Here is a 134,764-nt window from a genome sequence, read left to right as displayed (position 1 = left end):
ATAAAAAAACCAAATAAAATTAAATGTTGAGGGATAAAATTAAAAAAAAAGATACATCAAGAAAAAGATAAGAATATAGCAATCAAAAGAATGAGAACAAAAAATAAATTAAAAAAATAAATGCAATAAAATTAAAATGGATGGAAGTGAAAAAAATAATAATCAAGAAAAGTATAAAGCACATAAATAGAGCAATTAAAAGTAGAGAGATCAAATCAGATAAAAAATCAAATTGAATAAAATATCAATGGATGAAATTAAAAAAAATCAAAACTCTAAAAAACATTAAAAGCCAAATAAATAATTCACCAAACCCATTTTATTTAAGATAATTTTTTTTATAAACATCTTAAAAAAAAAAAAAGTTAGGTCATCACAACTCATAATTTGCTTATGAAAAATCATTCATGGTGACAACAATAAAAATAATTAACTACAACAAAAGTTAATCGAAATTACAAAAAAGAGATAAAAAAATACACATCTACTATCATTAAAAGTTTTCAATCCTCTAACTGTTCATGTCTTTCTGATTATGCAGATATTTATTTATATCCACCGTTTCACCCTTTATTCACTTATGATTCATCTTTAAAATTTAAATATCAACAATTCTAGAAAAAAAAAAAGTTTTATATGACGTGGGACAACTGAAAATGTAACATGTGCTATTTGTTCTACTGTGAACCAATTTTTTTTTTTCATTTAATTGAATTGGGTAATTTACTTTCATGTAAATGTAGGGGTGAGAAAAAAAACTGAAAAACCGATTAAACTGAGAAAATTAAAAAAAAAATAACTGAAAAAACCGAACTGTGAAAAAAAAACCGATTAAAATTTTGAAAAAACCGATCGATTCGGTTTTACAAACCTGAAACTGAAAAAATTGAACCGAACCGAACCCAAACAGGAAAAAACCAAGCCAAACTGAAAAAACCAAGCCAAACCGATTTGAACCGGTTTTTGTCCTAAAAAACCGAACCCAAAACCGATCGGTTTGAACCGGTTTGGTTTTTTTTTTAAAAAAATCGGTTTGGTTGCCTTTTTTAAAAAAAATCAAACCAAACCAAAAATAATCACCCCTACCCCTGGATACATGAACTTGGAGTGTTCATTGTTTTGAAGTGGATATGGGCAAGAAATAAATGAGTCATGAAGATGCCGGACCAGATTTAAGCATGTGTTGTATATTCTATTTATCCAGATTAAGTATTTTCCGATGAATATCTATGATATTCATAAAAAAATTTAACCAATGTGATATATCCAATTCACCTAGGTAAAAAAAAACAAGTTAACCAAGCACATAAAAACTGTTTTTTAATTAATAATTATTTCAACAGCAATTTAAATCAAATACATATTTTAATATAATATACCACAACTAAAAATGATTTCATTAAATCAACTTTTTATAAGCTACAACGGCAAAAACCAACGAACGGTTGAATTAGCATGTGGGCCACTGTAAAATCATGGGCCCCAAAAAAATTACCTCGCATAGAAATAGTGGGTGACAGTGATTTATGATTGATATGCAAGAGAGAGCTACCAGGCAAAGCTAATGAGGTCGTTCAGATTAACTGGCGTTCATGTGGGACTTGGGCTTTCCTATCCTTGACAGACCAGAACTCTATAATGTATTACAGAAATAGCCAAGCAGTCTTCTACACTCAAAAATAAATTTTCACTTAGATCCATTTATTTATTGTAAATTTTTTTTTTTGGAAAATAAATTCTTGAAAATGAATTATTTTTTGATATTTGGTAGTATCATGAAAAATAAGTTGAAAAATAATTTTCAGTGTTTGACTATGAGCTGAAAAATAAATTGTTAATATTTTTTTCAAGTTTATTAAAATAATAAGGAATAAATCTTACAAATTAAAAAGTTGAATGAGAATAAAATTAAAAATATATATAATTTTATAAATTATCTCAAATAAAATAAATAACAATGAAAATAATAGAGATCAAATCTATCAGATAAAAAAGTTAAAAGATGATGAAATTAAAAAAAAATTATAATTTCATAAATTATTTTTTAAAAAATAATAATCAAAAGAATGAGGACCAAATCTGATATATAAAAAATTTCAATTAAAAATGATAAAAGAAAAGCAAATAACAAACATAAAAATGAGGACCAAAGTTGATATAAAAATTAAATTAAATCAGATCCTAAGGGATAAAATTGAAAAAAAAAGATTCAAAACAGAATATATAGCAATATAACAATCAAAAGTTTGAGTATCAAATTTGATATAATCAGTAAATAACATGACATTTCTAAATTTTTCACAACTTTTAGAAAGTATTTTCTGTTCGAAATAAAAGGAAAACACTTTCCTGAAAACCAAACCAAATTTTTCTTTAACTGGAACGTGTTTTTCATTGACCAACTTTTCTAATGACAAATAAACACAGAAAAATTTTAAAAATAATTTTTAAAAAACCACTTTTTATAAAACAAAAATAATCTTAAATAAGCCACAGCCTACAGCCCTCCTTAAAGAAGAGAAAGAGAGAAAAAAAAACCTAGCGTCAATTTATTTCGGTCGATGCTAATATAAGTTTGCAAGATAGGAGTGATGGAATATATTTTGGATTGAAATCTCTCAATCCTTTTAAATTTTCAAATCTAAAAATTTAAAACATATAGTAGTTGTATGTTAAAGAATTATTGGTCAAAGACAGTTTTGCTGTCATCGTCATCCAAGGCAATTACAGAGCCCTGAATTGACACAGTTTTGCTGTCTTTTATTTACTCTTCTCCTTACGCTTGTGTTCTACCTCAACTACTTCTCTGCCACAATCATTAAGGTGACAACTTCTAATTTCAGAATTATGGGTCCCTTTTCCCTTAGTATGCCAATTGTCATGGTTTTTGAAGGTTTATTTGATCACATTCCTGTAGCATGCGTTTGTCTGCTTATATTCAAGTTGCAACGATGACAACTATGGAGCAACAGGCTGTGCTGCCAAGAGACACCATTTTATATTTTCGTAAAGATTAGTACAAGATCTAAATATCCCAACAAGATCTTGTTCTTGTTTTCAATGGCCTGGTCTGGTCTACGGCGAAGAAAATTAATTTATTTGAAAACGTGATCTGAAATGGTAATAAAACCAAAAACTGGATGGAGGTTGTGGGCAAGCGCGCAGGGCTCAAATCTTTATGGTCTATCGAACCACCATATTTCTTGGGCTCAATATTTGTTAGCTTGTCTGATGAGAGAAAGATAGAAGGTACCTGCCCCTCTCCCTCTCTTATTTTGACAGAGTTAATTCATTAGAAGAAATACATTTCATATCTAGCTCAAGTTCAAAACGGGACCAGCTGAACGGAGACTTTGAAAAAAAGAGAAAACAACCTAGTCCTGAATTCAACGGCTTAAAGTCTAGGGATAATGAAACAGGATGAAGGGTTCAATCCCTTGGCATGGAGCAAGTTGAGACATGCGTTTCGATCATTTTTCTTGAGGTTGAAACTAAATGTTACATTGATAACTAGGGGATGTTGCAGCACCAGCAGGCCTAATAATTACAGGAAATGATAAACAAAGAAATTAGGAGACATTATGATGTTTCGAACTTCGTAGTATTACAGTGGATGCCTATTCCACTGTGCTTCGTGATTAACCAGTTTGAGTATTAGTTGTTTAAGTTTTGCTGCTTGATCTTATTGTCTTTGCACAAATTTTGATGGATTCAAAAATCATGTCTATGCCGAAACTTTTGAGACTACTCCCTGTAGATTAATCACAGCCTGTTAATTGAAGGCAACTTGGTCCCATACGGTATCACTGTACGAGCTTGTTCTATAATCTTGTCAAATGGGTGCAAGTAGAGATTAGGTCCTAGAATTATGCCCCATTATTTTGTTTGCTCTCGTTCTCAATGATTCCCGATTCCGTCTCCCTTCTAGTGAACCATGAGCTAAGTCTGCGATCTTATCTTTGGGTTTGGAAGGACACGCAATCAGGAATAATCTTTGCAGAAATTAAACTGGTTCCTACTATACATCCTTAGGATAATGACAGTTCCCGCCGCTGGAATAATTCATGCTACAGTAACCTTGGCAAAACCTAGATGGCAATGGCAATTAACACATCAAGCTGACAGGTTCAATCCCCACAACAATCCATTATCACGAGTGAGCTTATGTAAGTTAAAACTATAAGGACGTCGTGGGTGAAATAAGACGAGGGAGGGGGTGGATCTGCATCATCGCATCAATACAAGTCATTAATAGCACTTATTAATGCTCCTGCAACACATCAACTAACCACGTACTCTTTCACCTGCTAATATTTACTTCCCTCTGTCAACTCTATATAATCACCTGTCCTTCACTGGAGAATGCATCTTTCAGTCATCTCTTATCTTCCTTCTAGTCCTCTCCGAGCATAGATGGAGAAGCAGAAGAGCAATCAGGCTCCAATGTTGATGTGGGTTTTGGTCGCTGGCTTGCTTTCCCACAACTTGGCCTTCCCTGTCTTGGCCACAACCTTTGAAGATCAAAAGAACTACTACTCCCCACCAGACCCGCATTCAAGAAGTCCCCCTTCTGGTCTCCATCCATCTCTCTCTCTCTCTCTCTCTCTCTCTCTCTCAAGTACTGTAGTTTAGAGCGCGATTGCCTCTGTGTGAAATATATATATATATATATATATATATTTCACACAGAGGCAATCGCGCTCTAAACTACAGTACTTGCACATATATCTTGCATGCACGACCTACTTTTTTCTTACTAAGTTGCTAGATAATTTGTAAATTATGTGTTCGCGTGTATTCATGCTATTATATATAGCATTTTTTTAATACCATATATGCAAGTGATAGTGGGAAGAAAATGTTCATATCTGATCAAATCTCTAAGAGGATTCAGCTAAAGAAACCTCTGTAAATCTACTTTACTTCTTTCTTCCAATATCTAGACTGTTAACGGTTCAAATTCTAATTGGCAGGTTCACACACCCCTTCCCATGGAACTACACCTTCACATGGCTCAGGAGGTAGCTCTGGTGGCACACCATCTCACTCAACCCCGTCAACCCCTTCAGGTGGAAGCCACAATCCAACACCATCAACCCCTTCAGGTGGAGGCTACAATCCAACACCATCAACCCCTTCAGGTGGAGGCCACAACATTCCAACACCATCAACCCCTTCAGGTGGAAATTGTGGGACCCCACCAAGTGTTCCTACTCCATCAATACCATCAAACCCTCCTCGAGGTGGTACCTACCCCACCCCTCCGACCACTGGAGGCAGCCCCCCAACACCAGTCAGTGTAAGCCCACCAACCACCCCAAGTATCATTCCAGGCACCCCTTTCACCCCCACGCCTCCTTTCATTCCTGATCCTAATTCACCCTTCTCATGCAAGTAAGTTTCTATTATTCACCTCGAATCTAAACTATATGAAATAGATTAAATATATACATCTATCATCATGCAGTGTCCATATATTAACAACTAACAACTGACACGTATGTTTTGTTTTTCTTACAGTTACTGGAGAACTCACCCTGCGCTAATATGGGGTGTTTTGGGCTGGTGGGGAACAATGGGAAACGCATTTGGTGTTGGTAGCTTGCCAGGATTTGGAACGAGTATGACCGTGCAGCAAGCACTTTCAAACACACGTACTGATGGGTACGGAACACTCTACCGAGAAGGTACTGCTTCCTTGCTCAACTCCATGGTAAGCAACAGGTTCCCTTTCACAACCAGGCAAGTCAGGGAGAATTTCATTTCTGCACTCGCCTCCAACAAGGCTGCAGGAGCCCAGGGACATCTCTTCAAGCTGGCCAATGAGGGCAGACTCAAGCCTAGAGCCTGATGAGAGATGATCTTTTGTTTATGTTCACTGTTCAGTTGGTGGAAAGCATAATTAATTAGTATATCTTTTGTGGTGTGCGCTTTTTAATTGGGTTCTTATTTGACCTCGTGTCTTATGATCAACGTTGATGTCATATTATATTCAAGGATAGAAACTATGTTGACATTTGAATGCTTAAGTTGATGTTTTCTTAATTAGTTTTAAATAAGATTCATGGTTCAAATTCAATTCCATTTTTGTTCTTGTCAATTAAAATGTGCTACTGGGTTAGCAGTGCATAGACTTCTCAGAGATTTTTATAAATAATAAAAGCCCAAAAAGAGGGTCTGCGACTCAAAATACACAAGAAGTGTCTATACAGGAGATCAGTATAAGAAATATGCTGCATGATAGTTGGAACTTGCAGAAAAATACAAGGTACAGTTTGTCAAAATCCCAATATGGATTTTATATATCCCTAATAATAATAATATATATAAAAAAACATCTCCATAGCTTAGCTGTCACTTGTCGGTCTAAGAAATGGCAGCAAACGAGGCAAGCTAGGTTAGTACCAGAGAGTAAATGAGAATTGAATGGGCTTTATGTAAGGCAGCAAGCAGTGCAGAAAAACACTTACTGCATAGCACAGCTGTAGGAATTAACTCAACCCTACTTATTTATGAGAAATCTGAACATGCAGGGATAAGGCTGTCAAAGGAATCCAAGATGAACGTGGACCAAAGCCAAAATACATATAGGCCTGTGATTATCATTGTTAAATCATGATAAGGTGATATAAAATGTATCGAACAACATCTAGAGGAGATTTGTGCCTCGGCTTAAGATGACCAGAAGAGCATTTTATGAACACAAATATCAAGAAACAATGGACGATAGGTGAGAAGAAAAGACTTTAATTATAATTTTTTTTCTAACAAATAACCAATTTAATTTATTTCTTCCTTCCTTGTTTCTTGATGTATGAACAGTTGAACACTGAGCACTGACTCTTTGGTGTTACCGACAATAGAAGTACTTAAAATATGCAAAATCTTGGAATCTAGAACAGATTGTCAAATCTGTCTAGGTTTCACTCGTCCTTCCTCTTTGCAATCAACAAACAAATGATTCAACAGTTCTAAAGTCGGTTAAGTTCCCCCTCACTGTACAGAGTACAACAAAATTTGGTGCTTGAATAATTATGACTTAAAATGACAGCAATGGCTTTGTACATATATGTGATAAAGATTGATGATTTAGCAGATGTCGGATCATGATATGAGCTGCGACATATAATTTGTCTGTAATAACAATACCTACCTAGAATCATCAAAATTCCCATGCCAAATGCAATGAATATCACTTGAATTTCATTATCACCTGATTGATGTATGAATAAGAGAAGAAGAAAAGGTATTGCTGTGTTTTGGACTTTTGTTAGCTATACATTTACAAATGTAAAAGATTTTAACACAACAGAACAGCTATTGCCGTGTAAAGGTGGTCTCCTTTAAGCGCATTAATTCAGTTGCAGTTCTGTCAGAAGAGGAAAAAAAACTCTTGATGTGTTCAATTTAAAATAATACTACAAACAAATTGGCAGAGGGCCAGATGGCTTAAGTTAGAGTATCAATAAATGCATACCGACGGAACAAAATAAAGGAAGGAAAACATAAATTTTGAGAGGTATAATCTCAGGACAAGAGCAGAGCAGTCCAGCAGATGCTACTTTTCCTTGTGGTATCTAACAAAAATATTCCAACAGGCAAGTAATTGAGAAGGAAATTTAAAAAAAATGGGTTAAAATTATAGCTCAAGTGTTTAGAATGACAAGAATCACGGCTAGAAAATTATACAAACAAAAATATCAACCAAAAACTACCGGTCAGATAATTACTATGACATTTACCTATTCTTCAAGAATTAAGATTATTTTAAGCAAATTTAATAACCAATAATATAATTAAAATATATAAATAGATAAATAAAAAAATTTACAAAGTTATTTTTAACATGATTTAGCAAGTCTACATTCATATCTCAAATATCAAATTATACTTGAATAATGTATTTCTTCACTAGTCCGAGTTCATGTGTACAATAGTCAATTGATGAATCTACACCAAACTTTTTACACCACTTACATAAATTCCTTTTTTAAGATTTTCCCACTTGAAAATACGTTCTCTTTAAAATTTTATCCTCGGTGAATTTTATAAGTTGTATTGGATGACCTCTTTGTGAGGGTTCTTCTCGTTATGTAGCAATATTTTAGCTAATTACATGGCTGGATCTGGATCTGAGCAATTACATCAATTCTGTTTAACTAAATAGAAAACTAAAATATACAATTGATCACAAAATATTTACAGCTATAATACACAAATCATGCCATAAATAAATAGGTTAATTATGCCTTGATATAATCTTACTAACATCCCCCTCAAATTGATACAAGTCAATAAAAAAACATCAATTTGCCTATAAAAAATTGATGGTGCTAATGAGTCATGGCTTCCATAAAAATATCAGTAATCTGGATATTAATTAATGGATATATGAGGAAGAGAAATGACACTTATAAATTGGATTAACAATAATCTGAATAAAACTAATGTTATCAACATGGAGAGGAGTGGGATCCAATCAGCCCATCGAGGCCGAGATCTAGACTTTTTAGTTTTTCTTCTTCATGATTGGATAAGCTTAGAATGCTTCATAAATCTTGATATGTTATTACTTTGGTTTCCAAGCCATCGAGCTCTAAATCTCAAAATATAGTTTTAATTAGTATAAATAACTTGTTTTTAATAGGACTTAAAAGATGAACTTTAGATTGATGTGTGAAAGTTAATCCAATGATTGTTTTATTTAAAAACATGAACACAATATTACTTCCGTTAAAAAAAAAAAACGCTAGTAAGCTATCTCAAACTTTTTTTTTTTTTATTTTTATAATCAAACTTTTGATAAGGTATATTATAATTTTTATAAAAAAGATTAGAGTTTTATTGCAGTGTACTGTAGCCTCGGTCTCATTTGCAATGTTAAATTTACAATATCATTTTTTTTTTACTTTTCCTAGACCAAAAAATTACATTCGTAATTTTTTTGGTTTTATCATATTTAGTCTATTTAATTAGTTTTAGGTGTTTAGAATTTGATTTTAAATTTTATATTCTTCACATTTCATTCATGGTAGTTTTTTTAAAAATCTATAAGAGTGTCATAGAAAAAAAAAAAAAAGAAGAAGGGATTTGGGGCCACATTATGATCATAAAAGAACACTACAATATTTAACAGTTTTACCGATGAAATTTTTCCGTCGGCGTAAGACACATATTCTGTCTGTAATTAATTTATCAACGAAATCACCGATGAAAATGCTCCATCGGTGAATCTTTCATCGGTAATTTTTTATCCGTCGGTAAATCCGTTGGTAATAAAAAATATTATTACCGACGGATTTACTGACGGAACTGACGTGTAAAAAAAATATTACCCTCTTCATTCCGTCGGTATATCCCTCGGTAATAATATTTTTTTATTACCAACGGATTTACCAAGGGATATACCGACGGAAATTCCATTGGTAATTATTTAAAAACATTTTAAAAAAATTCATTTTATAAAATTATAAAATAATTAAATTAACATAAATCAAAACTCTATAATATATACTCAAAATGCTTTGAAAAAAGAATAAGAAAATCAACTCAAATAAATTTGAATTTGACGGAACAGTGTTCACAGTTTACCAATGAATTTACCGACGGATTTTACCGATGGAATAAATTCCGTTGGTAATTCCGTTGGTAAAAATGACACGACATCATTTTATTTATTTATTTTAATTTGTTTGCCCACTGTAATTCCCTAAATATTTACCGAGGGAATATTTTCATTGGTAAAATCCCTCGAAAATTTACCGACGGAAATATTCCCTCGATATTTCTATTTGTATTTATCGATTTTTTGGTAGTGGAATGATATTGTTATAATTGGGTTAGATTTGGAGAGGAAGTTTAATAGAGATGGTTTTGTTCTTTAACAATACAAAAAATAATAGATTAGCATCTTATTTTTTTATTTGATTTGATTTTGAATTTTTAGATGGTGTTCTCAAGTTGAAAATGAGATTATTGAAATTTATATAATTTTTTTGAATTTTTTTAAATAAAAAAATAAAAATAAAACATTGAAATAATTAAAATTTGTTTTTGTGGATGACTGATCACTTGTCTAAGTAGATAACATCCAACATTTTGTTTGTTCATTAAAAAAAAAAAAAAAACCATCACTGAAGCCGAACCTTCCATGCCTAGGAGTGTATGGGCTTTTTTCTTTGAGACCAGGCACGTGAGCCAATTCTTCCGGTCTCAGGCGACCCTGACTTTTTTAATGGCACCTCAACTACTTTTTTTTTGTTTTGTTTTTTCTTTTAAAATGTATTTTTAAATAAAGATAATAAATAATATTTAAAAATTATCTAATTATTCCATAGTTTTCAAATAAAATTAGAGATCTTAATAGTAATATTAATAATTATTTTATGAATAATTGTATATAAAATTAATATGCACAATAAATGTTCAATGAAAATAAAATATTTATTTTATTATATTTTACTGTTAATTTATTTATATAATTCTATCAAATCAATTACTCTTTATTTTTTTATACAATTGTTTAATGATTTTTTTTTTATTTCTTGACTGAAATTTTCTTTTCAAATCATGATATGTTTTTATTTTAAAAAATAATTTTGATAAAAAAAACATTTTTTCAAAATAAAAAAATTACATGGATAAGGAAATGGAAGTTTAATTAAAGAGATATATATTTTTTCTCTTTAATTCAAATTATTGGAAGTGTTTACAATATTTAATTTGATTGCTCCTAGCTTTTATTCAAAAATAATGTTGCTAATAAAAAATGACATATTTTTATTAAGTTTTTAAAAATGAATAAAAAAGATATTTTTAGCTAAAAAATACCCTTTTTTGTGAATATGCATTTTAATTGCTACACTTTAAATTAAAATAAATTTAAAAAAGCCTCACGAGGGAATCCACTGGCTAGTTATAACTTATATCTACATATATTTGATGGGTCACATCACACTTTTGTGGGAGTAAATGAGGCCGCCAAGTCTGTTGGGATATAAATGAGCTCGTATTAAAAATATATTAGAATAATATTTATTTTTATAAAAATATTTTTAATATCAAAATATTAAAATGATCTAAAAATATAAAAAAATTATTAATTTAAAATAAAAAAATATTAAAAATTTAATTCTTTTAAAATTATTTTTAAAACACAAAAACAAATATACTTTAAAGCATCCACCTAATTAGCATCCACCTAATTACATTGGACGAAGGAATTTCTTACACTAGTTTTTGTTGGACTCCAAGAAATAATATTGTTTGGTAAAAGGTCACTTTCTTTTCTTGCTGGTTTTGGCCTAATAATGAGATCGAAAGAGAGTATTCGGAGTGGGCAGATCGAGGAAAAACTACCAATCACTGTAAGGACAGTACAGAAGAAAAGTATTCACTGAAAACTTAATTTCCATTAATTTCCCCCTTTCATACGCCATCATAAAACAATTAGCTAGGACGTGTTTTTTTGTGATAAATTAATTTCCAATGTGATCTTAAGAGTTAGATACATACATATATAAAAAAAAAAATTACTATGTGCTATTATTTATTTGCTTATTTGTTTTTGTTCTTTAAAAATATTTTTTTAAAAAATTATTTTTTTTATTATTTCAAATTAATTTTTTGATATTTTTAGATTGTTTTGATGTTTTAATGTTAAAAATAATTTTTAAAATTAAAATTTTTTCATTGAGAATACTCCTTTGACTTCGTCAAATCTTCGATCGCACGAGGCGGCGGATTAATGTCATGATGCATTTAATCTTCGTAATATATAGCAAGTCTGCTATAACAGTAATCTATGAGATCAATACGTGCATGCGTGCATGACTTAGAATTGAATGAGTCAAAAAACATTAAGTGCTAACATTAGAGGAGCTAGCTGGCTACAGCCTACAATGAGTTGCAAAACGATAAAATATTGCCGGTTTGGTAAAACATTTTTTTGGAATTATTTCATAAACTAAAGTTTCACGTAAGTGCATATAAAGATGTTGCTCCTCCTGGTTTGTTCCTCAACATAATAATATATATTTTTTTAGATTAACATGGGTGTCTGGACGAGTTTGCGCGCACCTCGACTAATCCACGAGTCCTGAAATTAACGACCATGTAAGCAGGGGCGGAGCCTTGTAGAAGGTTAAGGAAGGCTGTAACCCAGGTTAAAAAAAAATTAATGACTTATTTTCCCTTTTAATTTTTACACAACAAACTTATATCTCCCCTTCCCTTTCTTTTACACAGCAAACCTAATGTCCCACTTTTCATTGCAATACAAACTAATTACTAGCCATTAGCCGCCACTTTACTTTCCCTAGCAACACTAATTAATTAGCCACCCACCTTTCCTTACAATACTAATTAATTAGTTATATTTTACAGCAAATTTAACTAAATATAAATAATTAATTAGTTCATATGTCTTCTAAATAACTTGAGGTTTTAGCTATTTTTCTTCTCAACAATATACAATTTTAGCTTGGATTTTGAAGAAGAATCTATACAGAGAGCCGCAAGAGTGTAAAATCATCAGGTAAGAATTTACAAGTCATGACTTTTCATTTTGAATTCAATGTTTCACATTCATTACAGTAGATTGTTAATGGAGTAAACAGTAGACTGTACCCTAGAAATGGATGCATTCTAACACACTAGTAGTCTAGTACTAATAATTTACTGGTTATTTCAAAGTTAAGTTCTCCAAATCTCCCAGTATTTTGCATCACTAGTTTATCCTTGTATATTCTGCATTTTATGAATATTCTATTGTGGCATTATTATCTTTTCATCTTGCACCTGACTTCCCTAATCCCTTTTACTTGAATAGGTTATACATTATAATGGAAAATCAAGGAAACAAGAGAGGAAAAACTATGTTTTCATTCTTTAAACCAAACGAACAAACATCAACCAGTAAAGGACATTCTCCTTCCAATGTTGATGTGTCAAATCGTAGTGAACAACCCCCTTTCAAATCTCAAAGAGTTGAAATTGATGTTAATACTCTTGAACGAGATCCTGGGTTACGAATTCCAGTGTAGAAACATCCTATTAATCAACAAGATGAAATTAGAAGAGCTTATATCAAAATGGGTCCATATCAACCTAAGTTAGCAGAGTATCAAATGACTGAATCAGGGAGACAATATCGTCGATTTCAATACACTTGGTTTGATCAATTTCCTTGGCTAGAGTACTCTCCATCAAAGGATGCAGTATTTTGTTTTCCATGCTTTATCTTTGAAAACAAAGTGCCTCGTCATCTCACATTCACCACCAAAGGCTTTAGAAGTTGGAAGAGGGTTAATGATGGGGTTAGATGTGCACTTTTGATGCATGTGAGAAGTCCGACTTCACCACATAATAATGCTGTGAAATCTGCTGAAGATTTAATGAAAGTAAGTAGACATATTGATAAAGTGTTGAATGCACAAACTGTTGAAGAAATTCAGAAAAATCAGTTGAGACTTATGACAACAATTGAAAGTGTTCGATAGCTTAGCTTACAAGCATGTGCATTTAGAGGTCATGATGAATCTTCAGCTTCTAATAATCGAGGTAATTTTTTTGGAGATGATAAGACTTATGGGGAGACTGAATGTTGATATTGATGATGTTGTCTTAGAAAAAGCTCTGAAAAATGCAAAGTATACCTCGCCGACTATTCAAAAAGAGATTTTGCATATTCTTGCGAATAAAATGAGGAAAAAGATTTGTGAACAAGTTAGAGATGCAAAGTTTTGTATTTTGGTTGACGAAGCCAAAGATGCATCAAATAAAGAACAAATGGCTATTGTTTTGAGATTTGTTGACATTCAGGGTTTTGTACGAGAGTGTTTTTTTAGTATTGTGCATGTTTCAGATACTACTTCTTCAACACTTAAAAAAGAAATTTGTGATGTGCTCGCTCGATATAACTTGCATATTTTCAATATGCGAGGTCAAGGGTATGATGGTGCTAGCAATATGCGTGGCGCATGGAATGGACTACAAGCTCTATTTCTCAGAGATTGTCCTTATGCATATTATGTACATTGCTTTGCTCATCGACTACAACTGGGATAAGTTGCAGCAGCTGAAAATGAGATTTCTATTTGGTTATTTTTCTCAAAATTGACAACCATTATCAACCTTATTTGTGCTTCTCCCAAACGTCATACCGAGTTACATTATGCTCAGGCTATAGAAATTACACATATGGTAGCTATTGGAGAACGTGAGACTGGTAGAGGGGCTAATCAAATTGGTAATTTACATCGAAGTGGAACTACTCACTGGAGCTCTCATTTTGATTCTATTTGCAGCTTAATAGATATGTATGGTGCAACTATTACTGTGCTTGAAAGTATGGTTCAAGAAGGATCTTCTAATTCTATACATGGAGAAGTTGGTGGTTGTTTGATTGTGATGAAATCTTTTGAATTTATATTCATCTTATATTTGATGCATAAAATAATGGGGATTACTGATTTACTTTGTCGAGCTTTGAAGCAAAAATCTCTTGACATCTTAAATGTAATGGATCTTGTATCAACTACTAAAGCATTGCTTCAAACTTTGAGAGATGCCGGATTTGATCTTCTCCTTGCAAATGTGCAATTTGTTTGCACAAAATATGAGATTGAGATACCACATATGAATGCTTCGTATAAAAAGGCTACAGGTCATTCATGTCAACAACAAGGTTCAGTGACAGTTTACCAGCATTATCATTATGATATATTTCACTCAACAATAGATTTTCAGTTGGAAGAATTAAATTCTAGGTTCAGTGATGGAACAGTGGAACTCCTTGTACTTAGATCTGCTTTAGAACCTAAAGACAACTTTAAATAATTTAAAGTTGATGCTATTTACAAGCTTGCTGAGAAATTTTATCCTGAAGATTTCAATGAACAAGAGATGTATTATTTGAGATCTCAGCTAAAGCATTATCAGATTGATGTGATTCATCATGAGAGCTTTCAGAATATGTCTACCATTTCTGAATTATGTCGAGGATTAGCTGAAACAAATAAGTCGCAGCACTATCATTTGATTGACAGGTTGATTCGTCTTGTTTTGACTTTGCCTGTTTCCACTGCCACTACAGAGAGGGCATTTTCAGCTATGAAACATGTTAAAACTGTGCTTCGCAATAAAATGGAAGAGGAGTTCTTAGCAGATTCTATGATGATTTACATTGAACGAGAGCTTGTTGAAGATATTAAATTTGAATTCGATCATAGATGAATTCTATTCTACAAAACATCGAAGGGTGCAACTTTGATAGTATAATTTATTTTTATTTTTATTTTGAATTTTATGTACTTTAAATTTTATTTTTTATATATTTTATGTTATGTATTTGAATTAAAACTTTATTGTTAACTTGACAAATTTATATATCCGAGTGAATGAATATTGATCTTAAAAAATAATTTATGTGTACTTATATCATAGCCCAGGATAGGAAAAATTCCTGGCTCCGTCTATGCATGTAAGCCTCCAGTAGCCCTATGTTTTGTGGGACTCAAACTAGTGATCCCTGGGGAGTAAACCCAGGGCCTGACTAGTTGATCAGTTACACCCCTAAGGGTTACGTAATAAAATTATCATTGGTATTTATGGGTAATATTTTTTGATGGAAATGTAATTGAAACCATATTTTTTTAAAATTTAATTTTTTTTATATTTTTATTATTTTAATATGTTGATGTTAAAAATAATTTTTAAAACCTAAAAGTCATCTTTTCTTTAGTAGATTTAGAAGAAAAATTAATAATAGCGAAATCCAGTCAATTTTATTTCGTGGAAGTAATCGTGCATCATTCTTCAAGAAATCGTGCTGTTCCTTGACCAACTTTGCCCAAAAGAGATTCTTTCGTGTTAATCCAGTGGAATCAGCAGATCTTTAAACTCCACATACAAAGTTGCATCGCTTTCAAGATTTTGAGTAGTATTACGATTGTTAGCTATATTCAAAACTTCTTCAACTAAGGAAAAGTAAACAAAATTTTTCGTCTTTTTCACTAGCCTTGCAGGGGTATCTAGGCCTTTTTCAGTTTTTTTTTTTCATAATATAAATGCTCTTTTATCCTTTTTGACTTCTATAAATTTTTAAACAACAAAAATATTTTTTACCCCCAAATATCAAAAAAATATTTAGCTATTGAACAAGAGTTTTTTGTTTTCCTTCTTCATGTAAAATTAAAACACGTATTTGACCTTAGAAAATACAAAAGATAAAGTTTGCATTCAAGGGTACTTTTGTACTTTCATACGAGTTTTTTGGGTAATTACTAGGAACATGGGGTATTTTGGTATTTTTTACGTTGAACTTTTAATTTTTTAATCAAGAAAAACAGCAAGTGGGTGACATCCATGTCATTTAGACAGCGGGTTTGACACCACCCGATAGCCAAACCTAACCTTATGCTGTCTCTTTGAATGCCCAACCGTGTCTTCGTCGATATTGTGTGGCATGTGACGACGTATGTTTGTCAAATTATTGCTGATGGTGGTATTATTTTTCTTTTTTTCTCTCTCCAGCCAAATAAAGTTCATAATTGTTTTTTTTGTTTTCGGTTTTTCAATTTCAGTTCTCATACTTTCGATTTCTTATTTTGTTGTCATTCCTTTTATAAAAGTTTCTATTTGTTTTCAATTTAGTCATTCAATTACAATTTCTTCTATGTTTTTTTTCTTATTTCGGTCCTTATTATTTTAATTTTTAATTTTTTTCCTTGGCCCTTTTGTTTATTTTTTTTGGATTTAAATCTCATCTTTCAATCAAAGTTTTTGTTGTTTTATTGTTTTATTTGTTTTTCCTTTTATTAAATTTATTTTCTCAATTCAATTTAACTGTCAAATTGAAAAAAAAAATTCCATCTAATTAATTATTTTATTTTATTTTCACCATCATTCTTTTAATTAACTTTTTTTTATATCCTTTTGTATAATTGATTTTTTTTTTCTCGTTTCATCTTTTGACATTTGATTTGTTGAGGATTTGGCTTTATATAATCTTATTGTTTTGCATTAGTTTTTTTTTTAATATTAGTTTTGTGATCATCTTCAATTTATTTTCTATAATTATATCTCGGTCTCATGACCTAGATTATGAGTTTTGCATGCTTTTTGTGACCAGTTGCATCTCCAACTAGGTAACTACCTAGAATCTGACTAGTACTATGGTGGCTAGAAAATCAGTGGGGAATGAGTTGTTTTAAAAATCTATTTTTCTAATAATTTTCACTCAAAAACACCTCAAAAAAAATAATACAAACTTATATAAATCACTCAACAACCTCAAAACACCCTAAAAATCATTAAAAAACAAATGAAAATCAACTTAATGAAAAAAAAATCAAAACCAAGTCCTTTTTTGTATTTGAAGTGAAAAACCATCCTAATTAAACTCCTATGAGAAGAGCAACACATTAATATAAAAATCTATTTTTTTGGTGGTTGAATTATCACCAACCGATATCTTTACTATTTTTTCGTTGAATTTCTATCTTGTCTCTTTAATTTAAGGACTAAAAAATAAACAAAATGATTTTTTTAGCTAAAATAAAAATTTTAAAAACTTTGAGATTGATTACGCATTTTCTCTATCTTTTACTTGGTCCTTTCACTTTAAACTTTAAGATTGACTACTGCTGTTACATCATGAAATAAGTAATACTTATATCAAATATTTTTTATTGTTTCATTAAATTATCTACAATTTCATCACGTACGAAATCCATCCGACAAGGACTACAGTTTTTCGAATAAAACACAATTAAAAATAAAAATAAAAATTGAATTTTTTTAACTGGATTGAACCCGGTTCAATGCATTTAGTTTTGGACCGAACCCGGTCTAGCCAGAATAGTGGCCGGAATAGTGGAGAGTGAATCCACTGTTTACGTGAACAATGGAGTTTCACTCTCTACTGTGTAACATGTTTTTGTTTCATTGACTTCCAGTAATGCCATTGCCTATTGGGCGCATGTTTTTGACGTGATAGCAAGAGATTTGTAGCTCAACCACATCTAAGACTACACGTTCCCCTCTTGTTTTGGTTTAGTCCAGCTGGTTTGCAGAAAGCAGGTGAGAGCTTTCTGGAAACATGCGGTTTGAAAACAATCAGTTTAAGTCCCACATGAACAGAAAAATGCTTTTTAGCTTTACCAAACAAGTTGCTCCTCAAACACTGACACAACCTACTATGTGTTTGGTATTGAGGTTGCTGTTGTGGTTGTGGTTTGAAAAAAATTGTTTTATAAAAAGTACTTTTAGTTGAAGTTAATTTGGAAAAATATATGTTTGGTTAAAACTGTGGTTGAAACTGAGGTTGAGTAAAAAGTAGTTTAATGTGTTTGGTTAAAAAAATGCTTTTCAAATTGGTGTTATATATATATATTGATTGTTTTTAATTTAAATATTATAGATTTAACTATTGTTATTCCATCATGAAATAAATAATACTTTATATAAAATATTTTATATTGTTCCATTAAACTATCTACAATTCCATCACATATGAAATACATCCGACAAAGACTACAGTTTCATTGGTTTCGTAAGCACGAAACAACATCAGGTAAAATATCATCAGAAATAAAATTGGGATTGTGATCAAATTCTACAAATATTACGTCATCAAACGATCTCCTTCTAATTTATATAGTGTTATTGGATAATGTGAAATACTAGTATTTCGAATAAAACACAATTAAAAATAAAAAATAATTTTTTTTACTGGGTCGGACCCGGTTCAATACATTTTTATAGTTTTGGACTGGGTCCGGTCTCCACTGTTCACGTGAACAGTGGAGACATTATCCACTGTTCAAGTGAACAGTGGAGAGTGAGAGTGAATTAAATTCACTCTCCATATGAGAAGACGCAGGCAGGAGAAGAACGCAGGAGAAGCAGATAAAACTTACTTCTCATGAGCTGAGGTTCGACCTCAGTTATTAGGTGGGACCCATGTGATGTGTTGTTTGGATTAACCAAACACTTTAATTCAGCTTTTGCTTCCTGCCGCAGTGCCAAACGGGCAAGAACATCTCATTTGTTGAAAACACGACATTTCACGCGAATCCAAAGAATCATTCATGGCGTCTTTGAAGTAATTGTTTGTTTTTGTGTTTTAAAAGTATTTTTTAAAAAAAATTAATTTTTTTATTTTTTTCTTTACTTTAAATTAATCGTTTTTTGGTGTTTTAAGATTATTTTGATGCGCTGATATTAAAAATAATTTTTTAAAATTAAAAAATATTATTTTAATATATTTTTAAATAAAAAATATTTTAAAAAACAATCAAAACTACATTTCCAAGCTGGCTAGAAAAATCAAATAGGAAACGCACAGTTTCATTGATTAATTAAACAATTAGTTAATACTAAAATGGCAAGACAAAGACTTATGACTGTGACTGGCAATGACAGCAGGCGTATCCAAGTTTGCCCTTCGCGTGACAAGATAAATTTACTAAAAAAGTATGTTAACCTGTAATCACTCTTTGGACGAAACTTGAAATTAACAAATCAAATGCAAACAAATTACTCAAAATATAGAGTATACCTAATTCGACCATTTAATTGCGCCGATTAATGTGTAATATTTAAATAAGTTGTTCTTACTCTTTGTATCTCAATTTATTCCTCTTTGTTTCAAATCATTGCAAACTATTCTTGAGTGGGAATATTGTGAAATAAAGAATAGGATGGATGAGTCATGATTAAGATTGAATTTCATGAAATGAATGAAGTTATCCAGAACTTGGTATGGTTGAAATACAAAAAAAACTCTGTTAAAATTTTAATAAAGTGAATATATATATATATAACCTCCCTTGATTCTTGATAAACCCGTTATTTACTAATTATTAAAATGATACTAGAACGAGATAACATAGAGATACCCTAGAAAACTAGGGGTGTTACATAAATATATTCTTAATTATTTTAATAATTTAATAAATTGATATATTTATAATATTTTAAATTATTTTTTTTGTAAAATAAAATTTAAATTATAGAAAAGAAAAAAAAATATTAGGCTCATGCACCTAGCCTTAATAAAAAAGTACAAGCATGCCTGATTTTTTTTTATTTTTTTTATTCTTGGAAGTGAACAACAATATCATTGTCTCTCTCTTTGTTTTTTTTATATTATTATTATTAAATAGGTGACAGGTTTCCAACTAAGTAGCTATCTAGAATCTGGCTAGTACTACGATGGCTGGAAAATTAGTGGGGAATGAGTTGATTTAAAAATCTATTTTTCTAATAATTTTTACCCAAAAACACCTTAAAAAAACAATACAAACTTATATAAATCACCCAACAACCTCAAAACACCCTAAAAATCACTAAAAAACAAATGAAAATCAACTTAATGAAAATAATCAAAACCAAGTCTTTTTTTGCCATGTTTGAAGTGAAAAACCATCCCAATTAAACTCCTCTTGAGAAGAGCAACACATTAATATAAAAATCCACTTTTTTGGTGGTTGAATTATGACCAACCAATATCTTTACTATTTTTTCAATGAATTTCTATGTTGTCTCTCTAATTTAAGAATTAAAAAATAAAAAAATAATTTTTTTAGTTAAAATAAAAATTTTAAAAACTTTGAGATTGACTATGCATTTTCTCTATCTGTTACTTGGTCCTTTCACTTTAAATTTTTTCTTTCTAATTCAATTAAAATTTTTATCCTATGGAATTAAATAGGCCACAAAAAATTTAAATGAAAAATGAAAAACATCCGATGACAATTTTTTTTTTTTAAATAGCTAGGATGAAAAAAACAGGGAGGTGCTTCAGTCCTAGTAGTTTTTGTTGATGTTAATTTGCATAATATCAATCTTAGTGGAGAAATTAATGCAAAAAGTAAGATTAGCGACATATCATGTTAGAGTCTTGGTTTCCAGAATTATTGGAATATCCCTTTTCATTGATTTCTCTTGTTTTAAGTTTAATTACTTGTGCATAGGCCCACCGACCTAGATTCAAGGCTACAACTAATACTACTTTTGTGGAGAACTTATTAAATTCTTTCAACTAATTAATTAATTAATTAACTAATTATTTAATTCTTCACTGATCTCTATAATTAAGTTTAGAAATCATTTGGAGTGGAAGCAAGTACTAAGTGGGATTGTAGAAGACTTGTTTTTAATTTGGAGAGTAAAAAAAATGTTATTCTGCAAGAAAACTTTAGTCTTCAAGATTTTATGGGTTCTACTTTTTTTCAGCGTCCATTGCTTGGCTGCAACTCATTATCATTTCAAGGTAAGCATGCACATATCCAACATGAAAAATTATTTTAAGTTCTATTGAAATAACTTTGATGCATTTATCTCATGGTTGGCTAATTTAATCTGCATAATATTAATCCTTGCGCCATGTTTTAATTCACTCGTCTTCATCCTTAGTTTTAACCCTTTTTTTTATACATATAAAAGTCGAGAATTTTATTAATATCTGTCATAGCCAGTAAGATGATGGCGATGCAGAGAAGAAGAAAAACAAAAAATAGTTTTAACCACTTATACTGGGAGCTAAATTTTCTGCATATAAAGGTTATGGAAGCTCCATATACAAGACTATGCAGCAAAAAGAAGATCTTGACTGTGAATGGACAATTTCCAGGACCAGCTTTACACGTTCATCATGGAGACACAATCTATGTTACGGTCCATAACAAGGGCAGATATAACATCACCATCCACTGGTATATATAAATTTCCTTCAGAAAGAAGGTGATCGGCATTTAAATGACCATTCATATAAAAACAGATTATTCTTTATGTTTTCTGTCATTTCCATTGCAGGCACGGCGTAAAACTGACTGGATATCCTTGGTCAGATGGTCCTGAATATATTACACAGTGTCCAATCCAACCTGGAGGGAAGTTCAAGCAAAAGATCATATTTTCCACAGAGGAAGGCACCCTATGGTGGCATGCTCATAGTGACTGGTCGCGAGCGACGGTCCACGGGCCTATCATTGTGTATCCAAAGATTAATGGAACTGGCTATCCTTTTTCCAAACCTCTTGTGGAGGTCCCTATCATTTTAGGTATGACAAGGTCTTGCCCGAAAAATTAACCAACAAACATATAACTAGCTTTTTGTTTACTCATTGATATTTAATTTGTGGTTTTTCATTTTGATATACCTTCAAAGCGAAAATATTAGTTTTGCAATTAATTATACATATATTAATTATTTTTGTTCTTGGCAATGTAGGAGAATGGTGGAAGAGAGATGTGATGGATGTTCTTCAGGAAGCGGTAATAACAGGAGGAGACCCCGCCGTCTCTGATGCTTTTACCATTAATGGCCAGCCTGGTGACCTGTACCCTTGTTCAAAGTCAGGTGCATGTCTCGTTTTTACAGTTAAATTTGTCTTTATATATGACCCTAGGAGAAGAAGATGATTAACAGTTTCTACCGCTGTAATTGCAGAAACAATAAAGCTAAATGTGCATCAAGGCAACAGTTACCTACTCCGGATAGTAAATGCTGCATTAAACACCATTCTATTCTTCTCAGTCGCGAAGCATAATCTTACAGTTGTCGGAATAGATGGCAGCTACGCCAAGCAATTGACAAGCGGCTACATAACTATAGCTAGTGGACAAACCATTGATGCTGTATTACATGCCAACCAAGATCCCAATCACTACTACATGGCTGCTAGGGCCTTCACTAGCAGCCCTTCTGTTGCTTTTGATAACACTACCGCCACTGCTATAGTTCAATACAGTGGAGACTACACCCTTTCTTCATTTCCTTCCTTACCCCAACTCCCTTATTATGATGACACAAACGCAGCCTATAGCTTTCTTAGTAGCCTTAGGAGCTTAGCTGACGAAGACCATCCTGTTCGTGTTCCTTCAAATATTACCACTCGTATAGTTTCCACTCTTTCTGTTAACGCCTTACCTTGCCACAGAAACCGTTCATGTGAGGGTCCAAATGGAACCATTCTTGCTGCAAGCATGAACAATATAACCTTTGTGAACCCTTCAATTGATATACTAGAAGCTTATTACAAGCATATCCATGGGGTGTATGGAGCTGATTTTCCTAGCTTTCCACCTTTGGTGTTTAATTTTACAGCTGATAATCTGCCATTGATACTAGAAGTATCGAAAACAGGGACAGAAGTGAAAATATTGCCTTTTAATTCCGCGGTGGAAATTATTTTCCAGGGAACCAATGTGGTTGCTGGTGATGATCATCCTATGCATCTCCATGGCTATAGCTTCTACATCGTTGGGTGGGGATATGGGAATTTTGACAAAGACAAGGACCCTCAAAACTACAATCTCATTGATCCTCCATTTCGAAACACAGTGACTGTGCCTAGAAATGGCTGGACCACCATCAGATTTGAGGCTACCAATCCTGGTAATTAATTCTTACTGCTGCTACATGCTTCATTTATTTATTTTTTTGTTTCACGATTTTCAATTTTATGCTACAGGAGTTTGGTTCATGCACTGTCATTTTGACCGTCATCTAGTTTGGGGCATGGAGACTGTTTTCATCGTTCAGGATGGGACTGAAGCACGTTTATCACCTCCCCCACCGGACATGCCTCCTTGCTAATTAAAAGCTCATGATCAGCTAAATTTATCCTAGAATATTTATATTAAATATACTATAGTTTTAATTTGGCTTGAATAAATTAACCTGATGCTGCATCATATCGCTTAGCTATTTAACGCCAAATAATATCTTATACAGTTCATCCTTATAGAATTCCTCTCTCTCTATATATTTTTTAATGCGGTTCAGATTCTTCATTTTGTTTGGGGTGGGAAGAAACTAAAATAAATTCTATGATCGAACTACCAAAATAAAATGACATAAAATGAATGAAAAAAAGGGACCAAAATGCTTGAAAAGCTCGACTTTAATGATTATTGAACATCTAATTCATTGAAAGAATTACAAATCTCTAAAATAATAGATAGAAATACCACAAATAAAACCATTGCTATACCCATCAAAGCAGTTAATATTAAGTGAAATGAATAAATTGATGCTTTCATAAACTAAATAATGGTTTACAATTATAGCTTCCATGGCTGTTTAATTAATAGAGCATTCCTGGATTAAAAACAAAAGGAAAATATAAGAAATCAAAGCAAAGAGAAGGCAACGATTCAAATCCTTATATCCCGAGTACTCATGTATGTCAAATTACAAAAAAAAAAAAAAAAATAGAGATAAAAAATCATAAATTAATGTTGTAAAAACTACTTGTTTCCTTGAAGTTGGATCTCCAAGTTTTTGAAACTCTCCAAATTCCACCGGAACACCTAAATATGTATCAATACCAACAAAAACATAATTGAAGAATGTTTGAGCATTATACCAACCACTTGGACCCGCTAAAAAAAACATCATTAAATTTCGAAGTTAAACAATCTAATTTAAAAATTTCACCCAATTATGCATGTCTAATATATTTCTTTCATAGTATTAGGATTATTATAATTGAATCCATTTAGTTCACCACCTAACTCTACAATTACACCTATTAGATCAACATTATACTTTGATTTTGTTCTTTGAAAAACAACGTTGTCTTTAACAATTCTATTGGGAATTACCGCAACCAAAAAAGTTTTTTTTAAAAGCAAGCATACAACATACAACATACTAAAAACTCACCCTCTTCTTTATCTTTAAATAGAAGATTCCAAACCACCATTAGTGATTCCATACCTAATATCCATCAAACATGTTATGAGCAATTCATATTTTATCATATTATTTTTTATACAATCATAAAAAGCTAATTTTTAGAAATTTTATACTAAGTTTAAGATAAATATTGATTTTCAGTCAATCTAGCAACAACTATTCGATATATTTCTTACTGAGAGTATCCTTGATCTCCCATTAATAATGAGTTGGACCAAATAACTCAATGGGGATAGTTATTGGATAATACCACATAGTTCTAACAACAAAAGTTGTAAAAAAGAAGAAGCGATATTACAAGAAAACACGATTTCCATATTTCACATATGTAATTCTTTGTGTAGATATTAAGGCGGACAAACGCTAAGATAGAATAGACCCACAAATATGCCTAATGTCCCTACTATAACACGATGAAAGGTTGTTCATCCCGAAATAAAAGCATCAAAACCTTTCACACCCCCACACTAAATTTACATATTGTACTTTTTTTTTTTATATAGTCCATAAGGATCAAAAACCCATGTTACAGGACCATGCATGCAATCCCATTACATGAAAAGCACTAAACCCGAAACAAGCCACTCTTAAAAGAAATAAATTATTTCTGAAGATCTTAGGCCAATTTAAAGAACTTAGGCCAATTTAAAGAAGGTTTTCTTGTACATTCTTCACAAAATATTTCTACATACCAGTACCAAAGAAGCATAATCTAAAAAACATAATATGAGCCCAAACCACATCTACAAGACTTCAAATATATACTTGGATTTGTTATAATTATTCTTGTGATACTCCAACTACCCATAGTTTTGAAACTCGGACCGGTCCGGTGGATCGACCCGGGATCCAGCTCTAAATTGGTTATTCCTAAACGAGCATAAAGAATATAAAAAAAACATGCCTTGTCTTCACATTGGATTGAGAACCGCTTATTCTTGTAGAGCCATCAACTCAGCCCAACTAAACTCAGCCCAACTAACAACCAAAGTTGTACGCATTATATGGAAACCAGCAAACAACAAACAACATGGATCGATCATTTGATACGACAGTATGAATGGGATTCCAAGACAAACCGATGGATTTTTGATACGATCATTTGATACGACAGTAGAAAAATTTTACTTGTCGTTTTTTTTTTTATGTTATGAACTTATTGAACATGCACAAATAAAATAAAAGCCAATGTAATATTATTTGGCTTTTATTGAAAGAGTAGCTGATTTTTCTAAAAGAGAGCAACAAGTTAATTTTTAGCCCATTTGTCCTCCATACCGATTTTGGGTTCGGTGAAAGAAATGCAAGCCGAGCAGAATAAAAACTTCCTAAGCCCACTAATACCAACCGATTTCATTGAATTAAAGCAATGAAGATTCAAGCCTCCTTGTGAAATTTAAACAAACACTTTCTTTTCTTATGAAAACACGTATTACAATTTATGTACCTCCGAAATATAGCTGAAAACAAGGTGATTGATTTCTTCTTTTTCTTTGATTTTGGTTTCTTTCTGTTCAGTTAGATATTACATTTAAAAGGGGAAAAAAAAAACTAGACTGCTTTTACTGTATATGCCAAATTCATTATCTTTTTGTTTAGTTGTAGCTTTTGCGTTTGCGGTGTAAAAAACACAGTTAGGTATTTAGTAATACATCAAATTGCATTTTATATTATGGGGCCCACTAATAAATTGAGTTTGAAACACAGTTTTTGTGAAGCAGTTTTTACATGTTTTTTTTAACTAAGTTTCGTAAAACTTTATTTGTTTTTGCGTTTCAAAAGCACTTTTTTTAAAATTTGAAAAATTTTATTTTTTTATTTACTTCAATTATTTTTTTGTATTTTCAGATCATTTTGATGCACTGATATCAAAAATAATTTTTTAAAAATAATAAAAAATTGATATATTTCCAAGTAAAAAACACTTTTGAAAAACAACCACAACCAAACATTTTATTTATGTTTTTTGCTGGATATAAACTTCAACCATAATTTTTACCAAACACGTATCTAAATACAGCTAACCATACACAACAATATTTTTTTAAAATTTATTTTTTTTAAACAACATCCACAAAAATTACTTCAAACAAACACACTCAAATTCAAGTGCCATGATGGAGCTTGCTTTGGGAATAAAAGTTATGGTGGGACTGTCAGCAAGGTTGTAATTAATTAGCAAGCAAATAAATAAATAAAAAAAACAGAATTGTATTTTCATCCTCTTTCAATCGCCAACAATGGATTATGTTCCGAGAATTAATTCTATGGAAGAAAACAAGATTATTTATCTCTGATTTGCTTTGATTTTGTTTTTTTTTTTTACCATAGATTTTGTCATCCTACATATAATTAAGTGGCAACATCTTGATGCAATTTGGCACTGTAATAAACGTAAACCAACCACTAGTCTGCCTTCTTTGATTTGATTTGATTTTTCTTTCCTTTCCTGTGTTTTCTTTTTACCTCAAGCTACTAATTTACCATGGCTTCCAATATTTTAATCTTTCCTGGCTCTAAAAAATATATGCATTTTTTTTGTTCTTAAAGGCAAAATGATCTTGAATGATGACAAATGAAGACTTGAAACCTTATTTCCTGTTGAAGAAAATAAAATTAAAAAAAAAAGAAAAAAATGGGAATTTAGAGGTTTCAACTAGCAATGAAAATGATTAATCTTTTGAAGAAGAAGAAGAAGAAGAAGAAGAAGAGAGTTTTTGTTATTATATTGCATTTAAATTACTTAATTAATTATGTTTTATGTTGTTTTGTTATTTTATTACGCTTAGATTTTGTAATTTATCAAATCTTTTGGCTTAATTTGTTTTTCATTGATTCTTTACCTTATGTTTTGCGTTCCTTCTTCCTGAGGTTCATTTTTCCTTTGCCGTACCAGATTTTTTTCTCTCATAGTTCTTTCATTTGTTTTGGTGCAGTTGTTTTTGAATTTTTTACTTTTCTGCTATGGCTTTTCTTATATTTCTTTTCAATATATTCATGACTATATATATATATATATATGCAAGCACCTCACTTCCTTCTTCGAGTTGTCTCTGCCTCTAGTGCGTTTTTCCTTTGCTAAGTCGAATTCTTAATTTCTCAATATTGTGCTTCTAATTTTTTCATTGCGATATTTTCATCCATTTATTTGCTTTGTTGTTGGTTTTTTTTTTTAAAAAAAAAAACTAAAAATACAATTGACATGCTTGATGCTACCCATTCGTTGTTGCTGCTTTTATTTAATTAAGGTTTTTCTTCCTACTATTCTTGGTTAGAACCAAATTGTGTGCGCTTTTCTATGGTGTTTTTGACTTTTTTTTTTTTTTTACATTGTGCGTATGCTCTTTATTTTGAGATTGTCCAAGGTAAAAGTCATTGTTTTAGAATTGGAAGAACGGTCTTGCCTAAGTTCTTTCTGGATGATGTTGCCTAAGATTTGATATGATTTAACCATCTAATTTATACCTACCAAAACTCTTTCAGCTTTTGGATTGAATTTGAGGTCAATTTGATGAAATAAGATTTAGGTTTATGGTATAAAAAATAATTAGAAGAAGTATCAAGATAAAAACAAAAAAAAATCATGAAGTTTTTCAAATTCATGCAAAACATCAATTCCATCCAAAATTTCTCCATTTACTCATTTTTAAAATTTTAGGATTGAATTTGAGGCCAATTTGGTGAAATAGAATTTAATTTTATAGTATAAAACACAATTAAAAGAAGAAGCATTAAAAAAAATAATGGGTGATTTTTTAAAATTCATGCAAAAAAAATTATTTTTTTTCAAAACTTATCCATTTACTGAGTTTAATCAAAACATGAAGACATGAAATAAAAACTTATGTTACCTTATGGTGGAGTTTGATACGAGGTTAAAAAAATAAAAATAAATTATTATAAATTTTTTTATATGATTAGTCTTCGTCTATACGATCAACTTTAATTTATATAATTATTATTTATCTATTTGAGCAATTTTAATTTATAAAATTAGTCTTTGTCAATGCAATCGACTTTCTTTTAAAATAATTTCTCATAATATTGTACATGTATAAAGAAATTTTAATAAAAATATTTTTTTTAAAATAAAATAAATTAGGTGGTGACACCTACCTAACATTTTGGTAGTATGCATTCCTTTAATTACGAGACCAACCTCAAATACCCCTTGTAATTTTTCAAGAAAGCATCCCTAAATTCGCACCCAAACCATTTCAACTTATTATCCATAATTACTAAAACACGTCAACATCCTTTTTCATACTATTAATTTGTATCTCAAATATAATTTCAAATTTTCTTCATATTTTCAACTCCCATTTAGATACAATTTCACATTTTTTTACTACAATTATTCATCCAACATATATTTTTTTATTTTACTAACTTGTTAAGAAAGATCTAAATACACAACCATTTAGATTACAAACTCCCAATCAATTTTTTAAGCATAAACAACATCATTAAAAATATTAAACATTTACATAATTCCATCAATTTCTATATTTTTATTTTCTGACATTTAATAAACATAAACCAATATCCAAACAACTTGTTCTCCATGAATCACAATCAAAGATAACAAACTACCACCATCATACCAATCCAATTTAAGCATAACAACATCATTTAAACATTAAAATTTACACAATTTCATCTATTTCCATACTTTCATTTTCTCACATTTAAATAGTGAATGCAAAATGTTACTTAAAATTCTACTTAGATGATGTTGGATATATGTTGAGATCAGAGTTTATCACTCGTATTGAAGTACTTTAGTACCTAAAAGAGCTATTCAACTTAAGATAATTTTCATTAAGTAATGCAACTTAAAAGATTTTTGGTGTTATGAAGTAAATTTTAATTAATTTTTAGAATTGAAATTCAAGAAATAAGGGAATCTAATGTTTCCACAACAAAAGGGATCAAAAATTTAGAAATTAAAAAATTTAAAAACCAATCTAAATCTTAGTGAAAAATTTTAAACAGTCACCTAATTTCTTTGCTCTATTAATTCTACTATTTTTTAACAAATCAAAAGTAATCCGTCATCAATTTAGCCACATGAAGATTTAATCGAGAAAAAAAAGTTTTTAGGATAAAAAAAAATATATCTATAATGTAATGTGAAGTATCACTTTACATGGTAATTCCACCATGTCTTCTAGTGTTTTACTGTAACCTGTTTAGAAGTGTGATTGTAATTGTTTTTTAAAATATTTTTTATTTAAAAATATATTAAAATAATATTTTTTATTTTATAAAAATAAATTAAAGCAGGTATAATCTTTTGGATCAGCAGGCAGAACATAACGCGGGTTTGGTGGGATGGGAAGCTTTCAACCTGCTGTCAAACATTTATTTTTAGTTTGTTACGTGTCTGTAAATAAACGTTGATGATTTCCACAACGATTTCAAATGTACAAGGTTTTTCTCAATGTTCGGTGTAAAGCGATCCTCTCTTTCTATATACCAAATCGAAATTGGACACCTGCAATGAATTATTACACGCAACTATAGGTTAACACAAATAAATAAATAAATTGTGCATAATAAAATAAAAACAGACGATAGAAAATTGTGCAAAATAAGCAAATGATTTAATGTGAAATTCCCAATATGTATTTATTTTTTTCTGTAGAAAATCAACTGTAAATGAGCTTAAATCCCCAAAACTTATTCAAACGATTCTTTACCCTTTTTCTTATATTTTATTGTAAACTTATTTTTAGTTATTTTAAATGATATAAGAATATTACATACATTTCTCAAATAAAGAAAGAAAGAATATTATGTAATTATTAGATAGAAATTGTATCCAAGTGTTTAACTAATACAAAAATAATTAAATTAAATGAACATCATCAAAATCAAGAAAAATCTTTCAGATTTAATTAAAAAAAATACTCGAAACATATTGTGAACGTGTTTGTCTTTGTCGAGGAAGTTTTTGAAAGTCCACCTTCGAAACCAGAATGAGAAATATATGATGTTAACTTTATGGGCAGCCATAGCATTAATACCCGAAAATGAAGCGTATGGAGACTAAACATTAATAAAGTTGTCACACACCAAAACATTGAATATTGTTTGCTACACTATGAGAAAATTAAATGATTAGGTTCTTATCTTGACCATGAAAAAAAATGAGAATATTATGTAACTTCTTAGTGGGTTATTATCTTAATTATTTTTAATTTAATTATTTTTATTGTATTATTTAAGATTTTTTTAGGTTTTAAGTTTCTGACAAACTCAATATATAGTTTGAAGAATACGAGTATAGTTTTTTCTTTTGACTTGTTAGTTGTTTTTGTTTTCAGAACCAAATTAGACTTGAAAGCTACTATTTCAAGATTTTTTTTTAATTTTTTTTGTTGTTTTGAATTTTTTTTAATTTAAATTATGATTTACTAATTATAAATTTTTTTTCTTAATTTAAAAATCCTCACATGCTAGCAAAAGAGAATTTATGAATATGTAATCTTCAACTTGTCCCTGATCCTACATTTAATTTAAAAGAGAATTTTTTTAGGTTCCCTGATCCTACATTTCTTCTTAATTTGTAGACAATTAGATTAGCGAATAGTCTAGTTCGTCTTCCTCTTCAATCTCCTATTCTTCGAATATGTAATCTTCAACAACTTGTCCCTCCTCCAAAGACACAAGATTAAAAAAATAACTTCCCACAAGGGAGTCTTTGTAGATGATTCCAGTCGCTAAGAATTTTTGTTGTTGGAAGCCATTTTTTGAATAAGAGATTTCTTCATTAATTAGGGTTATTTTTTTTTGTCCCGACTTTGATTTTCTTGTTTGATCTCGATAATAAATCAGCATCCTCAGTGTTTTTTTCCCACATGCTCCTATGTAGAATTGTTTTTCCACCTACTCCATTTTTTGGTACGGGAATTGATGTTGTTAGCTGCGCTAAAGCCAAAAACAAATGATAACGAGTCGCACTCAGCTTTGACAATGTTAGAGCAGAGTCAAACAATCGAGTAACAGTGATATCGAGAGTGGAGAGAGAGAGAGACACGGCCACTCAAACCCCATAGTTTTCGAAGTAGTTAATGAAGCACTTTGCATCTAATTGGGTGTTGAGAAATACAAAATCATCATGAACTTCTCCAGCTAAATTGTCGTCTTGCTCCTTATTACCCATATAAATACCGGCATAAGATAGCTCGGTTGGTCATCAAGAGTGAAACAAGAATATATTCGTTGCTAAGAAAATATATGATGGCAATCAATAGAGTTCTAGCCTTTCAAATTTTAAGGTTTCTATTGTTCGGTGGTTTCCTATGTTGCCAAGCTATAGTTCATCATACTTTTGTGGTATGTACTACGTGCTGATTTTTTTTTTTTTTTTTTCATGCGATCATCTTCGTAACATAAGCTCAACTTTCTTTTTATGATAAGGAAAAATGTTGACATTAAGAAGAAATTTAAAATACTATATTTAGTACTATATATTTCATCATTTGGAATAGCTTGTAGATACACTTCAAATTAAACGTTTTAGGATATTGATTTAAATGCTCTAGCTAGATTCTAGAATGATCATAGGTGCACGGCCACAATGTTTTTTTTTTCACTTCTTTTTCCAAATATAGACAAGGGCACTTAATGGCCAGAAGGCCAAAAATGTCTCGGCAATAAATTAATTGGTTTAATTTATCATCATTCCTTCATTTTGGTCCTTCGCTGCTAGCTATGTGTGTTGTTTTAAAAAAGAAAAAAGAAAAAACGTTCTGATGTTTTTTTATCTATATTTGTTGATTTTTTCATCTTTTATTATTTGTTTTCTGTTTTTATATTATTCTGTTTTCTTCTTTGCTTTTTTTTCTTGTATCTTGTGTTTTACTATTTTCTGTTAGCCCTTTTATTATATATATCAACTTCTTCCCCCCACCCCCCCCCCCAAAAAAAAAAAAAAAAAAAAAAAACAGGTACGCGTAATAACTAGGAGATTAGATGTTTTACTTTATAAGCTCATTTATAATTTGTAGTTTTGCGTATGTGCACATTCATTGTAGGTAAAAGATGTTCCATACACAAGACTCTGCAGCACCAAGAACATAATGACCGTCAATGGACAGTTTCCTGGCCCGACACTATACGTTACTAAAGGAGAAACCATCATCGTGGATGTTATTAACAAGAGCCCTCACAACATCACCATTCACTGGTAAGTCCCTCTATATATATCTGATCTTCTGTCTGGAAATTTGGGTTGTTTACCCTGCAAATCCACGATATGCATGGCGGCAGAGATAACAATATTAACACTGTCAATCCTAGGCATGGAGTGAAACAACCAAAATATCCATGGTCAGATGGTCCTGAATATATCACACAGTGTCCAATTCAACCAGGAGGAAAATTCAGTCAGAGGGTCATATTCTCTAACGAAGAAGGAACATTATGGTGGCATGCTCACAGTGACTGGACACGAGCAACTGTTTATGGTGCGATTGTCATATATCCCAAGAAAGGAACCGAATATCCTTTCCCTATGCCTCATGCAGACGTGCCGATTATTCTAGGTATTCTAGCATCAATTTTAAAAGAAAACTTCGGTTCTTAAAGCCGTGGAAGATTTGAATGCATTGACCACTGATTTCATGAAATGCAGGAGAGTGGTGGAAGAAGGACATATTTGAAATCTTTGATCAATTTCGTGCCTCGGGAGCAGACCCAAATGTCTCTGATGCTTACACAATCAATGGTCAACCTGGTGATCTTTATCCTTGCTCAAAATCGGGTACAATGCCACTATACAATTGCTTAGATTTTCTATTTTACTTTTGCCTTATATTTCTTTAATATCCAGAGCAATCCTACCCCTTTGATTCAGCTTTGTTTTTTTTTTCTTTCAAGAAAAAATTGTGTTTAGATGTATTACAAAATGTATTTGGTTTAAAAACACGTTTTTCTAGTGATTTTTAATGGTTTTAAAATACTGATGTGAAAAATTTTAAAAAATACATTTTCAAAGAAAAATTATTTTTGAAAAGTATCATGTGGTTGTATTTGTTTTTGCAGTCCAACGATGTTTTTGAAAAGTTTTGAATTTTTTTTTTCAAATTAATTTTTTTTAGTATTTTTGAATCGTTTTGATATGCTTATATCAAAAATAAAAATAAAAATAAACAAGATTATTTTGATATATTTTCAAGAGAAAAACACTTTGAAAAATAATTTTTCCCACAATTTCAAACGAGCTATGCACCATAATATCAAACACACACAAAGAGTTCTATTCAAACTTGATTTTTATTTTTGTTTTTGTTAAATTTTTTTCTTTATTTTTAGATGATATTGAGATATTTCATAAACATACACTTAGTGAAAAATAATGGAGGGGGAAATTGGAACTAAAGTACAAGATGGGGGCCTGGTTGGAATAAAATAAAAGATGGGGGAGACTGATTGGAAGAAGATTAAAGAGATAGGATTTAATTGGAATAGATCAAAGGTTTTAGATGAAAATGAGATAGTATATAAACCTGTGGGGCAAATTGAAAGTTACCCATGATTTCTTAGAAGCCTATTATTTCCTCCCGGCCCAGACAATCAAATGGTTATTGCCATTGCATCCTTAATATATTACATGTTCATGTTTTATTATTATTATTATTATTATTATTGTTGTTGTTGTTGTTGTTATTGTTGTTGTTGTTGTTGTTATTTCAAACGTGAGATTCGACTTGAAATTTGTTGAGAGAGGGAAGAATCTACAGCTCAATGGAACGTTTGTATTGTTAAAAGCTATTAAATCGAAACCTTGTCTTTCTAACTGCAGATACATTCAAGCTATCGGTGGACTATGGCAAGACTTACCTTCTTCGTCTAATTAACGCTGCCCTTCAAGACATTCTCTTTTTCTCCATCACCAATCATCAAGTCACAGTGGTCGGCACAGATGCCAGCTACACTAAACCACTGAAAGTTGATTATATAGCAATATCACCTGGCCAAACCATTGATGTTTTATTAGAAGCAAACCAACCACTGGACCACTATTACATGGCTGCAAAAGTTTACTCTAGTGCCAATGGTGTGCAATATGACAACACAACAGCCACAGCCATTGTCCAGTACAATGGCAACTACACTCCATCCTCCACTCCCTCATTGCCATACCTTCCTTATTTTAATGACACGACTGCATCGGTTAATTTCACTGGCCGTCTTAGAAGCTTAGCTGATAATAACCATCCAATTTATGTCCCCATGAGCATAAGCACTCCATTATTTTTCACTGTTTCTGTTAATATATTTACGTGTGCAAACACTTCTTGTGGGGCGAATCAGTCTAGACTAGCTGCTAGTGTGAACAACATAAGCTTTCAAACACCTACACGTATGGATATACTAAGAGCTTATTATAATCAAATCAATGGTGTTTACGGTGATCACTTTCCTGATAAACCACCATTGTTCTTCAATTTCACTGCGGATACTATCCCATTGATTTATAAGACACCATCAAAAGGTACAGAAGTGAAAGTGCTCGAGTATAACTCGACGGTGGAGATTGTTTTTCAGGGGACAAATGTGGCTGCTGGCACTGATCATCCTATGCACATACATGGAACAAGCTTCTATGTTGTTGGTTGGGGATTTGGCAACTTCGACAAGGATAAAGACCCTTTGAGATACAATCTTGTTGACCCTCCTCTTCAAAATACCATTGTCATTCCCAAAAATGGCTGGTCTGTTATAAGATTCAAAGCTACCAATCCTGGTAAATATAAGTAGCATAACCAGTTAAAATATATAATAACCAGCAAAGTATGATATTAAGAGTGTTATTTCTCTTTATTACCTTGATTACGAGGCAGATCTAACATCATGTGTCTATTTTATTTGTAACAGGAGTATGGTTCGTGCACTGCCATCTGGAGCGTCATCTGTCATGGGGTATGGAGATGGCATTCATAATCAAGAACGGTCGAGGCAAGAAAGCCCAAATGCTACCACCACCTCCCTATATGCCACCGTGTTAAACGCTTCTTGTTTGTTTAGCATATGTTATGCCAATTATTTGGTTGTATTATTAATTTATTATTGTATGATTTGCAAGGATACTGTAATCCTAGTTCTGCTATTATATTGTAAGCTGGGAAATATCCTAGGTGCATGTAGGTTTTGATTATTTCTATTTCGTAGCCGCAGTACCGGCCTCTGCAATAAAACTCATACCTGCATGAATAAATATTTTCATGGGTGATCACCCCTCTTAAGGCTTTATATAATTTGTACCTATAATCTAGATGATTAGCGTGTGTGTGTGGGATCGTTAAGTTTTTTCAAAAACGATTTTTTTTTAATACTTTTGGGAGCACTCGAAACAAAGGCAACAGATCGTGTGGCATGATAGGAAAATATTTTTTCTCTTTAATTCAAATTATTGGAAGTGTTTACAATATTTAGTTTGGTTTCTCCTAGCTTTTATTCAAAAATCATGTTCCTAATAAAAAAAAAGACGTATTTTTATTAAATTTAAAAAATGAATAAAAAAGATATGTTTGCTAAAAAATACCTTTTTTTTGTGAATATGTATTTTTATTCACTGCAAGGACAGTACAGAAGAAAAATATTCACTGAAAACTTAATTTCCATTAATTTCCCCCTTTCATACGGCAGCATAAAAGAATTAGCCAGGACGTGTTTTTTTGTGATAAATTTCCAATGTGATCTTAGGAGTTAGATACATGCATGTAACCACTAAAAAATACTATATATGTGCTATCATTTATTTGTTTATTTATTTTTGTATTTTAAAAATATTTTAAACTTCGTAATATATAGGAAGTCTGCTCTAACATAAACTATGAGATCATTACGTGCGTGCATGGCTTAGAATGAGTCAAAAAAATTAAGTGCTAACATTAGAGGAGCTAGCTAGCTAGCTACAGCCTACGATGAGTTGCAAAACGGTAAAATATTGCCCGTTTGGTAAAACATTTTTTTGGAATTATTTCATAAGCTAAAGTTTCACGTAAGTGCACATAAAGATGTTGCTCCTCCTGGTTAGTTCCTCAACATAATAAAATTACCATTGGTATTTATGGGCAATATTATTTTTTTTTTTATGGAAATGTAATTCAAACCATATTTTTTAAAATTAAATTTTTTATTAAATTTTTTTTATATATATTTTTTATTTTAATACGTTGATGTTAAAAATAATTTTTAAAACTTAAAAGTCATGTTTTCTTTAGTAGATCTAGAAGAAAATTTAATAATAGCAAAATCTAGTCACTTTTATTTCGTGGAAGTAATCGATCGTGCATCATTCTTCAAGAAATCGTGCTGTTCCTTGACCAACAATGCCCAAAGAGAGATTCTTTCGTGTTAATCCAGTGGAATCAGCAGATTATTAAACTCCACGTACAAAGTTGTATCGCTTTCAAGATTTTGAGAAATATCCTTTTATCATACGACTGTTAGCTACATTCAAAACTTCTTCAACTAAGGAAAAGTCAACAAAATAGTTTTTTCATAGTGAAAATTTCATATGATTTTATTGTTTTATATTAGTTATTATTATTTTTTGGTTAAATATTAGTTTTGTGGTTATTTTCAATTTCTTTTCTGTGATTATATCTCGATCTCATGATCTAGATTATAAGTTTTGCATGTTTTTTTGTTAATATAACTTTTTTTTATTTGTGTTTGATTTCTAAGTAATTATTTTAACTCATCTATTATTATTATTATTATTATTATTATTATTATTATATATATAAATGAACTTTATTTTTTAAAATAAAAAATACTTATTTTTAAATAATATTTCTGATATGTTGGGCCTTGCATAATATTTTTTTATGGTGTGAGTTTATTCAATCAATTTCATTTGTGTTTCTATTAATTTTTATTAATTTTTATTGATTTAAATAAACAAGTTTAGTAAATATAATTAGCTAAATGTCTTAATTTTGGTGATTGAATATCTTAATTTAGATCTATCTCTTAATGTTTTTCTATTTTTTGTTATTATTAATATTTTTTAAAATATAATTAGTTGATTGCATTGATTTTTTGAATTTTTTATTAAAATAAACATATTAAAATAACCTGTATATTTAAATTTATTTTTTAAAAAAATCAACAACCTGTTAGATAGCCAGATCAGTTAATATATCAGCCGAGGAAGGTCCATTTCATTGGTCTGTATTGACATCCTATGAACACCTCATCTGTTGAAAACACGACATTTCACGCGAATCCAAAGAATCATTCATGGCCGTCTTTGAAAAATCACATAAGAAACGCACGGTTTCATTGATTAATTAAACAATTAGTTAATTAATAGTAAAATGGCAAGACCAAGAATAATTATGACTGTGACTGGCAATGACAGCAGGCGTATCCAAGTTTGCCCTTCGCGTGACAAGATAAATTTACTAATCACTCTTTGACGAAACTTGAAATTAACAAATCAAATGCAAACAAATTACTCAAAATATATAGTATACTTTAGACCATTTAATTGCGCCGATTAATGTGTAATATTTAAATAAGTTGTTCTTACTCTTTGTATCTCAATTTATTCCTCTTTGTTGCAAATCATTGCAAACTATTCTTGAGTAGTGGGAATATTGTGAAATAAAGAATAGGATGGATGAGTCATGATTAAGATTGAATTTGATGAAATGAATGAAGTTATCATGACTTGGTATGTTACTAGTACAAATAAAACTCTATTAAAATTTTGATAGTGGATATATATATATATATATATATATATATATATAAAAGAAATCTACTTGATGCTTATCAAATATTTACAAATAATTAAAATGATTCGTGAACGAGATGATATAAAAATACTCTAAAAAACTGAGGGGTTACATCAATATATTCTTAATTATTTTAAGAATTTAATAATTTAATATTTTTATAATATTTTAAATTAATTATTAAAAAAATTAAATTAAAAAAAATCAAAAATAGAAATAGACTCATGCACCTAGCCTTAGAACATGTTTGGGAACGTGGTGCAAACCGCGTTTCCAAAAAATTTAAATTTGTATTTTAGTTAAAATTTAATATGGTTTGTATGTTTTGGATCGTTTTGATGTGCTGATGTCAAAAATAATTTTTAAAAATAAAAAAATATCATTGACATGCATTTCGACATAAAAAATTATTTAAAAAGCAACCGCTATCACATTGCTAGACACTCTCTAAATAAAAAATCACAAGCATTCCTGAGTTTTTAGCAAACTCCCGGTCATCCTGGTTAGTGCATTTAGCGAGAAAAAAATTGTTCCCCAGATCTCCTTATCTTAGGGTTATTTTTTGTCCCGACTTTGACTTTCTTGTTTGATCTCGATTATAAATCAGCTTCCTCAGTGTTTTTTCTTCCACATACTCCTATGTAGAATTGTTTTTCCACGTACTCCATTTTCTGGTACGGGAATTCATGTTGTTAGCTTTCACTAAAGCCAAAAACAAATGCTAACGAGTCACACTCAGCTTTGACAATGTTAAAGCAGAGTCAAACAATCGAGTAACAGTGATTATATCGAGAGTGGAGAGAGAGAGAGAGAGAGAGAGAGAGAGACGTTCACTCAAACCCCATAGTTTTCGAAGTAGTTAATGAACACTTTGCATTTAATTGGGTGTTGAGAAATACAAAATTATCTTGAACAATTCTCCAGCTAAATTGCCGTCTTGCTCCTTGTTACCTATAAATACCGGCATAACAGCTCGGTTGGTCATCAAGAGTGAAACAAGAATATATTCGTTGCTAAGAAAATGATACCAATCATGAGAGTTCTAGCCTTCCAAATTTTAAGGTTTCTATTATTTGGTGGTTTCCTATGTTGCCAAGCTATAGTTCATCATACTTTTGTGGTATGTACTATGTGCTGATTTTTTTTTTTTTTTCATGCGATCTAACATAAGTTCAACTTTCTTTTTATGATATGAAAAGGAAAAATGTTAACATTAAGAAGAAATAGATTCTAGAATGATCATCGGTGCACGGGTCACATTCTTTGTTCTATTTTATTTTTAGCTATCTTCTGTTACTCTTTTATTATATCGACTTTTTCCAAAAAAAAAAAAAAAACTGGTACGTACACGTAATAACTAGGAGATTAGATGTTTTACTTTATAAGCTCATTCATAATTTGTAGTTTTGCGTATGTGCACATTCATTGTAGGTAAAAGATGTTCCATACACAAGACTCTGCAGCACCAAGAACATAATGACCGTCAATGGACAGTTTCCTGGCCCGACACTATACGTCACTAAAGGAGAAACCATCATCGTGGATGTTATTAACAAGAGCCCTCATAACATCACCATTCACTGGTAAGTCCCTCTATATACATCTGATCTTCTGTCTGGAAGTTTGGGTTGTTTACCCTGCAAATCCACGATATGCATGGCGGCAGAGATAACAATATTAACACTGTTAATCCTAGGCATGGAGTGAATCAGCCAAAATATCCATGGTCAGATGGTCCTGAATATATCACACAGTGTCCAATTCAACCAGGAGGAAAATTCAGTCAGAGGGTCATATTCTCTGATGAAGAAGGAACATTATGGTGGCATGCTCACAATGACTGGACACGAGCAACTGTTTATGGTGCGATTGTCATATATCCCAAGAAAGGAACCGAATATCCTTTCCCTGCGCCTCATGCAGACGTGCCGATTATTCTAGGTATAATAGCATCAATTTTAAAAGAAAACTTCAGTTCTTAAAGCCGTGGAAGATTTGAATGCAGTATTGACCACTGATTTCATGAAATGCAGGAGAGTGGTGGAAGATGGACATATTTGAAATCTTTGATCAATTCCGTGCCTCGGGAGCAGACCCCAATGTCTCTGATTCTTACACGATCAATGGTCAACCCGGTGATCTTTATCCTTGCTCAAAATCGGGTACAATGCCACTGTACCATTGCTTAGATTTTCTCTTTTCATTTTGCCTTATATTTCTTTAGCATCCAGAGTACTACCCCTTTGATTCAGCTATGTTTTTTTTTAGGAAAAAAATTGTGTTTAGATGCATTACAAAAATGTATTTAGTTTTTTAAAAATATTATGTTGATGTTTTTTTAGTGATTTTTAATGGTTTTAATATGGTAGGGTGAAAAAAATTTTAAAAACATAATTCCAAGCAAAAATCACTTTTGAAAAGTACCATACAACTGAGTTTGTTTTTGCAGTTCGCTTTTGAAAAATTTTAATTGTTTTTAAATTAATTTTTTAAATTTTTTTGGATCGTTTTGATGTATTTATATTAAAAAAAATTTTAAAAAAATTATTTTAATACATTTTCAAGTGAAAAATACTATGAAAAACAATTTTTACCATCATCTTAAACACGCAAAAAAAATTATATTGAAGCTTAATTTTTCTTTTTGTTTTTGTTAATTCAATTTTTTAATATTTTTTTTCTTTATTTTTAGATGATATTGAGATATTTTATAAACACACACCCACTGAAAATGAACGGAGGGCGGAAATTGGAACAAAAGTAAAAGATGGGGGGCTGGTTGGAATAAAATAAAAGATGGGGGGCTGATTGGAAGAAGATGAAAGAGTTAGGATTTAATTGGAATAAATCAAAGGTTTTAGATGAAAATGAGCAATATATAAACCTGTGGGGCAAAATGAAAGTTACCCATGAATTCTTAGAAGCCTATTCTTTCCTCCCGGCCCAAACAATCAAATGGTTACTGCATTGCATCCTTAATATATTACATGTTAATTTGTGTTTTATTATCATCATCATCATCATTCTTATTTCAAACGAGAGATTCGACTTGAAATTTGTTGAGAGAGGGAAGAATCTATAACTCAGTGGAACGTTTGTATAGTTTAAAGCTATTAAATCAAAACCTTGTCTTTCTAACTGCAGATACATTCAAGCTATCGGTGGACTATGGCAAGACTTACCTTCTTCGCCTAATTAATGCTGCCCTTCAAGACATTGTCTTTTTCTCCATCACCAATCATCAAGTCACAGTGGTCGGCACAGATGCCAGCTACACTAAACCACTGAAAGTTGATTATATAGCAATATCACCTGGCCAAACCATTGATGTTTTATTAGAAGCAAACCAACCACTGGACCACTATTACATGGCTGCAAAAGTTTACTCTAGTGCCAATGGTGTGCAATATGACAACACAACAACCACAGCCATTGTCCAGTACAATGGCAACTACACTCCATCCTCCACTCTCTCATTGCCATACCTTCCTTATTTTAATGACACAACTGCATCGGTTAATTTCACTGGCCGTCTTAGAAGCTTAGCTGATAATAACCATCCAATTCATGTCCCCATGAGCATAAGCACTCCATTATTTTTCACTGTTTCTGTTAATATATTTACGTGTGCAAACACTTCTTGTGGGGTGAATCAGTCTAGACTAGCTGCTAGTGTGAACAACATAAGCTTTCAGACACCTACACGTATGGATATACTAAGAGCTTATTATAATCAAATCAATGGTGTTTATGGTGATCACTTTCCTGATAAACCACCACTGTTCTTCAATTTCACTGCGGATACTATCCCATTGATTTATGAGACACCATCAAAAGGTACAGAAGTGAAAGTGCTCGAGTATAACTCGACGGTGGAGATTGTTTTTCAGGGGACAAATGTGGCTGCTGGCACTGATCATCCCATGCACATACATGGAACAAGCTTCTATGTTGTTGGTTGGGGATTTGGCAACTTCGACAAGGATAAAGACCCTTTGAGATACAATCTTTTTGACCCTCCTCTTCAAAATACCATTGCCGTTCCCAAAAATGGCTGGTCTGTCATAAGATTCAAGGCTACCAATCCTGGTAAATATAAGGAGCATAACCAATTAAATATACAATAACCAACAAAGTATCATATTAAGAGTATTATTTCTCTTAATTACCTTGATTACGAGGCAGATCTAACATCATGTGTCTATTTTATTTGTAACAGGAGTATGGTTCGTACACTGCCATCTGGAGCGTCATCTGTCATGGGGTATGGAGATGGCATTCATAATCAAGAACGGTCGAGGCAAGAAAGCCCATATGCTACCACCACCTCCCTATATGCCACCATGTTAAACGCTTCTTGTTTGTTTAGCATATGTTATGCCAATTATTTGGTCGCATTATTAATTTATTATTGTATGATTTGCAAGCATACTGTAACCTAGTTCTGCTATTCTGTTGTAAAGCTGGGAAATATCCTAGGTGCATGTAGGCTTTGGTTATTTCTATTCGTAGCTGCAGTACCGGCCTCTGCAAGAAAACTCATACAATAAGACCACCTCAAAAAAAAATTTAATTTTCTCTGGGTAGGTCACCCATGACAATTCGACCATTTCAAAATCTCAGAATTTTCAAAAGAAAAATCTTCCAGTTTTTACTTTGAGTGCGCTTTCTAGGCCTCAAAAGGATTCATCATTTCTAAATATGATGAGTCCATCATCTCTCAGTCTTCTTTTTCTTCTTTACAACGCTTACTATCTAAAGTCTCTTACGAGACTTTCTATCGTAAGCATTGTAAAGAGGGGGGCAACTGTCATAACCCAATTCTGGGTTATTCCCCAAAAATCAATTCACTGTTTTTCAAAATAAAAATAAAAAAATAAAATAAAGGCTGGCAACGTGGAGAAAGCAGACCGGGAAATCAAGCTACAATTTTTTAAGGAAATTCAAGGCCTAATTGTACACCATTATGCCCAAAAATGGAAAAAAAAATGCAAATTCAAGGTCAAATTAAATGATTATTGGACGAATTTGCATAAAAATTAAGTCCAATGACATAATTAAATTTTTAATAGGCGTATTTGATTTAATCATGGGCCAAATTAAATTTTAATTATGTTTAAGAATTAATTTGGGTCCAGTTAAAGGATTTAATTAAGTGCAAGGACTTAATTATACTTTAAATGGGTCAAATTAATTTTATTTGGGGCTTAATTGGTGAAAACGTAAGTTTGGGAGCCTAATTTGGGCTTAATTGAGAAGATTGGAATTTTAAGAGACCAAATGTAATTTTTACCAAGTTAATTGATTGAAATTAGGGGCCAAATTGCAAGAAAATTGAAGTTTTGGGGTCAATTAGGGGTTAAATTGACAAACTTCACAGCCAAGGACAATTTTGCAACAGGCGGCCAACTATGGGGGTTCATTTGACAACATCAGGGGCAAAATCATAAGAAAATTGAAGTTTTAGGGTCAATTATAGGTGCAATTAAATCAAATTTAAAGAGGGAGGACTCAAATGAACTTTGGCCAAAATCAGAACTTTGGTACTGTTCATCTTCTTCTTTAAATCTCTGAAATAACTGCTCAAGTTACCTGCTTCGCAGGTGCATTTAATGCCTCTACACTCCACCAAATTTAACCAAACCTGCACGAAAATGATACTCTGCAGTTCCTCTACAGATCTATGTGAATAGTTCAGTCTGAATGACAACCCATCGGTGCTGGTACCGGCCTAAACATGCAAACTCAGGCAGCCAGCAGCTGCAGATTTGACAATTTAATAGTGCACCATGCCTACTTTGAGCCAACGGTTGGGATCCTTCCCATCTGAATCAAGGGCTGAAATTTGACCCCGGTGCAGACGAGATTACCCTCTTCCACCGCCTATAAATAGAGGCTGAGTTTATGGCCTGATGGAGGAGAAAATCTGGTCCAAAATCAGCCAAAAAACCAGCCATTTTCCTTGTTTCTGCAATTTTTCTCTTTCCTCTCCCTCTCTCTCCACCATGGCCTTCAGCCACCACCACTCTCATCACCAGTCTTCCCACCATCAGCTCCACCACAGGAAGCCAACACAACCACCAACCGACCACCAAGAGCCACCATCGGTTTCTCTCTCCTCTCTGCAGCCCCTCCCGTTTTCTTCTTCTTCTTTTGCTTCCTCTGCCACAACCGGCTTTACCACTGTCATTTCCATCAACCCAGCTCCTCACCAGTGGCAGAGCAGCGACCGTGACCTTCTCTCTCTTCTCCTTCCAGCCTTTCTCTCTCACTCTGCAACTTTTTTTCTTCTTCCTCCCACAGCCGACTCTGGCCACCATCACCTCAGCCGACGCCTCCTGAGCCACCGGCCGAACCACCTCATCACGTCCGAGACCCCCACGCCAGGCAACTTCCTTTTGCCTGCTTTGCCTCTTTCTTCCTCGGCATAGCCGCTGCATGCAGCAGCTAATTAATTAACCCATGGTTTGGGTTGGGCCAGTTATGGCCCAGCCCAAATGGCTGGGTCTGGCCCGGCCCCCATTTAAAAAAAATCCAAAAAAAATTCAAAAAAAATTTTAAAAAAAATTGTGATTTTTCTCGCATATTTTTCTACCAATTATGCATAATATCGGGTTGTATATTTACACTGTAAAATACAAATCCAGTATTAAAATACCCAGTTTTCTCCGAAATATTTCAAAAAAAATTCAAAACATTTTTTAAAAAATATTGTGTTGCATACGGCCAAATCCTAAAATTGATTCAAGCATATTTTTCATAAAAAAAAATTTCATCTTTTTCATGTTTAAAAATCCAAAAATGGATATTGTAACCAGTTTATGATTATTCATTAGGATTTGGCCAACATGTCAAAAATCTTTTTCCAATCTTTTTTTTAGGATCCAGATGTAGATTTTAATATTTGTGAGGTGTAAAATTACACGATAAAGTGCACCCTCAAGTATTAAAGATACAAGGTGTAAAAATGCGATGTTAAAATTCAGACTTTAGAACGGTTAGGATTTAACCCGATAAGGTAGAGACTCTCTCATGAAGAGAAATCTGCCTTGAGCCTTAGAAAAGACTAACGAATAGAAATCCAAACAATCAAACAACAATGCAGCCTTAGGTAGGGTGGACTGGGGGTGATGCGTCTTCCCCTTACACAACCAGTCCCTTACCCAGACTCTCGCACACCATAGGTTCCTAGTGACCATAATACTAGGTGGCGATTTCTAAAAATTAATCATAATTTTATGATTAAATCCAAAAACCCTTTCCAACACACAACACCTCACACAGGAGACACGATAGAGAGCCTCCGTCGTCGCCAGACGACGTCGCCCCGCAACATTTTTAATGAAACAGGAGCGGATTCCAGGGCTGCTTTTTTCTTTATTTTTTAAATGTGGGTATTTTTTTTATATTTTTAATATATTTTTTTAGTTGATTATTAATTTTTTTAAAGTTTATTATATAAATATTAGAAAAATATTTTATTTACAATATACATAGCCCTATATTCATATGAATTTTTTTTTATGAAATATTAAAATTTAAAATTTATTTTTTAAAAATTTTCCGGGTTGATCCAGGTTGATCCGAGTTGACCCGGGTTGACCCATAAAACCCGGGACCCAGCTCCTTGACCGGGTCAATACCTGAGCCGAGTTTGATAACTATGGATTATTCCTTAAAACTTAGAACTAAACCTTGGTAAATAATAATAATATCAAGTAATGTCAAAATTCACTTAAAGTATTGGTTATATGGCTGAATATCCTTATTTGAATCTTCCAGATTTTGGCCCCACTTTGGAAGCTCCCATTCCTTTTTCTTCTTATCATCTCTTCCACTTGAATAGTGTTTGAGATTTTGATACCGATTGTTTTTCAATGTATTAAAATAATATTTTTTTTATTTTTTAAAATTTATTTTTTACACCAACACAAAACAATTCAAAATCATAAGAAAGTAATTTCAAAAAAGAATCTAAAAAATTTAAAAAGAAAACAAAAACAAAACACTTTATTTTTCTTTTCTATGTTTTTTTTTCCTTGCAGGCCTGGCATTCTTCCAAATATTAACTATGAATTGGGCCTCATTCCAGTCAAGTTCACAATGCAGACCATGTTCGGATATCAGCCTGTGCTAGAGGTTTTTTTTTTTTTTTTTTTTTAATTTTCATAATTAATATAATAATAAAACCTGTTTAATAAGGAAGAACGAGGCCCATATAGTAGAGAAGCTGAAAACCAATCTACAGGTAGTTGGGTCCATGTATTTTCGTTAGCATCACAAGCCCGTTGTTTGTCTTAACTGAATCACCAACCACTACAATTCAGTTACTTTCGTTTTTTTCTAACTCTTGCATGCTATTTAATTCTGTGAAAAAATAAATCAAATAAAATTAAATATATTTTATTCAAGTGTTTTTATTTTTATTATAATATTTATTATATATTAACATGAAAAAAAACTAAAATTAAAAAAAAATCATGGCTAAATTGAAAAATACCCCCTTGAAAAAACAAATACGTGCCGCTTGAAACAAAAATTCTCTGGTTTATATCCTAAAAAATATGATTTTTTTACGTGGCCCTTATCTTTATGGTTTTGGAAAATTGTGAGAGAGATAGAGAGAGATCATTTGTTGTTGTTTTATATTATTTTTTATTCCTTTTGATGAAAAAATTAATAAAATCTTTGTTATTCTTTTTTTTTTACCATTGCTATACTAAACATTATGAGGATTCCTTTAAATAAATTATTCACAAAGTTTTTGTTCATTCCTATATTTTTTTTTATCTCTACCACATATAACTACAATTTAAAAATAATAAAATTACATATCGAAACTTAACTCGTTATTAAATTGGACCTTTATAGTTATTTTTATAGGAAATTATTAGTTTTTTTTTCATGTTATCTTCGACTCTTTGAGATGAAAATATTTATACATTTTGACAAACTCCATGAACATAAAAAAGAACTCTTTAGTTAAAAGATTTGTTAAAACAGTAATGATAAATTTTAGAGTCTTTTAAAAATATTTTTATTCACATTTTTATGCTATGTATGTGTTTTATAAATGTTCTTATTCAAATTTTACTCCATAATCTATCTTACTTAGGAGTATGCAATGGTCAATTAAGTGTATTAATTTCTTTTCTATTTTATTAAATCTTATTTCTCGATTCCAAGGCAAAAGGAACGGTATAGTATGCAATTGAACAATACAACATCGAGTTAGGTTTATTCATTAGTCATTCTTTTTATATAATTTAATTTTCATACAATATCAAGAGCTAATTTATTTTTATGTTTTAAAATATTAAAAAAAATTAAATAAATTTTTAATGTTTTCAAATTATTTTGATGTATATTAATGTTTAAAATAAATTTTATAAAAATTATTTTAATATATTTTTAATAAAAATCAGTTTAAAAAACAATAGCAGCTATAAACTTTATTACTCTCACTTCCCTTAGCCTTCTATACATGAGAGAACAGTTATCCTACCATCTAGGTTTTAGAAACCGCATGCTAATTAAGAATGAATATTTGATTAGTCAATGGCGATGAACTTATAGATAAATCAAACATATATACTATGTGTTAGTATAATACATTAACTCCCTCCCATATTAAAATGAATACTTAATATTAATTTGCTGCTAACACAGAGTCAATGAGTTTGCCCAATTAGGTTAATGTAAGAACATGAAGGCAACTCACCAAAAAATTTAAGAACACCAGTCGATAACAACCGGGCCACTACCAGAGGATGGTTCCTGTGATCTTTCACCACCTACTCTAACTTCTAATTGCCCAATTAGGTTATCTTTTTAATTTTAATCCAATTAACTGGCCATTGAAGGATGGACCGACAATTAAATAGACGGCTGGATCTTTTACTATTGGAAACTCTTTGACTGTAATGTATTTTTTTTAGTTGTTCATTGCAAAATAAGATTGCGTTCATTCTACTTTAATTTTTATATTATTTGTACATCGAATGATTCATTCGTGGGAAATAATGTTTTATTGTTTATGACCTTCAACAGAATCATGATTCAAAGTTTGATTTTTTTATTCAATTACACCTATTGAATACAAATTAATTAAATTAAATATAATGGACATTTTTATTAATAATATATAATTTATGAAAGTCTTTCATTGAAATATGTGAGGAGAAACATTGTTTAGCGTTCTTTTCTTCTTTTATTTTTTCACCCTAAGATTTTTTATTCTTTGGTCTCTAGCTAGATGTACAAGAAAAGATTTAATTTTATTAATTTAAAATAATTAGAGTTTCAATGACTAAATCTAAAGCTTAAAAACATATTTAATCCTATTTATTTGCCAACATAAGGAACTGATTTGCATGTTCATGGGGAGTTCATGTTCTTTCTTTTTTTTTTAATTTTGATTTCTCGATTTGTTTTTCAATTTAACCCCTTCACATTAGCTTTATTTGAGATATGACATTTGAGATTAAGTTCGGAATTTAATATTCTTTTAAAAGATCCAACTGTAAATTTAAAAACCGAGCATGTACTTAAGGGTAAGAAATTAAATACTGAATTATTAAATCAATCAACAAAAATCGCTTATTCTTACACATTAAACACTGAAGTTATTCAGAGCGGAGTACTCTCCCTGCCAAGTTATAATAATAGCCTATATATAATTTTAATTCCATCAATTTCAAGTTCTTTGGAACCATGACCAGTGAATTAACCCTTTACTGATTCAGTCAAAGCGAATTCCTTTGATTTGTCCCGTAACAGTGTGTTCTTTGCGCATACTGCTGTGTATAATAATATAATTTTTGATAATGTAATAATGTATACTTTTTAAAATATTTTTTATTTTAAAATATTTTAAAATAATATTTTTTTAATTTTTAAAATTTATTTTTGATATCAACATATCAAAATAATTAAAAACATAAAAAAATTAATTTAAAATAAAAATATTTATATTCTATAAAAATATTTTTAAAACATAAAAACATGTTAAAGTTAATAACTCCAAACATACACTTGGAGCATTAATGCACCAAACATCCAGTTTGTAAATAGTAATAGACTAGCATAGGAGTCGTTTTTGAGAATAGCACGATCATATATATATATATATATATATATATAATGAAAAATGTGAGTTATTCAAACTAATATGATCACAACTGTTAAAATAAAATAAAAATTAAAGAATCCCTCTTAAAAAATGAGTTTATAAATCATCGTAATTTCTTTCTTTTTTTAATTTTAAATGGCTAAGAATAGTGTAATTAACAAAAAAAATTATTGATTTTGTTATTTTAATAATATAATCAATAACATTATACTATATCTTAAAATTTCATCAATGTAAAATATTTTTTCGATGACTGATATTAAGAAAAAAAAAGTCAATATTAATAATTTTTGATAGAGTTTTGTACCTTGCGAATCTCAAGAAGAGGTCCCCGAATGCAGGATCCTCGGCTCCAAACTCTAAAGATTGGAAAGGAAGGAAGGGCCATTTTACGCGTCAGTTTGTGCTGCAATATCTCAGATTCCAAAGATTTGCATTCACGACGCTCTATACTCTTACACTCACGTGTACTCCCCACGGCCCCATGTTTGTTTTGCCGTGATTCTCAAGTTTCCTACTCTAGATTTCTTGACACTCTTTCTTGCTGCTTTTCCCCGCCTGAAACAGTCAACTTACTTCGTAGCCATCTAACATCAAATTAAAAAAATAAATCCCTAAAAACCACCATACTTTGACTGTGCACACTCAATTTCCAATTTAAATTAACTATTTTACCTTCGCAACACAAAACCAGTTAGCTTAGTTAGAGGGTAATTCGGTTTATTTATATAAAAATACAAATATCATTATTAAATTCATCAGAGACATAATAGTCAACACATAATATAAGCTACCTTCGCGTTTTTCTAGTTATGTGTGAGATGTTTTTCAGTAAAGAAACATCAATTTTTATAACCGTGTTGGAAGCATCATGGAGCCTCTTTTCACGTGGGGTGATGCATTTGCTGACCACATTTTCTTTTTCTTTTTCTTTTTTTCTTCTCTACACCCTTGAATTTTTTGCTGGTCATTAAAAAATTCAGGTTTATCCTTTTATTTTATGATATTTCAAGTTTAACCCTCAATGTTTTGATTTTTAATTTTGATTCTTAATCATTTTATCAAATTTTAATTTGTTTTTAATTTCATCATTGGATCTATGATTTTATTTTAATTGTTTTAAATTTGGTCTCCATTCTCTTAATTTTTATTTTTGCTTTGGATTCTTTTGTGAATTTAATTTTTCTTTTTAATTTCGTCATTCAATTCAAAAGTTGATGATATTTCAGATTTGACCCTCAATGTTTTGAATTTTAATTTTGATTCATAACTCTTTTATCAAATTTTATTTTGTTTTCAATTTAATCTTTGAATCCATAATCTTGATCTTTTTTTTTTTAGATTGGTCTCCATTCTCTTGATTTTTTTTATTTGATTCTTTTATCAATTTGATTTTTTTTTCAAATAAGGTTATTATTCTATTAATTGTTATTTTTTAAAATTAATTTGTATAATTAATTTTTTTTATTTTTTTATTCAACATTTAATTTATTGGGAGCTGGTCTCCATAGTTTTTTTTATAGTTTTTAAACTCGATTCAAGAGTTGATATGAGACAAGTATTGGAAGAAAAATCATTAGTAAAGATATTCTTATTATTTTTTATTAATCATGAATTTTATTATCTATATATATATATATAAAAGTAAACTTACAAAGTATAACTAATAAGATACTATTAATTGCTCTTTAGCGCTATGCTATAAAATTTGTCACATTTTATCGTCGTGATTCATCCTAAGACACGCTAATTAAAACACCCCCCCCCCCCCCCCCCCCCCCCCAGCTCTATGCCTTGCCATGGCCGAACAATTTCAAGTACTAAAAAAACAAAACACTGGCTTGGTCTCCACCGTCCCTACAATTCCCACTACATATCACAAATCTAATGAAGAACGCAAATTAAAAATTCAAACCCAATTGTTACGAGTACTGCAGTAGAACTTATATAAGGGAATGTAGCAGTATCAACTCCAGCAAGTTACGAAATGCATGAAAAGCGCATGTAACACAAAAATCGAAACCCACGATGGAGGAATTTAATAAGATCAGATTCCTATTTCTTTTAATTCTATGCGATCTAAATTAATACTTGAATCTATCTTTACCTGTGTTTGGCGCATGCAAATCCTTTCATGATCTCTTACTCAAAAAACCAAACACTTGACGTGCTTTTTTTAGCATTTAAAAAAAAAAAAAACCCAATATCTTGCAGAAACTAGCCAGTTTCTAGAGGCCATGTCCGCATCGACCCGTAATTGTGCAACCAACTCATGAATTTAGAGCAAAGATTATACAATGCAACATCTATACCTTGGTGTGGTGGTGCATCTGAATGTGGAATATCCAAGGATTCGATGACGAAGCCAACAATATTTCCTTCGTTTTGGCTTTACAAGCAGACCAGGACGGGGAATGTCAGGGTGAATCTAGTGAGCGTGCTTTTGTATCTTGAGAAAGGAACCAGAAATGATTTGGGCATTTAACTTGACCTTTACCGAGCAAAATTCCTTGACAAATAATTACTTTCTGTTCGTGCTCGCGGTCGCGGGGACACAAAATTTTGTCATTTTTCCATGCACGCTCTCTAGCATATAATGGAAAAAAGAGCTCATCTCCCTCTAAAATTTCCTTGTTATACCATTATATATGGAGGTGTACCGGTGAATCTATAGCAATATTTGTATAACGGGAAAAAAAAAAAAAAAAAAGATGGTTAATTGAGTGTCTTTGCTCTCTGCGTTCTTATCTAGCAACTGCAAATCTTAAGTAGAGGAGAGTTAAATATAAAATCGTACTTTGTTTAAAAATAAATAAATACATAAACTCATTCTTGTAGACCGTCTTCAAAGCAGCGATTATAATTTTTTTTACAATTCCTCAAAATTTGATAAATTTTAGAAAAATAAAGATATGAAAAGAGAGTAAAAATGACATGGATATCTTGCTTTTGAGATGATTCTTGGAAATTTGTTTTAATTAAACAAATTATAGGTAAATAAAAAATTAACCTCAAATAATTATTGGTTTTTCTACTCAAATATTAACCATTGGTTTTTCTAGATTTAATCATTGATTTATAATGGTTAATTATTAATTGATAATGGTGAAAATTAATTCTTCAATCTTTTAACTTCTAAAATTCAGTATAGAAAAGAGGTGAAAGAAGAATTTTAAAACTTGAATTTTTCAGATTTTATATACTCTTCCTCGTCTTATTTTAAGTGTTTTTTTTTTCGTTTTATGCTTTGATCTTTCTCTCAAATCTAGAGCTTATGTTCATATTGTTGAGAAATATTTGAGTTATATGATCGTTTATTCAAAGACCTTGTTTAGAAGTGCTTCTAAATCAAGGTGATGTTGTTGGAATCTTAAGAGACATATTGCAAACATCCTAATTATACAAGTGAGAAGCAATACAACCTTAAGAACAAATGATTCATCATTAACAACAACAAAAAGTTTCATTTATTTAAAATGCTTCAACAAGTAAGTGCTCTTATTTGTTTTAATCTAAGCATTGTTATTTTTATTTTTAATGTACATGCTATGACTTTGATCTTTTATATATATATATATATATATATATATATATATATATATATGTGTGTGTGTGTGTGTGTGTGTGTGTGTGTGTGTGTGTGTCTATGTGCGCGCGCGCGCGCTTAGTATGCATGGTAGAGTTTTATTATTATTATTGTGCTAAAAGCCTGTTTGTCTTTAATTATATTTTTACATACTTATAGTTTTAAACATGTATAAACTCTAAATTTTTGTTGGATATTTTTTGTTTAACATGTTTTAATAATGATAAATTAAATATCTTTGCTCAGTAATCTAATATTTTTTTAATAGGGGCAACTTTATTATGAACTATCTAAAAAGCATATACATGTGTATGTTTTTTTTTTTTGATAATTCAAGGGCTTAATCCAATTAATGTAGAAAAGTAAAATAATACGCACTCACCTTTTACTTTTTCTCAAGAATAAGTATTTTTGGGAGATTAGTACTATTTGTGAGAGCACTTTTGCATTTAACTAAACTATATGGAGGCAAATGAACAAATAGAACATGTTGTGGGAAAAGAGGTAAACAAAAAACAATTTGTGGGGGCAAACTTTAACTTACTATGGATTTTGATAACAGCAGTGTGGGCAAATGCCTATAAAAATTTAAAATAAAAGAAAATGTTATTATTTGATAATTTAATTATATATGTATTATATTTAATCCATGTAGATTTTATATAGCTACTTAACAAAATGCATAAGAAAATAAAATAAAACAAAATATATAAAATACTTAACTATCTGATTTGATTAGATAATTGAAATAATTTCTTTATTATAATCAAGAATATTTATCTTAATTATTTCTATAATATTGCCCACTCTCTAAATCTGGCCATGATACTCCCCAGATCATAAACAAAATAAATAAATAAAACAAAAAATAAGGAATAACTGAGAAAAAATTATAGTAATCATCTGGATTTGTTTGTGTAGTTTTTTAATTTATATAGACTGATATAATTAGTCTTCCAAACCTTACATTCTTCTGACCGGACTTTGTTCCTAAATTAACAACTCGATAAAATCGGAGAACCGATCACTAGCTATATGTCAAAGCTCCTTCATATTTTAATCTTCCGAGGCTAAGTACAGTGAATTCTTACTGAAATGAAGCAGCTTATATTTCAAGTCATTTGATGATGGAAAGCTATCCATCAAACTTTTCTTGTAATCTGTTGTGGAATTGGTATAGAATAATGTGTATCGCGCGGCGATCTTTCAAGCAAAGAAGAAAGAAATAATCTCCTTCCGAGATGAAAGTTATTTCGAAATCCCAGCTCCCGAACCCCAACCCCTCCTTGCGAGGGACAGAATATCAGATTACGGTTCTTGATTAAATAAAAATAATACCATCAAAATATGAAGAAAGAAAGGAAAAAAAAACATTAATGTGTTTAAAAACATTAATCTGGAATATAAACTCAATTTTCTTTTTAAATAAAATCATTAAAATTAGGATCAAGTTATTGGTGCACAAACCTATAATTTCATTATGTTCAAGACAAGGAATTCTCTAGTAAAAAATCATTGAAAAACCTTTCTGAATCATTTCAAGACATCCTTTCTTTATCGATAAATCTTGAAGAAAGTGATTAATTAATTAAAGTTTTTCCATCCTAAAAATATAAGTTAATTAATCCAATAAAAAGTGGTTAATTTCAGGATTGTATCAATTAATTAATGAATACTTATATGGTTGATTGACTTCTACTATATATCTTGGAGAATTATAAACCGACACGACAACCTAACCTTTGTTTAGTTTTATGGTGTTAAGAATACCGTGCTCTCTTGCACTACTGAAACTTAAGGTCCTTTATGTTGTCTTAAGTCTTAACAGCATCATAAGTATATAGGTGCACTTGCTATTGCATTCAAATCTCTATGAAGAGAGATCATGGAAGAAATTTAGAAGTAATGGAGGACTATTACCAGAGACTAAAAGGATGAATTTGAAAATATAATAAAACAAGGATGAGATCATGGAATAATAAAGAAATGGGGGGGCAAAATATTTATATACATTTTTTTTATAAAAACAAACCCTCAAGTCTTTATGGCTACCCCCTGCAGGTTTCATTAACCCATGGTTAATGAACTTGTTAAGATATTAATTGAAATATCCTAGTCTAACTATAAATCTTAATTTGATGAAAAATGAATTGTGTTAGACAATATAGAAATCTAAGGATATTTATGAACTTTTTATTGATAAATTGCAAAATTTATTACTAATTCATGAATGAAAAATGAATTGAAAAGACAAGTAGAAGCAGCAAGCTTTATGAGTTTTATCTAATAATCATTTTTCTACCTCGAAAAGAGGTGGTGGAAGATGAGGAAGGAGCACAAGCAATAGTAATGTTATATTTTCATATAAAAAATTTAGAGATGATTAATCTTTTAATTTTTAAAGAAGAGGAAAAGGATATAACAACAATCATTGAACTATTTACATGTCAAATCTAATGGACAAATCCAAAGTTGAATGATTTAGGTGTCACATATATGAACATTACAAATCCAAATGTCAAACTAATTTGAATAAAAATGGTGGTACAAAATCTAATTTTATAAAAAAGAAAGATGAAACAACTTTATTGATGGCTTGTCATATGATGTTGTAGGAATTCATGGTATTTAGTCACTAGCTGTAGGAATCACATGAGTGGAAATAAGTCATTTTATTTGATTTAGATGAATTATATTAAGATTATATAAAGTTTGGTGACGAGTCTAAATTTTTTTTTATGAGAAAAGGAATTGCAGCACTACCATGCCATCTTTGATTATTATTTTTTCATAATTTAAAACTATTTTACTTAGCATTGGCCAGCTTTAAGAAAACAGGAATGGATTTTATATCAAAAAACAAAGTATGTAGAATTGAAGATGACAAATTGGGCTTGATTTCTAAAGTTAGCATGATGGCTAATCGATTGTTTCCTTTATATCTTCAATATGTTACTCATTCATGTTTTTCTATTAGATTAAAAGAGAAAGCATGACTATGATATTTTCACTATGATCATCTTAATTTTAATGGATTAAAAATTGTATATCAAAAAAATTTGGTAACGTGTCTTCCTCAAATTACAACTCCTTCACAAGTTTGTGAAGAATGTATTGTTAACAAACAACAACAAAATCAATTTTCACGAGGAAAATCATGGTGACCAAGGAAGCTATTGGAGTTTATTTATTTTGATATTTGTATTGCATTTTATTTATTTTGATATTTGTGGGTTAATAACTCTATTTTTTTTATAGAGATAAAAGACATATAATCATCTTTATTGATGATTATAATTGGAAATTTTGAGTTTATTTTTTTGCAAGAAAAATATAAAGCTTTTAAAGCCTTTAAAAAAATATAAAACACTTATTAAGAATGAAGACAAAACAACAAAAGTTTTTGAACAGGTGGTGGTCAAGAGTACAACTCACATGAATTTACGAATTTTTATAAGACTTATAAAATCAAGAGGCAACTTTCCACAACTTATACGCCTCAACAAAATAGTGTTTGCGAAAGAAAGAATCATATTATTATGGATATTGTATGAAGTCTTTTGACAAGAAATAGCCTCCCAAAATCATATTGGCTTTAAGTAGTACAATGAAGCATTCATATTTTGAATAGAATTCCCACACTTATTGTTAAAGATAAAATACGAGAGAAAGCTTGGAGTGAATGAAGATTGATAATAGGTCATCTAAGAATATTTGGGTGCATTGCTTATGCCTATATTCCAATCAAAAGAGGAAAAAACTTGATGATAAAGGAGAAAAATATATTTTTCTTGGTATTAGTGATTATTCAAAAACTATAAAGTATATAATTCTAACTCCATTACATTTGTTATTAGTCGAGATGTTATTTTTTATAAAGTTTAATTTTGGACATAAAACAATGATGGTGTTAATCAAAATATTATAGTGCATTTAGACAGTGATAACAATGAAATAAAAGAAGTTTAAGGAGAAATCATCACAATCAGTATCAAAACACACCTAATAGTCAAAGATCATATGTAACAATCCCGACTTTTAAAACAATGTTCATATAGATTCCAGGATAATAAGAAGAAACAAAACAAGAAAATTTTTTTATAATGAAAATCCAATAACATTTTCCTTATATAAGTAGATACCAAAATACTGTTAATATCATTTAGTTTCTCATGAATAAAATACTAAGTCCATAGTTCAGCATCTTAGACTTAAGCAATCATTATTTAACCAACCCTTTTCCATATTTTCATTTAATAAAATCTCAGAAAAATACATGCAATTTAATTAATTACTCATAACAATTGGAATTCATGCATCACATAATTTAGATGATAAACATAAATCTGCTACATAAGAATTTAACAAAATAAAGTATTACATAAATTTACACATATAAGTCAGAATTGATGTTAATTACAATCCAAAAAGAAATTTCTCCATTAACTTATTAAACTAAATAGATGTACAAAAGAGGCACCAAAACATCAACTAGAAAATATGATGCTAAAATAAATTTGCACAATAAATTATAAAAGCACCATAAAATTAATTAAACAATTTAATAATTTATGCAACACTCTATCAATTTCTTTTAAACAACTCACTATTTAGGTTTCTAATTCCAATTAATCTGATAAAATTTTTTCACAATTACCCATTTAATAAGACACTAGTTCCAAACTAGGAAATTGGTTATACCAATCACCCATTCCTAATGCATCAATCCAATCATTAGGAAACTAGTCCAACCAATAGCCCATTTACAAGGCACCAATCTTATCACCAGGAAACTGGTACAATAATATTTACATAATAAACTTGCATAATAAAAATTCTGACATGCATTTTACAAGAAACTTGAAAACAAATTTATAAGAGACTTTTAAAATAATTGTCTACGATGTCGAGCACTTACCTGAACTATGTACTCTATTAGTCATCCCCCGCTACTATTTGATGCCCGCGATCTCACACGTAACAACAAGCACACTTTATTAATTTCAAGCTTTATCCATGCATACAAACATTTTCCATTTCCATTCCCTCAATAATTCAACATTTTCAATCCAGAACAACTCCAAACAAGTGTTAACAGTTTATAAATTTTAGGTGGCTCAACATAATTGACTCATAATACTATTTAGTATTTTGATTACAATTGGAGTTATAAAACTCAGTTTTATATGTGGTTTCTTTCTTTAGAAAGATACAGAATAGTTCTACAACTTTGAGCAAGATTATTAAACCCAGTTTTGTTATCTACATGCCTAAATTCACAATTTACAGAAGTAAAAAAAATTGTTTTGCTAATTTTGATTTAGACCCTTCTTCGATTTTTATCTCATATATAGCATTTTGTCACTCTAATTTAAGCAGGGTCAGTTGTGTTTGAAAGGTAACATCCATATATACAACTTTTATGGTGAAATTATCTCAAATTCTATCATCTTAGGGTCCTAATCATAATAGAGAAACTGAGAGACAAGCTGTTCATTTTCTTATTTCTAAGTTTAACAAGTTTCTACTTGTTTCCCCATATAATTTCCCATCATTTTCAGCAATCATAACATATAATACCTTCATATATCATCATTTAACATAAATTTTAAACCCATCAACCTCATTAAACTCATTCATTAAAATGAAAACTCTATCTACTAACCTATTTTTCAATTAAAATGAAAACTCTATCTATTAACCTTTATAGACCTCTTGTCCTAATAAGTATGTCTTCATTTGCATTCTCCAATACAAAAAAAATTTGTATTACTCAACTTCAAGAAGATAACTTGATGAGTATTAAAGAGAGGGATCATAAAAGCACCACCATAATAAAGACTGGAAATGGCAGCAGCAGCAGCAGTTAAGGGAAAAGATGCCTCAATTTATTCAATAGCATTTGGAATAGAGGTTGGCGATGCAAAAACAATGATGGAGGAGCAATCAGTACAATGAAACTAGAAGGATTAGGCATCAACATAGTAGGTGCAGATGAGGCAACCAATATACCGAAAAAAATTAGAGGAGGTTACAATTTGATTGTGATTAGGATCCATGAACAGTTCTGCCAAAATAAGGCTTTGATACCAAGTTGAAAAGAGTATATAAGATAAAGTTTATAAGTATAATAAAAGGCTCAATAAAGATACAACAACCATCCTCTTTTATTTATATATCTAAGGTTGTCTACAACAACAAACATACAACGCACTACACATAATTATATTCTTATACAAGGAAATTCCTAAAATAAAAAATCACTCATTGCTAAACTGAATGTTTAAAAACATCAATTTAAAAGAGGGATTGGTGAGATATTAATTGAAATCCTAATATAAGTAGGACTCCTTGATTTAAAAAAAATTGTATTAGACTAGTTAACTAGAAACCTTGTTTAACTAGTTAAATTAAATCTTTATTAGATTATGATAGTTAAAGGTTGTAATCTTCCTATAAATATAAGGGTCAATAAATTCAAAATTTAAAAGTGTTGAATCAATCAAAGCTTGGAAGGTGAAATATTTGTGTGTTTTATTTTTGACATAACTCTAAATGAGTTTTATAATTATATATAGCCTCATTTGAGAAACTTGTATATGTTGTTAATGAATATGCCATGTAGACAATCAATTGGTTATATGTAGCACTAATTTTATTCATGTAAAACATATTTATTATTAATAAAAGCTTTTTTTATCTTTAAAATTCATTTATATTTTATTAATGAATCTAATGTTTAATTAAAGATAAAATCCATGAGGTAAAAATAATTTGCAAAGAAAATTATAAAGATATTATAATTATGAGATTCTTATTGCATCAAAGCATTATTCTTAAATATTCATGGTCAATGTTCTATTAATATTTAAAATTAATTAGAGTTGTTTAGACCGGTGTATATTATGCTCATTTCTTTATGAAAGCAAGCAGTTGTTCTCATAAATTAAGGTATGAAGGATACATGGAATTAATATGCAGGTGTTTGTCATATGATATATATACTGAACTGACCCACAAACATGTACATTGAACTGACCCGCAAGATAATTTCATATAGAGAGATCACTTATGTCTATGGACAAAGTTCTCGCGATAGTTATATAAGTGATTCTTAGAATTGATATCATTAAATTATCTTATAAATGAAGTGTTATGCTTTGATCTGACCACATGTTATCCTTATTAAGGGTAACAAACATATAGATATTGAGTATATCATAAACTATATGAAAGTATTTGAGTAATCAAGAAAGGATTCATCACCTTAGGTAAATTAAGAAAAATGTTTCATATCTTCTTAAATAGTATTGATTGTGAAATCCTTGGCCAAAATGGAATAAATTTTGAAAAGAGTTTGAAAATCTTTTTCAAATAATCAATGACTATAATGTTAACTTGAAAACTAACATGATTTGACAAAGCAGATATAATATATGCTATAATATCTAAATCAAAACATTCTTGATGAAGAGATAATAATTACACCGAGAAACTAGTAACTGAAAGGTTAAGTCACATCACATATGACTTTCCTAATATTTGAAGGATCATTGCAGGTTGTTAGACATTAATTGATCTTCAAATATAAATCAATCAATTATTGAATTAATAATAAATTAATTTATTTAATCTTATTTTATTTAGGATTATGATTTATATTTGGGCCAACTTATTAGAAAATCTAATAGGTCACACATATAAGAATATTATGCCTCTTATTTTCTAAGAGAAATGTGAGAAAAGTATATTACGTCAACACCTAAAAAAAAATTAGCACTCTAAGGTATAACAATTTCTCTCTTCTAAAAATGTTTAAAAAATTTCTCACTAGTGGTTCATGTGAATTACTATTAGAAGCCAAACATCTGAACGATATGTAGTTTGTGATAAATCAGTCTTGAAATAAATATTTAAAACCAAAAAATATATCTAATTTTTAGATAATTTTCACATAAACCGCAAGCAACTTTAAATTTATATCCAAAATTTACCCGTGTATATATATATAAACACATGTCCCTTTCAATTCTCCATCGAACCGGAGGAGGACCAAAAGCACCAGCGAATACCAACAAAATCTTATAAATTCTACTTTGTTACGTCTATTTTATAGTCTTCACAAGATTGAAAAGACTCCACCAATTTTCCCTTGAGAGAAAAGACCATAGAAAGTGGATCGAAAAAGGTTTTTTTTTTTTTTTTTTTTTTTTGTCTTGGAGAGCGCAGACTTTGAGTTTTCAAGATGAATGTATAAACTGTTTAATATACTATTAAATTTAATTTGTTCGAGATGGGCCGGGTACTAATTCTAGGTTAATATTTAAGTTAAGCATAACATTAACAAATTAATTTAATAACATCCCACGATTCCATTCCACCCCTGCTAGATTAATATTTTCTTCACTTTCCAGCACCCAACAGTCTTCTACCTACGATGGGTTCAATAAAAAGCTTCAGGTTCTTGGTTAAAAAAATTGTGCTTTTCCAGACGAGACAGCAGAAGTAAATATCCGACTTGCTGGAAGGTTTTTGATTAACTTTCAATTTTTTTCTTTCTTTATTCACTGCTTCTTAACAGTGGATAACCTTCATTTACTATAACAAAGTGATCTCAGGACTCAATCTAAATCTGGTTTCGCAAATCATTAGCTGCCATGATATATAAGACCCAAGTACTGTTGATCAGTGGTGTTTGTCTTTTCTTGCTCTTACATCTATGCAAAGGACGATATGACAATTTGATCAGTTGGAACGAAGATATTCACATATATATTTGATCGCATCAGGTAACAATTCCCAAATCACAATTGTGCCAATGTACCCATCGCACTTTTAGAGCAAATTAAGAGAAAGGAAAGCTTGATGTTCCGCCATTAACATATCAAGAATCATTTAAGATATGGGGCATCTTGTGATATGAAATTGGAAACTGATATGGTGCCTTAAGTTGACTTCACAACATGCACCTAACTATACAGGGCAACTTGCCACTCAACCTGCTACAATGGGACTTGAATAATAAATTAAATCGCATGCACGAGTATTCACACTTGGGCATCCTAAAATCTTAATAATCTAAATCTTAGATAGCAATTTTGCTCTCACTTCACGTATCCATACAAGCAGATACCAAAACACACCTATTTAAACCAAAACCCGGTGGCCTTTATCCACACATTCTTCAATACCCTCCCTCCCTCACACACACAGACTCTCTCTCTCTCTCTCTCTCTCTCTCTCTCTCTAGAAATGGATTTGTTTCCAACTCCTGTCGACTCAAGCTGGTGGATGTTTGCACTCCCTGCTATGTTACAAATCCAAAAATTGTCAAACCCTCTAATCTTGCTCTTTGTCTTAGCATCATTCTTGGTCATTACCGTGCTAAATTGGGCTTTCTCAACTGGTGGCCTAGCCTGGAAAAATGGCAGAAACCAAAAGGGTAATGTCCCAATCCCAGGTCCACGAGGCCTGCCCTTATTTGGAAGCTTATTCAGCTTAAGCCGCGGCTTGGCCCATCGCACCCTCGCTTGCATGGCGTCAAGCCAAGCCGCAACTCAGCTCATGGCTTTTAGCTTAGGTTCCACTCCTGCCATTGTAACCTCCGACCCTCAAATCGCTCGTGAAATCTTGACATCTCCTCACTTCGCTGACCGTCCCATCAAGCTATCGGCTAAAAGCATCATGTTTAGCCGAGCCATTGGTTTTGCACCAAACGGGGCTTATTGGCGCCTCCTTAGAAGAATTGCATCAAATCATTTATTTGCACCGAGGCGCATCGCTGCTTATGAGCCATGGCGCCAGCTTGATTGTGCTAATATGTTGAGTGGCATTTATAATGAGCAATCCCTCCGTGGAATTGTTTGTTTGCGTAAACATCTTCAAAATGCTTCTATTAATAACATTATGGGTACTGTTTTTGGAAAAAGATATGACTTAATGCACAATAATGAGGAGGCAAAAGAATTGCAAGAACTTGTTAGAGAAGGTTTTGAGCTCTTGGGCGCTTTTAACTGGTCTGATTATCTCCCGTGGCTGAACTACTTTTATGACCCTTCTCGCATCAAACAACGTTGTTGTCTTCTTGTTCCTCGAGTCAAGAAACTCGTTAAGAAAATCATTGACGAGCATAGAATTATGAAGCCTAAAAATGAATTTCAAAACGCTGATTTCGTCCATGTTTTGCTTTCTTTGGAGGGTGAAGAGAAACTTGACGAGGATGACATGGTTGCTGTTTTATGGGTGAGTATTTAATATTTTTTTTTTTTAGTTTGCTGCCTTAAATGTTTCTCTATATACAAGTGGTGTACTGATTACTATGGGTTTAATTCGTTGTGTGCAGGAGATGATCTTTCGTGGCACCGATACCACTGCTCTTTTGACTGAGTGGATCATGGCAGAGTTGGTTTTGAACCCTGAGATTCAAGCCAAGCTGCGGAACGAGCTGAACTTTATCGTTGGAAACAGGAGTGTCAAGGATGCTGACGTAGCTAAATTGCCATACCTACAGGCTGTGATCAAGGAAACCTTACGAGTACACCCTCCCGGGCCCCTCCTCTCATGGGCTCGGTTGTCCACATCAGACGTCCACCTCAGTAATGGCATGGTGGTCCCCACCAACACCACCGCAATGGTCAATATGTGGGCCATAACCCATGACCCCAGAGTATGGGAGGATGCCTTGGTGTTTAAGCCTGAGAGGTTCTTGGAGAGGCAAGGTGGTGCTGATGTGGATGTAAGAGGAGGTGACCTCAGACTTGCACCATTTGGAGCTGGACGTAGGGTTTGTCCTGGTAAGAACATAGGACTTGTGACAGTGAGCCTATGGGTGGCTAAGTTGGTGCACCATTTTGAGTGGGTCCAGGACACGCATAACCCAGTTGACCTAAGCGAAGTGCTGAGACTTTCTTGTGAAATGAAGAAGCCTCTCTCTGCTGTGGCTATTCCAAAAGAATGATCTGAGGACTTGAATTTATAATTTTCAGTGGTTTAATGTGTTTTTTTTTTCGTGTCCACGGATCCTGAAACATGTATGTGGTTAAATTAAGAATAAAGGTAATTAAAGGGTGATGTGAAGGTGACGACTGTATAATTACGAAATTGGGTTTATGTATAAATTGAAGTGTGCGTGAGATGACATTGCTATGTGGTTTGTTCTGTATTCATTACAATATGATTAATACCGCTAAATGTTTTGTATTTCAATAAGCTAATTTGGTCATAATTGCCTCTTCGAGCGTGTATTCGGGTACCTATAAAAACGAAGAGTATTTTTGTGTTTTGTGTTTCGGGTGGTTCGTTGTCATAGTCTTAAATTATCTTTTTCTTTCTTTTCAATTAGATCTGGAACAGCTAGCTGAAGTGTTAGATTGGTAATTGAAAACGATTTTAGAATTTATTTTATATATAAAAAAAATCAATGAAGAGAGAAACGATAATTCAGATTATTTTTTTAGGCAGTGTTTTTGTTATTATCCTAAGACATAAAAGATAGAAATATGTTTAGTTGAAGAGACAGAAAAATAAAAATAAATTTATCTCTGTAACAATTTTGAAGTGAATTTCTATACTTTCAAAACATGAGATACAAAGAAAATTTATCTCTAGAGATAATATTTATTATTTTTATTTTTAAAATATCATTGTAAAAAACTCTTAATTCTAAAATTGTTCAACTAAGACATGTAAGGATAAAAAATAATTATTAACATAGTCTTAAAACTCAACCCGGGGGGTTAATCTGGAGTAAAGCCCAGACCAATGATCGAGGCCTGGGTAACGGGTCAGGTTGACCCTAGTCAGCGTATGAATAAAAGTGGTTATTATCATAGTTTTAAAACTCAATTCAATAGTAGAATCAGGGCAAGTCCCGGGTCACAAATGGAGTTGACCGTTGATCCAGGTCAATGTAAGGAAAAAAAATGGTTATTATCATAATTTTAAAACTCGACTCGAGGGTTGACCTGAAGTAAGGTCCAAGTCATATGTCAGGAGGGTCAACCCGGGTTGACCCGAGTTAACATAAAATAAAAGCGGTTAGTATTATTGTTTTAAAACTTGATTCGAGAATCAATCCAGGGAAAGGCCTAATGGATCAGGACAGTCAACTCAGGTTCACCCAAGTAAATATAAGGACAAAAGTTGTTAATATCATAAATTTAAAACCTGACTTGAAGGTCGACTGAGGCAAGGTTCAAGTCACGATTTGGGAGGGTCAACATGGGTTGAACAAGTTAATGTATGGATAAAAGTGGTTATTATCATAGTTTTAAAATTCGACTCGGAAGTCGACTCAAGATAAGGTTCAAGTCATGGGTCGAGAGGGTCAACCCGACTGACCCCAAATCTTTTTAAAAAATAATCGAAGCTACCTTGTTTTGACAAAAAAAAATCAAAAAATTAAACAGGTTTTTGATTGGGTTAAGTCAAGCAAATTCTTTCTCTATTTTTTTCTTAAAATCATATTAGTTTAGGCTCATGGTCAACCTGTCAAGTCAATCCTAGTTTTATAACAAAGATTATTATAATATTATTAATTTCAACACTCAATATAAACTATATTAAAAAATATATATATATATCTAATTATTTTTTAAAATATGTAAGTTTGACAACAATACATATTAAGGGTAAAATAGATTTTTTATAATTATTATGTCTTGTCCACCATAACCAAACAAGATACAAAGAAAATAATTTTATCTTGTACATATCACTACCAAACATTATTCTCTCTCTGTATTATTTTATATCCTGTCTGTGTTGTCTCTGTTTTTTTTTATTTCAGGATAGTAACCAAATGCTACATTAGGCCCGCCAGAGACAGGATCATTGTCCATAATGGATTGATATTTCATAATTCCCCAATCTTGAATTCTTCTCACTAATGTACTACTTTTAAAAAGTTTTAAATTTTCTTATCGAGCTGGGATCAATATCAATTACAAAAAAAAAAAAAAGCCTGATCAACCTTTCATTATGAAGAAAGACTTAGTGCATTATGAATTGCTATAATGTGCTGACAATTGTTTCCTCCGTGATTGTAAGGAAATGGATGAGTTTTGAGGGGCAAAATAGTCTTTTCACAAGGTTCAACTGGCATTACCAATTTTTTTAGGGGTAGATTGGTCCTTTTATTTTTTTATTGCATAATGAAATTACTAATTTACCCTTTAAAAACAAAAATTATAACCTTAGGGCAAATGATGTCTTTGGTTTTTTAATTTTTTGAACAGTGTAATTACTTAACTACTCTTACAATCTTGTTTTTCTTAAACATGGGTCAATAAGCGTTTTCATCATTTCACTTTGGCTTTTCTATAATTTTCAATCAAAGTCAAAGGTAATTAGGTCTTTGGATATATATAAAATTTATTTAAAAAGATAAAGTTGCTGGCGCGTGCGAGTAGGAGGAGCCTGAGCCCTTTAGGCGGCCTATACAGGCTCCTTCGACCGTCAAATATTGCCTTTCACAATGGCGTTTGAAGTGACGTATAGAGAGTTTTCTAGTGTTGGCCCATGTGACATCGAAAGACAAATGATGTGGTAAGGATGATCATTTTCGGTTCGGTTTTCACATGAAAAAATTAGCCAAACAGACATTATTATTTTAAAAAATTTAAAACCAAAACCGGTTCAAACCAACTGGTTTCAGTTCGGTTCGTTTCGGTTTCTATTGTTCAAAATCGGTAAAACCAAAAAGCAAATCTTATTTCTGTTGTTCAGGAACTTGTTCCAATTTACATGACCAAGACATGATTGAATTCTAGTTAAAATACAAGCAAAACCAGAGTTGCAAATTATAACATAATAAAAAAAGCAAAAATCCATAAAATATCAAGGAAAATAAAAAGTGGAGATTAATCAAGATTAGAAGGAAAACAGATCTGCCCATAGTGAATGAGTTGGATCCAAATGAGAGCTCAAGATTGGAAGGAAAACAGATCTACCCCTAGTGATGTAGTTTGATTAAAGTAAATGGTGAAGTTCATGAATTTGTTGTCAGGGAGAGACAAGTATATGATGAAGAAGATAAGATGTAGGGTTACACTTTGAGAGATAGAGAGAAAAAAAGGGGGGCTATAGGGAGAGATGAGGGCAGAGAGAAAGAGCGGGGGTGCGGGCGTTGGTTTAGGTTAGAGATTATTTATAGTCTTTTTTATTTTTTCAGGGTTATGGTTGAACCGGTTCAATCGGTTTCAGACATTTGAAACCGAACTGAATTGAACCAAAAATTATTTTGGGTCTTCTAATCGGTTAATTTAATTTTTTTTTTCTTAGTTTGGTTTTTTCGGTTTTTTCAGTTTAATCGGTTTTTCAAGTTTTTTGCTCACCCCTACGATATGACTCCGGTGGACTTTTTTCTCCTCCTTCCCCTTTTGTCTCTCATCTTTTAGGCAAAATACAAAAGCTTCCTTTCATTTGTTTTATTTATACAATGTGGTCCTTATTCTTTTGATTTCCATCTATTTTGTTTTTTTTTTACTTTTATTGGTTAAATTTTGTTTTCGATTTAATCCTTATCATTTAATTTCATTTAGTTTTTATTTCAAATTCCTCATTCTTTTGATTTTTATCTTTTCTATGTTAATGTTTTTTTTTTCAATTTTATCCATCATCATATAATTTCATTTAGTTTTTATTTCAAGTTTGGTCCTCATTATTTTCATTACTATTTATTTCATTTTTATTTTTTTTCTAATTCAATTTTGTTTTCAAATTCATCCCTTAAAATTAGAGATTACAATTTAATCTGAATTCAATAGATGTCATCTCGACCCACCATGCTTCACTCTGAATGGGTTGGTGTTTTTTGGTCCAATGAATGAGGTGTGAATATTATTAAAACATACTCGAAACCGCCTGAACCAACCTAACCTAAAATGTATATTTATATTATACAAATATATTTATATTTGTAGAACATTTATATTTTTTTTAATACAATGTGATATATATATATATATATATATATATATATATATATAGTTTAATAATTTAATATGTACACACACACACACTTCAAATTTATATATTAGTTAATTTATTTTTTGTCTGATAATAAATTGTTCTTAGATAATGGATATTCATAAGGATAAGTAATTTCATTTATCAACATTAGAGATTACAATTTAATCCAAACTTAATGGATACTGACTTGAACAGTTAGTATTTTTTTATGGTTATCTTACCCAATAGATAATGGATAAAGTATAAATATTATCAAAATCAATATGAAACCCGCCAAAACTTCACATGAAATGTATAATTATAATATATAGATATATTTGTTGAACATTTTCGCTTTTTTGATACCCATATGGATACCCAAAATCTAATTGATGGTTTATAAATATCTAAATTTCTTACCTGGAGGGTAACAAATAGGGTATGAATATCAGGAAATCTGAGACACGTGTCCATCCATACTCAACATTTAATCTTGATTTATTTTTATGTCAAATTTTATCTGTTTTCTTTTTATTGCTCTTCGTTTTGTTTTGGTTCCTTTTCTTATTTCCTTTTCATCCATATTTCATCCCATGGTGTTTTGTAAACTTCGTTATTTTTTGGGTTTACTTTTGATGGGGTTAATCACAAGCTCATGACTAGGGTCATGGGTTTCAAATATTAACACGAATTGATCTTAATCTTTTTTTAGGTTATTTATTGATTTTTTTTAAATTGCATCCTTAAATGTTTGATTTATTGGGAATTGGTCTTTACATTTTTTTTTCATTTTCCTTTCTGTTCGATTATGGGTGTGTTTGGGAATACGGTGCAAACGGTGTTCCCTCAAATTTTATTTTTTTTTCTTAAAATAAAAAATATATATTTTCAGATCGTTTTGTTGTATCGATATCAAAAATAATTTTAAAAAAATGAAAAAACTTCATTTTGATGCATTTCTAAGTGAAAAGCACTTTGAACCGCCACCACTACCACAATTCCAAACACACTCAATTCTATATCCATGGTCCTAGAGTTAACAGATTGACTTAGTTTGATTAGGATTTTTTTTCATTGCTCTTTTTTTATGTAGTTTTTTTTTTCCAGTTTCACCTTTTAACTTTGGATTATTTGATAATTGAGCTTTCAATTTGTTTTCGACAAGGTTTTCCTAGTGTCCCAACCAGGTCATAAAATTTGCATGCTAACCTGGATGGAATCAAGTCAGTTTTTAAAAACTTTTTTTCTCATTTTTTTATTTATATTATTAAAATTAGGTAGGCTGATTGACTCGGTCAAGTCAATGACCTGAGTCTTGATTTTTTTTTCTTTGAAAACACATGTGTTTTCTTGGATTTTTTATGGAAAAAAAAATTAAATCGGCTCGCAGGATAACACAGGTGATTGAATTTTAACTCATAATTTTTAAATCGCATTAAGATATTTTGCATATACCATCCAAAATTTGCTCTTCATTAACCAGCTCGCAAGCTTCCAAAATCTTAACACACTCTCCGGCATGAAGCCCAACTGCCTTCTCTAACAAAAGATGCTTCTTCTCAGCTGCCAAGCAGGCTCATTCGACAGAGGCTGGTCGGTGGAGCTGTAGAGGAGTAAATCGCAAGAGCTGGAGACTTGGGCCACTGCTGTCTTGTAGCGAAGAAAAGGGTTAGTTGACATCCAGCCTCTCCCTCGGATAAGCACGCACGCAAGCACATATATTTCCAACTCACTTTGTCTTTGCAGAAACAGAACCGCAGGGCACCTAGCATTTCCAACTCACTAGCACAAAATATTTCTTTAAAAGAAAACCCACTTCTAAAAACAAATTCACATGGCCATATATAAAAGCAGAAATCCTGAATATATAATATTTAACTAGACAAGATGAGCTTCAAAACGAATGAAAATCCATTATGTGGATTTCATTCGAAATCACAATCAAAGCTTGAAGCCGCATTTTTTTTAAAAGACACATCAAGCAATCATCAAACACTGTTACAGACATTCCCATGCCACAAATCTCATTTGCAAAGAAATGGACAAGATGGCAATTGTGTTATTTGACAATAGATAGAGTCCAGTCCAATGAAAGAAGCAGCGCCAGCAAGATATGTCTTGATTAAATCTCAACAGGCTTTGAACCTTGGGCAATTGACGTCGTGACTGCATCCAGTATAAGCTGTGTCTTCCTGCTTATACTCGGCCACTTTGGATCGGGTTTTGCGCCATTTGCTTTAATATTTCCAACCAAGCGGGCAAATTCTGTCACCATGCAAGCTTCCTGGGGGAGATCTGTGGTTACAGTGTGCTGGCTTGGCAGAGGCACCCAACCTGTCACAAGATCTGTGAACCAAGATTTTGAAACTGTTGTGAACGACGCTTCCTTCTCTCCAAAAGGAATTATGAAATCATTGAGATGCAAAGTCCCCGCTGTTCCAATAGCAGTAATATCCATTGTCAAATGAGCCAAAAAAGAGCAATGGAAAGTTGCCACTTTCCCATCTTCCCAATGCAGAGAAGCACCACAAGACAAAATAACCCCTGCTTCATTTAAAACAGTCCCAGGCAACGCTGTTACAGTTTTCGGCAGTTCATAGTCAACGGCCCAGAGAATTGACCTGATGCCATACCAGCCCGCATCACCGAGAGCACCGAGAGCATCAAGATCTGAACTCACACGAATGTCATTGCTGAGAAAATCCTCATCGCCAGCATATGTAAAGCAGCTGTGCATCTGCAGGACTCCAAAGAAATTTTATGACACCAAAAACTTGTGTATAGTAGAAATTGATTTGCTGCTGGCTTTGCATGAGAAAGCAAACACATAATATCTTCACAACTCTCCCACAACAGTCTTATACTGTACCCCAGTCCTTGTACATGGATTTCATAATTAAACTTGTCAATATTTTTTTTCCTAACGGCTACACTGAAGAATTAACTTAGCAAACACTAAAATCATAAACAATCAGGTCAAGGAAGCCTAAAAGACCCTTTGTTTTCAAGGCTTTAAAGAAGTCCATATTGTGCTTGGTTTAGATCTTCGGATTTAAAATATACCCAACCTAACTCATGCTTAGTTTCCATATCATCCCAAATGGATGTCAGCACAAAGTGTTCTACCAAATGGGATTTTATGACAACAATAGATCATTGACTTGCATCAAAAAAAATTTAAATTTGGTAGGTCCAAAAACAATTCGAATGACCAGTAAAACCATAATTTGACTAAAAATAATTCAATACATCTTTTTTAAAAAAAATATTAAAACGACAACATAATAGATTGACCTGAGTTAACCCAAATTAAATTGCTAAACCAACAACTTTGATCATGAGTCCATGATAACTCATAAAAAATAAATTGAAATAAATTATGAAATACAATCCCAATAAATTCAATGTTAAAAAATGAAATTAAAAAAAAATAAAAAAAAAATGCTAGAGTCAACTCAGGTTAACCTGTCAAACTCACAATCCGATTCATGAAACTGTAATAACCTCATAGAAAACAAATCAAAAGAAATTATAAAGTTCAATCTTCAATCAACTCAATATTAAAGCATGGAACTAGAAAAAAAATTCAATTAAAAAAATAACACAAAAACAAACAACATGAGTCAATACGAATCATGAAACCAGGATAACTCCATAGAAAAAATGAAGTTACTGGCAAAACGCATAGGATTATAACTAATGCTAACCTAGCCAGAAACGAAGATTAGCAAACTGCTAATTAAATTCACAGGTTAGCAAAGAATGAAGCAGCAGCAATCAATTCACTTCAAAAAAGAAAATATCTACTACGTTACAAATGAAAGTTTAAAACCACTTTTAAAGAGCAGAAGACCTCAACCAATCCCATTATATATATATATATCAAAATTTAAAGTTTTGTTTGAGCATAAATAAGCTATAGCATAAAAATCCCACTCCTACGAGAAAAAGCATGGTAGCTTTATTATACCTCACATTATTTCACCAATTAACTGCGCAATGGCTAAGTTTGGTTGGCGAATGGTGTCAATGATGATGAAGTAGCGAAACTTCAAATAACGAGGTCAGCCTTCTCATGGCTAGGTAGGTTAGAGGGATGAAAATCAGGAGTAGAGCTGATGCACTGTGTACCAACAAAACAAGTCCCCCTAAACGGGATGAGGAACCTCTGGTTCTGGTAATTAAGTCAAATATATGTAGGAAATGTTGATGCAACGTCTAGCGAAAGATAAAAAATCAGGGTTTCTCAAGCATTATGTTACAGTCCGGATATTGGAGAAGATCCAAAATAGACTACAATTCCCCGAGTCACATCGTCCTGTCATAGATGGGGCCGGGAATACGATGTAAAATGACATTTTTTTACAATGACTTCATCGTATATATCTAGAATTAGAGACAAAAGGATTCTTTTGTCCAATCAATAACAGATGGATACATGATGCAAGCTAAGACATCAAATAAAACCCTATTTTGGCAAAATGTTAACTCTCCCTAATACAAATCCAAAAAAAGAAATCAGCCATAAATGTAAATATTGGATATACTGCATAAAACGTACGCTAAGTAATTCTATCCAAATAACTTAGCTATAAACAGCACAAAATCCATAATTGACTGAAAATAACAAAATCACCCAAAAGAAATACTAATAATAACAAAAGAAAAGATTTAAAACTTACATTTTTTAGCTCTCCAAACCGCTCCTTATCGTTCAAGAACTCTTTCATCTTATGAGTTCTAGGATTATGTATCCACATGGTTCCATCCATAATTTGCACTCCGTTTGCCTCACAAGCCTCCACGATTTTATCAAGCTCCGTAACATTAAGCCCAACAGGCTTCTCCAACAAGATATGCTTCTTCTTCTGGGCAACCAAGCATGCCCATTTGACGTGAAGGCTGGTGGGCAAAGGGACATAGACGGCATCGATTTCTGGGTCGTCGAGGAGGTCCTCATAAGAGCCATAAATCTTGGCGCTGGGTGGAAAGTTGTTGGCTTTGGCAAAAGCGGAGGCTTTATCCAAGGAGCGGCTAGCGACAGCAGAGAGTTCAGCGTTGGGTGCTAAAGTAATTGCGCGAGACAATTTTCGGGCAATATCTGCGCACCCGATTATTCCAAAGCGGATTGGTTTTTCGGCCATTTGATTATTTGGAGTCTGGGAAGAGGGTCAGGTGGTAGCTAGAAGCGACGGACGAGCGAGGCTTCTATTTATAGACAGGGATCCAATGACCACCGAGCGAGGCTTCTATTCATATGGTTGGTAAACTCACTAGTTTACTTGTAAAATTATATAATTTTACAAATTAACATAAGTATAATATGTGAAATCAATTAAAAAATTTAAAAACTAGCAAATTCAATTAAACTCGATTAAAATCAATCAAAGTCGATAAAAGTTTACAGAATTTGATAAAATTAACAATTGTGCCTGCTGGCTGCTGCCTTTCATAACTTGTGAATGTATGGCAGGGGAGGGGGGTCAGGCGTGCAGATTTAAACAGCTGTCTCCTTCAAAACGAGAACAACACCCGCTCTTTTCCCCACTCTTTCCACTTTCTGTTTTTGTTGTTTTTTATTTTCATATATTTATTTTTTTCTCTTTTCTTGTCCCTTTTTTTCTGCTTCTGTTTCCCTTCTCCCAGTTTTTGGTAAAACATAATCCCAGGCATCTCTCTCTCTCTCTCGGGAGCAGTAAGAAGTAGAATATATTTATTATTTTTTTTACTTTGATATGTAAATATTAAAATATTTTAAAAAGTAATTTTTATTATAATGTCAAACAATTATTTAATATCAATAGTATTTTGTATCTAATAATCTTTTTTTTCTTTGGGAGTTTATTTTTTTATTTTAAATTTATTTTTTAGTATTTTTTTATTATTTTAATACTCTTTTTTTTTTATTCGAGGAAACCTCACCTCTTGGAAAACGCACTTTGTGGGCCTAGGTGAGCGAGTAAAACCCCGGTTGTCTCAGGCTCTTACAAGAGGTGCACGCCCTAACTCGAACTCGAGACCTGCTGTGCAGATCTCAAGCTCTTTATCATCACGCTACACCCCTTGGGGACTATTATTATTTTAATACATTGATATTAAAAATAAATTTTATAAAATAAAAAAATATTATTTTAATATATTTTTTAACAAAAATATTTTTAATAAATAATAGCTACAGGTGAAACACTACCTTATCATCAATAGTCTTTTGGACCTAATAATTGCTTTTATTGATGTGCTGTATCCTTCTATTGGCGAAAACAATGTGGAGATTACTACAATGCTGCTATATTATATATAACTCCATAATTCTGGCTGTTACAAGCTCTTATAAGAGGTGCACGCCCTGACTCGAACTCGAGACCTGCTGTGCAGATCTCAAACCCTTTGACATCACGCTACACCCCTTGAGACTATTATTATTTTAATATATTGATATTAAAAATAAATTTTATAAAATAAAAAAAATATTATTTTAATATATTTTTTAACAAAAATATTTTTAATAAATAATAAATAATAGCTACAGGTGAAACACTACCTTATCATCAATAGTCTTTTGGACCTAATAATTGCTTTTATTGATGTGCTGTATCCTTCTATTGGCGAAAACAATGTGGAGATTACTACAATGCTGCTATATTATATATAACTCCATAATTCTAGCTGTTACAAGCTCTTACAAGAGGTGCACGCCCTGACTCGAACTCGAGACCTGCTGTGCAGATCTCAAGCTCTTTATCATCACGCTACACCCCTTGGGGACTATTATTATTTTAATACATTGATATTAAAAATAAATTTTATAAAATAAAAAAAGTATTATTTTAATATATTTTTTAACAAAAATATTTTTAATAAATAATAGCTACAAGTGAAACACTACCTTATCATCAATAGTCTTTTGGACCTAATAATTGCTTTTATTGATGTGCTGTATCCTTCTATTGGCGAAAACAACGTGGAGATGCTGCTACATTATATATAACTCCAAAACCCTTCTTCCTTTTTATTGCAATTCCCACCAGAAGCAAAAGCTGAATTTCCAAAACCAAAAGTAAGGAAACAAAGACCCAACTCTCTCGACCATGAATTATGCCCTTGTTTTATATACTTTCTTCGCTTCTTAACTGCTTCTTTTTTATGGGTATATATATATATATATATAGGGTTTGTATCATGAGAAGAATGGATTGGGTGCATGGTTAGTTTGTCTGCTCATGAAACAATGACTGATCTCTATGTAAACTAACATAGTTATTTATCTAATATCAAACATGATAAACTAATTTGAGCCTTTTGCTTTAGTTTTGTGAGTTATTTATGCATGCTTCATGTTGCTACCTAATTTTTGACCTATATTTCTGATTAAATTTTAGAAAAATCAAAAAAATAGCAAAAAAACAATGAAAACCCCAAAAAAATACATTTTTGATATATTTGCATCGTTTTTAGCATTCTCAACGTCATCTCACAAGAGTTTAAATTTTCAAAGGTATTTGGAACGCGTTCAACTTTTAACGCGTAAATTTTATGATCACTGATTTTCCTTGTTGAGTTGATGTTGATATTGCTCGCTTTCAAAAATACAAAAAAATAAGAAAAATCAAAATTTATAAAAAAAAAAAAAAGAGGAAAAGAAAAGAAAAGGAAAAAGTTGAGGGACTAATTTGAAAACCTAGCAAAACTTTTCCTATAAATACTATGCTACAGTGAAATAGCAGGGGGGGAGAAAAATTTTACAGGCATGAGGGGCGGAGAAAAACTGAGGGAAAGAAAGGAAAAAACCTAAACCTACAAAAAAACCATAGCAGCCGCCACCCTCTGAAACCAACACACAGCCCCCCACTCCTTTGGCTTTGGGAAAGCAAACCGGAGAGAACCCCACACAAAGAGAGGGCAGCTGGCCACCCTTCCTCTCTCGGGGAAGCGAACCAGAGGTCGGCGGCCCCTCTCCCTTTGAAACAAAAAACCAGATCCCCCCTCAGCTGCCACTTCTCCCTTTGGCCATTTGGTCTCCCCTCTTTCCCTTGTTGAGGCCGACCGCCCCCTCCCTTGAAAAAAAGAAAACCATCTCCCCTGGCCACATCTTAAAAACAAAGCGGCCGGCCCTATCTTCTCCCTATTTTTCCAACACTGTAGCCGCAGCCCCCTCCTCTCTTTTGGAAAGAAAAAAAACGAAGAGCCTCAGCCACAGGGTCCATCTCCTGGTCATCAACACAGCCGCCAGCCTAGACCCTGCTCCTCCAAAAATCCCGCTGGCCCCTGCTTTGTGACCCAAAGCCAGCCAGCCGTGCCCCTCCACTGGCCTTCACTCTCCCTCGCGGCCAAGACAACACCGCCGCCCACTGACACAGGGAACCGGCCCTCAGCTCTTTCTTTCTGAACCAGCGGCCAGCTCGCCAAACGCCAGCAGAATCGCAAACAGCAGCAACCCACAGGCCAGCAGACCCAGCTCACCGCCTCCAGCAGCGACACCACTCCCTCGTCTGTTCCTCCTTGCCGTGCAGCACATGGAACAGAGGAGAAGAAGAAGATGACCGAAGGAGACCGATCTGCAGTGAAGCAGATCCAAAAAACCGAATGAACCAGATCTGAGAAAGAGAAGAGAGAACTAAAATCGACTGCTTTGTTGCGTTTTGGTTGTTCTTGCAGGTCACCGCCGACGAGGAAAGGAAGGGGAGAAGAGGATGAGCCAGATCCCACCGTTTCCAGTTTATTCCTCGCGGCAGCGCGTGGAGGAGACGCGCCGCCAGTGTTTTTGTTGGTCCAGAAGCCTTCCCAGCAGTTTCCTGGATTTTCAGGGGCTATTATGTAATTATTATTTTTTATGTGGAATGTGTTATGTAATTTTGGGAACTGTTAAGGTGTTTGGGTAATTTGAATTTTTGATATTTCTTTTTACATGTAAAAAGATAGTGTATGAGAAAAATCATAATAAAAAAGGATATGTGTGTGTGTTTGTATTTTTATTTATGTTATTGAATTATAAAAATAAAAAAGATAAAAAGAATTAATTGTTTAATTTGAATATGGTTAAATATCTCAAGGATAAATAAAATCATGTTATATTTTCCATGAAAATGTAAGAACATGTTTCTACATATATTCTGGGATTTAACTGATTTATTAAAACCTTAGAATTTGATTAATATGTCAAATCACATCAAACTGCAAAACAGTTTACTTTAGGTAGGGTGTGTTAGGGGTGCTAATACCTTCCTTAGCCAAAACCAGTCTCTTACCCTCAAATCTCTGACAACGACCAGTAAATCCGGGTTTCCTAGTAACCCTTAATGAAATATTAGGTGGCGACTCCCAAAGAACCAATCAAGGAAACATAACGAAAAATCGCTGAAACGCCGCGCGGGGGACGTGCGACACTTCAATAACTCAAATGTTTGGATTGATTACATGATTGATTTGAGTTGGTTCTTGAATTGCTTTCATACCAGCAGATTGTTTTAAATTTGTTAATTATTAGTTAATGAAAAATTATTTAAATTATATATGAATTTATATTTGAACCATGTATTTTAAGGTATTTGAACTATGCATGAATTTTTATTTGAACTGTGCATTTTAAGGTGTTTGAACATGTTTCTACATATATTCTGGGATTTAATAACTGATTTATTAAAACCTTAGAATTTGATTAATATTTCAAATTTTCAAATCACATCAAACTGCAAAACAGCTTACCTTAGGTAGGGTGTGCTAGGGGTGCTAATACCTTCCTTAGCCACAACCAGTCCCTTACCCTCAAATCTCTGACAACGACCAGTAAATCCGAGTTTCCTAGTAACCCTCAATGAAATACTAGGTGGCGACTCTCAAAGAACCAATCAAGGAAACATAAAGAAAAATCACAGAAACGCCGCGCGGGGGACGTGCGACACTTCAATAACTCAAATGTTTGGATTGATTACATGATTGATTTGAGTTGGTTCTTGAATTGCTTCCATATCAGCAGATTGTTTGTTTTAAATTTGTTAATTATTAGTTAATGAAAAATTACTTAAATTATATATGAATTTATATTTGAACCATGTATTTTAAGGTATTTGAACTATGCATGAATTTTTATTTGAACTGTGCATTTTAAGGTGTTTGAACTCTATATGAAAAAAAAAATTCCTTATGATTTTACGATCTATTTTTACGATCCGAGTTTATTTTGTATTTTTTGTGCCGTGTCAAAAATATATTTTTGACAACCTTGCAGTTCTATTCATGGATAGGGGATCCAATGACCACCTCACGACATGGATACATGGATAGCTCATTAATGACGATAAAATATTGAAATTAAAAAATAATATAAATTATATATTATAATTTTTCTCATAATTTAATTTAATAATTTAATTTTTTTTGATGAAATAGTTTTTAATATAATTTCATTATTGATTAAACGGTTATGAATTTAAATTATATTATATTATTTTATTTTTTAATTAAAATTAATTAATAATACAAAATAAAATAATGTGAGCATATACTAGCTTTGTCCAAAAACATTTATTTAAAAAAATAATATAAATTATATTTTAAAATAAAATATTATTTTACATCTATATTATCCCTATCTTTTGATTGTTATAAATTGATAAAATTGGCACTCGAAAACAAATCTCACTCTTCACTTTTTTTGTTTGTCTCTCCAAAATCCCAAAAAACAATCCTAGCAACTCACACCTCAGTCTCTTTACTCCCAATAAACAATGCAATTTCAACAACAAAAAAAAAATAGAGAAGGAAAATCAGGAATTGCAGTCAAAACCAAATGGAACACTAAAAAAAGAGCCAAAACATGTTTGTCATGATTTCAAACAACCACACGAAGCAATTTCTAAACAAAGAGTTAATTTAACAAAAATTTCACAAGTGAAACCAACACCATTTTAAAAATAAAATAAAAGATAAAAACTAACCCCTAAACAATTGCACCTCCCCCACAACTGCTTCAAAAAAAGGACTGTTCAAATGACTCTGGCGAAGGATGAGTCCACTTGGGTCACCAGGTCTCAAACTCATAGTGGAGAAACAATATGAGAGCGAGCCATGATAAGGTATTATTGTAGTAGTGAAAGCAAAATTCAGGATAGGATTATTTAAGGCTTTTGGATTCTAGGTACCGATGATGAGTAAGAAGTTAGAACATGGTGTGTAAGGAGATGGTTGCAAAGGCAGTTTCGTCATTCGTGATAGATCAATATATTTTATATTAAATTTATTTATTTAAAAAGGCCTATAAGTAGAAGGTTAAAGTCAGGGTGATAACTAAACATGTATTAGCTTGATAAATATCAAGCATAATCGACATGAGTCTAATTTTATTTCCAGGTCTACTATTATTGGATTCAACTATGCACTAAAGTATGTGGGTCTCGCAAGATAACAGACCCAACTCCCTTGAGGTTTGGCTACACAATGAGTCCAAACATATATGGGTCTAGCAAGATGTCAGACCCAACTCCCTTGGGCTCGGCTACATGCTCAGCTCGAGTGCATGTAGGCTGACAAGATGTCACACCCAACTCCCTTAGGCTCGACTACACTCTAAGCCTAAATGCATGTTAACTTGACAAAATATCAGACCCAACTCTATTGAACTTGGCCACATGATGAGGTGGGTCTGGCAAGATGTCAGACCCAACTTTTTTAGACTCGGCTACACGTTGAGTTCAAGCTCTTGTGGGTCTGAAAATATATCAAACTCAACTCCCTTCGGTTCGGCTACGCGTGAAGCGCAAACATATTTGGGCCTAGAAAGATGTTGAACCTAATATTTTTGGGTTTAGAATCATTTCAAGTCTAAATATATAGTCGATGGTCTTCATTGGCCTCACAATAGGTCGCAAAGCTATCTATATGACCCTTAACATGACATGTTAAAAGCTTAGGATAGTCATCTCCCTACACTTCTAAGTGTATAAAAGTTCTCTAAGAGTCAGTTATATTTCAATCGACATTAATGCTACAAAATGGTTATTATCATCAACATATGTTGTATATGAAATAAGATTTAAAAGTCTTATATAACTCTATTATTTGGCCATCAGCATTAATGACGTGCAGGGTAATTCTCGTTAACATTAATGCTTTGAAGGATCAGAATGACTTTTGTAAAGACCTCTTAATTAGAATTAAAAGATCAGAAGTCTCATAAAGGATGCCTTGAAGATCCCAATAATGATTGGCACGTACCCAAAATGTCTCACCCTTCAATAGACATGGCTTTAGCCTACAATTCCATAATATAAGGAACACTACCAGAAAATTGATAAATACAAACAGAAATACCGAGGGAATGTTTTCATCGGTACATTTCCGAGAGATTTTACCGACGGAAATATTCCCTCGGTATATACCGACGGAATTACCGTGGGAAAATAATTTAAAACAAAGCAAAAAAAAAAGATGGCATGTCATTTTTACTAACGGAATTACCGATGGAATTACCAACGGAAAATTCCGTCGGTAAATTCCCTCGGTAATTCCATCGGTAAACTGTGAACACTGTTCATCATGTCAATTACAAAGGGAATCACCGACGGAATTTTCCGTCGGTATTTTCCGTAGAGTGTTATTTGGCGGTTTTCTGAAAAAATTCAATTAATTTAAAATTTTCATTTAAATATTACAAACGAAATCACCGACGGATTGAAAAACCGTCGGTAATTGTTGGCGGTTTCTGAAAAAAAATTACGAAATTGAAAATTTAAATTAAATATTACAGATGGAATTACCGACGGAATAATTAAAAAATATTAATATTCAATTATCCGTCGGTAACGCGCCCCAATAAAAAGCCTGAATCCCCTTATTTCACAAGAGACAGACTCATTTCTTCTCCTTATTATTCTTCTTCTTCTTCTTCTTCTACTTCTTCTTCTTCTTCTTCTTCACTATATGTAAAAAACATCAATATATATTTCTTTCTTTTCTTTTCTCTCCTCATCTCCTTCTCTTTTCTTCCATGCTTGGGTATGTCTTCTTCTTCTTTCTTCTTTTATCCTCTTAGTTTTTTTTTTAATTAATATGCTTAACGAAAAATTTTTTCTCTCCTTAGCTTCACTTGCAACTATATTAAGGTAAGATTTTTCTTTTTTCTTCTTTTTCATGATTTTTTTCACTATATTTGTTTTTTATTTTATTTTTAATTGTTTTTGTTCTTAATAATTGTATAAATGTTGTTGTGAGATTTTTTTTTCATATGAGATCAATTTTTAGTTGATTTATTTATAGGATTTTTAAATTTTTAGCAATTGCAACTTATTTTTTTCATATGATTTTTTTAGTTGAATTTATTTTTTTATTTTATTTATTTGTTGCAAATTTGTTTGAGTTGATTTTCTTATTCTTTTTTCCAAGCATTTTGAGTATATATTATACAGTGTTAATTTATGCTAATTTAATTATTTTATAATTTTATAAAATGAATTTTTTTTAAAATGTTTTTAAATAATTACCGACGGAATTACCGACGGCAATTCCATCGGTAATTCCGTCGGTAAATCCGTTGGTAATAAAAAAATATTATTACCGAGGGATATACCGACGAAATGAAGCGGATAAATTTATTTTTTTATTACCAACGGATTTACCGACGGAAAAAAAATTACGGATGAAAGATTCACCGACGGAGCATCTCCGTCGGTGATTTCGTTGGTAAATTAATTACCAACGAAATATGTGTCTTACACCGACGGAAAAATTCCGTCGGTAAAACTGTTAAATCTGGTAGTGGAAGGCCTCTTCTGCACTAGATCAATACAGTTATAAGTATGTGGTATTTGGTCTTGAAATTCCTGACTAGGAAAAGGGTGGTTACTACGAGGAGAAATCGAAGGACTTGTAGGCATTGCACCTTTACTTGCTTAAAGGGCAAGTAATCCTTAGTGCTGGACCAGTAAAGACCCTTGAAGGAAAGGATAGAAGTCTGGACCGAGGATATAGAGCAGTTGAAAGAAGTATTTATGGGACAAGTGGAGGGGGCAATCACCAATGTAGACTCTATTTTGGAGTCACCTCAAAAGCAATTATTGACCAATTTTCTCTTTATTTATAAGATTGATTTTGCTTTCAACATCTCAGGCATGGGCTTGGTCTCCACCATCCCTACAATTCCCACTACATATCACAAATCTAATGAAGAACGCAAATTAAAAATTCAAACCCAATTGTTCCGAGCACTGCAGTAGAACTTATATAAGGGAATGTAGCAGTATCAACTCCAGCAAGTTACGAAATGCATGAAAAGCGCATGTAACACAAAAATCGAAACCCACGATGGAGGAATTTAATAAGATCAGATTCCTATTTCTTTTAATTCTATGCGATCTAAATTAATACTTGAATCTATCTTTACCTGTGTTTGGCGCATGCAAATCCTTTCATGATCTCTTACTCAAAAAACCAAACACTTGACGTGCTTTTTTTAGCATTTAAAAAAAAAAAAAAACCCAATATCTTGCAGAAACTAGCCAGTTTCTAGAGGCCATGTCCGCATCGACCCGTAATTGTGCAACGAACTCATGAATTTAGAGCAAAGATTATACAATGCAACATCTATACCTTGGTGTGGTGGTGCATCTGAATGTGGAATATCCAAGGATTCGATGACGAAGCCAACAATATTTCCTTCGTTTTGGCTTTACAAGCAGACCAGGACGGGGAATGTCAGGGTGAATCTAGTTAGCGTGCTTTTGTATCTTGAGAAAGCAAGCAGAAATGATTTGGGCAGCGGTGATCATTTTCGGTTCGCTTCGGTTTTTACCTCTAAAAAACAACCAAACCGAAAGAAAAAAAAAGAAGAACCCAAACCGAACCGGAACCGGTCCAAACCGACCGGTTTCGATTCGGTTTTTGAGATCCAAAACCGAAAAAACCTACGGTTTTTTTTTCTCTGCGACTGAAATGTACCTCAGTTCAGCATCAAATTTACTCCCACAAAACCTCATTAACATCATAAAAGGAAAGAAAGAAATAGAAAGAAAGTCATGTTAATTGTTATCTTCTCTGAAAAAACAGGATTGCCAACATCAAATGTTGGATACATGAACAGAGAAGGAATGAATCTTGGCTTTGCTACAAAAGAACAAAATGCAAGGGAAACAATAGCAGCAGCAAACATAGTCTTCACATCATTAGCAGCAAAACTCTTTTTTTTTCCATCGGTTTTCCGGTTTTTTTACTCACCCCTAGATTTGGGCATTTAACATGACCTTTACCGAGCGAAATTCCTTGACCTTTACCGAGTAAAATTCCTTGACAAATAATTACTATCTAAAAATACATCTAAGCACGTCAAGTGTATCTTTTTTTGATAATTCAAGGGCTTAATCCAATTAATGTAGAAAAGTAAAATAATATTACGCACTCACCTTTTACTTTTTCTCAAGAATAAGTATTTTTGGGAGATCAGTACTATTTGTGAGAGCACTTTTGCATTTAACTAAACTATATGGAGGCAAATGAACAAATAGAACATGTTGTGGGAAAAGAGGTAAACAAAAAACAATTTGTGGGGAGCAAACCTTAACATACTATGGATTTTGATGACAACAGTGTGGGCAAATGCCTGTAAAAATTTAAAATAAAAGCAAATGTTATTATTTGATAATTTAATTATATATGTATTATATTTAATCCATGTAGATTTTATTTAGCTACTTAACAAAATGCATAAGAAAATAAAATAAAACAAATTATATAAAATACTTAACTATCTAATTTGATCAGATAATTGAAATAATTTCTTTATTGTTTTGAGTTGCTCAATTTTATTTTATTTTTAGTTTTTTTTAGTTTAACGTGGGTGTCCGGGCCAGCTTGCGCGCACCTCGACTAATCCCACGGACCCTAAAGTTAACGACCATGTAAGCCTCCAGTAACCATCATATGAGCAACCACAGGGCTCGAACCTGAGACCACAGAAGGAGCAAACCTCTTGGTCCCAAACTCTTACCACTGGGCCACCACCTAGATGGTTAAGTTGCTCAATTTTAAGTTGCTCAGTCCTTGATTTCTTTATTATAATCAAGAATATTTATCTTAATTATTTCTTTAATATTGCCCACTCTCTAAATCTATCCATGATACTCCCCCATATCATAAACAAATAAATAAATAAAACAAAAAAATAGGGAATAACTGAGAAAAAATTATAATAATCATCTGGATTTGTTTGTGTAGTTTTTTTAATTTATATAGACTGATATTAGTCTTCCAAACCTTACATTCTTCTAACCGGACGTTGTTCCTAAATTAACAGCTCGATAAAATCGGAGAACCGAACTATATGCCAAATAAGCTCCTTCATATTTTATATTTTCTAATTAATTGACTGGTCAATATTGGAAACCATTTTTTATAAGGAAATCTCCAAGGTTATTTGGGGTTCAATGTAAAAAAAGCACCAAGGTTAGATTGAGCAAAGAGACATCAACTTTAAGAACTTCCAATGAAATTCAAATTGTTTAGGATGAACATAAGAGATTCACTCAGATATTACTTTTTATAAACAATGATAATTGTTAACAATATGTGAATCAATTGTGATAAAAAAAAAAATATCACCATTATTGAGAAAATTCTTTGATCGTTGATATCGAAATTCAATTTTGATGTGTTCAATGTAGAAATCTAAGGATATTTATGAACTTTTCATTGATACATTGAAAAGTTCCTTACCAATTCATAAGCGAAAAATGAATTGAAAAGACAAATAAAATGATGTTCAACATCTTTATTGATGGCTTGTCATATGATGTTGTAGGAATTCATGGTATTTAATCACTACTTATAGGAATCACATGAGTGGAAATAAGTCATCTTCTTTGATTTAGATAAATTTTATCAAGATTTTATAAAGTCTGAATTTTTCTTTACAAGAAAAGGAATTGCAACAATAACATGCCATCTTTAATTATTATTATTATTTCATAATTAAAAACAATTTTACTCAGCATTGGTCAGCTTTAAGAAAACAAGAATGGGTTTTATATCAAAAAACAAAAGAATTGAAGATGACAAATTGGTCTTGATTTATAAAGTAAACATGATGGCTAATCGATTATTTCCTCTATATTTTCAATATGTTACTCATTCATGTTTTTCTATTAGATTAAAAAAGGAAGCATGGCTATGATATTTTCACTATAGACATTTTAATTTTAGTGGATTAAAAATTTTATATCAAAAAAATTTGATAACGGGTCTTACTTGAATTACAACTCCTTCTCAAGTTTATGAAGAATGTGTTGTTAACAAATAACAACAAAATAAATTTTCACGAGGAAAATCATAGTGATCAAATAAGCTATTGGGGTTTATTTATTTTGATATTTGCGGGTCAATAACTCTATTTTTTTAATAGAGATAAAAAGACATATAATCATCTTTATTGATAATTATAGTCGGAAATTTTGAGTTTATTTTTTACAAGAAAATATGAAGCTTTTGAAACCTTTAAAAAATATGAAACACTTATTGAGAATGAAGACAAAACAATAAAAGTTTTTCAACAGGTCGTGATGAAGAGTATAACTCACATGAATTTGCAAATTTTTATAAGATTCATAAAATCAAGAAGCAACTTTCCACAGCTTATACACCTCAACAAAATAGTGTTTGTGAAAGGAAAAATCATATTAGTATTGATATGGTATGAAGTCTTTTGACAAGAAATGACCCACCAAAATTTTATTGGCTTGAAGTAGTAAATTGAAGCATTCATATTTTAAATAGAATTCCCACACTATTGTTAAAGATAAAATACAAGAGAAAGCTTGGAGTGGAAGATTGATGATAAGTCATCTAAGAATATTTGGGTGCATTGTTTATGCCTATATTCCAATCGAAAGAGGAAAAAACTTGATGATAAATGAGAAAAAATATATTTTTCTTGGTATTTGTGATTATTCAAAAGCTTATAAAATATATAATTCTAACACCATTAAATTTGTTATTAGTCAAGATATTATTTTTTATAAAATTTAATTTTGGACATAAAACAATGGTGGTTAATCAAAATATTATAGTGTATTTAGATAGTAATAACAATGAAATAAAAGAAGTTTAAGGAGAAAGCACCACAACTAGTAGATGATCAAAACACAACTAATAGTTAAAGATCATATGTAACAACCCCGATTTTTAAAACAATGTTCACATAGATTCCAGGATAATAAGAAGAAACAAAATAAGAAATTTTTTTTATAATAAAAATCTGACAACATTTTCTTTATATGAACAGATACCAAAATACTATCAATACCATTTAGTTTCTCATGAATAATATACTAAATCCATAGTTTAGCAGCCTAGACTTAAGCAATTATTATTTAACCAATGCTTTCCATATTTTCATTTAATAAAATCTAAGAAAAATACATGCAATATAATTAATTACTCACAACAATTGGAATTCATGCATCATATAATTTAGATACTAAACATAAATCTGTTACATAAGAATTTAACAAAATAAAGTATTAATTTACACATATAAGTCAGAATTGATGTTAATTACAATCCAAAAAGAAATTTCTCCATTAACTTATTAAACTAAATAGATGTACAAAAGAGGCATCTATACATCAACTAGGAAATATGATAATAAGATAAATTTTCACATTAATTTATAAAAGCACCATAAAACTAATTAAACAATTGAATAATTTATGCAACACTTTGTCAATTTCTTTTAAACAACTCAGTATTTAGGTTTCTAATTTCAATAACAAATTTCCATAATGTCCCATTTAACATGACACCAATTCCAAACCAGGAAACTGGTTATACCAATCACCCATTCCCAGAGTATCAATCAAATCATTAAGAAACTAGTTCAACCAATAGCCCAATCACAGGGCACCAATCCTATCACCAAGAAACTAGTACAACCAATATTCACATAATAAACTTGCATAAAAAAAATTCTGACATGCATTTTACAAGAAACTTGAAAACAAATTTATAAGAGACTTTTAAAATAATTGTCTAAGGTGTCGAGCACTTACCTGAACTATGTGCTCTATTATTCGTCCCCTGCTACTATTTGGTGCCCACGATCTTACATGTAACAACAGGTACACTTTATTAATTTCAAGCTTTGTCCAAACATACAACATTTTCCATTTTCATTCCCTCAAAAATTCAACATTTTCAATCAAGAACAACTCCAACCAAGAGTTAACAGTTTACAAATTTTAGGTAGCTCAACATAATTGACTTATAATACTATTTAGTACTTTGATTATAACTAGAGTTATATAACTCAGTTTTATGTGTGGTTTCTTTCTTTAAAAAGATACAACATAGTTCTACAACTTTGAGCAAGATTATTAAACCCAGTTTTGTTATCTACATGCCTAAATTCACAAATTACAGAAGTAAAAAAAAAAATTGTTTTACTGATTTTGATTTAGATCCTTCTTCAATTTTTATCTCATATCTAGCGTTTTGTCACTCTAATTTAAGCAAGGTCAGTTGTGTTTGAAAGGTAACATCCATGTATACAACTTTTATAATAAAATTATCTCAAATTCTATCATCTTAGAGTCCTAATCTTAATAGAGAAACCGAGAGACAATCTGTCTATTTTTTTTCTAAGTTTAACAAGTTTTTACTTGTTTCCCCATGCATTTTCTCGTCATTTTCAGCAATCATAACATATAATACCTTCATATATCATCATTTAACATAAATCTTAAACCCATCAACCTCATCAAACTCATTCATTAAAATGAAAACTCTATTTACTAACCCTTATAAACCTCTTATCCCAATAAGTATGTCTTCATTAGGGTTCTCCAATACAAAGAATTGTTATTGGTCAACTTCAAGAAGATAATTTGATGAGTATTAGAGAGAGGGATCATAAAAGCACCACCATAATAAAGACTGGAAATGGCAGCAGCAGCAACTAAGAGAAAAGATGCCTCAATTGATTCAATAGCATTTGGAATAGAGGTTGGCGACGCAAAAAACAATGATGGAGGAGCAATCAGTGCTATGAAACTAGGAGGATAAGCCATCAACATAGTAGGTGCAGATGAGGTTGTTAATATACCAAAAAAAATTAGAAAATGTCATAATTTGATTGTGATTAGAATCCATAAAGAGTTCTGCCAAAAATAAGGTTTTGATACCATGTTGAGCAGAGCATATAAGATATAGTGTATGAGTATAATAAAAGTCTCAATGAATAGACAACAACCATCCTCTTTGTCTACAACAATAAACATACAACGCACTAAACATAATTATATTCCTATATAAGGTAATTCCTATAATAAAAACTCACTCATTACTAAATTGAATGTTTAAAAATATCAATTTAAGGGAGGGATTGTTGAGATATTAATTGAAATCGTAATATAAGTAGGAATCCTTGATATAAAAAAAATTGTATTAGACTAGTTAACTAGAATCCTTGTTTAACTAGTTAAATTAAATCTTTATTAGATTATGATAGTTAAATGTTGTAATCTTCTTATAAATATAAGGGTCAATAAATTCAAAATTTAAAAGTGTTGAATCAATCAAAGCTTGGAAGGTGAAATATTTGTGTGTTTTAGGTTTTAATATAACTCTGGACGAGTTTTATAATTATTTATAGCCTTTTTTGAGAAACTTGTATATGTTGTTAGTGAACATGTCATGTAGACAATTGATTGGTTACATGTAGCACTAATTTTATTCATGTAAAACATATTTATTATTAATAAAAGCTTTCTTTATCTTTAATATTTATTTATATTTTATTAATGAATCTAATGTTTAATTAATGAATCTAAAGTAAAGATAAAATTCAAGAGGCAAAAATAATTTTCAAAGAAAATTATAAAGATGTTATAATTATGAGATTCTGATTGCATCAAAGCATTGTTCCTAAATGTTTCTGGTCAATGTTCTATTAATATTGAAAATTAATTAGAGTTGTTTAGACCGGTGCATATTATGCTCCTTCCTTTATGAAAACAAACAGTTGTTCTCATAAATTGAGGTATGAGGGATACCTGGAATTAATATGCAAATGTTTTTCATATAACATATACACTGAATTGACCCACAAGCATGTATATTGAACTGACCCGCAAAATAATTCAATATAGAAAAATCACTTATGTCTATGGAAAAGGCTCTCACAATAGTTGTACAAGTTATTCTTAGAATTGATGTCACTAAATTATCTTATAAAATGAGTGTTATGCTTTGATCATGATCACATGTTATCCTTATTAAGGGTAACAAACAAGTAGATATTGAGTATATCATAAAATAGATGAAAGTATTTGAGTATTCAAGAGATGATTCATCACATTAGATGGATTAGAAAAAATGTTTCATATGTTCTTAAATAGTATTGATTGTGAAATCCTTAGTCAAGGTGGAATGAATTTTGAAAAGAGTTTGAAAATCGTTTTCAAAGAATCAATGACTATAATGTTGAAAACCAACATGATTTAACAAAACAGACATACTATATGTTATATATCTAAATCGGGCTTTTTCTGAGCTGCCAAGCAGGCTCATTCGACAGAGACTAGTCGGTAAAACTGTAGAGGAGTAAATCGAAAGAGCATAGTGAGACTTCGGGAGGTTCTTCGAGGTCATTACTTTGTCTTAGCAGAAACAGAACCGCGGAGTGTCAAAGAATCATCTCTACCTAATAGTTTAAGCTGTTAGATGAGGTTCTAAGATATGATTTATATTATTCTCTAACACATCTCCTCAAGTAAAAGCTTTTTGGGCTTAAAACTTGCACAGATCCCCATTACATTGTGCTTAATTTTTATTAAATAAACGAGGATAGAGAGATTCGAACTCGTGACCGCTTGGTCATCAATGCTTTGATATCATGTCAAAGAATCATCTCAACCCAATAGCTTAAGTTATTAGATGAAGTCCTAAAATATGATTTATATTATTCTCTAACACAGGGTAACTAGCATTTCCAACTCCCTAGCACAAAATATTTCTTTAAAAGAAAACTCAATTCTAAAAACAAATTCACATGGCCATGTAATAAAGCAGAAATCCTAAATATATAATATTTAAGTAGACAAGATGAGCTTCAAAACGAATGAAAATCCATTATGTGGATTTCATTCGAAATCACAATCAAAGCTTGAAGCCACATTTTTTTTTAAAGGACACATCAAGCAATCATCAAACACTGTTACAGACATTCCCATGCCACAAATCTCAATTGCAAAGAAATGGACAAAATGGCAATTGTGTTATTTGACAATAGATAGAGTCCAGTCCAATGAAAGGAAGCAGCACCAGCAAGAAATGTCTTGATTAAATCTCAACAGGCTTTGAACCTTGGGCAATTGACGTCGTGACTGCATCCAGTATAAGCTGTGTCTTCCTGCTTATACTCGGCCACTTTGGATCGGGTTTTGCGCCATTTGCTTTAATATTTCCAACCAAGCGGGCAAATTCTGTCACCATGCAAGCTTCCTGGGGGAGATCTGTGGTTACAGTGTGCTGGCTTGGCAGAGGCACCCAACCTGTCACAAGATCTGTGAACCCAGATTTTGAAACTGTTGTGAACGACGCTTCCTTCTCTCCAAAAGGAATTATGAAATCATTGAGATGCAAAGTCCCCGCTGTTCCAATAGCAGTAATATCCATTGTCAAATGAGCCAAAAAAGAGCAATGGAAAGTTGCCACTTTCCCATCTTCCCAATGCAGAGCAGCACCACAAGACAAAATAACCCCTGCTTCATTTAAAACAGGCCCAGGCAACGCTGTTACAGTTTTCGGCAGTTCATAGTCAACGGCCCAGAGAATTGACCTGATGCCATACCAGCCCGCATCACCGAGAGCACCGAGAGCATCAAGATCTGACTTCACACGAATGTCATTTTTGAGAAAATCCTCATCACCAGCAAATGTAAAGCAGCTGTGCATCTGCAAGACTCCAAAGAAATCTTATGACACCAAAAACTTGTGTATAGTAGAAATTGATTTGCTGCTGGCTTTGCATGAGAAAGCAAACACATAATATCTTCACAACTCTCCCACAACAGTCTTATACTGTACCCCAGTCCTTGTGCATTGATTTCATATTTAAACTTGTCAATATTTTTTTTCCTAATGGCTACACTGAAGAATTAACTTAGCAAACACGAAAATCATAAACAATCAGGTCAAGGACGCCTAAAAGACCCTTCGTTTTCAAGGCTTTAAAGAAGTCCATATTGTGCTTGGTTTAGATCTTCGGATTTAACAAACCCAACCTAGCTCACTCATGCTTAGCTTCCATATCATCCCAAATGGATGTCAGCACAAAGTGTTCTACCAAATGGGATTTTATGACAACAATAGATCATTAACTTGCATCAAAAAAAAATTAAAACGTAAAAAAATAATTAGGCATTGTTAACATGTTTTCTAGTAGAAATAAAAAATATATACAAACCGTGTTGGAATTCACTCAATATGACCCAGTTAACTTGGTGAATCCAAAAACAATCAGAACGACCAGTAAAAATATAATTTGACTAAAACAAATTCAAGACATCTTTTTGAAAAAAAAAAATAAGGCGGCAACTCATAGAAAACAAATTGAAATAAATTATGGAGCACAATCTCTGATAAACTCAATGTTAAATGATGAAATTAAAAAAATGACCCAAACAATTACTAGAGTCAACTCAGATTAACTTGTCAAACCCACAACTCGAGTCATGAAACTGTGATAACCTCATAGAAAATAAATCAAAACAAATTATAAAATTTAATTCTCAATCAACCCAATGTTAAAGTATGGAACTAGAAAAAAAAAGTTCATTTAAAAAAAAATGACACGAAAACAAACAACCCGAATCAATTCGGGTTAACCCTCCAAACTTGCAATTTGAGTCATGGACCCAGGATAATTTCATAAAAAGCAAATTGAAACAAATTATAAAGTTTAATTCCTAATAAATTCAATATTAAAGAATGAATTTGAAAAAAAAATTCTAAATTAAAAAAAAAAAAAAAAACATTGCTCAGAAGGATCTAAACACTGAATTCACCTCTTGTTTTAGATTTTGTTAAGAATAATAATATATTTGATAAAAATGGGTAGAAAGAAACCATATAACACATAATGATTCCAAGTTAATCTCTCTGTATAAGATACGCAAATTAAACAGATTCAGGCACTATTTGTTTTTGTGTTTCACTTGAAAAAATATCAATTTGATTATTATTTTTTAATATTTTCTTATAGTTGTGATGTAATGATGTAAAAAATAATAAAAAAATCATTTTCATGTATTTTCAAGCATAAAAACACTTTTAAAAAACATCATATACCACAATATCAAACACACACTTAATCACACATGCACCCAACCCAACTCTCCAAGTCCATAATTTTAGAATTCCCTTTAAAGGAAAAGCTTTCAGTGATAGAGCAATCCACAAATTCCCAGTGCGCGTGGAAATGTTATCAATACCCAATTCTTGACTTCTCACGAGGCCTGTGCCCAATCCCTGCTAACCATCCCACTCAAAACATTCCAAACAAGCATGGAAACGGGGGCTAAGATGGTGTCATCAACAGAACATTTGGGATGCATTGGGTTTCAAAATAACCTGGCGGTGTCGGAAAAGCTTTTGCCAAATTAAAACACGAGTTCGAAGTTTCAATGCCAGCCAATATACGTTGGATGATCCATTTTGGTTTCAGTGGAATAGGATTGTAAAACATTTACAAAATTTGATATCATTGTAAATTCTGGTTTCCTAGCAAGAGCAATGGGCAAAAGGCATAGGGTTATAATTAATGCAAACCTAGCCAGAAACGAAGATTAGCAAACTGCTAAATTCACAGGTTAGCTAAGAATGAAGCAGCAGCATCAATGCACTTCAAAAAAGAATATATCTACCACGTTACAAATAAAAGTTTAAAACCACTTTTAAAGAACAGAAGACCTCAACCAATCCCATGATACAAAAAAAAATCAAAATCAAAATTTAAAGTTTTGTTTGAGCATAAATAAGCTATAGCATAAAAATCACAGTACTGCTACGAGAAAAACATGGTAGCTTTATTGTACCTCACATTATTTCACCAATTAACTACACAATGGCATAACCCTATCATTCTAACTAATGCAAACCAAGACAACAAGAGCTAAGTTTGGTTGGCGAATGGTGTCAATGATGATGAAGTAGCGAAACTTCAAATAACGAGGTCAACCTTCTCATGGCTAGGTAGGTTAGAGGGATGAAAATCAGGAGTGGAGCAGATGAACTGTGTACCAACAAAACAAGTCCCCCTAAACAGGATGAGGAACCTCTGGTAATTAAGTCAAATATATGGAGGAAATGGTAATGCAACGTATAGCGAAAGATATAAAATCAGTGTTTCTCAAGCATTATGTTACAGTCTGGATATTGGAGTAGATCCAAAATAGACTACAATTCCCCGAGTCACATCGTCCTATCATAGATGGGGCCGGGAATACGATATAAAATGACATTTTTTTACAATTACTTCATCTTATATATCTAGAATTAGAGACAAAAGGATTCTTTTGTCCAATCAATAACAGATGGATACATGATGCAAGCTAAGAAATCAAATAAAACCCTATTTTTGGCAAAATGTTAACTCTCCCTAATACAAATCCAAAAAAAAGAAATCAGCCATAAATGTAAATATTGGATATACTGCATAAAACGTACGCTAAGTAATTCTATCCAAATAACTTAGCTATAAACAGCACAAAATCCATAATTGACTGAAAATAACAAAATCACCCAAAAGAAATACTAATAATAACAAAAGAAAAGATTTAAAACTTACATTTTTTAGCTCTCCAAACCGCTCCTTATCGTTCAAGAACTCTTTCATCTTATGAGTTCTAGGATTATGTATCCACATGGTTCCATCCATAATTTGCACTCCGTTTGCCTCACAAGCCTCCACGATTTTATCAAGCTCTGTAACATTAAGCCCAACAGGCTTCTCCAACAAGATATGCTTCTTCTTCTGGGCAACCAAGCATGCCCATTTGACGTGAAGGCTGGTGGGCAAAGGGACATAGACGGCATCGATTTCTGGGTCGTCGAGGAGGTCCTCATAAGAGCCATAAATCTTGGCGCTGGGTGGAAAGTTGTTGGCTTTGGCAAAAGCGGAGGCTTTATCCAAGGAGCGGCTAGCGACAGCAGAGAGTTCAGCGTTGGGTGCTAAAGTAATTGCGCGAGACAATTTTCGGGCAATATCTGCGCACCCGATTATTCCAAACCGGATTGGTTTTTCGGCCATTTGATTATTTGGAGTCTCAGGAGAGCAGGTGGTAGAAGTAATGGTTTTTTTTTTTTATTATGGCTTCTATTTATAGATAGGGGATCCAATGACCACCGAGCGAGAGTTCTATTCATAGATAGGGATCCAATGACCACCATATAAATTATATATTATAGTTTTGTTTAATAATTTTATTTAATATTTTTATTTAGATTAATGTAGGTGTCCGGAGCAGTTTGCACGCATCTCGACTAATCCCACGAGTCCTGAAGTTAACGACCATGTAAATTCTCAGTGGCTTTGAAGTTTGTAGCACTTAAACCGGTAAAATGTTGAAATATATATATTTTATTTTATATTTTAAATGTTTGGGTGAAATGGTTTTTTAATACATATTAAAGTTTTGTTAATTAAATAGTTATGAGTTTAAATTTTTTTAATTTTATTTTTTTAATTAAAATTAATTAATAATACAAAATAATATAAATATATATAAATTTCAAATTTAAAAAGTTTTTATTTTAAAAAATAATATAAATTATATTTTAAAATCTTACAAAACTTTTACATAAAACAATTATTTTACATCACACTCCTCTTTTGATTGTTATAAATCGATAAAACTGTCCCTCAAAAACAAACCTCACTCTGCACTCGTTCTGCTTGTCTCTCTAAAATCCCAGAAAACAATCCTTACAGGTCACACCCCAGTCTCTTTGCTCCCCGTAAACAATGCAGTTTCAATAAAAAGAAAGAAAAAAGGAAAATCAGGAATTGCAGCCACAACCAAATGCAGCACTAAAAAATAGAACAAAAGATGAAAATTAACCCTAAACAATTGTGCCTCCCCCGCAGCTGCTTCAAAGAGAGGACTGTTGAAATGACCCCCGCAAAGGATGAGTCCAATTGGGTCATGAGGTCTCAAACTCATGGTGGAGAAACAGCATGAGAGCGAGCCATGATAAGAGAATTATTATTGTGGCAGTGAAAGCAAAATTCGGGATAAGATTATTTAAGGCTTTTGGATTTTAGGAACAGGAAGTGGTGAGTAAGAAGACAGAACAGGGTGTGTAAGGAAAGGGTTGCAGAGGCGGTTTCGTGATAGATAAATGTATTTTATATTAAATTTATTTATTTAAAGAGACATATGAATAGAAGGGACAAAAGACAGTGCCATAACTTAATATATACGAGCTTGATAAATATCAAGTCTAGGGTCTAATTTTATTTTCAAGTCTATTAATTATTGGATTGAACTACATACTGAAGTCAAGAGCATGTGGGTCTAGCAAGGTACTAAACCTAATATTTTTTAGCTCAATTATATGCTAAGTTCAAATATTTATAGGTCGCAAGATGTCAAACCCAACTCCTTTAGGCTTGGCTACACACTAAGTCCAAACATATATAGGCCTAGTAAGATAATAGACCTAACTCCTTTGGGCTCAGCTACACACTCAGCCTAAGTGTATGTGGACTTGGCAAGATGTCACACCCAACTCTTTTAGGCTCGGCTATATGTTGAGCTCATGCTTTTGTGGGTTTGACAAGGTGTCAAACTCAACTCTCTTGAACTCAGCTACGCGCGAAGCCCCAGTACATTTGAGCCTGGAAAGATGTTGAACCTAACATTCTTAAGTTTAGATTCATTCCAAGTCCAAACATATAATTGATGGTCTTTATTAGCCTCATATTATGTCGCAAGGCTATCTATATGACCCTTAACATGGCATGTTAAAAGCTTAGGATAGTCATCTTCCTACACCCTTGAGTGTATAAAAGTTCTCTAAGAAACAGTTATATTTCAATCAACATTAATGCTACGAAAGGGTTATTCCTATCAACATTAATGTTATGTATGAAATAAGATATAAAAGTTTTTTATAACTCTATTATTTGTCCATCAGCACTAATGATATGTGAAGGTAATTCTTATCAACATTAATGCTTTAAAGGATCAGGATGACTCTTATGAAGACCTAGTTAATTGGAATTAAAGGATCAAAAGTCTCGTAAAGAGTCCCATAAAGAATGACTTGGAGATCTCATTCATGATTGGCATGTACCCAAGATGCCTTAACCTTTAATAGACATGGCTTTAGCCTACAATTCCATAATAGGAAGGCCTCTTCTACACTAGATAAATGTAGCCATAAGCATGCGGTACTTGGTCTCTAAATTCCTTACTCGAAAAAAGGTGGCTACTATGAGGGGAAACCGAGGGACTTTTAGGCATTGCACCTCCACTTGCTTAAAAGGCAAGTAGTCTTTAGTTCTGGACTAGTAAGGGCCCCTAAAGGAAAGGATAGAAGTCTAAACTGAGGCTATAGGGTAGTTGAAAAAAGTATTTCTGGGATAAATAGAGGGGGCAATCACCAATGTAGGCTTCATCTTGGAGCCACCTTAATAGCAATTACTAACCAATTTTCTCTTTACCTATAAGACTGATTTTGCTTTCAACATCTCAAGCATGCCCGAAATCAGTCCGGACATAGCTACTTATAGACTCTAGGTCAACCCAACTTACTTTCTTATCCACCAGAAAAGAGAAATTTTAAGGGGGAAATACAATAGGCAATAACACTAGAAGTGGATAAACTATTGACTGTTAGGTTCATCCAGGAAGTCATGTATCTGGATTGGATAGTTAATATGGTTGTGATAAAAAAGAGCATTGAAAAGTGGAGAATATGTGTAAACTTCATCAACATGAACAAGGCATGTCTAAATGATAGCTCTCATCTTTCAAAGATTGACAAATTGATGGATCCCGCAACTAGTTTTAAGTTCTTGATCTCTTTGAATTCTAATTTAGGGTATCATCGAATCCCTATACATCTAGAAGATGAGAAGAATACTTCTTTCATCATAGAAGAAAGAACTTTTTTGCTACCGTGCAATGCCTTTCAGCATGAAAAATACAAGAGCTCCCTACCAGTGGATGGTCAACAAAGTGTTTAAGCACCAAATTGGAAAGAATATGAAGACCTATATGAATGACTTGCTAGTAAAAAGCATGACTTTTAAACAACACATGAGGGACTCAAAAGAGATTTTTTTTTGTTATGAGCAGTTATCAGATGAAGTTGAATCAAGCCAAATATGTATTTATCATCAATGAGGAAAATTTTTAGGTTTCTAGTAAGCAGCAAAGGAATAGAACCTAACCTTAAGAAGATCTAAGCAATCTTTCATATGACTTCTCCTTAGAAGATCAAAAATGTTCAACGTCTCACTAGAAGGTTGGTTTCCCTGAACAGATTCATATCTGAGCCAGGGGAAAGCAATCTACCTTTCTTCAAGACCTTAAAAAATATTATAAACTTTGAGTGGACACCGGAATTCCATAAAGCTTTTGAGGAGCTCAAATACATCTATCCTGACTTAAGATTTGGTCACAACCAAGAGAAAATAAAGGCATACTTCTTTACCTTGGGGCTTCTGATCAAACAGTCAGTTCAGTATTAGTTAAAGAGAAAAAGGGTATATAACATCTTGTCTACTACTCCATCTGAACCTTTCAGTATACCAAGACTAGATAATTAAAAGTGAAAAAAGGTGGTTTTAGCTTTGGTGAGTGCCTCTGGAAAACTTAAACCATATTTCCAAACTCACCAAATTACAGTACTAACAAATTAGCATTTATAACAAATCTTGCACAAGCCAAACATGTCTAGAATGGCTGGTGAAATGGACTATTGAGTTAGGAGAGTACAGACTTCTATATCATCCAAGAACAACTATTAAACAACAAGCTTTGAAGACTTTATAGCTGAATGTTCCTTTGGGAATAAGGACCAGGATAAGCCTGTCCCAACAGCTGAGCAGTCGACCCCTTCAGACCATGTAATTGATCCCACCTTGGAAATTATATGTTGATGGATCCTCCAGTTCTAAAGGCAGTGGCACTGGAATAGTGCTTATGAGCCCTCACAGATAATTTTTTTAGTACGACACTCATTTTGAGTTTTCAGCCACCAACAATATGTCAGGGTATAAAGCTAAGGCGTTTTAGTACATGTCAAAAAATTTGAGGATCAAAGTGAAAAAAACCTTTGTGTTTCATTATACATTGGTACAGCGAAATGCTAAGGCCTTTTAGTAAATGTTAATAACTAGATAATCAACATGCGCTATGCTACGACTCGATCAATTTTTTTAATGTAAAAAAATATTTAGGTTTTGCTAACGTGTTTTCTAGTAGAAAAAATATTTAAATTGTGTGGGGGTTGACCCGATCAACTTCATAGGTCCAAAGATAATTTGGACGACCATTAAAAACTTAGTTTAACTAAAACAAATTCAATATGATATTTTAAAAAAATATTAAGATGAAAATATATTGGATCCACCTAGGTCAACTTAGGTTAACCTGTCAAATTCACGACCAGTTCATGAGATTGAGATAATTGTTAACTTGTCAAATTCACGATTCGGATCATGAGACTAGAATAACCCCATAGAAAGCAAATCAAAAAATATTATGAAACTCAATTTTCAATCAACCCAGTTGAAGGAAGAATTTGGGACAAAAAAATCAATTAAAAAAAGATCAAAAAATAAATAATTTAAGTCAACCTACCAAAACCTCAACGCGGGTCAAGTGGCTGGAATAACCTCATAGAAAGCAAATGAAAATAGATTATGAAGCTCAATTCTTAATCAATTTAATATTAAAAGATAAAATTAAAAAAAAATCAAATAAAACAAAGCATTGATGAAGTGAACAGTGTTTTATTAAGAGAGCTACAGTTAATTCCTCTCTCAATTAGTTTATGTTAATAAGAAAAATATGTAATAAACTTTAAAAATTTAAAGTATTGGTATCAAATAGACAAAATAAAATAAATTTAAGACTTACCATCCTTGCCAACGCACCTGGGCAAGCAGAAGTCCGCTTGCCAAGCTCAAAAGGCAGTGATCACTGAATTATTGTTATAAGGAAGCGTGCTTAATAATTAAAAAATAAGAAAACAACGAAAGAAATCTACACGTGTAAAGGTGTTGAATCCACGTGTGATGACAAAGAGGAGCAACATTATTTGGAGTTCTCAGACTGAAATAAAATCTGAGATAAATCCTGTATTCCAAGACAAAATGTACTTGGGAAGAATCTCCGTCCTCGAACAAAACAAAACAAAAAATCACTACAAGTCTAGGGAGTTCGATGTCGTACGTGGCAACGGCATTGACCACGTGGCATCACCATGCGAAGGTGTTCACTGACGGAACATCTTCCAAGTGGCTTGCACAAACCAACGTGCAGTCAAAGCTGCATGCAGAGGTGTAAGTATTTTAAAGTGTTTTTATTTAAAAATATATTAAAAAAATATTTTTATTTAAAAATTTTATTTTTAATATTAATATATTAAAATAATATGAGAAAACTAAAAATTTAATTTAAAAATAAAAAATTAAAAAAAATAATTTTTTTCAAAAACATTTTTAAAATATAAAAATATCTAAAACATGAAAATAAATAATAATTGTTCCCTGTGAAGTTGTTTAAAAATAATATAAAAAACACATGGTTTCAAGATATATATACATATCCCATTTTGTTTTAACTTCTTTACTACACTTATAAAATTTATTTTAATATCTTAATTAATTTGAAAAAAATAATTATAGTATCACGTTTAGTATAATTTTTTTAAGTTCAATAAATTTTATGAATATATTTAATTTTGATAAATGAACAAAGCAATCAATTATCTACATCATCTAGAAGTATAACTAAAAAATAAATAATTGGAAGAAGGTAAGAATAGACTATGAAATGGTGCTAGAGGAATCTTTATTGGAAGGATGATTAATTTTGATAAATGAGTTTATAAGCACTTGAAAAGATCTATTATTATATATTTACTTGGTAGTTATTTTTTATTTATAACATTAATTTTTTTTATTTTAAACCCAATATAAATTTATATAAAAAAAATGAAAGTTAATTGATGTGTCAATGCTACTCCAAATTGTTTTTTTATTTTTATTTTTTTGAACAACTACTTGAAAAGAACAAGGATTCACATTTTTAATACATGTTGGAAGAACCGTGATCAATTCTAAAATGAGACACAATTAGCCAAAAATAACATAAATTAAAAAAAATTATTAACCATTAAATCCTTGTTATTCAGATATCTTTTATTCTGAATGTTAATCTATAGTAGAGTGTGTGTGTGTGTGTGTGTGTGTTTTAAGAAGAAAAAAAAATGGTGTTATACAAAGTATGTATTTATCATTAGATTTTTAAAAACATCTTACTTTAATTAATCATCAACCTCTATTCTTTTAAAAACAATATTTAGTACCTAATCATTATTTTTTGTAAGGCAATATGAAGAATTATTTTTTTTAAATAGTGATTATTTTCTGTACTAATTCTTAAAAATAAACAAAAAATAATTTTTTTATGAGGTTGTATGAAAAAATAAAAAACAATTGTTAATTATTGGGAGTATTGATATTGAAAAAATAATAAATAATAGAAAAAAATGAAAATGTAAAAAGAAATCTAAGAAAGGCCAACTTAGTAACGTTAAAATAAAATAATAATAAAAAACAAGAAAAAGGGGAAAGGATAAACGAAAAGTAGCCAAAAATTAAAAATTTATACCGAAAACTCGAGAGCCATTGTTTTGGCACTCCACATCTATTTACTATATCAATTTTATTCAAAATCACCTTCGAATCATTTCAAAAATATTTTAAATCTCAAAACATGTTCAAATTCATTCAATAACTCAATTGGTTAGTGAGTATGATATATCATAAATAAAAAATACTATTTTTAATTTTATCAATGATTTATTTTTATATTACTAACGGAAATAACCCGTTAGTGAGTATATATTGTTGATGATATTTGCTATAATTTTTTTCTAATTCTCTAAAACTTTTCGAGAGATTCATTTTGTTGGTGATTCCTTCTGAAATAATGTGTCATTTCATGTAATTTTTTGACAACTCTCTAGAACTTTTTGACAGAATTAATCTATCGGTAATTACATCAGCAATCTAATTAATTTTTTTAAGAAAAATCTAATAAATAAAACAGAAAAAAATTAAAAAAAGTTAAATTAAAATAAAAAACTAAATATTTATTACAGATTTTAAAACTCATCATTTTGAATACAATTCATCTAAAAGAGAAAGACTAAAGAAAGAGAAAGAGGAGGAGGGTCTTTATCAGGACCGGGAGGCTAATGAGGTGGACCATATGCACCATCCATGTTTGATCTCAACTCCTTGTACAATTGTCGGGTTCAGCCGTCTCAACATTACATTGATTATCTCAACAACAAGATGGGTCATTCGAGCTTCAACATGTTGCTTAAAAATCATCTAGAACTTCAAAGATTGAGTGCTCGGAATCGATTGTGAGTATCCAACTGTTGAAATACTACGAGTCATCCACAAATCCTCAACCATGGTGTTTGAGATATCATAAACCCAATATCTATTAGTTTCACAAGACAATACAACCTTAAGAGCTATAGGAAGTTATCTATTGAAATTTTGAAGGCCTGAAGAAAGACTCTTTAACTGTCATTGTGGCTTGAAATAAATCAACATGCTTCAATTACAGTGACCAGGGCTGAGGTTTTCAAACCATTAGCAATTCATAAAAAGAGAATATTTACCGTATTACCTCACACCGATCCATGGAATAGACTCAATAGAGAGCGTATGGTTTCGAGGCTTTTGATTTGTGATGGATGTCAAGGAAAATAGTCTTCTGTATAACTTACCGAGATAAAGTGATTTTATTGTTTCAGATGTGTTTGTCTGGTGTTGCGAATGGATCAAACTCCTGTTTGAAAGGTGTCAATATATGACGTTGTGTCAAACTTTGACCTTTCAAACTCCGAGGAACTTGACAGTCCTCTTACGATCTGATGGCTCTTTCGGGTGGCCACGAGTTGGTTTTTCCCTGCTGATTCGCAATCGGAGAATAGTAAGAATTTGCGTTGACATCCCACAAACCAAGGGCAAAAATTTGAAGAAAAGCGCTGACAAAAACAGTGTCCGAAAAACAAAGTCCAATTTTTTATCCTCGGTTTCAATTTAAGTTTCGATATTTGAATTTAAGTCCTAATATTTGAAATTTTCACAAATAAAAAATAAAAAAGCGATATCATTTTTGCAAAATTGAACATGGACATATTGTTGGGATGTTTTTTTATATACAATGAGAAGTCCATAATAATAATCTAATCAAAGCAAAATATCAATTTTAGTCTCAAATTAACTTAATATACAAAAAAACAAATTATGTCGACACAACAAATCTAACATTAAAAGATAAAATTAAAAATATTCTATAATAAAAAATAAGCTAAAAAAATTATAAATCAACTCGCGCTAACTTTTAAAGCCCGTAACTCAAGTCTTAAGATCGAGATCACTTTATAAAGGATAAACCCAAAAAAATAATGAAATCAAATTCTCGATCAATAAAATCCCTATCAACAAAATATTCAGGATTGAAATTGAAAAGGAAAATTTCAATAAAAAAAATTAAAGTAAAACAAATAACAATAAAAAAAAATATTATCATTGTTCACATATTGGCATGTACAATACATACACCAACAACTTTGATTTTTAAATTATATTTTATATTTATTAAAGATCAAATTACCTCTAAATTAATTTGATTATAACTAAAAACTATGATTAAAATACGAAAAAACTGCTAAAAAAATTTTGCTTGTAAATGTAGTATAATCATTTTAGTCAAAAGACTCGTTAAGTTCTAGTTAAATAAATTTTGTTTGTAAAAGTAATTTAATTATTCTATTATGCATTTAAAAGTTTAAAAGATGAAATTATCCTCGACTAATAAAACCCAAAAAAATATATCATGTTACCCCACTAGCTAGTCAGATATTTTAATTGAAAAGGTATGCATATTGCATCGAGCAGCATCTAAATACTGTTTTTGATTGTTGATTTCAGAGGCTGGTTACTGTTTTATCCCTCACAACTCCGAAGTTAGTTCTTACGATTTGGCCTTGGGGAAAAGCAATGAGCATGGCCACCATAAAACCGTAGTGTTTTCGTTTACAATCTCCCACCAGAGGGGGAAAGGGTCTCTCAAAAGGAAATCAGAAGGGGAAGCGCTGCTGATATTCAACAGTTCAAGCCTAAGAATTATACGCCTCTTTCTATATTAAGATGATATGGTAAGAACCGAAACTACTATAATTAATGTGCCTAACCATTTTTATAATTAATGTGCCTATCCATTGATTCTAGGGGCGTCCCCCAATATTTAACATCAAAACTCTTACATAAATCACGAGGAGATTGATCTCCCCAGCACTTTGGCACCTCCGACTAATACCCACAAGATGGCACACAAGACTCCAATAATTGACAATAAAACAAATCCCTTATTTCCACCAGTGCTCCTTGCACTTGCAGCACCATTACCTGCATCAACATTGATGTTTTTGACATTCATTCTAATCCTGCTGAAGCTTGACATTCGCTCAAAAGCCTTATTAACCAAAGGGTTCTCTGAGGCTGACGCAGGCGTAGTAGGGATGGACTCAACAAAACCCCACAAGGCAGAAGATAACCAACCATTAGCAGCATCACCCTCTTTGCTCCCTTGATTTCCATTGGCTCCAGTAGAATTATCGCTCGATTCGCACACAGCACCTGAACATGACCAAAATGACCGCCTATTAGACTAACACTACATTCCAATGGTTGTTATTAATAATATACAAAGGAAATACTTGTACAAGAGCTCTTGAAACTGGCTCAAAGTCCCAAATTCACATAGGCTTTTCTGCCTCACAGGCCACCCATCTCATCAAGAGCTCTGCACTGGTTGGCTAAGACAACAGCGACTTTGTACAGAATAAAATGGTAGCTTAGTACACCAGATGGAAGACAGAATTAATGCAGTAACTCTGCAGGTCAAACTAGTTATATACCTGTTGATTGGAAAAGAATCCCATGATGTGATTCTGAAGTAGCTAATGCATTATTTTGATGATCATGCACCCACAGCTGATTGTTCATCTGCTCCGCATCAAAAAATTGTGGATGCAGCTCATAATCCACCTGGTTGGCCACCAAATTTGGCTGCAACTGATAATCCACCGGGTTTGTTATTGAATTGGGCTGCAGCCGGTAGCTTGCTTGGTTAACCATATCACACCCATAGGAACTCACGTATGAACATGAAACTGCTTCCTGATCAACAGGCCCAATGTCCCACAAAAACATGGCTGCATCGTGGTACAGGTCAAACTCACTCAATCCATCAAACTGCAAGTTTTCGGCAGGTTGCTCAGTGTTGTAGAAAGAAGGCTCTGGACCAATGAGATCATCAATTTCCAGGAAATCCTCTTCATTTAACTGGGGAGCAGATGTGACCTCAGATGCCTCGTGCAATTGCAATGTTGAGGTAGCTGACTGGTTAAAGTTTAAGCTGGTGTGTTTATTGTAGTGCTGACCACTTGTCGTCAACTCTCCAGCTGGTTCAGAAACAACTTCCCTGAAAGATGGATCAACTAAAGTACTTTGTGCCTCTTCTTCACTAGCAACCTGTAATATTGAAATGGATCAATACAAATCTGAAAAGGTACAAATAAAACAGAAGCATAGAAACCACATAAACAATGTAACTCTAGTTTTACTTTGCAAATGCACAACCAAAGCATTGTATCTCATCAATCAGTGAGATATCATTTAAGACTTGTTTTGGACACAAAAAAAAACCTGTGCAGCCCAATTTTGGGACATGACACATAATGGTTAAGCTAGATATCACTCTGACCAAAGATGCAATCAACTTGTAGTTACAACAGTCAGTACGCTTTGGGCCAGTTGAGGTGAAAAGGAAAGGAAGAAACATTAAAGAAATTACTATAACACAAACCTGGGGCAGTGGATAAGTGAAATCATTGTTCTGTAGATGGTTAAGAGCAGGTTCTTCAGCTATTTGTTTTATTATGTCCTCAAAATCATTCAATGGCAGCTCAAGTTGAGCTGACACTCTAACATTATCAACAAGAGACACTTCATTATGCTGCTCAACAGGAATCTCTGGAGTAACCAAGCTATTGACACATGGATTTTCATCATCAGCCCAGTCCTCTTCCTTAAATGGTGCTCCATACTGTTCACCATTCTTAGGTCCAGGTCCACTTTTTTTGAAAACCTTGTAAAGCGCATAATAATCCTGATGCAGAAAATACACGAAAGAAGAGGATTTAATCAGCACCAAATGCACAATATGTGAACAAAAACAAAACAAAACCACTACACTAAATACCTGCACATTTGGGCACCTATTAAGTTCTTCTTCATCCAAAGTATACTCGTGCATCACCCAATCAGTTCGTTGACCACTCGGCGCTCGGCCTCTGTAGAAAACTAGGGTTTTCTTCACTCCAACATTCCGAGAATTGCACACAACAATGCGGTCCTTCCCTGTTGCTTTCCAATACCCCTGTCTGGTCGCCCTATTTGACCTTGCTCCATTAGGATACTTCCTATCCCTTGGACTGAAGAAGAACCATTGCCTATCCCCAGTCTTCAATATCGATTGCCCTGCAAGATCATTTTTTGATTTGTTAGCAATAGATAATTCAATCTTCCAAACTCTAACTCTCGCCTCTTGGAAAAGCAGGCAAACAGTAAATTCACAGCCAAAGCTATCAATGCAATTTTGCAGTACAACAAATACAAAACCGAAAGAAGTCTACAATTCACCTCAAACTAATGCTTTGACAATCAAAATAAATTGATCAAACAGTCAACACCGTGCCTAACATCAAAATCAATTCAACAAAGAAAATAAACATCAAATCCAAGGCTCAAGTAGCCAAACAAACACAGGGAGCTAAAAATCAGTCAAGAAAAAACTCGAATTGGAAAAAATTCTCAAAGAAAACCCTCTCCTTCAAATAAGTTTCACAGCAATAAACCATTCCAAATCATTAAAAAAAAAAACTTATCAAACAAAAAATCCACATAAAACCCAAATCAAAATTCCAAAACACATACTAATTAACCATTATCAGCTCCATGAGTCCTGTAACCAATCCCGAAATCCTCCGATCAAATTTAAACAAAACAAAAATGAAAACCAAAACCCTTTAACAATCATACAAAAACACAACTCAAATCAACGCCAGTAAAATAATAATAATAATAATAATATAAAAAAGATAGCATACCAGGCAACTCCTCAGGATCCCACTTGTAAACATCAAGTTCCCGAATAATATTGAGTTTTATCCTTTTCTTACAGATCTTCTTCTTCAAGTAGTAAAGCACAAGCTCCTCGTCTGTCGGGTGAAACCTGAACCCAGGCGGCCACGCCGTTTCATCAGCGCCGAGACAAGAGTCGGCGGTGACCTTCATCGATATGTTTGACCGATGAGGAGATAGAGAATTTTGAGAGAAAAATGTGATTTTTTTATTTAATTTTTGGAGTTGATTTGTTGGTCACGCAAAGTAATAGTAAAGGATTGTGAGTGTGCTTGGTGGGCTTTAAAATGAGCGAGAAGTTACGAGGAAGCGGACGCGAAGTTTCTGTGAGGTTTGTAGGAAATATCGGTAATGTTGTTTTTTAAAATATTTTTTATTTTATAATATTAATATATTTAAAAGTTTAAAATTTTTTAATTTTTTTAAAAATATTATATAACCATGTAAACAAATACATTCTTAATCTATTTTGTGTAATGGTTAAATTGTCTTTATCTCAATTATATTTTTAAAAATATTTAGTTAATTAATATATTATAGTATTGTAAGGGTTTTAATGAAAAATCTTTCTTAAAATCTTTTATAAAAAAGCTATAAGTTTTTTTAAAATTTAATTTTTTAACTTATAACCTTAAAATTACTACAATGTCAAATACATTTATAATATTTTAAAATTTATTTTTTCAAACTATAACTTTAAAAATTACTACAATGTCACATGACACATACATTTATAATATTTTTTAGGGGTTTTTTTTTTTTTGATTTACGTGGGGTGTCCGGACCAGCTTACGCGCACCACGACTATTCACCACGGCCCACTGGACATCCTGCAAGCCCAGGAGCAGGTAAGGCACCGCGGGGGTGACAGGCGTGCACATAGAGGGTCGAACCCGGGACGGGGACGGAACAAGTCACACGATTGACCACAGCAGCTAGACCCTCAAGTGCATTTTTTAGGGGTTTTAGTTAGGTGTGTTGGTGAGCAGTTATAACATGCTATTTTATAGATCTCATTAAAAAATCTCTCTTGAATTTTTTTACAAAATAGCTATAATTTATATAAAAAAAATAAACATATTTTTTTAAACTATAACTCTAAATATTATATAAGACATGAGGTATTTATTGAAGTACTAAAGAGAATTTATTGTAAATTATAATAGAAAATTGATTTTTTTGCTTTTCATCAAATCAGACAAGAAAATTAAGCTCAAGAGAAAAATAGTATTTTTCATATAATTCATTTGTTGTTTTTATCGGGGTGCAAGTCATTTTTATTTTTTTTATTTTAAATTATTTTTATATATTTTTAAATCATTATATTGATATGAATAATAATTTTTTATAAATAAAATAATATTATTTTAATATATTTTTGGATTTTCAAGGTAAAGAAGAGGCAGAAGTAAGGTTGTCAATTCCGTTTTGGTAGGTGTTTTGTTTTTTCAATTGGAATGGAATGTTTCAGTTTCGGAGTGTTTCGGCGTGCCGTTTCAGGGTTGTACTGTTCATATATATATATATATATATATATATATATATATTCAACAAACATAATTCAAATTCAAGATAAATTAATTATAAATTATGCAATACAAACACAATGCCAAACAAATATAATTTTAAAATTTAAAATATTTCTAAATAGTCAAGATTAAATAAATCTTTAACTTAAAGTAATTCAACTTAAACAAAATATCAAAATATTATGAAAGTAAAATGTTTTAACACAAATATTTTAAATATAAAGTTAGGTTAATGTTATCAAGGCTAATGGAATCTAAAGCATTCTTTGTTTTGCTCAAATTCCTACAAAGTATAAACATGAAAAAAACAACATGAATATAAACCATATATATTAGTGATAAATCTAATTTTAAAAAAGTAATATCATTGTTAATGAAAATAGTAATAATAATTTTCAATATTATTATTGTTGTAACCCATTTTTGGGTCCCCACAAAAAATATATAAAAATATATAGCCAAAGGAGGTTAGAAAAATAACAGGAGGCGGAAGCGCTCAGAAAATGGTTGGAAAATTGGTCAATAAGGTTAAAAATACAAGATGGAATTTTTGATAATATATTCTTGAAGGAGGAAAGCCCTGTTGACAAGGAAAATTTGAAATTTGAGGAGAATAGCCCAAATTTAGATGTTTATGGACTTAATTGGATTTTTAAATGAATTTATAGGAGATTTGATTGGAAGAAAAATTGATTTTTAAGTCAATTTGGGCTTTAATTAGAAGAAATTTAAGTTCTGGGGCCAAAATATATTTTTTAGGAATTTATTAGGTCAAATCAGGGGCCTAATTGCATAAATATTGAAGTTTAAGGGCCAATTAGGGACTTAATTAAGAAAATTCGAAACCAGGGACCAATTTGGAAGAGGCGCGTAAATGGAGGGGCTGAAATTAATTGATTCAGGGGCCTAATTGAAGAAATTAGAAGTTTTTGATCAATTAAGGGCTCAATTGCATAATTCAGAGGCCAAGGACCAAAGTGAAAAACGCGGCCAAATATAGGGACGGGGTTCGAATTCGGCAGGGATGCAATTGAAGGGATAAAAGATAATTAAGGGCTGCTTCGCAAATTGACGTGTTTTGGCGTCTTGCAGGATTTAAATGAAACGGCGCGTTTTATCCAAAACGACGCCGTTTCATCCATTCAAAAAAAAAAAAAAAAAAAAAAAAAAAAAAAAAAAAAAAAAAAAAAAAAAAAAAAAAAAAAAAAAAAAAAAAAAAAAAAAAAAAAAAAAAAGAAAAGAGCAGAACGGTGTCGTTTTGAACGACACTGTTCATCTTCTTCCCCCGATCATGCAGCGGGGAAGAAGGAAAAAGTTTGGCTTTAATTTGAATTCTGCCGGCCACTCTCTCGCCTGGAGCCCACCGACCGGACACAATGGCCGACCACCCACCGCGCACCTGCCAGAAAACCGAGGGGGAGGGGGGCCGAGCCTTGGCAGTCGCGCCCCATGGCCGACCGGCCGGTTGCTCCCCATGCTCCACAGTACAAACCCACTCACTTGACCCTATAAATAACAGCCAACACAGCAGACGGAGGGGGAGGGGGAAAGACAGACGGAGAGGAGAACGGAGGAGAAGGAGAAAACAAAAGAAAAAAAAAACAGAGGAGAGAGAGAGGAAGAACCGAAAGAAGAGAGAAACCGAGGGAAGAAAAAAAGAAGACCAAAACATAGGAAGAGGAAGGAAGAGTTGAAAACCGGAGGAAAACCAAACGGGGAGTGTCACGGGAAAACACTGAAAAAAACAGAGCACCGCTGCCGCTGCCTGGAGCCGCCGTCCGTGAGCCCAGGCACCGCCACCAGCCTCCGCCAAAGCACCGCCAGCAACGACAGCGCCACCACCTCCTCCGCGCCAGGTAACCCTTCTTCCTCCCCTATTCTGCCGTTTCGTTATTTCCTTCTCTGCATGCAGAACGAATAGCGTTCTGCATGCAGGGGCGGGGGGAAATTAATTCCCCCCGCCCGTTTTGTTGCTGGGCCAGGCGGGTCCTGGCCCAGCCCAGTCTTCTGGGCCGGGTCTGGCCCAGAAGAGAATATTTTTGGGCCGAGATCGGCCCAATACATTTTTTGGGCCGACCTCGGCCCATCATTGTTTCGGGCTGAGTCCGGCCCAGTGGTTTGGGCCGGCCCAGCCCGATTTAATATTATATTTATTATATATATATATATATATTATATTTTGTATTATTTATATATATATATATATATATATATATATACATGAAAAAATTATAAAAATTATGCAAAAATTATAGAAAAATATATGTGATTTTGTTGTAATTTTATTACTGTATTTTGATTAATTTTGGTTGGTATTTTATACTGTAAAGATACAAATCCGGTATTAACATACCCGGTTTTCATCAAAACATCAAAGATTTTCAAAATAAAAAATGTCTTTTGCTTTCAAAAATTTTCTAAATATCTTTGAAAATATTGTTGATTTTTCTGCATTTTATTTTGTCAAAGTGGATTAATATTTGGTTGTATTTTTATACCGTAAGGATACAAACCCAGTATTAAAATACCCGATTTGCGTCAAAGCGTACAAAAATACATATTTAAAAAATGTTTTGTTTTAAAATACGGCCTAGTCTCTCCAACGTATATATATAAATATTATAACATCATATTTTCACACAACAAAGGAAATTTCAAAAAAACAATATATGTATTAGCATGCATTTTGGCTTTAATAACCAGTTTATTCAAGCCATGAGAACTAGGCCAATATTCCAAAAATTCTAAAAAATCTTTTTGTCCTCTGTTAGTATATGGGATTACGAATTTATACGTAAAACGTATTCCTGAAATTAAAAATATGTTTTTTTACATAGACGCTAGAACGGTTAGGTTTTACCCGATAAGATAAGGACCTCCTTATTAAGGAGGACTTTTCTTGAACCATAGACGGACCAACAACTAGGAAACACAACGAAAACACCTTAAATTTTATCAGACAATTAAACGATGCAGCTTACCTTAGGTAGGGCGTATTTGGGGTGCTAATACCTTCCCTTTACGCAACCAGTCCCCGTACCCGATCTCTGAGACCAGTTAGGGTTCCTAGTGACCAAAATACTAGGTGGCGACTCCCACACCATTTTTCACTGCTAAGAGACAACGAATTCCTTGTCTCCCTACATTGACCAGATATATATCCCCCCATTACATTTTTTGTGGGTGGACGATCGCCGCGACGTCGCTCACGCGCGACAATTATTAATATCATTGTTATTGAAAATTGTAATGAAAAAGAACTTTTTTATAATTGGGTGGTTTAATTAATTAAATTGAACAATGTTCAATTTGATTCAATGGCTTTTCAAGAGCGGAACGGAACATGTGGAATGAAACAGGAACGTTCCGGGTGGAATTTAGCCGAAAAATCCGGAACAGACCGAGATTTAAAATGAGATGAAATTTGTTCCATTTTGTTCCGTTTTTTGAATTGATATAGAATGTTTCGGTTATTTCAGACAAAACGGAACAGAATTGACAACCTTGAGCAGAAGTCTTCAATTACCAATACCAATGTGCAACGTGGTCAAGCAATTTATTGGACAACGTAAAGAAAGAGGTATAGAACTCCTCAATCTCGTGTGAATGAGAAAGCAAGTGGGAGAAAAAAAGGTAATTTAACATTAAAAGACTCAGTAAAACACAATGAGACAAAGATAGGCTATGACCAGCCAACTGCAGGATACTGGTGGTGTTTGGAAATTAATTAAGTAATATTTTAAAAGGCGTGGAAAATTTTCTGTAGCTTTTCCATTTCTTTCACTTTCTCATCTTTAATATATTATATTATTATAATTATTATATTATATTATATTATATTATATTATATACTAAAAATTAAATGGAATGCTAATATTTTTTTTTGTTTTTTTGAATGAATTTTTTTGTTTGATATCTGGTTTGATAGGTTAGTCTGGTTTGACGAGTTAACCCGAATTTTTTTTTCTTTTTAATTAATTTTTTTCATTTAGTTTAGTTTAGTTTGTTAATGTTAAATTTCTTTATATTTAATTATCAGACTTTCATGACACGTATCCCGGACTTGACGGGTTAACTTGGTTTGATGGGTTAACCCAGTTAATTTTGGGTAAACCCGTCAATTGTTTTTTTCTATTTAGTTATCAAACTTTCATGACGCGAATCTCAGATTTGACGGGTTAACCCAGTTAATTCAGATTTTTTTTCTTTTTCTTTATTAGTTTTTTTCTTCCTATTGGTTTTTTTTCATTTGTTTTTTTTCTTTTTAACTAATCTATTTAATTATCACACTTTTATGACACGACCTTATAGCCAGACCCACATCCAATGCTCTAGGGTCCGGTGTTGCAGTCAGGCTCACTTAAACTTAAGTTATATAAGTTTAATGTTATTATTAATATTATAAATAGTATTTTTGGGTCAAGCGTTGTAGCTAGACCCAAGGCTTTTGGGTATATCTTTGCAGAAAGACCTAACACTCTTAGATCTTAGTATTTTTTGATATTTTTTATGCAAGAAAAAAAAATTACCCATGGCGTATGCCTTTGTTTTTTTTTTTCCTTTTTCTTTTTATTCTTAAGTCTTTTACTTTGAATAGCACAGTGGAATCCACAGTGAAAAAGCTTATGCCTTTAGTTTATTTTTTTTGTCTATAGTTTCTTAATATTAAATTTTTTATGTTTAATTATCAGGCTTTCATGACACGGATCTCATATTTGATGGTTTAACCTAGTGTAATACTAAATATAGTATAAAGTATTTTTTATTTAAAAATAAATTTAAATTTTTAAAAATTATTTTTATATTAGTGTATTAAAACGATTTAAAGATATAAAAATTTAACAAAACAAAAAATTTAAAATTTAAATAAATATGATTTGCACTGCATTTCCAAACAGTAGCATATACATCCAAACTAGTATAAAGTTGAAACAACAGTTTTAGACCAAAAAAACATTACGCGGCCAACTAAGAGAGTGTTTGGAAACGCGGTGCAAACCGTGTTCCCAAAAATTTTGAATTTGTTTTTTTTTAAAATGAAAAAATATATATATATATTCAAATTGTTTTAATGTGTTGATAACAAAAAAAATTAAAATAAATAAAATAATTTTATTTTAATGTATTTCTAAATAAAAATCACTTTTAACCATCATCGCTACCGCAATTCAAAATTTTTCCCTAACCCTAACAGTCGTTCATGAGAGCCATGATTACCGGCAAGACTCCAGCAACAAATGGGAAGGAAATCATCCAAATGCCATCAACGTAGTGTCGAAAAGACACAAAATCATTCAGTTCTAAAATCTAAACAATCAACCTAAAACCCCATTAAGAATTCTAGACAGAGAAAAGTTGGAAACAGCAACCCCAAGAACAGCATGTGAATCCAAAATAGCAGGAGTTGAAATAGCAATCTCAAACCTGCAAAAAAACCGTCATGGATGACTAGTAATTGTTCGTGAAAGCCACGACGACAGCCACCTATCTAAAAAGACAGAAAAACAACCGGGCCAATAAAAAATATATATTCTAACTATACAGTAAGTAACCCAGTAATAAAATTTTAAAACTAAAAAGTTGATTTTCTTGTAATTTCAAGTTCGAATCATGTGGTTGCTAATATGATGGTTATTAAAAACTTACATGGTTGTTAATTTCATGACCTATAAAATTAGTCGAGATACATGCAGACTAACTCAGACACCTTAATAATATATATATATATATATATATATATATATATATATATATATATATATATATATATTCTAGATGTGAAGAAACTAACAAAAAAAAAAAAGTTATGCACTGAATGAGCATCCACATACATACAAAAAAGGAAAAAAAAGAAGAAAGAAATAAGTGTGGAAAAGAGTAGATTTTTTTATAAAACGCAGAAAGATAATAGAGGGGGGGGGGGGGGGGGGGGGGTACTAGTACTTTGGGTGTTAATTAACTGACAATATGGTCATTTAATGCATAATTATTTATTCTAGCAAGTTCTCATTATTTGCCAAATAACTCATGATGACAGGTTTCATATTTGTTTTTTTACGTTGCTTAGCGGATAATAAATGCAATACATTAATAACAAAAATACTATTTCAGTCAAATCATTAGTTTTAAAGCCTTTTAAGTATATTTATCATTAAAAACATAAAATAATTATAATAAAATTAAATTACGTGGAGAACATGCTATAATTTTTCTCATAAAATATTATGGATTCTCATCTGTTTTCCACGTGTTTTTTTTGTTATGATTTTTTTTTAAATTATCTTTGTTGATTTTATTTTTTTAATATTGAGCTGGTTGAGAATTTAGCTTTGTAATGTTTTTTTCTTTTTCACAAGTAAAGCTAAATCATGTGGAGAAAACACTGTGGTTTTTCTCACAAAACATTGTGGATTACTACAGTGTTTTCCTATATGGTTTTTTTTTTTAATGTTTTTTTCAAAATTGTCTTTGTTGATTTTATTAGGGAAAAGACTGTAGCTTTCATCACAAAACATTGTGTATTGCTACAGTGTTTCCCCACATAGTTTTTTTTCTATGATTTTTTCTAAAATTATCTTTATTGATTTTATTTTTTTTAATATTACAATTACAAGTAAAGTTAAATCATGTGGGGAAAACACTATAGTTTTCCTCACAAAACACTGTGGAATGTTATAGTATTTCCCCACATGGTTTTTTTTTTGTTTTTTTGTTATGATTTTTTCTAAAATTATTTTTGTTGATTTTTTTTTTTTAATATTGAGCTAGCTGAGAATTTAGCTTTGTCATTTTTTTTTATTAATAAAAAAGCTAAATCATAAGGCGAAAGGCTAAATCATGTAAGGAAAACATTGTAGTTTTCCTCACGAAACTCTGTGAATTGCTACAACTCATTCTATTTAGTCTCTAAGTATTTTATCACCATCTTAACTCTTTTTTTCTCTCATGGAATATTAGATCTATCACACCTTCAATTTATATTATTTATCCAGTGCTGATTCGCAATTATAATACCTTCAAACATATTTACTCCATAGGCCCGCGGCAGCGCACGGACATGTCATCTAGTGCAATTTATTTTATGTAGAATATATAAAGTGATATATATATTTCTCATTACATAACCTACCCCTTACTTAGAATCTTTAAGTGTGTGTTTGGTACTGCATTTAGAAGCATTTCAAAAGTATTTTTGACTTGAAAAAATATCAAATTTCTTGCTTGGTTTTTTTTTTTCTTTTTTCTAAACTAATGTTTTCTTTTTTCTTACTCTTTTGTTTTTTGTTTTGTTGTTTTTTTGCGGTTTAATTATATTAGGTTATCCCTCAATAATTTTTTTCTATTTTATCCCTGCCATTTTTTAATGTATAAATAATATATCAAATTACAAATATTTTTCAATTTCACCCCTTATGATTTTTAAATATTTTAAATATGGTCCTCATTCTTTTAATTGCAATTTATTTTGTTTAAGATCATTTAAAAAAAATTCAAATTTCATCCTCCCGGATGTTTTGAAATTTAAATTTCAGTCCCTGTTCTATTGATTTCTAATTTTTTTTCTTTGATCTATTGTAACATTTTGATTTGTTTTCAATAAGATTCTTTCACCCAATTTGTGATATGTTTTTTTTTATTGTGATTCTTATTCTTTTAATTGTTTTTTTTAAGGTTCTTTAGTTAAATTGATTTTTCTTTTCATTTTGGCCCTTTAATAAAAAATTTGTTTTTATTTTTGTTTCAATTTTTATTCTCTTTCTGTTGGGCCTTTTTGTTAATTTGATTTTTTTTAATTTTATCTTCCCATCAAAAATAAAAACAAAAACATTTTTTATTTTCATTCGTTTATTTGCTATTTTTGTTTTGGATCCTTTTGTATAATTGAATTTTTTTTTAATTTTATCCTTCAACATTTAATTAATTAAGAATTGAGATTTTTTTATTTTTCTAGATGGGGTGCTTAGAATTTAATAACTCGAGTTACGGGTTATTATACATACATACATACATACATACATACATATATATATATATATATATATGTATATACTTTTTAAAATTTTTTTGTATATATATACTTTTTAAAATGTTTTTGTGGCACAGGATTTTATTTTTTATTTTTTAAAAAAGAAATAAAAAATCTGGCCTGTGACATGGTGTGGGTACACGTGTCAACCAATTAATTTGGGAGCAGGTATACGAAGTCAAACACGTGATTGAAAATGGCTTTTGCTTTATGATGGATGGCAAGCTGTCATCGTATCATATGATATCACAAGTGAATTATTCTATCGACACCACCAAGAGTACTTCTTGCCTGAGTGACCACCAAGTTCACCAACAAGAGGATAAACCCGGACGCCTTCCCTCGACTGGTTGCATCAAGTAAGCCTACGCTGTGTAACTGGTGTAATTTAATTAATTAGATTTTAAATTTAATTTTTAAATATTATTATTTTAAATTTTATAAATTTTAGGATTTATATAGTTATTAATTTTATAATTTATAGAATTAATTAAAATATACGTAAACCGGCCAAACACTTGTTAATAATAAAATAAATAAAAAAAGCCTAAGTTTATGGCTAGTCAACTGGCAACTGGTAAAACGACTTGGCCCACGGAACATGTCCTTTTTGGATGTTTCCTAACATTATCACTTCCTTTCATCATTTGAATTTAACCAAACAGTACATGGTATCCTATTTTCCTTACGTATATCATTTAAATAATAATAATAATAATAATAATAATAAAAGAAATAAAAGATTTTCCATTTATTAATATTTGTTGGACCAGAGATGCAGTGACTGAATTTGTTGACCAGATCATGTTCATCCATTCAATACCAAGAGATTTCACACAGAATATTGCTATATTCAACAATGAGATGGCGGCAAATCAAATGATGTAAGGTCGCAGGACAACAAATTCAAAGTTGGCCCCAAACCAGTGAAATCACGACATCTGGTTGTTTTTCATCACCCGTTTGTTTATGTATTAAACAACTGTTTGTTTTGGTGAAAAATAATTTTCTTGTTTTTTTTAAAATAAATTATTTTTAATATTTGGTAGTTTCATAGAAAATAAATTAGAAAATACTTTCCAGTATTTGACTAAAAAATCTATAATTTTATAAATTATTTCAAATAAAATAAATAGCAATAAAAACAATGTAGATCAAATCTAACAGATAAAAAAATTAAAATTGATGAAATTAAAAAATAATTATTATAATTTCATAAATTATTTCAAATAAAATAAATAACAATCAAAAGAATGAGGATCAAATCTAATATATAAAAAATTTCAATTAAAAAAATAGTAAGAGAAAAGCAAATAACAATCATAAAAATAAGGACCAACATTGATATAAAAATCAAATTAAATCAAATTCAAAGAGATAAAATTAAAAAAAAAAGATTCAAAATAAAATATACAACAATAAAAAATTTGATGACCAAATTTGATATAGTCAGCAAATAATATGGTACTTTTAAATTTTTCACAATTTCTGAAAAATATTTTCTGTTTAAAATAAAAGGAAAACACTTTCTTGAAAATCAAACCAAAATTGTTTTTACTAGAAAGTGTTTTTTGTTGATTAACTTTTCTAACGATAAATAAACATATGAAAGTTTAGAAAATAATTTTTAAAAAATCACTTTCATGAAATATTTTAGAATTTTTTTTTAATATCATTGTTTTAACTTCACTTAAAAAATAAATATTAAAAAATAATATTATTTTAATATATTTTTAAATAAAAGTGAAGATGATAGGAATTGAATAAATGATAGAGTAACAGGTGATGCAAGTTAATTTTGACTTTTAGGAATCTTAACTCTTAAGATACGTTTTAGCAGTCAGATTACTCTTATTTTCTTCCTGCAGATAAAATATTTAAATGTCATTGGAATAAAATAATAACGAGACTAAATTATTGGATAAAGGTTTTTGGATTGGCCAAGGTGTCCAATTCAAACACGACCACTGAAAATTTTGACACCACGGGCAGTTAGAAAATAATCTCTTTTTACTATTAAAAACTGATAGACCTTTCAACGCCAGTTTTTTTTTTTTTTTTTTTAGGATGTGTTTGAGATGGTAATAGTAGTGATAATTAAAAATATTTTTATGTAAAAATATATAAAAATATTTTTTTTATTTTTTAAAAATTATTTTTAACATCAACACATCAAAATAATTTAAAATTATATAAAAATTAATTTTTAAAAAATTAATTTTTAAAAATACAGTATTTCCAAACACACCATTAAAGTATAAGTACGAGTGAGTGCTGATTCAAAGGTTTGGATATAAAAAAATTAAATTCAAACGAACAAAATAATTAAATTCAACCAATCGTTTGATTTTATAATTTATAAAACCAAATAGGTACACTTTAATTCACTTTTAGTTTATAACTAGTTTAATTGACCCGCGCGATGCCGCAAGTTAATTTTTTTTGCATAAAAAATATGAAAAAAAATTAAAATCTAAAAGTGTTAGGTCTTTCTGCAAAGTTATACCCAAGAGTCTTGGGTCTAGCTGCAACGCTTGCCAAGCTGCAGTACCAGATCCAATAACCTTGGAAAATTATAAGTAGAAAAACTGTTACAATCCACAATGTTTTCAAGGAAAAAGCTACAAAGCTAAATTCTCAACCAGATTAATATTTAAAAAATTAAATGAACAAAGAAATTTTTTTAAAAAATCATAAAAAAACCGAAAAGGAAAAAAAAACATACATGGAAACACTGTAGCAATCTATAGTGTTTCATGAGGAAATCTACAGTTGTAATTCTCAACCAGCTCAATATTAAAAATAATAAAATTGATAAAGATAATTTTGAAAAAAATCATAAAAAAAAAATCATGTGGGGGAACACTGTAGCAATCCACAATGTTTTTAAGAAAAAAACCACGGAGCTAAATTCTCAACCAGCTCAATATGAAAAAAAATAGAATCGACAAAGACAATTCTGGAAAAAAAACAAAAAAAATCATAAAAAAATAAAAAAAATCATGTGGGAAAACACTGTAGCAATCCACAGTGTTTTAAAGAAAAAACTACAAAGTTAAATTCTCAATCAGCTCAATATTAAAAAAATAAAATAAAAAAATAATTCTAAAAAAAACACAAAAAAAGAAGAAGAAGACAATTTTGGAAAAAAAAAAGCAATAACAAAATGAAAAAAAAATATAGGAAAAAAACATGTGGGGAAAATTAAAGCTGAATTCTCAACCAACTCAATATTAAAAAAACAATTCGACAAAGATAATTTTTTAAAAAAACATGTGGGGAAACACTGTAGTAAAACAAAAACAATATGGGGAAATATTGTAACAATCTATAGTGTTTTAAAGAAAAAAACTACGAAGCAAAATCAATAAAGACTATTTTGAAAAAAAAAGAGAAAAAATTGATAAAAAAAAACTATGTAGGGAAACATTGTAGTAATCCATTAGTTTTTCTTTAAAAAACTAATGAAGAAAGAGAACACAAATCGGAATAACATTGTAGTAATCCATAAGTTTTTCTTTAAAAAACTAATGAAGGAAAAGAACAAAAATCTGAATGAACTGGGTTAACACTTCAGATCAGGTTAACCCGTTAAATCTTGGATTCGCGTCGTGAAAGTTTGATAACTAAATAGAAAAAAAATATTGATGGGTTACCCATAATTAAGTGGGCTAACCCATCAAACCAGGTTAACCCATCAAACCCGGAATCCGTGTCATGAAAGTTTGATAACTAAATAAAAAAAATTGAACATTAACAAACTAAATTAAACGAAAAAAAATTTTGAAAAGAAAAAAAACTAAAACAAATAAAAGGCATCAGTTTTTTCACTGTGGACTGCACTGTGCAGTTCACAGTCAAAGGCATAAAAACAACAAAAAATCAAAAAGAATTTTTTTTTCTTTAATTAGCCAAACCTAAGATAACTAAATAAAAAAAAGGCATCAACCAATAACTAAATAAAAAAAAATTCATATTAATGAACTAAATTAAATAAAAAAATATTAATTCAAAAGAAAAAATAACAGAAAAAAAACTTAGAAGAAAAAAAAAAACTAATGAAGAAAAAAAAATCAAAATTAACTGGGTAACCCGTTAAACCTAAGATCCTAGTCATGAAAGTTTGATAACTAAATAGAAAAACATTTAATATCAACAAACAAAAAAAATTAATTAAAAAAAGAAGAAGGCATCAGCCTTTTTATCGTGGACTCCACTGTGCAGTCCACAGTGAAATGTATAAAAAAAAAATACTAAAGGCATTAGTCTTTTCACTGTTGACTGCATGCAATATTAAAAGATGAAATTGGAAGAAAAAAACTAATGAGGAAAAAGAAAAAAAAATCTTAATCAACTGGGTTAACCCACCAAATCAGGTTAACCCGTCAAACCTGGGATCCGTGTTATGAAAGTGTGATAACTAAATAGAAAAAAGATTTAATATTAATGAACTAAATTAAAAAAAAAAGATTAATTAAAAAGGAAAAAACAAAGAAAAAAAACATATAGGAAGAAAAAAAACTAATGAAGAGAAAGAAATTTTTTTTGAATAAACTGGGCTAAACTAATGAAGAAAAAATTTAATATTAAGAAACTATAGAAAAAAAAAAAACTAAAGGCATAAGCTTTTTATTGTAGACTGCACTGTGCAGTCCACAGTAAAGGGCTTAAAAAGAAAAAAAAACCAAAGGCATACGTCATAGGTTAATTTTTTTTCGTGTATAGAAAATATAAAAAAAAGGCTAAGATCTAAAAGTGTTAGGTCTTTCTGCAAAGATATACCCAAAAGCCTTAGCTCTAGCTGCAACGCTTGACCCAAGAGTAATATTTATAATATTAATAATAATATTAAACTTACAGGACTTAAGTTTAAGTGAGTGTGGCTGTAACATTGGATCCAAGAGCATTGGATGTGGGTCTGGCTATAAGATCGTATTATAAAAATGTGATTACTAAATAGATTAATTAAAAAGAAAAAAACCAATAGGAAGAAAAAAACTAATGAAGAAAAAGAAAAAAAATCTGAATTAACTGGGTTAACCCTTCAAACCTGGGATCCGCGTCATGAAAGTTTGATAACTAAATAGAAAAAAAATTGACGGCTTTACCCAGAATTAACTGGGTTAACCCGTCAAACCAAGTTAACCCGTCAAACCCGGAATACATGTCATGAAAGTCTGATAATTAAATAGAAAGAAATTTAACATTAACAAACTAAACTAAACGAAAAAAAATTAATTAAAAAGAAAAAAAAATTCCAGGTTAACTCGTCAAACCAGGTTAACCCATTAAACTCGGGAACCGTGTCATGAAAATCTGATAACTAAATAAAAAAAAATAACATTAACAAACTAAATTAAAAAAAAAATTCATTAAAAAAAAGACAGTTAGAGTACTTTTTAGGATATGTTATAATAGAATAGAATACTAATAAATATAATATAATAATAATAATTATAATAATATAATATATTAATAATGGGGAAAGTTTACAGGCGTGAGAAAGCTACAGTGCTTTCCCCACATCTTTTAGAGTATTACTTAATATATTTTTATTTTATAACGAGTTTTTCAACATGGTTTGGTTCAATTTTTTTTGCTTTGGTTTCTGAATTCAAGACCAAACAGAATATTTTTAAAATATAATCAAAATTATTCAGAAAATTCAGAAAATCATACAAGGGTGCACTAATCTGCTTCTGATTTTTACTGGGTTTCTTTGAAAAACTACAATCAGGGCTGATAAGTAAATTATGCACACTCACGTAAAAATAGAATTTATTTAATGGAATAACTCATTCTATTCCATTATCGATTGTCATGACTCTTCTGAAGTTTTGATAACAAATTGGTTCTAAAATTATACTGTTTTTTTTTTTTATATATATATTTTGATGCCTTACAAGGAAGAGGGGAAGGGGAGTTTGAACTCAAAGATGTTCCTATATCTCTTATATAAAAACTAATGGAAGGGACTGGATTTGAGTAAAAATAGTGGCTAAGCCTCGGTGATGCTCTTAAAGCTGAGTTTTTTTGCTGTGATATGAGAGAACTGATTTTTTTTATTTTTTCGTGGTAGAAAAATTAATTATTTTTTTATTATCTTGGAGTTTTGTTAGAGATGTAAAAGTATAGTGGGTAAGAGAGATTGAACTAAATTTTATTTAATTTTTCATATACAACAACATTGATGGAGTCGTGAAAACTTCAGGGCTTTCTTGATTGGATCTTTGAGTAGAAAATGATTTTTGAAAAACAATTTTATTAGTAGATCACAAGATTATTTTATGATTAATTTAGTAAATATAAGAGGAAAATAATAATATACGGGAAAGAGATATAGAATGAAATGGTGTGTAGCAAAGAACTTCAATGGTGCTTGGCCTAGAATTTGCATAGCTTAGCCTAGAGATATACAATTAACTATTTTTTTTTTTTAACTATGCATATTTCTTGAATCAAACCTATAATTTGAATGGGTCGAGTCAAACCATGTAAAATTATTATTTATTGAAAAACTATGCATATTTCCTGTGAGCATCATAAGATCATAACAAAGAAAAAAAATAATTCTAAATCAAATGTATCGTAGGTCTCTTAAATTATTTAAAAAATTATAATGGTACAGAAGTACTTAAGTTATATCATTTACACTCTTAGTATTTTTTTAATTAAAATCTTTGCTACTAAAATTATGAAATCACACGATAGAATCTTTTAATTTATTGTATTTATTTAAAAAATCAAGAGCATTAATAATTTCATATCTTTAATATTTTTGTTATTTATTTTAGTTCAAGATATGAATTTCCTTAAATCAATTCCAATCACAAAATAATTCTAAATTTCTTTAACTGGGTTTAGGGGGGATGTTTGGATAAATATGTGTAATATACAATAAATTAAAATGATAAAATATCATTTTAATTTAGAAGAGGTTTGGAGATAAATTTTGTTTTTTAATCTCGAATGAGAAAAATTCTAGTCTACGTTTCTTATTAACATGAGATATACTATTAGTACACAGATAATAGTCCCATTAGAATAATAAAAATATTCATCATTGTATAAGTATTGATATGGTCAAATTACTAAAAACTTTCTTTTTTATAAATAATCGAGCTAAATCAGCCCAACATTTTTCTGTATAGTGAGACTTATAACTGAGCAAAAAAAACCTGAAAAACCAATTAAATTGATAAAATAAATAAATAAATCAAATCATAAAAATAAATGATTAGAATATTTTAAAAAATATTTGATTCGGTTGCTTTCATAAGCCTGAAATAAAAAAACCAAACCAAATCTTAAAAAAAAAAAACCAAACCAAACCAAAGCCAAGCTCATTAGAAAGTCCCCAAAACCCCCCCAAAAAACAATATAATTTTTGGTTTTTAATATAAAACAACCGAACCGAATTGAAATTGGTCGGTTTGAACCAGTTTCGGTTTTATTTTATAAAATTTCAGTTTAGTTGTTTTTATAAATAAAAACCAAAATAAACCAAAAAGATTATCCCTAATATAACTAGTTGAAAATTAAAACTCGAAGTAAACATGTGTTAAACAATGGTTGTTGTAATTTAAATAACATTAATGTCTCTTGTTCCAAAACAAAAACCGTAGGGAACTCTAGGAACTTGCCTGGCTTAGCTTTGAGAATGAGGTTTGACTCTAGAAATATGCTTAGTCGTACATCTCCCAAGAAATATGCATAGTTATAAAAATTTTATATGTTCAACACGAGATTTGAATCTTATTAATGAAAATGAAGCATCCCCTCAACTTAGCAACAATGTTTTAATAAATAGTTGTTAGATTCGATTTGGGATCAGATTTATAAAAATATCTAAATTATTATATTATCAAGAACATCTTATAAGTTATCGAGACTAACTCATAAGTTATTAAGTTAATTATATTTTTATATTAAAACAATGTTGGTTCATTATTTTTTTTAAAAAAAAATTTTCTTGGTGTTTGCCTTAGCTAAGCTTGGCTTATGTTTGGTCGAATCACTATTCAACTTATTAGGTTTGACTAGGATTAACATATATTTTAGTTTAAATTAAAACATATTCTGAATTAAATTCTAAATCACAAGTTTTTTAGATCAACCTTGCTAACATGCTAAATTGTCTCGAGTTTAATTACCTTGCTATGATGAACTTTGTCAACAAAAACCATATTTTTTTTCCTTTTCAAATTAATACAATCTGTAAAAAGTCAACTTATCTTCAAAGGTTAATAAACATGTTTTGTTAAGCTTTGTCAATTAAACCTAACCTTTTTATCTTTTCAAATTAATATAATTCATAAAAAGTGGAAAATCACTTGTTTAGCCCACGGTTTAAAAGCATGCAAGCAACACTCTTGAAGCGTTATTTACATGCTGGAAACTATTTTTCTAGAAAATACTTTCTTGATTTTTTTAAGTTTAATTATATTGTAGAAAACTGATTAATAAAATTTTCACTTTTTAAAAAAACATAAGTTTTTGAAGGAGAAAAGTGTTTCCTGCCTTAAAAACATAAGCTTTAGATTTTACTTAAAAAATATTAACATGGTTTTAAAAATGAAAAAAAAAATTAATAGATTTTACTTAAAAAATATTTAACTTGGTTTTAAAAATGAAAAAAAAAATCAATAGATTTTACTTAAAAATATTTAACAAGGTTATATGTATTATATTTAAAATACTTACATTATATATATAGTTACAATTTATAAAATAAACTATATATAAATATATGGTATAATAAATTCTTTTTTTTCCATCATTATATTTTTTATATCTTATTTTTTTATTGTAAGTGGTTAAATAGTTATATTTAATGTTCTATATAAGTTAGATAAACTTAAAAAAAATAAAACATTAATAAGTGATTTTCTAGTTTATTTTTCATGGCGTAACCAAATATTAAAAAATATTTTTTAATTTATTTTTCATAATACTGCTAAACATAAAAAGAATCCACATTTCATGAAAATCACTTTCTAAAAAAAACTATTTTCTGACAAAAGAAAAAGGCCTGATATAAATATTTAATTTTAAAAGGTTGGTTGTGTAATTAAAAATGTTATCTCAAAATTTAAATATTATAGTCAATGCCAATAAGAATTTATCATACCCAAAGAATTTATTACATTTATAAAAATGCAATAAGATGATGTATTATATGTAATTTTAAAATTATCTAAGAAGATATTTATTCTCGGTTGAAGTGTAAACTAATTTGTAAATACCCTTAACATCAAACAAAACAAATTTAGAAAACACTTTACACTACACATACAAACCAATTTTGTATCTTATATATATATAATTATGAAAAATTTCTTTCCAATTTATTTATGTGAAAGTTTAATCTTTAAATTTATTGCATTTGTCAATAACATTGATAAATAAATTCAAAAGAAAATATTGGGAATTTACAATATTCAATATTGTGATCTGGAGATAAATATTAGGGAAGGAAAATAGGATAACCACTTAAATATTATTTTAATAAATTGATTTTAAAAGATTTTTTTTATTAAAATTAAAAAATAAAAAATACAGGGATATCTAAAAGTAATAGGAGCTAGAAAAGGATGCTGGAATACCGAGAAAGGCCAGAATTGGTTGAAGAGGTTCAAAAATGCAAAAAGTTAAAATTTGACAGTATATTTTTGACAGATAAGAGCCCTGTTGACAAAGAAAATTCAAGTTGAGGAAGAAAAGTCTAAAATTAGATGTTTATGGAGTCAATTAAATTTTATCGAAGGTTTAATTGAATTTATAGAGGGTTGGATTGTAAGAAAATTGATTTTTAAGTCAACATAGGTTTTTATTGGGAGAAATTAAAGTTCTGGGGTCCAATTATATTTTTTGAAAGAGTTGATTTGGCCAAATCAGGGGTTTAATTGCATAATTATTAAGTTTAATGGTCAATTAGAGATTTAATTGAAACAATCCGAGAACAAGGATCAAACTAGAAAAAGCGCTAACATTAAGGGATCCAATTACAATTTTGTCTGGGACTTGATTACAAAACTGCAAAAACATTTGATGGCCGAATCGAAAGAAACCCAAGCGGCGCCGTTTCCACCATTTCATCGTTTGCAACAGCTGGTATTCTGTGATAATAAAGGAAGGAGACGTTGGCAGCGATAATGGAGCCGATTCCAAATCAAGAAGGGAGCGTATCGCGGCTGACAACCCTCGCCACCGTGATGCACGCGGGCTTACCAAAAACACTCGCGTCCTCTGGCTATAAAAGCCAGAAGAAGAACCGAACGCAGGAGAGAAAAAGAAGGAGAAGAGAGGAGAGGCTACAGTGAAGAAAAAAAAAGGGAGTGAGACAGTTTATGAGAACGTAAGAAAAGTGAGAGAGTGGAGAAATAGTGAGCAAGCATAAGGGAGAGAAGAGGAAGGAGAGAAAGAAGCAAACCGAACGGAAACAGTGGACACGGTGAAGCAGAGAACCCAGCACCACCATCGTCTTCGTCTTCTCAAAATCAGGTATGTTCAATGCCCTTCTCCGTTTCCCTGTAAAATGAGATGATGCATGTTAGTATGTAAAATACAGAAAGAAAACATAAGGAAACCGACACCAGAAATCGTCAGTTACAATGCTCTGTTTTGTTTTCTTTTTTCATTCTCGCACTGCAACAAAGATGGTTAACAGAGCGAAGGTAATTTAATTACCTCCGCCCTGTTCATGCAAGCCTAAAAATATTATTGTGCCATTAGATAATAATATGCCTTGCAGTCTAGGTGGTCAGCTTACCCGGCTCTCATCCGAGAGACCCGGTTTCAAGTCCAAACAAAGGAATTCCTTTTTGAAGGTGGTCACTGGCATGGGCCAGTGACCATGCTGGGCTGGATGAATCCAGCCCAGCTACGCAGGTTAGTTGGGGTCCAGCCCAGCCATATGGGCCGGGTTGGGCCCAGCAAAAAAAATATATTCAAAGAAATAATTTAAATATCTGTGATTTTCCGCCAATTTTTACTGCATTTTAATCAATACTGGTTTGTATTTTTATACTGTAAAGATACAAATCCGGTATTAAAATACCTTGTTTTCGTCCAGACATTAAAAAAAATATTTTGTTTTCATACACACGACCAAGTCTCAAAAATAAAAAATCATATTGTATTTTCATACAACAAAGAAAATTTCAAAAAATATGTATTAGCATGCATTTTGGCTTTAATAACAAGTTTATTAAAGTCACGAGAACTAGGCCAATATTTCAAAAATTCTAAAAACAATTTATTTTGTTTTTTTTTTCTTTTAATATCTGGGGTTATGATCTTATACGTAAGACGTGTTCCGGAAATTAAATTTTCTTTGTTGGCATTAGACCGGTTAGGTTTTACCCGATAACATAAGGATCTCTTTATCGAAGAGAACTTTTCTTAAATCATAGACGGACCAACAAATAGAAAGCACGACATGACCTTAGATTTTATCAGACAATAAAACAATGCAGCTTACCTTAGGTAAGACGTATTTGGGGTGCTAATACCTTTCCTTTACGCAACCAGTCCCCGTACCCGATCTCTGAGACCAGTTAGAGTTCCTAGTGATCAAAATACTAGGTGGCGACTCCCATCCTATTTTTCCACTGATAAAAGACAAGAATTCACTGTCTCCACACATTTGCCACATTTTTAGATACTACGAATATTGAGGGTGGATGTTTTCGCTGCGACGCCGCACACGTGCGACAAGAAGAATACATAGTGTGTATATATATGTTTGCTGCTATGTTGTATTAATTTCTACAGAATTATTATATGTATGTGTGTAAAATATCTTTCTTTTTAATTGAGAGTTTTTGGAGAATCATAATATCCAACCATAGATTCTAATTGCGAAAGAAAGTTAGCTATTGGTCCACATTATCCCTGCTATATAGTTTTCCAAAGCAATAATCAATATATTGTCAAAAGCGTCATGATTTTGTTTATGGGTTAAATGAAATTATCAAACAATAATGTTGATTTTTTTACAACAAATTATTATGAAACCTAATGACAATGCTAGTGATGAGGATTTTAAATTTACAATAAATGATTATGAAACCAACTGATATTGTGATTTTTTTCAAATTTATTTAAAAATTTTCTATATTTAGAGTTTTAATTTTCTATATGTTTATTTAAAGTTTTAAATAGCATAAACAAAAATGGATGCAAATGTATTTATTAATATAAAGTTCATGATCATAAAATGAAGGGCCAACCTTAAATTAGGAATGAGTGTTAATACTTTAAAGCTTTAATGGATAAAATTTTTGGAAACTTTTAGGAATGAACTTACCTACTAGATCCATCTTTAAGTTTCTTTATGTAATTAGCACGGTATCGTTACCATCCATTTTAGTTCAAAAATTACACTGCATATCAATGTAATAGCTAGAATTAATTGTGTTTTATTTTTTTTCAAAGAAAATTACATGGTTAAAAACTCATCAACTGGTGCAACTTCCATAGCTTCAGCTCTTGCAGAATCAAATGATCCAATATAAGCTCATAGGTAGGTAGTTGTTAGTGCAAAGAACTCAAGTATATGTGTTTATTGTGGAAAAATGATTAATAGTAGTGGTATTACCCGTCTAAAGTATCCCATTATTGGTATTAAAGGTCAAATTAAAGCTTGTAAAAAGGTCCCTCCAGGTGTGAAATGACAAATGAAGTAGTTGATATAGGAGTTTACAATAGAGAAAAAGAAAAGAAATAGACTTAGAACTAATATTGAAAATTCTCAATCATTTTCCAATGACGAAGTCGAAGAGAGTAGTAGTGCAAATCCTATTTTAAGTGATATCAATTCACAAGCAAATAAGAGATTGTCAATGCAAGGCACAAGTGCAACTAAAAAAAGACGACTTTATTCATTTCACGAACTACCCTAGGTTCACAACCTAGCATTAAAAGTGCAATGACTTCTAAAGAGAATGAACATAATCCAAGGAAAGCCATGGAAAAATGGTGGTATGATGTTAATGTACCATTTAATCTAAATCATATTATTATCAACCAATGATAAATGTCATAGCATCAATAAGACCTAGTTTTAAAGGACCATCATATCATGATTTAAGGGGACCACTTTTAAAAGGTATAGTTCATGATGTCCATGAATACCTCTTTGGAATCAAGGCTGATTGGAAACTTTATGAATGCTCCATTTATAGTAGATGGGTGGTCAAATAGGAGAAATGTACCAATTATGGATTTTCTTGCTTATTCTCCAAGAGGTACCATATTCTTGAAGTCAAGACATTGTTTGAAATGTTTGATGAAGTTGTCAAAGAAGTTAGACAAGAAAATATTGTCCAATTTGTTAGTGACAAGAAGGCTTTACAACAAAGGTATGACATTTTTTTTAGTCTTTTTGCGTTGCCTATTACATTGATTTGATGTTAGAAAATATTTCTAATCCAAGATATTTTTTGATGATTGATGAAACCATTACGAAGGTAAGATACATAACCAAATTTATATGTAATCATGCATGGGTTTTAGCTTTGATGAGGAAAGACTTTACTAATGAAAATGATCTATGTTGTCCTGACATTACGAGGTTTGCTGCTTATTTTTTAAGCATCCAATGTTTACTTAAGTTTAAGAAAGAGCTTTGACAAATGTTTACTTACACGAAACAAGTAAAATCAAGTCATGATAAAAGTAAAGTTGGAAAGGAAATAGTTGCCATAATTTTACAAGATAAAGACTTTTGGTCTCGATGTGAATATATAGTCAAAGTTAGTGAACCTTTGATGAGAGTTCTTTGGTTAATAAATAATGAAGAAAAATCAGCAATGAGTTATTTATATAAGGTAATGGATAAAGCAAAAGAAGCTATTAAGACAAAGTTGAAAAATAAAGTATCTCAATATAGACTATATATCTGGGTAATTGATGCTAGATCCATTATATGCAGCAAGTTGTTTTTCTTATCCTATAATCTAATTTTGGCATTTTTTTTCAAAACAAGAGGAGGTTACTCGAGGTTTGCTTGACACAATTACTAGATTGGTCCCTGATTGTGACACTCGAGATGTAATTAGTGGCCAACTTGAGGAGTATAAGAAATTAATTGGTGATTTTGGCATGCCCCTAGCTATTTGTCAAAGAGAAAAGTTAATCCAGGTAATAACTTTGTATTTTTTAAATATAATATTGTTTAGTATCTATAATATCTAATTTACAGAACTTTTTTCTTATCTAGTTGCATGGCTGGAGCAATTTGGCAATGATACTCAAGAACTTTAAAAGTTTGCAATTTGAATTCTTAGTCAATGTTTTAGTGCAACTAGGTGTGAAATAAATTGGAGTTTATTTAAATTCATCCATTCTAAGGCGAAATAAGCTAGAGCATAAGAGACTAAGTGATCTGATATTTGTTCGTTATAATTTAAGGATTCAATAAAGATAAAATGTCAATATTATCATATTAATAATAATATTGAAAATGATTATTACTATTTTCATTAACATTGATATTATTTTTTGAAAATTAAATTTATCACCAATATATATGATTTATATTCATATTGTTTTCTTTCATGTTTATACTTTGTAGGAATTTGAGCAAAATAAAAGATATTTTAGATTTCATTAGCCTTGATAACTTTGACCAATTGAATGAGTGGATATGTGAAGAACCTAACCTTCCTGGTGGAGAGGATATATGTTGAGAGACTATTGAAACACCTTTATTTACTTTGATTTTAAAGGATGAAGAGACATGTTTTGATGACGAGAATGAGCTTCGTGGAAATGACCAACTATTAGAATATCTAGTTGGTGACTTTCCCTATATACCACCACAAGATCAAGATCCTTATTTCTATGTTAATGATGGTGATGATATTTAATTTATGTTTCTTTTGTGTTAAAACATTTTACTTTCATAATATTTTGACATTTGTTTAAGTTGAATTACTTTAAGTTAAAATTCTATTTAATCTTGACTATTTAGTAATGTTTTAAAAATTAAAATTATGTTTATTTGACATTATGTTTGTATTGCATAATTTAAAGTTAATTTATCTTGAATTGGAATTATGTTTGTTAAATTAATATTTTGAATTATATATATATATATATAACCCCAAAACGGTATACTAAAACGCTTCAAAACCGAAACATTCCGTTCTAATTGAAAAACAGAACACCTACCGGAATGAAATTGACAATCTTGCTATTATTGTTTCATTATTTAGCATGCAGATTGACAAATTAATCCAAATCGATACAATATATTTCCGTCTGAATATTTATAAAAATCTCACATTAAATATTTATTTTGAGTTAAACTATATTTGTACTGGTCATCGAGTTGTTTTTGAACCCATTAAATTAAACAAGTTACATTAGATCAATCTCTATGCAATTTAAATTTTTTCTACTAAAAAAATATTAATAATATCTAAATATTTTTTAAAATTTAAAAAAGGGATCAAACTCATGTTGCAGCTTGGACTGAAGATTTAATTAGTTACTAATTTTTCTATCGTGCATGCTTTCCAAATTTAGATTTGTAGTTTTAATCTAACACCAAAAATAGAAAACACCGTCATTAACATTTTATGAAATTATTATTTGTTTGCTGACTTTTCTATGCAGACATTATTATTAGTGAAAATTATTCTGATATTATGTAATTAGATTTTTTTTCACTTTGCAATTATTTTTTTGAATATTACTAAAAAGACATGAAGTTTAAAAATACAAAAAATCACCAGTTTCATAGGAAAGCCTCATCTGGTCTATATTCTTGGCACGACCCCTGAATGAAAGCATCGCAACAATAAATGTTGAGAGGCTGGTTGCTTCTTCTCAAATCCTGAATCCTGTTCCAAGCATCCTCAATTGAATCTACAGAGACCATGGACATATACATCATAAGTAACATCTAACAGCTGGGTTTTTAGGTCGTGAAACGGTAAAGACAAGTCAGTGGATCGAGTGGCGGAGAGAGAGGGCAGTGCAGACCTGGTTTCTGTTCAAGGATGAAGGCGACAATGGTGATTGGTGAGTGTAGGGTCAGTTTTTTACGTTGGTTTGGTCATTAAAGATAGAGGAGGAAGATGAGATTGTAACAGCTGGGGTTTATAAGAAAAAATGAGTGGCGTGGTGATTATTAATTTTCATATTTTCATATATATATATATGTGTGTGTGTGTGTGGATATTATAATTATTTTATTGATTTTTAAAACTTGCTTTAATCCAGAATGAAAATATAATATTTAAAAAATTAGTTGTAAGGTAAAACAAAAATTAAATCAGAGTAATTTTTTCATATTATTATTATTACAAAAGACCCCGAAGCCACACAGCTTGCAATAATTTTTTAAAAAAAAAACAGAAAAAAAAAATCCTGTCATCAGAGCTTAAAAAATGAGAAAGCATAGAATGCCACACCTGTCACCAATAAAGTCAATAACGATGATCAAAAAAATAAAACAACAGGCGCTTTGCTTTGGTTTGGCTTAGATCTAAAATAATAAAATTTTGACATTCGCTTATCACTCTTCCCTGTTTCTCACTATTTTAACGCAACAACAACGTTCAGGACGCCTTCATCGTTCCACGATCTCTTTCTCTCTGTAAGTAAACAATTCCTTCAAACTTAATTCCTATCAATCTCTATGTTGTAAAAAGGTGAGCTGAGGCAGGTGGTTTAATTTGAACTTTTTTTCTGGCTAATTAGTGGCAGATGCTATGAATTTTTTTAGTAACAAATGAAAAGCAAAGGTGAGGCTAATTTGAGCCTTGGTACCTTGAATTTTGAATTTTTTTTTCTCTTCATTTTTTTCTTGGAAACTATGTTATTAAAGTGCGGGGATTTAATCTTTCATATTTTGTGTATCTATTGAATACGAGGAGCGGGAATCATGGAAATCAAGTTTTTTTTAAAGAGTTATTTTAGGGATTTATTTTTATATATGTATTTTCGTTTAAATATCCGATTCTTTTTCTTTGTGATCCTCAGGTTATGTAGAGTGAAGATTGAGATTTTAGATCGATAACTCTTAAATGCAGCTTCGAATCTGCAGATTTTGAGTTGCATTTTAGGTTTAGAATTGAAGAATTGATCCTTGTTGTTGTTGCCTTTGTAAATTGGATTAACCATGGTGTTTTGGGAAGGTTATGTGAGTGATGAAGTAATGGGGATTTTTGCCCCTATTGTAATTTATTGGTTGTACGCGGGGTTTTACCAGCTATTGCCACCGTTGGATGAATATAGATTGCACACTAGAAAAGAGGAGGAAGAGAAGAATTTGGTTCCGCTGTCGAAGGTGATTAAGGGTGTGTTGCTTCAACAACTAGTCCAGGCTGTTGTTGCTCATGCGCTCTTTTTGGTTAGTTACTGAACCTGTTCAAGTTGTTCCTGATTGCCTTTTATGTTTCTTTGTTGTGTGATTGTGATCCTTTTTGGTGTGAACGATTGGATGTTTCTCAATATAGGTTTCTTCCTATATATTATTAGTTCTTTGTTTCAGTTTGCTTCTTGGGGATAGATTTCCTGGAGTTAGTGTTTGTCTTATGTGGAATGGTAATGTCATAGTGATAGAGGCCTAGACAAGCTTGTTCCTTAATAGCTGAGCTCTTAGTGGTTTCTGGTTTTTACAAGGCAGCTCTATGCAGGAAAATGCTTCCTCATGGCCTTGTCTTGTGTAGTCTCTGCTAGATATTCATCATCTCATATGGAGGCTGTGGATCTGATGTGCTTGTTGATTCTCATAGCTGGAGAATGCTCCTAATAGTGTATTTACTTTAGATTTGAACATAAATAAGACCGGGGAATCATCATCAACTATTAGATATGTTGGGGGAACACAAATGAAGTGGGTCTTCTGGATTAGGAAACTTCATCCTTCTTTTTATCAATTTTCTTTTTCCTTCACGTTTTTTTGGTGGGCAGAGGGTTTGTTAACTTACTGCGATATGGAGGGAGTATGAGTTCATGATATGTTCAGCTTTTACAAGTTCTGATGAGTGTATTTTTTATTACATTTGTGCAGTTCTCTAGATAAACAACGAGTAAAATTCTTGTGATGTGTCATGTGCAATTTGAGCCTTACACAGAAGATCTCATGCTACTTTTACATTGAGTGCTTGGGAATTCTTTCTTCCTTGAGAATTTTTTCCACTCGTGCTGTGATATTAGTGGCTTTCAGGGCATGATTCTGATGGTTTGCAATAAAGAAGAGTGGCAGTGTTAACATTGTTTTTGTCTATGTGAATGAGGTGTTAAGTCAATAGGCAGAGAAAAAGATGAACAGTCCTTTTGGCTTATATATGTTGGTTTTACATAAGATTTTAAGTTCTTATACTATTGAAGTTGAACTGGCCTTTATTCTTTCAGCCAACGTGTTCTGTTTTCTTCTTTCTCGTCTTTCATTTTAACAGTAGTATGGGAAATCACTGGTATTCTATGTTAGCAGGGTAAGCAGGAACTGACTTTCATGTCCTTAAAGTTCTTAGTCCAGCTCTGAAACCTTTTATTCTTTGTGACATTGTTGACGATATCAAGCATTTGTTTTCTTGTCTCTTTCAAG

The 134,764-nt window shown here is 31.3% G+C and overlaps 9 protein-coding genes and 2 long non-coding RNA genes across 20 annotated transcripts in view; 7 read left to right on the top strand and 4 right to left on the bottom strand.

Annotated features, from left to right (window-relative positions):
• The first annotated feature begins 4,351 nt into the window (after positions 1 to 4,351).
• LOC7464794 (protodermal factor 1) lies at positions 4,352 to 6,079 on the top strand. 3 transcript variants are annotated; one of them, XM_024601228.2, is made up of 4 exons: positions 4,352 to 4,573; positions 4,974 to 5,105; positions 5,181 to 5,394; positions 5,521 to 6,079. In XM_024601228.2, the coding sequence occupies exons 1-4, from the start codon at positions 4,414 to 4,416 to the stop codon at positions 5,849 to 5,851; spliced, it is 837 nt and encodes a 278-aa protein (XP_024456996.2). In that variant the 5' UTR covers positions 4,352 to 4,413; the 3' UTR covers positions 5,852 to 6,079. The 3 variants fall into 3 exon arrangements, with proteins under 3 accessions (XP_024456996.2, XP_002307539.3, XP_052308720.1); XM_052452760.1 differs by having other exon boundaries at positions 4,353 to 4,573; positions 5,142 to 5,394; XM_002307503.4 differs by having other exon boundaries at positions 4,974 to 5,394.
• A 7,508-nt stretch (positions 6,080 to 13,587) lies between these two features.
• LOC18099636 (uncharacterized) lies at positions 13,588 to 15,234 on the top strand. The gene is made up of 4 exons (XM_052453225.1): positions 13,588 to 13,827; positions 13,943 to 14,099; positions 14,207 to 14,665; positions 14,846 to 15,234. The coding sequence occupies exons 1-4, from the start codon at positions 13,588 to 13,590 to the stop codon at positions 15,232 to 15,234; spliced, it is 1,245 nt and encodes a 414-aa protein (XP_052309185.1).
• A 5,894-nt stretch (positions 15,235 to 21,128) lies between these two features.
• On the top strand, positions 21,129 to 23,765 carry LOC7464793 (laccase-15). 2 transcript variants are annotated; one of them, XM_002307502.4, is made up of 6 exons: positions 21,129 to 21,277; positions 21,568 to 21,719; positions 21,820 to 22,067; positions 22,238 to 22,366; positions 22,457 to 23,404; positions 23,481 to 23,765. In XM_002307502.4, exons 1-6 carry the CDS (start codon positions 21,182 to 21,184, stop codon positions 23,603 to 23,605), a joined length of 1,698 nt encoding a protein of 565 aa, XP_002307538.3. In that variant the 5' UTR covers positions 21,129 to 21,181; the 3' UTR covers positions 23,606 to 23,765. The 2 variants fall into 2 exon arrangements, with proteins under 2 accessions (XP_002307538.3, XP_024456420.2); XM_024600652.2 differs by having other exon boundaries at positions 21,139 to 21,277; positions 21,638 to 21,719.
• A 7,948-nt stretch (positions 23,766 to 31,713) lies between these two features.
• LOC7492506 (laccase-15) lies at positions 31,714 to 43,086 on the top strand. 3 transcript variants are annotated; one of them, XM_052452703.1, is made up of 7 exons: positions 31,714 to 31,992; positions 39,532 to 39,589; positions 39,901 to 40,052; positions 40,166 to 40,410; positions 40,503 to 40,631; positions 41,614 to 42,558; positions 42,689 to 43,086. In XM_052452703.1, the coding sequence occupies exons 1-7, from the start codon at positions 31,952 to 31,954 to the stop codon at positions 42,817 to 42,819; spliced, it is 1,701 nt and encodes a 566-aa protein (XP_052308663.1). In that variant the 5' UTR covers positions 31,714 to 31,951; the 3' UTR covers positions 42,820 to 43,086. The 3 variants fall into 3 exon arrangements, with proteins under 3 accessions (XP_052308663.1, XP_052308662.1, XP_002307537.3); XM_052452702.1 differs by lacking the exon at positions 39,532 to 39,589 and having other exon boundaries at positions 31,714 to 32,050; XM_002307501.4 differs by lacking the exons at positions 39,532 to 39,589; positions 39,901 to 40,052; positions 40,166 to 40,410; ... (1 more) ...; positions 41,614 to 42,558; positions 42,689 to 43,086 and adding exons at positions 32,752 to 32,903; positions 33,017 to 33,261; positions 33,351 to 33,479; positions 34,521 to 35,465; positions 35,597 to 35,938 and having other exon boundaries at positions 31,716 to 32,050.
• Positions 43,087 to 62,234: 19,148 nt separating this feature from the next.
• Positions 62,235 to 64,394, top strand: LOC7464792 (cytochrome P450 78A7). Its single transcript, XM_002307499.4, has 2 exons — positions 62,235 to 63,428; positions 63,529 to 64,394. Exons 1-2 carry the CDS (start codon positions 62,439 to 62,441, stop codon positions 64,141 to 64,143), a joined length of 1,605 nt encoding a protein of 534 aa, XP_002307535.3. The 5' UTR covers positions 62,235 to 62,438; the 3' UTR covers positions 64,144 to 64,394.
• A 5,557-nt stretch (positions 64,395 to 69,951) lies between these two features.
• On the bottom strand, positions 69,952 to 73,417 carry LOC7464790 (uncharacterized oxidoreductase At4g09670). Its single transcript, XM_002306697.4, has 2 exons — positions 72,818 to 73,417; positions 69,952 to 70,872 (listed from the first exon to the last, which is right to left on the bottom strand). The coding sequence occupies exons 1-2, from the start codon at positions 73,277 to 73,279 to the stop codon at positions 70,258 to 70,260; spliced, it is 1,077 nt and encodes a 358-aa protein (XP_002306733.3). The 5' UTR covers positions 73,280 to 73,417; the 3' UTR covers positions 69,952 to 70,257.
• Positions 73,248 to 73,819, top strand: LOC112327629 (uncharacterized). The gene is made up of 2 exons (XR_002981971.2): positions 73,248 to 73,395; positions 73,609 to 73,819. It is a non-coding gene; the product is annotated as an uncharacterized LOC112327629 (long non-coding RNA).
• Positions 73,820 to 90,171: 16,352 nt separating this feature from the next.
• Positions 90,172 to 94,495, bottom strand: LOC127903890 (uncharacterized oxidoreductase At4g09670-like). Its single transcript, XM_002306696.4, has 2 exons — positions 93,961 to 94,495; positions 90,172 to 91,067 (listed from the first exon to the last, which is right to left on the bottom strand). Exons 1-2 carry the CDS (start codon positions 94,420 to 94,422, stop codon positions 90,453 to 90,455), a joined length of 1,077 nt encoding a protein of 358 aa, XP_002306732.1. The 5' UTR covers positions 94,423 to 94,495; the 3' UTR covers positions 90,172 to 90,452.
• A 6,991-nt stretch (positions 94,496 to 101,486) lies between these two features.
• LOC7492503 (NAC domain-containing protein 17) lies at positions 101,487 to 106,928 on the bottom strand. 4 transcript variants are annotated; one of them, XM_052453204.1, is made up of 6 exons: positions 106,611 to 106,927; positions 105,704 to 105,981; positions 105,308 to 105,610; positions 104,358 to 104,973; positions 103,846 to 104,076; positions 101,487 to 102,419 (listed from the first exon to the last, which is right to left on the bottom strand). In XM_052453204.1, the coding sequence occupies exons 1-6, from the start codon at positions 106,795 to 106,797 to the stop codon at positions 102,268 to 102,270; spliced, it is 1,767 nt and encodes a 588-aa protein (XP_052309164.1). In that variant the 5' UTR covers positions 106,798 to 106,927; the 3' UTR covers positions 101,487 to 102,267. The 4 variants fall into 4 exon arrangements, with proteins under 4 accessions (XP_052309164.1, XP_052309165.1, XP_052309166.1 ...); XM_052453205.1 differs by having other exon boundaries at positions 101,487 to 102,343; XM_052453206.1 differs by having other exon boundaries at positions 101,487 to 102,340.
• Positions 106,929 to 131,826: 24,898 nt separating this feature from the next.
• LOC112327437 (uncharacterized) lies at positions 131,827 to 132,336 on the bottom strand. Its single transcript, XR_002981635.2, has 2 exons — positions 132,193 to 132,336; positions 131,827 to 132,075 (listed from the first exon to the last, which is right to left on the bottom strand). It is a non-coding gene; the product is annotated as an uncharacterized LOC112327437 (long non-coding RNA).
• Positions 132,337 to 132,611: 275 nt separating this feature from the next.
• The window catches only part of LOC7492502 (very-long-chain aldehyde decarbonylase GL1-9), a 3,740-nt gene continuing 1,587 nt past the window's right edge, over positions 132,612 to 134,764 (top strand). Inside the window, exons 1-2 of one of the 2 annotated variants that reach the window (XM_002307497.4) lie at positions 132,612 to 132,808; positions 133,195 to 133,564. In XM_002307497.4, the coding sequence (XP_002307533.3) occupies positions 133,334 to 133,564 (231 nt within the window). In that variant the 5' untranslated portion in view covers positions 132,612 to 132,808; positions 133,195 to 133,333. Of the gene's footprint in view, positions 132,809 to 132,917; positions 132,957 to 133,194; positions 133,565 to 134,764 lie in introns of those variants that run through there. The other variant, XM_052453235.1, reaches the window with a different exon arrangement.

Source organism: Populus trichocarpa, chromosome 5 (genome assembly GCF_000002775.5).
Source record: "Populus trichocarpa isolate Nisqually-1 chromosome 5, P.trichocarpa_v4.1, whole genome shotgun sequence".
In the NCBI taxonomy this organism is placed as follows: domain Eukaryota; kingdom Viridiplantae; phylum Streptophyta; class Magnoliopsida; order Malpighiales; family Salicaceae; genus Populus; species Populus trichocarpa.
Note: the sequence above shows the minus strand (reverse complement) of the source record. Positions and strands in the feature narration are given on the sequence as shown.

Excerpts from the sequence above, each read along its gene's own strand:
- LOC7464794 (XM_002307503.4), top strand. The coding sequence starts at position 4,414 with ATGGAGAAGCAGAAGAGCAATCAGGCTCCAATGTTGATGTGGGTTTTG. Across the intron at positions 4,574-4,973 it reads TTCAAGAAGTCCCCCTTCTG|GTTCACACACCCCTTCCCAT; the intron begins GTCTCCATCCAT and ends TCTAATTGGCAG. Across the intron at positions 5,395-5,520 it reads AATTCACCCTTCTCATGCAA|TTACTGGAGAACTCACCCTG; the intron begins GTAAGTTTCTAT and ends TTTTTCTTACAG.
- LOC18099636 (XM_052453225.1), top strand. The coding sequence starts at position 13,588 with ATGGGGAGACTGAATGTTGATATTGATGATGTTGTCTTAGAAAAAGCT. Across the intron at positions 14,100-14,206 it reads GAAAATGAGATTTCTATTTG|CTATTGGAGAACGTGAGACT; the intron begins GTTATTTTTCTC and ends CACATATGGTAG. Across the intron at positions 14,666-14,845 it reads TTCGTATAAAAAGGCTACAG|TTGATGCTATTTACAAGCTT; the intron begins GTCATTCATGTC and ends AATAATTTAAAG.
- LOC7464793 (XM_002307502.4), top strand. The coding sequence starts at position 21,182 with ATGTTATTCTGCAAGAAAACTTTAGTCTTCAAGATTTTATGGGTTCTA. Across the intron at positions 21,720-21,819 it reads TATAACATCACCATCCACTG|GCACGGCGTAAAACTGACTG; the intron begins GTATATATAAAT and ends TTTCCATTGCAG. Across the intron at positions 22,068-22,237 it reads GGAGGTCCCTATCATTTTAG|GAGAATGGTGGAAGAGAGAT; the intron begins GTATGACAAGGT and ends TTGGCAATGTAG.
- LOC7492506 (XM_052452703.1), top strand. The coding sequence starts at position 31,952 with ATGATGGCAATCAATAGAGTTCTAGCCTTTCAAATTTTAAG. Across the intron at positions 40,411-40,502 it reads AGACGTGCCGATTATTCTAG|GAGAGTGGTGGAAGATGGAC; the intron begins GTATAATAGCAT and ends CATGAAATGCAG. Across the intron at positions 42,559-42,688 it reads ATTCAAGGCTACCAATCCTG|GAGTATGGTTCGTACACTGC; the intron begins GTAAATATAAGG and ends TATTTGTAACAG.
- LOC7464792 (XM_002307499.4), top strand. The coding sequence starts at position 62,439 with ATGGATTTGTTTCCAACTCCTGTCGACTCAAGCTGGTGGATGTTTGCA. Across the intron at positions 63,429-63,528 it reads ACATGGTTGCTGTTTTATGG|GAGATGATCTTTCGTGGCAC; the intron begins GTGAGTATTTAA and ends CGTTGTGTGCAG.
- LOC7464790 (XM_002306697.4), bottom strand. The coding sequence starts at position 73,279 with ATGGCCGAAAAACCAATCCGCTTTGGAATAATCGGGTGCGCAGATATT. Across the intron at positions 70,873-72,817 it reads GGTTTGGAGAGCTAAAAAAT|ATGCACAGCTGCTTTACATA; the intron begins GTAAGTTTTAAA and ends GGAGTCCTGCAG.
- LOC127903890 (XM_002306696.4), bottom strand. The coding sequence starts at position 94,422 with ATGGCCGAAAAACCAATCCGGTTTGGAATAATCGGGTGCGCAGATATT. Across the intron at positions 91,068-93,960 it reads GGTTTGGAGAGCTAAAAAAT|ATGCACAGCTGCTTTACATT; the intron begins GTAAGTTTTAAA and ends GGAGTCTTGCAG.
- LOC7492503 (XM_052453204.1), bottom strand. The coding sequence starts at position 106,797 with ATGAAGGTCACCGCCGACTCTTGTCTCGGCGCTGATGAAACGGCGTGG. Across the intron at positions 105,982-106,610 it reads GGATCCTGAGGAGTTGCCTG|GGCAATCGATATTGAAGACT; the intron begins GTATGCTATCTT and ends ATGATCTTGCAG. Across the intron at positions 105,611-105,703 it reads ATAGGTGCCCAAATGTGCAG|GATTATTATGCGCTTTACAA; the intron begins GTATTTAGTGTA and ends TTTCTGCATCAG.